We start from the raw sequence: 144,179 nt of genomic DNA on the forward strand, positions 1-144,179 counted from the left end.
CGAGCATTAAGCGTTTCTTCTATATTCTATGGTTCTATACACAACGTTATGTGACTATGCTGACGGCTGTACCCACTAAATATTTAATTTCGGTTGTGAAAATGGCAATTTATGTAAAACTTACTCGCTGCTATGTAAATTTCCTTACAATTCTGAATACTTAAAGTGTTAATGTGAATGAGATGTGTTAAACACAAGTGCGTTGTTTCTATTTATAAAGTGATAATGAAATGTAAATGAGAAACTTAAACGGCATATCTTAAACATTATGTGATTTAAGGAAGTAATATTAGAAATCCATACAAAGAATAAATAATTAAGTCGCAAACGAAATAGTATAGCAGGACAGGGATTTTTATCGACTGTTGCCCTTTTGAGCACTTATTGTAATCGCATTAAAAAAAAAAAAAAAACAATAAACTTCGTGTAATGCTCACTGAATATTGAATTTGAAACATATTAAGATATCTATCTTCGTTCTATTTTCAAATAAAATTACACTTATACTACTTGTGACGATCAAATTATAGGAACAACAATACTTATTTATAATTTATGCAATTGTAAATGTATGCAAATCACACTTTATCTGTCCGTTGTAAATTTCAAATCAAAAAAATAAAAATAAAATAATCTATTGCTGATATAATTTTACGTTGAACAACAATTATTATGAATTCTTGCCAAAATGTACCTATTATGATTAACGTTATTTAATTATACATAAAAAAAAAACTCTCGCACGCATGCTCTGTGATTTGCAAACTTTGTAAATATCTCGAATAATTGTTATTTCGTTTATAATCAACGAGCTGTTACTTTATCTTCTAATAGCCCGTTTATAATATTCATTAAAATTGTAAATATTAGCATAAAATCTAGAATAAGTAGACACCTGTACCTAAAGTTTAGGCGCAATTTTAGCAATAATTTTGATGCCAACATCTTCAAAGTTTTAACTCTGGTTACTTATGGTCTCTGTATATACTGATCTACAAGTTCTATCATAAATAAATAAACAAACAATTATATGTACACACGAACGAATTCGATTCTAGATTACGTTTCATGTACTCGACTTTGTTGCCACATCTAAAAATAGCTTATTTTTTATCTTACTCAGTAAAGGCATTAATGGTAAAAAAATAATTAAAAAAAAAACAAACAAACATTTTTTAAACGTAATCTACAATCTAGTTCAGAATATAGTAAGTTATCTTAAACGCTAACATTCCTTTCCTTAATTAGATAAGTCAAATTTTCCATATTTTAAATTATCTATGTCAATGTGTTATGTATATCGACATATTTAAATTAAAAAAAAAACGAATGGTTAATAAAAAAAAAAAAATTATAAACATAGTAGTGTAAAAGCAATAATATTGTTGTTTGCTATGTGTATTTATGACATGGCATATTTATAATCTGTATAATGTTAGCGTTTAGTGAATCTTGCCATCTTACCGTGTATTATATTACGAGAAATTGTTTGGATATATGATTAAACGAATTCATATGCCTAGTACTAATTATTATTGAAAAATTAAAAAACGCATCTGAAAATTTCAAAAAATGACAGTTATGGTGTTACCATTACTCAAAACAATTACAACCTTATAGCCTAAGACATGAAGACAGGAGGAGAAATTAAATTTTATAAATTAATCTGATTGTTTCAATTTTACCCACTTCATTTATCACAAATTTTACACTAAAGACAACCCATTACTTGTAGTCATAAATAAACTTAGCGTCGAATTATTAATAAGTATATCTCATTATTATTTATAGAAAATTAACAAAAAATTATTTAAAAAAATAGACATTGTTATCGTTATATCGAAAACAGCCCAAAGCCACCTAGCCACTGGAGCAACGCGACAGTCATGGAAAATGTATTAAAATCTGAACCACTTTCTTCGATACGTTTGCTCAAATTACTGGTTTTTTTAAAATGACACCAATGAAACAGATACATGTTTTATTAATTTAGTTTCATCGATTAAAAGTCATAATAAATTATATTTCGTGAACAAAGTTGAGCCAAAAAATATAATCTTAATTTCAACAAAATATTTCAATTAAAATATATTAATTATTTATCACAGTAAGCAAAAAAACACGTCAAGTATTTTTAGTGTACTAATTAGGGTCATTTTTCTCACTTGCTCTAAATAAATAACTTACCATGAACACATCATCATCTATTCATTAAATTTTATGACTGACTGACATACAACGTACACCCTATCTCGGTGTGTCTAATATAATTAAATTTTGCACAGCAATTCCTGAAACATATGTAAACACAATGAAAGTATTTTTCGAAATTCATCCTATTTTTATTTATCGACAGGAGTTTACAATGTTTTTTGGTACTAATATATAAAAATATTTATTTTATATAAAAGTTTTTTTTTTATTGGCGGACGAGCAAATGGGCCACCTGATGGTAAGTGGTCACCACCACCCATAGACAAAGGCGCTGTAAGAAATATTATCCATTCCTTACATCACCTATGCGCCACCAACCTTGGGAACTAAGATGTTATGTCCCTTGTGCCTGTAGTTACACTGGCTCACTGACCCTTCAAACCGGAACACAACAATACTGAGTACTGCTGTTTGGCGGTAGAATATCTGATGAGTGGGTGGTACCTATCCAGACGGGCTTGCACAAAGCCCTACCACCAAGTAATAATAAATTCGGTAAATATATGATTTAGGATGAGTCCACTTGGTTATATTAAAGTTTGGATGAAAATTGGTCTTTTCTGATGGTATCGGTATGTGAATAAAGGCGAAGCGAATGAGGCGTCTGTTTATGAAGAAAAGTAAGCCACCAAATAGCGTGAAATCGAGGATGAGAGTGTGTTATGATAAAAGTTGTTTAACATTCTAAAGCAATCATTTTGATGATGTCACTATGTCTAAATATATATCTCATTTCGTTGTTTAAACTTCTATTTATGAATGAAAGTTTAAGTCGGTACTATTTTATGAAATTACCCTTTAGAGGGTGAAATTTGAGATGAAACTTTGTATGGAACTCCTTCATTTTTTAGTAGTTATTAGTTAGTAATATAAAAATCCACTTTCAATCTTTTTGCTTTAAAGCAAAAGTTTATTGTAACAATGTTTTTAGAAATTCATCCTTAAAACTAATTTAAGCGTCATATAAACTCATTCCAATTATTTCACGCTCTCAAGATTACTTTATTATAATTAAAATATATTACAAGATTATAGCAGTGTGTACCTATATCAAGCTCTGAACTGAAGTTTGAATGTATTTCGTTAATTATTTGTGTTTGAAATCTGGAATCGAAAGCAGGTATTCCGTGAAATCTAATAACAATCATTGAAATAAAACTAGTTTTTTAACGGATTTAATCGCGTATATTAATTATTTTATTTTAACATCCCGACGTTTCGAGCACTTTGCAGTGTTCGTGGTCACGGGCAGACTAAGGTCACATTTGTCTGTTCGAATTAAAAAGAAATATTATTTACAACTACCGCCAACGATTTCTTAATTGGTATCTTGAGTAGCGTTCCGGTTGCACGCAGAAGGCACTAACTGTATCTTTAGGTCTTGCAGTCTGTTGGATTTGGGATTTTAAATTTTTAATAAGTGGATCCCAAGTGTTAGAAAGTCTCCAACCATCTTCTCTATTGAAGTTCGGATGTTTTTGAATTTCAATAGCCTCACGTATCATTCTAGGAATGAATCTGTGTTCTCTAGCGAGGATCTGTGGTTTATCAAATCGAATAAAATGGTTGGGTTTATCCAGAGCATGTTCACAGACTGCAGACTTTGAAGAACGCCTATTTTTGACATCTCCTATATGTTCCTTGACCCTAGTACCGATGCTTCTCTTTGTTTGACCTATGTAAGATAAACCACACTCACATTCGAGTTTATATACTCCCGCAGTTTGTAAAGGGATATTACTCTTGATAGGTCTCAAGAACTGGCTCACTTTCTTATGAGGCTTGTAAATGGACCACGAACACTGCAAAGTGCTCGAAACGTCGGGATGTTAAAATAAAATAATTAATATACGCGATTAAATCCGTTAAAAAACTAGTTTTATTTCAATGTGTAATAATCGCGAAAATCTAAGACAACATTAATAACAATCATTTTTTATTACCTAGAATACACCGACTGTGTGCTGTAACTGAGGTTAAATAAGGGTGCTTGCGATAGGGAATCCCATCGGATGCATATCTACTTCGACTATAAAATAACTTAAGGAATGTGAATTTATTTGGAAGTCCTGGTAAGTAATAGTAATTATTAGTGTATTGTAATTTGGTTATGCATCATGTTACGAAATTTAAAAAAAACACTCTCTACAAATATGAAAAGTAAATAAAAATAAGTCGGTTTATTAAAATTCATTAAACAATAAATAAGCTTCGAACCGTATTAAAGCGTCATTTTAACAACCCCATTACAAGTTATTTTATTTTGTAGCCGAATAAGCGTCCACAAAACTGTTTAACTTTTGTTTAATGAAAACATCAAAAGAAACAAAATTAATTTTATTGTAATTTAATGCTGAGTTACAGTAATGTTTTTTTTTTAACTCAATTTCATTGCATTGAGTGAGAGACAAGAAACCAGATGGCCGCTGTTTAAAATTGCAAATTGAATGATTATGTAAACAAGCCTTTCGGATGTCTTTTTTGTCCACCTCATGACAAAATTAGACGTCGAGATGTTTAATTAGTATTCAGAAATATTTCCATGGCATTCGTTTCGAAGCAAAAGAAAACGTTGAATTTCATTAAAACAGCAATTTTATCAGATATCAGTTTATATTTCTTTTTGAGAATGTTACGGCTGTTAAGTTTTTTTGTTAAAAAATACATACTATCGTACCTAGACCTCAATTTTGTTTTACTTTTATGCGTCTGCTTCGTTAAGAGTTAAGTTGATACCTAAATTTGTACTGTAAGTTTTAAAAAATCATTAATGTAATTGAATAATATAATAAATAGAATACCTATGTAAAAGTTAATAAATTTATTTTATATATTATGATCGTATGAAATATGTACATTCGAACGCACTTTACGCATATTGAGCAAGAGTTTTGGACATAGCGAATACAATTGGATTAACTCATTGTTCGCGTATCGTTGGGGAAATCATCCTACTGTAAAAAGTATTTGTCACAATAAATTCAGTAGAATGATTTCAGTCGATTCAATGTTGACTTATATATGTAGCGAGTTTAGACCTTTTTTTTTGTAAAATTCCAATACTACAAATCTTATCGAGTTTTTCTACAGTTAGTTTGTATAGGTACAGGTTTTTCAATAGAACTCATTAACCGGCTTCCGATGCCAAAAAACCGCGAGCTTTGTGAGAATTTATCCGCCGGCAGGACCAATTACGCAGCCATGCTTCCTTCCTGACAGGCAGCATCAAATATGTACTGGGAGCTGTGGCGGAAAAAATGGCAAAAACAGACGGAAAAATGGCGCGAGCCCTGACTGACGTGTGGACTATGAATGAATGATGGCCACCGAACGCCGGTGACTAATCAATAGCGTCGCCTGCAGGCCATCCTGCAATATTCACACAGTAATAGCCAAAAATCAGCCACCTAAATCTCGCTCTAGCCTTGGAGTAAAACCTAACCTGTATACCATATAAGTAAATTTAATCATATACACTGGGTATGCAAACAAGGCTGCCCATACTATCTGAATACCTGTATAGCTAGAATGTTAATTAGAATTAATAACATACAATCCGACTACCGAATAATAATCGTAAATGCATGAAAAACTGAAGTAGGCTAGGTCGTGATTGGGTCAATTTGACTCCTAGTGACATACAAAAATGAGACGAATAAAAAGCAAAATTAATTGAGTGAATTCATTCCAATTACCTATACGAAAGCACGCCATTAAAAATATGAATAAATACATGTCATAAAAAAATATAAAGGTCCTAAAAAAATAAATCATTTAAATAAATTGATTAATCAAAAATGCACAAACTATACTTAAGTTAACTAAAAGTTAAGTTATACTGAGTTATAAATTCCTTACTTAATTCACGTGATAAAAATTATCCTCTGTCCTTCCACGGAACTCTGTCCATACTAAATTTCATCTAAATTGGTTCAGCGTTTTAAGCGTGAAGAGGTAACAGACAGAGTTACTTTCGCATTTGTAATCATCACATAGTATAAAACATAGTCGCTTACCACTGTCTGTCCCTATATATGTTTACATCTTTAAAATTACACAACGGATTTTGATGCGGTTTTTTTAAGAGATAGATTGATTCAAGAGAAAGGTTTATATGTATAATACATGCACAATATAGTAGATAAATACTGATAAGTGTTAGAGGTTTCTGAAGTGATGTAAATAAACACATTTTTGCCCTTACATTGCTAACGCTGGCTGAATCCTACGAGATAGATCATAATAATGTACTACAATATGTAAGACATTCTGGAGTATATTAAGTATCAGCATTGCACCTGAAGCCGGAGCGGGTCACTAGTATTATATACAAAAAATATAAAAAATAAATCACAATATACTTTTTATTATTCGTTCTACTTGTATTTCAAAGGGTAAATAACTCGTGGGTCAGAATAGATTTGTTTAATAATATACGTTTATAACCGAATTAACATTCATAAGTACATAACATAAGTCGACAACCAGGGACCTAGCAAGTAGCCTGCAGCGTTCGTTATGACATGTAGTTACTTAGAACACTCGAACTCACCCTGTCCACTCTGCAACTCGAGTACAAGATTCCATTTTACATTAAAATTTTGAAACGCGAATTGTATGTAATAAAAAATCACGTGGCAATTTATTATAGAAGGATTAGAAGATTCGGTCTACAATGTTTTTGTATATAATGTCATAAATTATTAAAGACTTATTATTAATAAAGTTTTATTCTATAACTTGTTGTACAAGTCATGTCCATGTTTTTATTTTACGTGTAATTCTCACAACATTTTTTTTTTTAGAAATTTTAAATTTTTAATGTCGTCCCAAAAAAAAAGAGACAAATTCGTTTCAAAGCTTATTAAATTTCATATCGTATATTAAAATGGAAAAAGAAAAAAAAATCATGCGAATGTAACAAACTTATTCTGATCGCTGTACACCGTTCTTTCAGTCTGCTTATTACGATACACTTTAGTGATGTCAGTATACATCATTATGCGTACAATGTCCGGCAAACCATGCTAACATGCCGGCTGGGACTTTAACAAGAGATTTTTCAAATAATAAGAAAAATGATAACGAATGTTTCTTTTATATATCTTTGTGTGTGTTCGAAATTTAAAAGTAATAAATAAAAAATACTGGAACTCTAAAAAGTTTTATGCTCAATCTTAGTTTCCAATTAAAGTATTATACCTAAAATACCAATTTGTTCATTAATGTCAACTAGCATGTGTAACAATAGAGTTTTTTTTAAGATTTATATATCAATCACATTGCGCAATATTATTATTTTTTACATAAAATAAACTTTATTCAAATAGACTAAACTAATAGACAAAAATTTTCATTCATCATTTTAGAAGGGTGCTAGTTAGAAAAATTGGCAAGACACACAGTCATTATATGACTTATTACACGAATTCAATATTTACGATTATATTATGTATATAACGTTAACATATAGTATATAAGCTTATCGTCGTTTCTATACATCGAGTACCCTTTGATAGGAGAACTTAATTCTAATCCAACAAAAAGTTAATAAATTCTCTGTATAGGCAAAGTTTTAATAGATCGTTTATCCCGCAATCAAGTCGGTAATAAATTAACGCCATTACTAAATTATACCAGCTTCTAGATTAATCTAGAAGTCGGGCCGCAGTCCGCAGCGGCCGCTCTTACATTATTACAGCATTCATTAGAGTTCGCTAATTACTCCTTGCTTTAATGAATAAGCTCTAATGAACCACTTTCTGTTAATTAAAGGCAGCGTGGGGAGGGCGCGGGGCCGCGGGTGGCTCGGAACTTTTCTCCGGGTTCTGATTGCAAATGTGAATTTGTGTAAGTCTGGAAAGAGTGTTTCCGTTGAAAAGGGGTAATGAGGCGGTCGAAGAGCCGAATTACTTGCTGCAACGTATAAATTACAATTCATGAAGAATAATCCAATATCGAAAAGAACACTTAGGTTTGTCAAAATAGTAAAATGAAACTATTTAATTAGAAAACGTTAATGACAGTTCAAGTTTTATTTTTATTAACCGTACATTATGATATTCGCTATTTTATTTGTTTGGATGTTATTTCAGACTTAATAGTAAAAATGTTGTGTTTTGCACCAATTTCACCGCGATCTTTTTCGTTTGCTTTTACTTGAATAGATTATTTGTTTTAATTGTCCTCTAAAGTTGTAAATTATTCATATTTTAAGTTTAAAATTATGTAATGAAAATTTCATTGTTCATCTTTTTTAAAAAATATACAATTTAATTATTTATTTTCATACGCAGAAACGAAACAAATATAAATTTAATTCTGCTAACTGTCAGTGCAATGTGTAAACAATTAAATAATTGTTTTTCATGCATTCGTTTAATATTATTTATGTTCAAATTTTTAACTATTGTTAGCGAGTATCCCTAACCTCCAAAACGGTGTTAGGCCATAGGATTTCATAATTAATTATATCACATTATTATTTCATATAATTAATATAACCGAACCTATTAAATATACATTATTATATATAAAATTATTAACGTAATTAATTGTTCAATATTTTGTATAACTTTGATTAATCTTATTTTATGTGGCATAATATTTAAGACTTGCATAACAACTTTAAAAAAAAAAAAGCTTTATATGTCACGAAAACTGCATAATCACATTATTGCGTGGCAGTGTAAAATATTATATATGTTGGAGAATTATTATCAAACTTGAATTTATTTTTTTATCCTGTTTTACTGAAATTACACTGTAAAAAACGTTTTTTTTATACCTGAAATATAAAACCTACATACAATTACATCTGTGTATAATAAATTCGGTCAGTTAACAACGCGATACTATTTTCCTTATGGCTTCATATGACAATTGAAATTCTGTAAACTGTTAGAAAATTGTTATAGTGAACAGCTATATCTATTGTCTATGAAAATTATTTTATAATAGCCAACTTTTATTACTCCTTTAAGATTAGTAGAATACAAGCAATATTAAATGATTGACATATCACAGCAAAAAATCCGCCATATCAAAATTAATCAAAATTAAGTTTAAATTCAAAAGGAAAGTGCCTGCATATTTTATTATTAAAGATAACCTATACGTTATACTGATATATTATAACATTAGTAATAAAGGACTTGTAAGTTATAAATAGAATAATTGTTATCGGAATACAACATTATTTTCTGACACAATACGATTTAATTATGCATGTGCACATAATTTCAATATCGATGAAAAAAATATTCATGATTTACTTAAAATCCAAAAAAATAACCAGGTCGCGTTACTGTTAATTTAATCCATCACTGACGTCTATGTCCAATGAAGGTTCACATTTTAAAACCAATTGCGATGTAAATATTGAATAAATGAATAATTTTCCGGTATCATTACAATTTCGATGATTACCTAGCGTGAAGGTGCTACTTACTTTTCTACATATTCATTCCTAATGTATGTAATTATTTTATGATGAATACAAAAGTTTTAATTAAATACTTTTTGGGTATTATTTATAGATCTTAAGAATATATTTTCACTGTAACTTTTAGACGAAGGAAAGAAATATGACACTCGTGCTGTGTTTTAGTCCAACAACATTCATCTATAATAAAAAAAATCAGAGAATGTTTAACAATTAAAAATAAAATCTATATTAATAATGAAAATATCATCAACTACTAACAGATAACTTTATACTTAGTATTTAGAATTCGTAAACATATTATGTATATAAAGTTAACTGTAAGTTTATCCTTTAATGAATTCAGCTTATGTTGAAAGTTTAAAGCGTATGAATAACTAGTAAATATAGCGTAATTAGGCCTAATTTTGTGATGTTACGAAAATAGTACAAATCACGTTATTCGAATAGTCAATGAGCGTGAAAAACTGAAGGATAATCAGGAGTTAACCAACGTAGAGGCGAGGTTAGTATAAAATCAACTTTCGCTGTATTTCTTTATCAGTCATACAAAGCAACGTACTATACTTGCTCAGGCGCTGAAAGAAATTACATTTTATTGAAAATGCATATCTTTGTCGCGGTAAGTTGAAATTATTACTTTTCTAATGTGATTATAAAAATAAAGGATAAATCTTTCTACTTTATAACCAGTTATATGTTTTATAGGTATTTATTATGTATCTTTGCTTTGCTTTTTTTCTTACGCACATCACAAAAAAAGCCGTTAATATTTTGACATAAAATTTGTACAATTATAATATCCGTGCTTCGGAATAAACATTATTTATTGTATAATATAATAACCTAGCGACACGCGCGAGTTTGAAACAGCTCGTCTAAGTCATTAAATTTTTTAAATTAATATAATGGTAACTGAAAACTCTTACAAGTATGTGTGACATCTATCGTGTTATCAATTGCGGATTGTAGGACATTATATTTCTTCCAATCCATTCGTGTTTCCTCGCGATAATTACACTATTGATATTGATCACCGTGATTTGTATCTGTTAACTTGTATTGTATTTGTGCATATCCATTTCAGTACTCTTAATACAGTACCTATAATAATTATGTTTTTTTTATATTTGACAAAGATTGCCTGCTTTGTTGGTGCAGCCGTCGCTGCTCCAAGCGGAGGATATGAAGTAGCGGCAGTTGACAGCTACGTAAGTTAACAGTGTATTTGCCAGCAGGCTGTACCTATGAAGGAAAATTTTATCGTATTTTTTTTTTAATTCAACTTGCCAGATGGTCTTGATTCTATTTGTCGAAGTAAAAATAACACTATATAGTTTAATCAGAGCTGCAGATTGTTGCAAATCAGTTTCACAGACTATTATTTATAGGCATTTATTTTTTAAATTTATAACGTCATAATATTCTTCTTAACCTGATTACTATAAAAGTATTTTTTTTTAAATAAATTCAAAACAAAAGCACTACTAGTTGTTTAAGACAAATTAATTATTAGCAACAAATATATATATATTCCAGTCCATACCGCGCTATGAATTCAACTATGCTGTCAATGATCCACAAACTGGAGACAACAAGGCACAATCAGAGGTTCGCGATGGCGACGTCGTTAAGGGTTCTTACTCTCTCACCGAGCCCGACGGCACCTTGAGAGTAGTCGACTACAGTGCAGATTCTGTAAGAGGTTTTAATGCTGTCGTCAAGCGTGTTGGAAATGCAATCCATCCACAGACCATACAAGCCCCAGTGATTAGTAAACAATACATCCAACCGGTGTACGAACAAATCGCTCCTATCGCAGCACCCATCCATGGTAAGGCTATCTCTTACTCATCGAACGTTCTCAATCTTGGAGGCTTAAATAAAGGTTTGGAATTAAATAACGGATTGGGACTTAGTGGATTGGGACTCAGTGGATTGGGACTCAGTGGATTGGGACTCAATGGATTGGGACTCAATGGATATGGACTCAATAACGGATTGGGACTCGATAACGGATTGGGACTAAATAACGGCTGGGGACTAGATAGCGGTTTGGGATTGAAAGAATCCTATGACCTCGGTCTTAGTTATGGAGGATGGAAACATTGATTCCTTCGTCTCTTAAGTTATAAAGTTAAGCTATGGTCTTTCAGCGTCCGTATTTGTGATTAACATGGTTTTAAAACTTGTAATTGAAGAAATAAAAACATGTACAATCTCCGTTGTCTTTTTATTTTTTGATAAAATTCCCAAGATCTGAAAAGATAGGGATCTTTCCAGATCTTGGGAACATAGGGATGTAGTTCCGATTTATAAAACTGGTGATAAACATAATATTCAAAATTACAGACCAATTTCTAAACTTAATGCAATACCAAAATTATTTGAAAAAAAATATTTATGATGAAATTTATCCTTTTATTAGACCTTACATAATTCCGCAACAGCATGGTTTTATTGACAAAAAGTCCACAGAAACTAATCTATGTGAATTCACTCTTCACGTACGGACGTAGTTTATACAGATTTTTCTAAAGCATTTAATAAATAATCTCATACTTTATTAGTAAAAAAACTTGAAAATTTTGGTATACACGGTGGTTTGCTTCGGTGGATTGAATCTTACCTAAGAGATCGTCACCAAGCGGTAACTGTCAAAGGTTATTGCTCATCTTTCGTACCAATTAAATCCGGGGTACCGCAAGGCTCTCATTTTGGTCCTTTATTTTTAAATATTTTTATAAACGTTAATTTAATATTTCAAAATAGTAATATCCTACTTTATGCTGATGATTTAATTTTTTTTAAAGAAATCAATTCCATCAACGACTGCATTTTCTTACAGAATGGCTTAAATAATCTTTGTAACTATTGTAATAATATTTTTTTGACTCTAAATGTTATAAAGCAACATTATATCATTCACCCGAAAAAGAATTCCAAAAATCCATGTGTATAATTTAAATAACATTTCTTTAAAAAGGGTGTATGAAAATACCTTGGTGTAATTTAAGAGTCCAAGCTTACTTATGCTTCGCACATTTGCTACATGACATCCAAAGTTTATCTACGTATGCTTGGGTTTATTTTAGGAGTTGGTAGGGATTTTAGACAGTGCTTAACTTTGTTCATATGTTCGGTCTACTCTTGAATACGCCTCTACTGGAACCCTCAGTATATAACTTATATAAATGATTTAGACTCCATACAAAGAAAATTCTACAAACATCTGCGTTATAAAGCTGAATCTTCTGCTAACATACAACTTTTGTCTCCTCTTATTTTACGTAAACAAGCTAGAGACCAACTATTCTTATATAAAGTAATTAAGAGTTTTATAGAATCACTTTTCTATTGTCTAATATAGCATTTAACTGTGAACGAATGTGATTTGTAAAACGAAAGGTACTAATAATATCTTCTTATACCGTAGCTGCCAAAATTATAATAAAGTATATTCAGATATTGATATTTTATTCGAAAAAAATTATTCTTTTAAAAATAAAGTAAATAAGATAAATGTATGTATCAATTTATAAAATATGTTCTGACATGTATAAACATCTAGCATGTAATTAATTAACCAATGTAGCCATTAATGCCTTATATTTTTTTAATTTTATTTCGTTTAATTATGTTTAACTTTATTCATAATTGTTTAAGATTTCCCTTAGTATATGTTTATTGATCTCATTAATTGTATAATGTTACCTATTTGATTTTAGGTATGTTAGTCTTTTTCTATTAATTTTAATAACTGTGTAATTAGTATAATTGGAAACTTAGCTGATGTATGTAATATTGTATATTTTTATGCCATAAGTGTCACAACAACACAACAATGATATTTGTTTGTTTCCCTAAAATAATAAAAAAATAAATTTGAACTCCCAATGACACATTAGAAGCACACATAACATGTCTGATATAACTATAACATAAAATATTTAATAAAATATTAATTATAAAAAAAAATTAAAATTAAATAATATAATAATATTAAGATTAATATAATATTACAATAAATTTAATTAAGAGTTCCTTGACCACTGTATATGAATAAAACAACATTAAAATGTACTACACATTTATTTCTCATAAATAAAATACCACTGACACATTTACATAACTTTAAATGCATATAATTTGAGCTGTTGTGAGTCTATACACGACCACCACACACACCGACATATAACACTGAACATTTATTCACACAACGATATAAAGAACACTGCAACGCGATTGGTTGCCGCGGTGTGTGCGTGGACGCGTACGTGGTGCGCTACGTCACGGTGCTGACGCGCGCGTCTCCGAACAGCCACAGACAGATGCGATCCACCAAATAAGCGAACACCATATCCGCTATTAAAACTTGTACTAAAATCACTCGATACTGAAACAGAAAAGCATTAAATAATTTCAATTAGTATATTTAATTTAAAATTAATCCATTGTGTAAAAATGAAACCTATACAAAGCGTCTTTTAAATTCTATTTTAATTCTAACATTAGAATTTAATTATTTTTATTTATTTAAAATATATTTAAAAAGCTGTTTACATAACATAAAAGGTTTGTCTTTAAAAAATACTTTAATTCAAATCATTAAAAACAAAATTAAGTGGTCTTTTATTAAATTACGTTTATATAAATCTAAAACGAACTCAATACTTACATCTGGAGGGAAGTACACGATTTCAAACAAATTAGATAGGTCGGGAAGGACTCCTGTCGCCAGCGCGAACACAACACCACCAGATATCAGTATACTGTACAGCAATGGTTTGTTGTCTCTTAGACCTTCCATGAATGGTTCACCCTGTCGAAAAGTAAAGAGATGAAGAGCATTGTACTTATTGAATTATTTTTATACGCAAGCAAATAATATACGTCCATACATAGCTACTGATGAGCGGATGAGCGAAAAATTGAATGAAAAATTCAATTTTTTTATCTTTCATAATTTTAATCCACAACTGCATATTGGCAACTTTCATATTCCTGATATGAAAAATATGTTCTGGAAATTATAATTTAGGGCACAGGCCCATACAATTTTAGGTCTATCTCCATACATTATTTTATTACACATGTAACATCGTTTTTTTCAGTTAGTGTTCAGAAAAAATATGTCTCCATAAATTAGTAATATAAAGATGCAAATATCGCTAAAACAACTTACCCTGTAATTTATAGCAAATGTTGATATCTGTAGTGCCATAGAAATAATATAGACAGTGCTGTTTACGAGATCCGGCGTAAACACACGTTCTTCATCTTCAGATAAATCCATATCCAATTTTGGCTTTGTATCCCTATAAATGTATATTAACTTTTAATGGTTAACAACAAATTGTAACGTTTAATTTGAAACATTTTAATTTCAGACCAATTATCTATTGATTAATAAATTATCTATAATTATTCATTAGAGTTTTATTCTCAGAAGAAGATAAAAATAATACAAAACAGCATGCAATTAATATTATAATAATATAATATAATACTTAAAGGCGTTCCACTTTGAAGGGTGAATATGGGATAAGCCATGATCTAAATTATTAAAACTAGAACATTTCTTAATATATGCTGCTATAGTTCTACGTTTAAACTATAGATTTTTTTTTTTAAGTTTTAAAGCGTGGGATCTACCTGTCAGGAGAACGCAGTGTGGCTTCACGTACTAAATATACCAGACACAAGAAATGTACTGCGAACTGCGCGAGCACCGTCATTACAGTGTATGCGTTGAAGATATTCGGAAGAGGGCGCTGTTTAGACAGTTGCTTCAAAGGCTGAAAACGTAATAAACAAATAATATTATTTTACGAAAATATATAACATACGGCTTAACCCCTTAATCACAATACATATGCAGTATTGGCAGGCCGGATAGTGAAAAGATTTCTGTAAAGAAATTGTTAGTGGCAGCCTAGAGTTCGAAATTTGGCAGTGTGTGTTACACTCGTGTCTCGATAAGCATGTGTCTGTTGCCTGAACTCTTTAATAGGGCGTATTTGTATCATAAAAGTTAGGGGATATAGAGTGAACTGGTCTTCGCGGAAGAAAGCAATGGTGAACTATGGTAGCTCGAAATTTTATATATCTAGCGTTTCTCTGTAAACTCTAGCCAAACAAAGTCACAAAACAACAATTGTTATTCAGTTTAAATTGTTTTTCTCAAAATATCTGAATGGTCACTAATACTAATATGATTAAATGTTAGACGTGAACCAAACAAATAATACTTTATTAATACTTGTAAAAAATCACCAACCTTAGATCTCGATATAAAAAGAAAACACGACGCTAACAAAAGACTTTGAAGTGTAGCTTGAACATCACTGAACTTAATACCGTCAAGGTAAAGCACAGACTGACTGTACGCCAATATCAACGCATTAAGGGCTAAGATCTTAAACATCTGAAGTGTTGTCACCAGAGTGCAACGACCTTGTTTGATGATGTGGCAAACTGTAACATATAATTTAATTTAAGTTTTTGACGTAATCGTGTATTTCGTTACGACATAATCATATCATGCAGTAATAACTAAGCTTGTGAGTAAAGAGGGAGAAAATACAATTGTAATAATAATAAAAAAATGCAAAATTGGAATTGTAGGAGACAAAAAATAAAAACATAATTTACGTACTACAAAGTATACTAGACAGCCGACTTGTGAAGGGAGCAGCAACGCTAGCATCACCCAACCTAACGAGTTGAGGCTGATCTTCTTCCTCCAACTTCTTCATTGCCCGGCGCAGCCTCGCCGCGGCCTCAGCCCGGGCCTCGGCGCGTGCGTCTCGCGAGGCCGGCAGTCGACGGGGAAGATCCGGCTCAATTGGACTCGGACGTTCTTCACGTTTCTCCCGTATGCGTTCTGGCGCATTTGCGAGAATTGCTACACCCACCTGAAGCATTATAAATAGATGTTCAAGCATCTATGTAAATTTCTGAGAAATGGTTATTTAAAATGTACTTACATCGGCATGTTTTAAAGCTCCAACATCATTGGTACCATCACCACACATCAGCGTTACGTATCCGAGTGACTTAAGAGTGACTATGACAAATTCTTTCTGTTTTGGAGCAAATCTAGCGAAAACTTTAATATGCGATATGATTTCCAAAAAAAATTTAGTGTGACATTTATTAAGGAATGTAAGACCTTCGCCAGTTATGCATAGATCATACTTTTTCGTCAGCTCTTTTGAAGTTTTAAACGGTTGGACCGGTAATTCTACAGTCTCATCTATTGATTTCCAATTCCAACTATCATTTGATTCAGTTAAAATTAATACTTCACTCTTTTGAGTAAACTTAAGCTCTTTCGCAACATGGCATGCCGTCAAAGGATTGTCGCCAGTAATCATTACAACGGAATGTGATGCATGAACAATCTCAGCGATTGCTTTTTTGGAATCGTTCTTTAAGGGACATGATATAATTACAAAACCGACAAACGTAAGGTCAGATTCGATATCTTCTCTTGATAAATCTCTAATTTCCTGTGATGTTAATTTTCCTAGATTTCTATAACCCAAAGCTAAAACACGCGCACCTCGTCTAGATAAAGTTAAATGCACGTGGTCATAGTGGCTAGGAACTTCCTTTAGCATAGTTTTAACAGTTTCCGGAGCTCCTTTCACACTACTTATGTAATGTGTCTCTATAAAACCCCTCTCATTTATTTGATAACCAGCTACTACAGACATCCTTTTGAGAGCACTTGCAAAATGATTTCGATGAACGATTTTCAAACCAGGTGATTTACCTTTCTTTGGTACAACGGCATCACCTTTTGTGAGGTTCCACTCAGCTGCTTTTAAAGTAGCCTTTTCTAATGGATCTCCAACGACTCCGTCGTCGAGTTGTACTAAAGAGTGACAAGTGGCCAGAACCTGAATAGTTTCCATAGGAGCCTCTGAAAGTGGTATAACTGTAGCATCTGTGTTTTCACCTATTCCTGCCACACCTTCGACTACTAAATTATCACTGGTTAATGTACCAGTTTTGTCAAAACAACATATTTCAACTTTTCCTGCAAAAGGTATCCTAAATGGTTCTGTACAAAATACAGCTAACTTTGATAAAGATAATAAAGATGTATTCACAGCCAAAGATAATTCAATTGGCAGCTCTGGAGGTACAACGGATGTTAAAATTAAGGTACATTCCAAAAATAGTTTGTATCTGTTTCTTTCTGGATCCTCGCACCCTTTTATCCAGACATATGCTGCAGCCGCAATTGCAAAAATTAAAAGGAACAAAATAAATCCAAAGGTCTCAAGATTGTTAGCTGTAACTCTTTTAACACCAAACAAAATAGTTCTTAAAAGTTTACCCTGGGATGTATTAAAGCCATTACGAATAACATAACCAATACAACCATTATCAGGAGCTTTTAACCCAGATGACACATTTTTGCTAGGTGACGAATGCTGAACAATTTTAGTGCCACCAAACAACATATGAAGTTTGCCATCACCTTCAACATCCAAATTTCGTTTGAGGTCTTTTTCATTCTCTAAAGGTTCTTTCATCTGCGGAACACTTTCACCGGTTAACATAGATTCATCAACAATACAAGATCCTCTTAATAACACAATATCACAAGGAACTATATTATCACTTAGTGAGCGGGTAAGAGATACAATGTCTCCAGGTACCAATTGATCACTTATAATTTGACGCCATCTTCTATTTCTATATACATTTATATTATATGGTTTGTTACCCATTTTTCTTATCTCTGCCATGTTTCTTAGCTGTTGCTGAACAAGAGTACACTCAAACATAACTAACATAACCAGAGTGAAAATAGAATAGTACCAATATTTGTCAAGGCACCATAAAGCAACACAGAATACTTGAAAAACAAAAAATGGAGCAGTTGCTCGTTCTTTAAAAAGTTCCATAAACTCTGGTACAACCTGAAATTAATTAATTAAAAACTTTAAAATGCCCATTTTGTTACCAAATAGTTCAATGTACATTAAATGTATAATTAATTATATACCATACCATAATCATTTCATTCTTCCCAAATTCTTTCTCAGCTGTAGCAATGGATTCATCATCTATATATCCTTTAGATTCAGTATATTCTTCATATGTTTTATTAGCAGGAAATTCAACTGTATGGAATGTTTTTTTCTCCCAATCATAAACATATTTGCTCTTTTGAAATATGAACCAGACATCTGGTGTTGCATCTTCTGATTTTGTAGACTATAACAGAGATTTTTTTAGATTTTGACACATAGTCTAGTTGTAACTAAATATAAACTTAAAAAATCTTAATAAAAACTACTAATTTGGCAATTGACAATTATTTACCTTCGCTTGATACAGTTTGACAATCTCGGAAAACCCATTATTAGAAGTAGGAACTACTTTAACTATTTCCGCTTGTAAAGGATTCTTAACCTACAATTGTAAGGTCAAATTAATAAGTGTTTCAAGCATATAATCTTAAAGATATAGCTGTATATTACTTACCGGCGTATACGACAAGAAACATTGAATATGAACACTCCAGTAACAACAAAGACAAATGAAAATATGTATGACTGCGACCACCGAAACAGTCACAAACCCTGCTTCAAAGTTATCCTCGAAACCGTACACGAATATCCAGCAATAGAAAATTAATGGATAAATTATCAAGAAGGGTAGAATTGTTCCTTGGAAAATTGTAGCCAAAGGTTTAAATAATTGTGTGTATTGAACTAAATCATCTAATGACGAATGCATATTGTTTGGTGCCATATTATTAAACTTTAAATATCCAGTACAAAATAAATTAATATACTTATAAACTCAGATAATAACAAACATATTTATTCCTAACAATATACCAATCATTCCAAATATAAATTTACAATTAGTATTCGACTAAATTAAATTCAAATGCAATATCCAACATGACACGAATATCCATGTCACTTGACTTGAATCTTGAGTCTTGACTCAGGCTCAATTTGACAATTGACAACTACTTGAGAAATTCCTCTTATCATGGGTTTATACCAAATATACAAATCATAAATGCTAATAAGTTGTCTCAATTATTAAAAAATCCTTATTAAATCGAGTAAATTTTTAGAAATATGTTCAATAAAATATAGTTTGATTATTTTTGTAAATTCCTTTTTTTTTTTAACTAGACCGTGTGTATAACTGTATAGTGTAGTAGCTATTAAAATCTTCGTATTAAAGTAAAATGACAAAGTCACTTGCACGTCAAAAGTCGCGCCAATTTCAGTTCAAGTCCTTTATGGAAATGTGTTTCTTATTTTAGTTTGAACAGTAAAACAATATATATTACAAGTTTATAGTGATTATTGTGCTCATACTATAACTAATTTTGTTGTAATGGAATTTAAAATAAAAAGGAAATCTGTAAAAACAGTTACTACTGGCAGTCTTGTTGATGTTTATCCTCATGATTTACAAATGTACAAGATTCCTCCTACTGATAATATATCATTACAAGAATTTGAAAGTTTAGCTCTGGAAAGACTTACTTTGCTAAGATGTTTGGCAACAGCCACGACTTTAAAGGGACTCAGAATTTTCTCCGAGGAATGGACTGACTTTGTTATAAGCGATTTGAAAAATCAAGGATTAAAGTACTATGCTAAACTTTGCGAAAAATCGGGTTGTGGAACACTTCAGCCTGATTTGGAAGCTAGGCGAAAAGATCATATAGCTCATTTCATACTCAGATTAGCATATTGTAGAACTGAAGAATTACGTCGCTGGTTTATTTCCCGAGAACTGGAGTTATTTAAAATGAGATTTATGACTATGAAAACTGATGCAATTGATTCATTTTTTAAAATAAACAATCTATGCTACACCAATATATCTGATGATGAGAAGAATGAACTTATTAAATATTTAAGGGAATCAACGTTTTATCATAATAATCAGAATATCGAAAATTTTAAATTTTATAAGGTAAAATTCTATGAAGTTCTTGACTTGGTAAAATCAAGAAAAGTTTATCTTCGTGGTGGATATGCTTATATTCCTCATAAAGATTTCATTTCAGTACTTTCTGCCCAATTTAGGATGCTACTGCGGCAAAGTTTGGCAGTTGCTTGTCATCATTTAGGAGAGATTGAACAAGATGAGAGACTTGTTTCCTTACTTAAAGGCTTACATCAATCATACTCTGGCAATGATTTTATAAGTGATACAAAAGTCACAGTCCCAATAGAAAGTCTTGATTCCTTATCTGCTAAATCATTTCCTTTATGTATGAAGCAACTTCATGAACATTTACGTTCAGCTCATCATCTCAAGCATGGTGGAAGATTGCAATATGGACTTTACTTAAAAGGTATAGGTGTAACACTGGAAGATTCGCTTAGATTCTGGAGAGAGGAATTCACAAAAATTATGGAATTAGACAAGTTCGAGAAACAATATGCATACAATATAAGATATAATTATGGAAAAGAAGGTAGCAAGAAAAACTACACTCCCTTCAACTGTTTAAAAATCATAAACACTAATGTAGGTCCGGGTGAATGCCATGGCTGTCCATATAGACATTGCGATTCAGGCATCTTAAAAAATAAACTAAAAGGATATGGACTAGATGCTCAAGGTAATAAAACTCTATGTAATTAATACGATTTATTATTTTGATTTTATAGATTTATTAAAATTTCAATTATTTTACAGCTGTCAACGATGTTGTCGATATGGCTAAGAAAGGTCACTACCAAATTGCATGTAGTAAATATTTTGATGCAGTTAACAAAACAGATCTTGGTTTAGGTATTAATCATCCTAATCAGTTTTTTGAAGAAAGTCAGAAACTTTTAAAAGGTGATATTAAAATTGAGGTAAAAAAAGAAGAGAAGTCTAATATAGTCAAAACAGAATCTAACAACATTGAGGATATGGACTTTGATGAGATTACCGAGTGGAAAGAATAATTTTTTACTAATAAGAATATTATTAAACTAGTTATTACACAAATGTGTCTATTTTCTTTTTATATACATAGCCCTTTTTGTCATACGGCCACAATATAAACCAAATATAAAAATTAATCCTACGATTGATATTCCTACAACTAAAAAGTACTTCTTGGATGGTGATGATGATATTTCATCATACACATCTCCAAAGTTTTCAATCACATTTACCTGAAAAGGAAACAATTTGATGTTATTATTGTACAATTATCAAATTAAGATTGTCTAACTTAAGAATGAAATAAAGATTTAAATTCGCCCATTATTAATTTCCATTACTTTGGTAAAAAGATATTTCAGTTTACCTACTGTACCTGTATATTATTATTAGGATACTAAAGTGTAGCTGAAGTTACTAAGGAGCAAAAAGAAAATAAATTATATGGAATAAGAGATAAATTTACTTGACTACTATGAATTGCAAATCGATTTTTTCATCCACCTTAGTTGCTATCGGGAACTGTGACTAAAGGGGTGAAAGATTTCACGGACAAGCTAAAAATCATTTTTAATAGGACAGCAATTTAGGACAAATAAGTCGGACATTAAGTTTAGAATATCAATAGACTAAATATGTAGAGTTTCTACAGATAAAATATAAATAAATATTTGTTGTACTATGTAATGTTTTTAATTGCTAGATATTTATATTGATGATGTGCCGATTTCGGCCATGGTATGAAAATAAAAGTGTCCTCTTTTCTATCACTCACATAAACCGATGTAACGGCAAATCCGACACGACCAGAAATAATTCGACAAAAAAAGGACAAAATAAGACAGGAAAACTATAAATTTATCGTAAGACTTCGAGATCTGCGGCTTAATGTCTATGCTAGTTGAGTCGAAACTTGGTACTTATCAACTCCCGTGTGTTACGATTCGGTATTTACATGAAAACGGTTATCATATAAGAAATACAATATACTCACTGATGCAACATATCTGTACATTTCCAATCTACTCGATAATTCTTTTTGACATTCTGCTTCGAGTTTTCTATTACTGTCATTAAGAATTATCTTTAAACATTTTAAACCTGCAAAAAGTTCATAATTAGTAATGATAAAATTAGCAAATATATAGTAATTAATGAAGAGATAATTATTATCTTACGTCTGCCAGCTCCATGTTCAAGATCTTTGCAATATTTTAACAAGTCCAAAGCACATGCGCGCTCTAACAAGGGATCAGCTTCAATATCTACTTCAGTTTCTTCTATTATTTGTACAACTTCACGAGCACATTCAGCTGATACAATTTTATGATTTAATAGTGCATTCTTTAAACATTCCTCCACCTAGAATATTTATATTTTTATTATGAACATTTATCATTTTAACTCGAGAATTGAACCAGTAATTATAATTTAAATAAAATTTTTGTATAAAAAAACTATTGTGCTGTAAAATTTTGTTATTTTTACCAAGTTTGGGCATTAGCTTACTCTGAATGACTGCTTACAGCTTATGTTAATGATCTAATTGCAAATACTCCTTTCTTTTTTTCTTTAATCTTATGGTAAAAACGAACCCCAGTGAATACTCAAAGTTTCATATTATATTTACCTGACCATCAGAATTCGTAATGGAGTCATTTGGCACTGAACATATTGTTTGTATTTCTGCTTTACATAGTTTGCCTAAGAGGGGATCAAGGCGATAATTTAATGCTTGTTCTTTCAACACATTTGCCAGCTCATTTTCACAGGATTTTTCAAGTTTCGACTCCCTGAATTTCTCCTTCAAGCAATATAACATCTTTCCTTGAAGCTCAACATCATGTGGTTCATTAGCTACAAAAATTTAATTCTTTTTTAGATGTTTGCATGTGGCTGTAAAAATATAGTATTTAGTCAAACTTACCAATTACATCAGAACAAAACCTTTTTATGTCTCCTTTACAAGAGTTTTGCAAGTTATTGTTGAACCGATAGTCCATATTTTGTTCTATCATTCTGGTAACAACTACAATTTTACAATTGTTATCAAAGTCTGCCTCCAAACGATGAGCCTAAAGATAATACATATACTTTGTTTTACATCATTTTCATAATAAATAATAAACTGATACAAAACATTCTGTGGTTAAGATTTTTTAACATTAAATGCAAATATCCATCTAGCTGCAGTCAATGCATGATGTTTATGATGATAAGATGATAGGTTCAAATTCAGTTGATAATGACTGTGTTTTATTTGTTTAAATTTTATCTCATGTTCAACAGTAATGATAACATATTGAAAAAAACATGTATGAAAATGGTATGTATTGTATAAAGCAACATTTTTCTTAATATGGGGAGTATGATTATGCCCTGCAATATGAAATTTACAGGGTGTACTTTATTTACATACTAATAATCTGTTTGCAAATCAAATGATGTAAATCTCACCTTTAAACAATCTAAAAGGACCGTTGGTTCAGTATTGTGACAGTATAAATCAATCATGTCATTGCAGCTTGTTACTAAATGATAATCAACACCATTGTCTGAAAATTCTTGTTTCCTTACTACAAATATGGCCTTTCTACAATTCTCACTTAATTTCCCTTTTGCTGTTTGTAAGCATTCTAAAGCTGCTGATTCTGCATGAGGTACTAAAGGACAAAACTCTTGTAGATCTTTTTTACAAGCATCCTTGAGATCTGGGTCTAAATCAATGCTTTCTTTCTGTTGAAAAAGTTGACTTCTTAGCTGTTGACGACATTCTTTATAAATTGTATGTTTCCTTCTAGTTATAGTATCATTTCGTATTATTTCACTCAAACAAATAACAATTTGCAACTTTGTTTGTGCCTTTGGACAGAATCTCATAACATATGATTTACATGCATTTTTAAACTTTCTAGTAAACCTATAGTTTTTTAATGAAATGAGTTGTTCATGTTCAATGGCAGCTCTGCATTTTACATTCGATTTTATTTCTGGATCATTTTTATGCGAAATTAAGCAATCTAATATATCATCTTCATCTTTTTTACTTTTTAGTTCAGATGAACACAACTTTTCAATGGGAACTCTACAATTAGTGCTGACTACAGGATTCAATTCAATGTGGTCACTTTGTGTTTCAGTAAAGTTAGTAACAACCTCTTTACATTTAGATGAAAGCTCCTTAATCTTAGTTTGTAAGCACATAATCTCTTCTCCTTTACCAGTATTTTCAAAGCAAAGATTAGCCAAGTCATCTATGCAAGTGTCAGCTATCTCAGGAAGTAAATCCACACTGACAGCTCTTTGCCGCATCACTCGTCTCACTTGCTGTTCACAAGCTGGTTTCAATATACCTTTAAGTTCTGAATTGTATGCATAATTATACAAGCATGGTAGTATTAAGGGATCCTTCTCAGATGGATGTTCATTAATATCAGCCCAATGAAGTTTAGCTTTACACTGAGTTACAGCATCAAATTTACATGCTTTATATAATTGTGGATCAAGTTTGAAATCTCTAGATATAAAGTACTGTATTTGCAGCAATGCTGTTTCACAATCTGTTGTCATAACGGTTGTGCCCAGTTTTTCCATTAAGCAAGACATCACTCTTCCATTTCCACCATTAACCTCTCTACATGCTCTATCTACAACTGGTTTGCAAGCTTTGCGTAGAATTGGATCAACTCTCCAATCCTCACCTGGATCAGCTTCCTGTACCAATATCTCTAACGATCTTTGACAAGCTAAGCTTATTCGTTTATCTTTACGTTTTCTTGGTCTGGCATGTTCCATTAGGCAATGTATTGTTTTACCACCAACTTCTATACCTCTACAAAGCATTGTTATATCATTTGCACAATTTTGCATTAATTCTGGTGATAATCTATAATCATCCATAAGCATTTTTCTATGATCAGTCATTTCAGCAACACATTCAGGGGAAAGTTTTATGCTCTCATTTCGTGAAACATTTTCTAAGCACAACAAAATTTGTGCTAGACGTACCCCTTTATCGTCAACTACTCCTTTGCGACAATGATATTTACGAATATCTTCTTTACATGATTTCACCAAGCCCTTGCTCATTTTATAGTTCATTACCATGTTTCTTTGAACATAAAATAATTGATCTTGACACCGTTTAGTCATAGCTAAAACAGAAATTTAATTTATACCACTAACTATACTGTTTAGTCATAAGATTAAGTTGACAATTCAATATACTTACCATTTTCAAATTTATGTCTTACGAGGCATTTGTACATTAATAATGAATCGGGAACTTCATCTGGACAAAAGTTCTTTTGATCTAAATTACATGCAGCAAAAACAATTTTGTCTATTTGTAAAGAACTGTATTTCATTTCTTTTAAAGCAGTAATTTCTGTTTGGCATTCTGGACGCAATGTTTCCTCAAGACTTTGAAGACATATCAATGTATGTGTCTGAGAAAGGCTTTTTGGGTCTGGTGGTATTCGTCCACAATTATGTACCTCAATGTCATCCAAGCAATTCTTCAAAAAATTACCTGTTATCTGCCAGTCATTAAATATTAATGTTTCTAATTTGTTTATAGTCCTCCAACAAGATTTATTTTTTAAAATTGTTTTTTTTTTCAAAACACAGTCTATAGAGTTCAAATTTGTGCCCAGACAATCTATTATACCGTTTTCGTCCTGACATGGTATTCTCAATTTATTTTCGAGGAATTTACTGTCAAGTAAATCGGCTTGATGCGACCAAATTTTATGTTGACAAAGAAATTGAATTTGAGTCTTGTTATTATGAGTTGTATTTAATGCACAAGCCAATAGATCGAGATCATCATCTAACTGTAAACATTGTTTTTCAAATAAAGAACATCCTCTTAAATCCAAATTATATCTTTCTTTTGCAGTTTTAAAACTTTCTATTTCCTGATACCCTTGAACATAGCTTAAGATAAAGCATAAGAAATAGCACACTGTTTTGGAAATTTTAAGATTATACATTTTTATGCGCCGGTTTTTATAATATATTGTTTATTATTTGTTATCATTGAAAAAATCCGAGAGTACACTTTATAATAATATAAACTATCGCTTAATAACGTATCATTTCTATTGTTAATGAGTACTTTAGCAATACAGCATTTAGTAAGACTTCCAAAAAAAATACAAATTCGCTTACAAGTACAACTTTTTTATTGCTTCTATAGATTGACATTTCAAATTGACAATTTGACAACAAAAATATAGAATATTTAATATGGCGGTATACGTACATACCTATCTTGTTCATTTCACATAGTATTTCTGTCATAGCTAAGTCTACAGGCATTGTTATTACAAAATTCTATGACGAAATTATTTACAAACCATTTAAAATAATAGTTTGGTCATAATTTTTTTAATCGCAAGTTATTTAACAAAAAATATTTTGTTGTAGCCTAAGTCACTCCTTGTTATTTCAGCTATCTGCCAGTGAAAGTTCCGTCAAAATTGGTCCAGCCTTTCCAGAGGTTATCCGGAACAAACAGATAGACATACAAAAATTTACATATACATATATGTATAGATATAGAAGATTAGCAAATGATCGGTTGATTGTTCCACGACGACGTTGATTGTTCCATTCTTCTTTTGATCAAAGATCAATGGAAGAATGGAATAATGGAACAATGGATCTTCGACTTGTTATCACACCAATCGTGCGATAGTCGATCTATGGTAGAAGGGAACAATCGACGTCGTGCGACTCTTTCTACTATATTATATACCGAATCGCATAGAATATAGTAGATATGTATAATATGATGTATAATACGTATTAAGCAATATACTACGAATGGAGATACGTTGATCCACCGATGATTGCTGTTTAATTGACTTTTGAGGTCTACTTTTCATCGATTCGAATGGAACACCTTTATAAATGTATTATAATAAAATTTGTCCTTCCACATATCATTAGAACATTTCAGTCATCAATATATTAAATGCTGTTATTGGGTTTCGCGTATTGTATTTATACAATGGTATACTAACTTACTAGTTTTAAACAAAGCATTAACATTCGGTTAAAAGATTTTTGGGATATGCTGGCACATTTTCATGTGTTGATTTGGAACACATTCCCGTTGAATCTGAGTAGCTGCGTGAAGTCAAAAAACACTTAACTGAGCCTCGTAAATCAGCGAGGCTTGAGCTACCTTGAGTGGCCTAGCTGAGCCCGAAAATTATTGATCTACTTTAATGAAGGAAAATACTAACTAAACTAATAAATATTAACTAAACTTAATTGGGACGGACTGCTTGTCAAGACCGATCATGCCAAAATTTAGAGCTGAAAATGTTACTTCTTTATTTAATTTGTTTTGTATTGGGACGTTTTATGTTATTACTATTTACAAAACCAACCACCGCATTTCTCAAATTAGCGCAACGCATTTTTATACAATAAATATTGCTGAAACTACAAGATAGTCCCTTTAGCGTTGCACGTTTTAAATTCAAATGCCACCTGTACCAGACGGTTCGCAGCGCTGTTATAATCAAGAATAATCTTGATGGCAAAATAAAAAGAAAATTATAGCGAGGTTGGGCTTCATTCGCAGTTGATGAGCCTTAAAATGCAACGTGCCGAGTTTGCACTGAGTTATATGAGTTATATCAAGATGGAAGAATTGTTTTAATAAATCAGGCAATTGCATTTATTAAATAAACAACTTTAATATGACCGTTCGTTTCCAAAGTTATATATAATTCGAATCGCTATAATTTTACTATACTCTATTTTGTAATATAATCTGTGCCTCTATAGGTACTTGTTTTATTTATCGCTTTGTCAAATTTATTTTGTCTTTACTGTGTTACTCTCAAACTCCTACTAACTTCTGTGACTATACATTTTAATTAGTGATTAATCTGAGGACGTAAAGTAAATACACTCGGTGAATTTTGTGATAAATCTCAAAAGAATAAAATCATGGAGGGTTTTATCGAAGTCAATGAAATATCAGATTTCGTTTCATACATTAAAAGTGTAAGTATTTTGTTGACTCCATCAGTCCACCGAATGATGCGGCAAATACGTTACTAAAAATATAAGGATTGTGCATTAAGTACTCTATAATAAATATTTAAAGTGTATTATTCGAAATTTTCACATTAAAAAAAGTATTTACAGGTCTTAATTTTAAAAATATACATTGATATTATTTCTATTTATATATCGTATTTTTTTGTGATAATTGTGTTTAATATGAAGTTTTATTTTCTATAATTCTTAGTTAGTATTGAGGTCGTGTCTAATTTTATATAACATACGACTATCTTTTTAAATCCTTGAATAACTACCTTTTTACATTTAAATTTTTAGTAATGTAAAATATTTTAATTAAAAACATATTTGTGAATTATTAGAATTTAAATATACCATTTTTTTGCATTTATTTAAAAGACTTGCCTTTTATGTTTAAATGCTGGATATAAACATCATTTATATTTATATTATGTTATAAAGACTGTACTTTGAAATTAACTAGTGTATGATAAGTCTGATATATATATTATTATTATAATATATTATTTATTTTCAGATTGAATGGAGAGACCCATGGCTCATAGCTCTCTTGTCTTTTCATGTACTAGTTACTTTTACATGTTTTTCAACAAGGAACTATAGCAATTTTCAAATAATCCTTTTCATCACATTATGTAAGTATTTTAATAATCCATTTTTATTTTAAAAAGTTATTTTGTTTTGTAATATTAGCATGATTATTCATATAGAGATTACCATAAGAATATAAAATTATTGAAATGTTAAACTACATATTCACTAGTAATCATTAGCAGATAATTAGGAATATCAACACCATTATTGTGTATGTATGGCAGTTATAAGTAGTAATTGTATTGTACACACTTATGTTTATTGACATTTGATGTTTTCATTCTATGTTAGAAAATTGGAATTCTGCAACAAATATTCTTCAATGTAGATATGTTTGTACAAAGTTTATAAACATGGATGTAGCTCATACTACCAAAATATTGAATCAGATTCAATGATAAAGATAATTGTTTATCCTCCATCTTTTCTTTTAATTTATTTATTTTATTTTATTAAATGCTAAGCAATTGGTTTGTGGAAATTAAATTCTCTGAAGCATTTGTTGCACAAACAATTTATAGTACATTTTTTACTAGTGAATATGTTATATATGGCTTTGTAGCTACATTTTGTGAAGAAATACTCTGCTATGAAATTTGTATTAATTTTTCCATATTAGGAAATCAATTCGGAGAAATAAAACAGTGTGAATGTTGATCAAATTCATTAATCGAATCAAATTGAAATTAACATGCTTTGTGTTTTTGGTTTTGTTTAATTCAAAAGCAATATACTTATTCTAAAGTATTTTTATTGAATAACTAAAAACAATACATTTGAATAAAAAAAGAATTAACAATTCGAGAAAGTTGATGTCATGTTCTTGACCTTTAACAATGCTTGTATAAACCTCGCTTGACAATTAACATTGTTAGTCGAAGAGTGTTCAAAATTATAAATATTCATTGTTTAAATTCTAATGTATTTAGTTTTGCAAATGTTTGGTTAAATATATCACTTGCTTGGCTTACCTACTGATTTCACATTGTATTTATATGATATGTTAGTGTAGGAATTGTGGAAATTAGCTCATCTTAATCTACTTAAATCTAGGAATCCTCACAATGGTTTATTTAAAGTTGCTAAAGAGGGACATATCTCAATTGATTTTATATGTCAAAATCTATAGATACAATAAAATGAAACACTATTGTGATTGCCATTGGTATATATACTTCATAAATCAGGTGATTTATGATAAAGCAATCTATATATTATAAATAAGTAATGTTTTCACATGTCAGTTCGTATTGGCTGAAATCAGTGCGACTATGTAATAAAACTTTTGAAGAATTTAGTTTAATTAATCTACATATTTGCATTAAATTAGTGAAAAATTAGAGTAATGGCTCACTGGTTTATTCATATTATTTACATTTTTCTTATCTTTAACCCAAGGTCTTTTTATCTTGCTCTTCAGACATAATTATAATTTGTGACTGTTTTCTACCTGTCAAATTATTTCAGATATGAAATTATTATCTAAATTTTAATTAATGAAGTATTATTTATATATTTATATGACCACTTTTATCTTATATTGTTTTGGTATCAAATGATATAAGAGTAAAATAAAAATGTCAAATATAACGATGTAACCAAACAATCAGATTCAGAAGTTATTCAATTTTAAATGTTAAGTTAGTAAATCTAATATGATATTTTATGTTGAAAAATTTAATCAAAGTAAAGTTGTATAGGGATTATAACTCAAAATTTGTAAAGTGTATTTTTATATATTTTTTCTTGCAGTATTGCTCGTTTATTTTTCGGAGAGCATAAATGAAGTTGCCGCAAGGAACTGGAATCTATTTTCAAGGCAGCAATACTTCGATAGTAAAGGCCTGTTCATATCGGTCGTCTTCTGTATACCTATATTACTGAACTGCATGATAATGGTGGTAAGTTGATATATTTTTTCGTATCTCGTATTACAGTCACGCCATGGTCCGATGATTGTACGTTATCTACGAGTTCCTCGATTATAACCGTTCTAAATATTCTTTGATTATATTAATATAACAACTATGATTATAAGATCGATGTCCTGACTGATTTTTATCATAATCTAGAAAGTTCAAATTTGGAATATAGATTGATTTTAAAGTTTAAGCAATATATGCTTAAACTTTAAGGGGGAAGTGGAAGGGGTGTTTTTGTATGAAAGTCTTTGTTATTTAAAGTTAGAAGCAATAATATTTGAATGCTTATTTTATCCGTACGTAGTCAGAACGGGCAACTAATTCATTACAAAGTTATTTTTATCTAACTACAAATGAATTATAAGTGTTCCTAATGTTATTATTATTAAACATTCATGGTTTAATTTACTTTATTTACCGTCAAAAATATATAAATAACATAACGCTATAAATAACATAAGTGACCGGAATGGTTATAATTATTTCTTCATATTAAGAACGCAATTGCATTGTAAATTTATGATTCATAATTTTTGTTATATAAATTCAGAAGATTAACAATGCTAACAATACAAAGATATCATTACTTTAATTACGTTACTCGATCCGTTGAAAGACTGCAGTGTATATATAACAGCGTAATTAAATTTAAAAAAAAACAACACTCATTAAATCGCTATTAAGCCGTATACATTCGTTTATACGGATTGTAAGATTAAACGGACATCCAAAGGTTACGTTGTTTTGTAATCTATTCAGATAGGTAATATAAAATATTTACGTGCGAGTGTCGAATTCGAATTCTAAATTATTTAAGCACTTTTAATTTGATCGTAAGATTTATCTCAAAATAAAAATGTAAATAAACCAAAAATTTAAGATAATAATTATTACGTATATTAACTATTTTACTTTATAAATGAATTTTATAATTTTATTTTTTTTTTACTACCGCTATCTTAATATTGTTAAAGAGTGACAACTGACAACTCAATGTTGAATGTCAGACGTCATTGTTTATAAGTCTGGATTCGAGTCTTTTGAGCCGTAAGATTATTTGTGAATTTTTATTCTTTTTATTTTTTGTTATTCTATAGTTTTCATTTATATCTACTAACTTGTTATATTTTAAATATTAACACTTTCTTTATTTTTTGTTTGTTTTAGTTGTGTTCATTTTGAAGTGTAAAATCATTTTTCTCAGTCAACTTATGCCTGTGGTTTGTGTTTCGAGTTAGTTGTTATTTTTTTTTTTTTTTTTTTGTTTGTATTTAATATTATTATTTTTTTTATATTTATTTATTTTATATTATTTTTATTTATATTATAATAGATATAAGTATATATTTTAAGTTTAATGATTTTAGATGAAGAATATTTTTCTTGCTCGTCAGATGAATTCTTGAGTATCTCGAGTAGTAGTAGCAACACCTCGACATCGGACTCAGAACCACTTGAAGTGAAGCTGCCAAAAATATTTAATAATTCTAATCTCCTATCCATAGTGCATATTAACGCGCAGAGCTTAGTTGCTCACTATTCCGATCTTCTCACTTCCTTCAGCAACGGCGTAGTTGACGGAATTCTGGTGTCTGAAACCTGGTTAAAACCGTCGATTACATCTACCATTTGTGCTCTTCCTGGCTACCAGTTTTTCCGTAATGACCGCACTGTTCAGTGTGGGGGTGGCGTTGGGATTTACCTTCGCAGTGACATTCCTGCCCGAGTAGTTTCTCTTTCCTCCTCAGAAACAAAAGGATTCCTGGAGTATCTTTTCCTGGAGATAGTTTTACACCATAAAAAGATCCTGCTGGGGGTATTATACTGTCCAAATGATAAAATTAACTATTTTGACATATTAGAAGGTGTTCTGGAAAATCTCGTCCCTGTGTATGACCATGTCATATGTATGGGCGACTTAAACACTTGTATATTAAAGAATAACTCTAGAGCACAAAAGTTAAAAACGCTAACGTCATCACTTAATTTAAACATTCTCCCCATGTCCTCTGCGACACACTATTTTCCCAACAGTAGACCAACCCTAATTGATGTAATTGTCGTCTCTAACCCTAATTTTGTTTCCTCCCACGGTCAAATGACTGCTCCATTCTCGTACCACGATCTGATTTTCCTCACTTACAAAGTGCGTCCTACAAAGGTTAGAGGCAAAATTTATCTTCTGCGCGATTTTAAGCATATGGACCTGGATCGTTTGAGAGAGGATGTGAAATGTGTCGACTGGTCGTCACTATTCTCAGCTGATGATGTTAATGCCATGGTTGAATCACTAACTACTGAGCTGATTAGAATATTTGATAAACATGCACCCGCTCGACCAGTACGGATGAAACATGCACCTGCTCCCTGGTTAACGCCAGTGATCAGAAGAACTATGGCTAAACGTGACAGAGCAAAAGCTCGACATAAAAAACTACCATCAAAGGAAAATCTTGACGAATACAAAAAACTTCGTAACATCTGCAACAGAATGTGTAGGGATGCTAAACGCCGCTATATTCATAGTAGACTTCAGAATACTTCCCAAGCGCAAGTTTGGGGATTCTTACGGTCATTAGGTGTGGGCAAGACCACGGATAGCTTTCAAACTACCGTGGACCTCAATGAACTAAATCAGCACTTCAGCACGCCACCTATAACATTAGATCCTGACACTAAGTCTGCTACTCTTTTGTATCTATCTAATCTTGTTCCACCAGACCTGCCTCCTTTCACTTTTGAACCAGTCTCGGAGGAAACTGTTAAGAGGAATGTCCGATCTATCTCCACAAAAGCCATCGGTAGCGATAATCTAAGCCTGGATATGATACTTCCTGTGCTGGAGGATATTGCACCTGTGATCACTCACATTATTAATTTCTCACTTTCGTGCAATATCTTCCCAACACTTTGGAAGAACGCCTACGTTATTCCGCTACCGAAGACCTCCAATCCTTCCTCTTGTTCTCAATACCGTCCCATATCTATACTGCCAATCCTATCAAAAGTCCTAGAATCTATAGTTCACAAACAACTGTACTCCTACTTTACCATCAACAACCTCATGTGTCCTTTCCAATCCGGTTTCCGTCCATCTCACAGCACTGTTGGAGCACTGCTGAATATAACTGAGGACATTCGGTATGCTATGGATAACACCAAGCTTACTGTAATTGTTCTCTTAGACTTCAGCAGTGCTTTTAACTCTGTAGATTTTGACATTCTTCTTGGTACCCTCCGAGCGGTTAATATTTCTTCCTCTACCATTGATTGGTTTCACTCTTATCTTTTCGGGCGCCGGCAGTGCGTGAAAACAGAAAATTCATCGTCTGATTGGTCTAACTTATCTGCCGGTGTTCCTCAAGGCGGCATACTCTCTCCACTTCTCTTTTCTGTTTTCATTAATAACATTTCACGTGTCATCTCTTCTCCCTTTCATCTGTATGCAGATGACTTACAGCTGTATCGTCATTGTCAGTTGAGTGAGTTGTCTGAGACTGTTGACTGCCTAAACGAAGACCTTTTGGCTGTTCAGTTATGGGCCAAATCTTTTGGCTTACTGGTTAACCCTGCCAAATCACAAGCAATGATCATTGGTAGCAGTAGGCTAAGAAGCAAAATTGACTGGCCATCTGTGCCCTGTATCAAGTATGCTGGGGTTCCAATAGCCTATCATGAAAATGTAAAAAACTTGGGCCTGATCATTGACTGCAACATGTCTTGGACGTCTCATCTCAACGATGTTAGTAAACGTATGCATTTCACGTTTCACTCTCTCAAACGTCTCCAATATTTTCTCCCTTTCAACACCAAAATTATGCTCGCTCAATCTCTTCTTCTCCCTATTCTCGACTACGCTGATGTTTGCTTTCTGGATGTGACAGAGGAACAGCTTAATAAGTTAGAGCGCTTACAAAATCTTGCTATTCGCTTTATTTTCGGGCTACGTAAGTACGACCATGTGTCTCTTTTCCGCGCTCAACTTAAATGGCTACCTATCCGATTTCGCCGTGATATGCACATCCTTTCGGTCCTTTTCAATATTCTCACAAACCCTAATATTCCTGAATACCTCAGCTCCCGCCTCAACCTGCTTCCTCCTTCAACCCGCTCCAGGCGTTCTTGCATCACTACGATGCTCGATGTGCCTCGGAGTAACAGCAAATTTCGACTTCAGTCGTTCACAGTACGAGCTCCGCTACTATGGAACAAACTTCCTAAATACATACAGGACAGTACTACAATTGATATGTTTAAAAAACGATTAAGACAGCATTTCCTGACACAAGTTTACCCTTCATCATAAACTTTGATATTAATATGTGTGTATCTATGTATATTATATATTTATATATATATATATATTTATATTATTTATATATATATATATGTGTATTGGTGTATATATTTATATATATATGTGTATGAATGTGTATTTATATAAATATTTTTTTATAAGTAATGATGCACTACATTGCCCGCTGATTGACTCTTATCACTCACCTCCATAGGTTGACTGGAAGAGATCTCTTTTAGAGATAAGTCCGCCTTTGCTTATGTTTTCTCTATTTTGTTATTTTCTGTAATGTCTTTTTAAGTGCAATAAAGAATATATATATATTGTATTATTCTAGCAAAATGTAATGTAAAAGGATAATATATAAGTTTATTTTATAATATATAAGTTTATTTTTATTTATATACTTCCTATATCTTATAGTAGACATTTTAAAAATCGTTGTTTGTCAAACTTATTTGACCTCATCCTCTTTCGAAGTATTTAAAAAAAAAACGAGCTCGATCGGTTAATCATGTTTTTTTTTTATTCGATATGCTTTAAATGAAACGAATATTCAATTAGCTTTGAGTATTTATAAAAAATAGTAATCAATGTGATATTGCCTCGATCGGCTCGTAGATTTAGTCATTAGTGGGGATAGCTTGTGTTTCCTCAGATTCTGAGCTAAAACCAACGGATAATAAAACTTTTAAACGCTAAAGAAAACGAAGGATAATATCATCAATTATGGCAATTATATTTCTCGTGAAACTGGTTTCGCTATTAAAATATGATATATTATAGAGTTACCATTTAAAAAAAAGTTGAAAACATCTGTTTATATTTCTTCATAGACACTTAAAGAACAGAAGGACAAAAAATATTTATATTAGCGAACTGCATATTATTCGGTTAAATAGTTCACAATGTATACTAAAATTATAAATGCAAAAGTAACTTTGTGTGTCTGTCCGTCTGTTACTGTAACACAGGTAAAACACAAGTGAATTAAAAATATTGTATGGAAAAGAAATTTTATATGTAACATGCTTGATCTACAAGGAAAGGCATGGATTACTTTTTTATATCTTATACTCCGATATATAAAGTATAATTAGCGCTAGAAAGGCCTAGACCCTGCCAGCTAGACTTCTGCCAGTCCCCATTAAAATAATAATTATGAATTATAGATAGTATAAACAATATTGAATTTTAACACCAATGAAATATTTCCAGGGTTCATGGCTCTACCAATCTACACAACTAATGACAAATCTGAAGAAAGCGCAGCTCAGACAACGCCTCAAAGAACTGAACATGCACAGAGAGCAGCAGCTGCACATGAAGGCGGAATAAGTAAAATAAACTGTATTATAGTGTATTAATATCGGAACTGATTTGATATCTGATTGCTAACATCTGAGGCAAGGTATCCTGATTTTACAAGATTTTATTTCGATTTGACGATGAATATTTTATCCTAAACCTATTCGCTTATTTACTAACGGCTTATTACGTTCATTGAAAATGATTAAGCGTTAAAACTTTTAGTGAGTTTTAGGGTGGATTTTATCGCGATGTGTTGCGTTGTGTATTGGATTTTCGCAGAAATATGTTTTCTAATTCTTAGTGTTAAGATATTAATAGTAACGCGTTAGATGTGCTGCTTTTTATTGTTTCAATAACCCACTATGTAGGATTAAGATTTTGGTCCTTCGAGCCGGTATACACATAAAACTGTGTTCTATGAAGTTTATGGTTTTCTAATTTATCATGTAACGTATATACATGTAAAAGAAAACATGTAACGAACCTATTCACGTTATTATTATAATCATCGACGCGACATTTTTTTTTCTTTCACTAATATTATAATCATTTTTCCTATTTCTCTTGACTAAATCAATGATAAATTTGTTATACGAAAATAAAATAATTTTCTAAACAACAATAATATTGTTTACCTTTAACATTTTCTATTGAATATTAATAAAGTATTCCTAATATTTTTCTTTTCTGTTTTGTATTAAATTGGTAACGTGATGATGACTATATCTATGTGTTCTACGTCAATTATTGTCAATGGCCATAATAAGATGTGCAATATTTAATGATTGTTATTATATAAATATTATTATATAAGTTTAATTAAAATTGGTGTTTGTGCGTAAACATAATGTCAAGAGAATATCCATTCAAATATTCTAAGATATTAATATAAGAGTAAGTTCTATTAAGTAAAACATACCGCTTCTTTGTGTTAAACTTTGACTGCAAGTTCTAACACTGTTCAGAGAAATAAATGTTGAAAATTTCCTCTTTAATTTAGTTCAAAGATAATGTTTAGCTAAATATTGGAACAGAAGATATTTTTAAAATATATTTCCGACTAGTTTTATTACAACACGTTTTATTATACAATTATATAAAACCATATTTATTGCGTAATTGGTACACATTTGTGTAATGTACGTATAAAAACCGAATTATTGTTCATAGTAAGGCGATTGAAGACAAAATGATTATATTTAAAATTTGCAATCTGTGTCAATATTCTTAGTAGGTATTCAATATGACTTTAATTCCATCCTTTTTTTCACGCTAGTTACTCACTCTTGCTAGTTAATTCCGGATGTTTTCATATTTCGAAGTTTGTTTACTGTTTGTCATCTTTGTAATAACGGAATGCGCGTTACTCAAGTTATACAAATAATTATGTACGAAAATGTACATACATTTTTACTGTTATCGAACTGCTAGTATATTTATAATTTAAATTTGGAATCACTAACGTGAAAATTTAAACAAAAATCTTGCGTGTTAAATTATTTTTACGGTCATTAAACACGAATGTGAGAATTAACAAAGAATCTACGATTACTTATTATGCAAGAAGTTTTACTATTAATTGTCTATGAACTAGTTTTTTATGCGGTTTGGTTAAATCTTGCCTTACTTATGACTAACTCATATGTAATCTATGTCAATTTTTTTTTATTTCATTGGTTCTTAAGAAATTAATTTGAAAATAATCGTTATTAAAATATCGATGTTTTACAGCACTACATGGGAGATACGACACTTTCCCATTAAAAGAGCACGATTAGTTGATAATTATGTATTATCGTTGACACTCTAATCCGTTTTTTTTTAAATATGTTAGAAGGTATAATTTACGTGTGATTATAATGATAATAACAAATAATTATCTCGATAGAAGCCGTGTACTTAAGTACTTTAAAGCATCATTATATAGGTATATATATTTTTATTTTTTTTATAATGTAGACTTATTAAATTTTAATTAGTCTGGATCCGTGATATTTAAAATGTAATTGTATTTTATGTAATTATTCGTTAAGTTTAATTTTTGCGATTAGCAATTTGTTTTTATTTTGATGATGATAAATTTACGCAAAAATGTTTATAATGTTTGTAATATTTTATTCATTTGCTTGAATGAATAAGTTTGAAATTATTTCTTTTGAAAATATTCGTTACATTCATTAAATTAATTCAAATACCAGTTACCAAGTAAAAATAACGTTATACAATAGTTCAGTGTGTAACATGTTTTGTATGTGCCATAAAATTACCTTTATATACATCTTCCAAATAAATAAAGTGCCTTAGTACACTTGCTAAACAATAATATAAAATTGCTAACAGATTAAACGCCACGTGATAATCACATGTATACATAGAAATGTGAATAATTTATTAACCGTGGTTTCTCTTGAACTCAATCGTTAATAATAATCTAATCGATATAAATCTATTCTCTCGCGAAGGCGCGCCCCTCCACGCTTAATTATCGTCGTGATTCTACGAGTGACGCTCGTTCGCTCGTGAGTTTATAGATCTATATAGTTGAGAGAGCGATACTGTAAAGTTTTACGGCTAATCGCACGTGCCCGCTCAACTAGTGTTGTACTTCATGATACACGGCACGTGTCACTCGCTGGAATGGTGATGTAACAATTTATACTCGTGCAATTGACATACATCTCTCGATTGACAAAATCATCGGTTTAAAGAACATTTTCTTTTTTTGTGTGATATGTAATTTGTAATATAAATTTAATTCGTAAGGGCTGATAATTCGATGTAAACTTGCCTGATACAACGCATTATAGGCTGAAATTGTTGAATTTAAAACGAGTCACTATTCTAAATTAATGTAAGAGTAATTCTTTAGGTGCATTTGTTCGTAAACAGATGACCTATAAAATATATAACGCTGCGTTCTTAAAAAGTCGACCGACATTTATTTTCGTTTTTTTTTTTTTACAGTTATCTATAGAATATGTTTTGCTAAAGGAGATAAGTTTTGTAAGGCGCTGTAAATATTTCGTCTCCATTTTTTATTTCCGTCTTTGTCTGCTTTTTATAAGTGCAGCGTTGATATAGAACACCAAAAGGATAATTCTGTGTTCGAAAACAAATGACCATTGTTAAAAATATACATATAAACGATTTTACTTTTTATGTTTTTATATTTAATATAAAAAACAATGTAGATATGTCACGTAATGGATATAGTTATTAAGTGGTTAGAATTTTCACAACTAGTAACACCGTTTAGATTGTATGACCTAAATTAAGAAAAATATTACTGCAACGTTTTTTTGTTATTATACTTCAATAAAATTATGCATTTTATTGACATTAAACATCTTTGTGTACAAATTAATACAAATTAAATGTCGTGTCTGGGTTCGTTTCTATGTGTAACATTTTATTGAAACGGTTCTGACGCAAAAGGATTTAATTGAATTTGCATACGCATTCATTTTTAAGGTAAAGTCACTCATATATTGACTTGATATTAATAATGATCGTCGTCGTTGAGGTGATGGGAGGTATAGACACAATTTGAATTACGTCCATTCTCGTTATAAGATTAACGATGTGCAGCGAAGACTGATTGTCAATAACGAAAGCATATTGCTCTCATAAAAGATAATTAACTCAATCTATACTCCCAAAAGTAATATAATTCTATTACTTTTTTTTAAATAAAATCAAATTTCAAACAATTGTTAATCGTAGTTTGTAATTTGATTTTTACTATAAGTTATATACTGGCAACTATTTCTTTAAAAAAAGTTGAATACCGAACTATCAAAAATACCTTGATATAGTATTATCTCTGGAATTATTCATTTACTGGAAATGTTTAAGGCATTATTTTATTTCCATTTTTGTTGGGGTTCATAATGTCATATGGTACTTGTACCATAAGATAGCAATGTGAGCTGGTGTTCGTAATATTATCATAAAATATTCAGATTTCCAAAATTTTATTCTGTTTCGAGAAGAACACGTTTCGAAGATCCCGCTCCGCAATGAAAGCAACGGAAACTGTAGTTTCATCGAGACTCGTCGAAACGTTCTCTAAAAAACGAAAGTGTATTTTTTTAATAATTGTTGTATGTATTTATGAACAGATATTTTTTTCACAAATACATCAAAACATCACGTTTGTTACATTTGTATTAAACTGAATCTGTGTATTACCTTGAATTCGCTTTTTTAGTGTTTACGAAACTATTTTATAGTGAAATTCGTAAGTGTAAGAATATACTTGAAAATTAAAATGTACATGGTACTCTAAAGATAATAAGTATTTATTTAAGATATGCAATTTTAGTTCTTATATTGTATATAATAGTTGTCAACGTCATGTTTTCTTACACCGATAGCATATTGCCTAATTCATGTACTAACAGTTAACTAATTGGCGATGATGAATAAATGCTTAAATAAAAATTTATGTTAAGTAAAATGTTTTATTTATTAAAAAATCTTAGAGATTAAAATATATACTTCGACATAATTTGACCGATCACCAATAAAGTTGACGAGATTTATACGTATGGTATTATCTTATACATTTTGGTGCAACTTACTAGATGACGTTCAGCATTTCATCTTCGTATATTAAACAGGACAATATAAAAGGTAGGAAAACGTTTGCCAGATGACGATAGTATTATATGAATACTGTATCTACATATGAAATAATAGGGGGTGATTGTGATGTTAAGTTAGGGAATACGCTATCTCCATTCAAAACCTCATCAAAATCCGTTCAGCCGTTCTTTTGTGATGAGTAACAAATATTAAAACTTTCACATTTTAATATTATTAAGATTGTGATATCTTACATCAACGAAATCTATATAAATAAAGTAACCCGTCACGTGTATGAACGATAAACACGCAAACACCACAAAAAATATAAAACAGATAGGTATCTACTGTCGCCCAATAGAATATTAATTTTTAGTTCCAAGTCGATTTGTATGAAATGTTTGCTATGAATATATATGCAAGAGAAACTAATTTCTCTTTTTTTTTTACATTTAATAATATGATATGATGAGTTACTGTAAAGTTCAAGAGAATAATATATATTTTTTAAACAAGGAAATAGTTCCTTAGTTTTATTATAAATAAAACGACGGAAATAATTAAAATTGTATATACATTTTTATGAAATATTTGTTCAAAAGCCATTGGCGACTATTTTTTCCTTAACTTCTTTTATCATAAGGGAAACTAAATCGTCCAAGTTTACGGTGGGTTTCCAGTTCCAGTCTCGTCTTGCTTCGCTGTCGTCGAACACTTGGGGCCAGGAATCAGCTGGAAAAAAAAAATATTTTTTTAAATATTTTACATAACATGCTTTGTACTGTTTCCAACAGGGCCAGTACGCACCCGGAAGGAAACGTAAAACCTAAACGTAAACCTACTTAAAAAGAGATAACTTAGTTCTGCACTCTGCAGTTGGACATAACGGGCTTTACTTTATAACCACTACGAGCTGTGATTGCCCAGTGGTTAGAAGACGTGAATCTTAATCGATGGCTCCGAGTTCAAACACCGAAATCACAACTGTTTTTCATGTGCGTAATTTGTGCTTATATTTCATCTCGTGCTGAGCGGCATAGGAAAACATCGTGAGGTCAACTGTATGTGAATTGAAACCACATTGGATCAGCATGGTGAAGTAAGCACCAAGCCGTCTCAAAAAGGAGATGAGGCCTTAGACCATCAGTGTGACATCAAAAAGCACAGATTTACTTTACTTTGATACTGCACACTAACCCTTCTTGTCTAGGATATATTTTTAACATTATAAGGACATTCGCATAGCTCCTACCCATACCCTCTGGCGTAATGTCAATTTTATAATATACTATATAGGTACTATTTTGCCAAAAACACGTAGATAATCTCTTAGGAAATAATTACTTATAGTCAACTCTTCCAATCGCAGAAGGAATAAATAAAAAAGCCTTGGATTTATATATCAAGCTATTTGCTAATAGCTCGACTACATTAATAGTAAATATATTTTTATTTATAATACAACTCTACTTCACTTTTTCTTCCTAATAAAATTCGCTTTAATTTTTACTTCCAAAGTTCCGATACCTATCAACTTCGCTGACATTCGAAACTATTACGTGAAATAAATATCATAGATTTTTCATGATATGGACCAACGAAATTACGTCAATTTAATGGCAAAGTTGTTTATTTGTTATTACTTCTTGACATATTAGTAACAGTTTACTAAAGCAATAATTATAAGTAACTTAATAATTGTAAGTGACATACCGATATCCTGCCGACTGTCAGGTTTGTATGTGATGGTAAAATCTGGAATATGTTTGATCATCTTGTCGGTCAGTTCTTCAGGAGTGAAGCTCATTGATGTGACGTTGTATACCCTTCTGTTAAGCGTGTTGCTTGGTGCTTCTAAGAATTCTGAAAGTGCGCGAAGAGCATCCTTCACGTGCATCATTGGTAGTCTGGTGTCGGGCTTCAGATAGCATTCGTAGTGACCCTTTCGCAGCACATCGTGGAAAATAGCTATAGCATAATCTGTAAAACATTGATTAAATATATTTTTATTAATAAGATAGGTAACTTGAGTAGACATTACTCACATATTATTATTTATTATTAATACAGCTTAAGACATAGAGACATTTGTTTCGCAAATCAGAGGCGCACTGAGAAAGCCGTGATTGTTAGAGCAGAGCATGAATAATTATTACATGAAGATACTAATATCTCAAACTAATAAACATTTTTTCTTGTGTTACACAATTAAAATACGAATTTAATTGCGAATATATTTATCCGCTAGAATATAAATATTGGGTTAGTGCTGGACGGTAGTTGATTGCGAAAGGAGTTTAGTTCCAGTTATGATCGTAATTGTATGGTATGAGCAGCTTAGTTTGAAATGTAGGTCCAAGATGGGAACTTATTTCGCGATTGCGATATAAGTATGTTAAAACATAAGTGTGTGCTTCCTATAAAATAATTATAATGTATATTAGATTAAACTCTTTTTGGTATTATGAAGCTATAAATACGGGGTCAAATTTAAGTCTAGCAATTCAAACTTAAAAAAGTGGCTGTGACATACGAACGGACAGACAGACATGACGAATCTAAAATGATTTCATCCTTAAGGATTATATTAATTTGTAATAATATTTATCAAAAATAAATGAATATTTTGATTATTTATATATTTTAATCTTATAAATATGACTACTTTGTTATATTTTAAATCAATAAAAGTATTAGTGAAGTACCTACTATTTGTTATTGTGCGATAGGCTTATGTTTGACCGCAATCAAGTAAAGTAAGCGTTGATTTGATGTGAGATCAAACGTACTTACCTTTCAACATCGGTAATATAAATTACAGTTTCGAAACATTCTTAAGCTATATGAAGCTGTGTAAGTCTATGTTGAATAAGATATGTTTTGAATGGTCAATACACGTACTTATATCCTTATATGAAGGTGTTACCATTTTTATATGGAGATAATAACATTCGGTAGATTAATTGTCTTCGTCTAGGGTCCAGTAACATGTATCTTTTTTTATTTTGACATTAGATAGTACGTCGCAACTTAGATGTAGAGATATAACCGTTTACATCGTGTGTATTAGTGCGTATTTAAAATCATCAATCTTTATTTATTTCTTATGTTAAAATGATCTTTACGCAAACGTAATAATTTGTAATGTCAGATAACCAAATACATTCGCAAAATTGACGATGAAATGTTTTTTCTTTAATTTTCGATACTACATTTAAATTGTGTCGTACTATACCTACCGAAATTTTTATTTTTGTTCACGAGGTAAACACTATTATTAGCCTAGTAGTTTTCGTTCTTATTGAAAATGTTTCTTGGTACAATTTCCAAGAAACATTTTCAATAAGAAATAAGAGTACCTAATTCCTAACCAGCTTCTTAAACATCATATAATAGAAAATAGAATAATGTGCGAGTAAGTACTCTTTTAAATTTTAAATATTTTTATAAATATTTAATTAATTCACACCTGAAGACCCTCGTCTTATAAACGAATCGAATTCGGTGGAAACTAGTTTAGATAAATGAAAAATGCTGTTGCATAACAGATTTACATTCAAGTTTTCTTGCTAAAAAAATCTTGAAATTTGATTAAAAATATAAAAAATTTGTAAAAATGTCGTTTGTTAACGAAGTCTTATATTTATATATGTATGTATGAAACCGACCTGTGGTGCCTCCACCTGGAGGATCACTTGATATTACGCCTGGGAATCTTAAACAGCGGAAGTCCAATCCGAACTTATGGTAGTAATATTCGCCTAACAATTCCGCGTGTACTTTGGAAACACCATAAATAGTTCTCGGCCTTTGTACTGTTATATTTGGAGTAGGATTCCTCGGCGAATCAGGTCCAAATGCGCCAATGGTACTCGGAACAAATATACGAAGCCCGTACTGCTTTGCAAGTTCAATAACATTATGCATTCCTTCTATATTCACTCTTACTGCTAACGGTACATTTTGTTCACCGATTGCACTAAGGAGTGCTGAAAAATGTATAAGCCAATCAACTCTGTGATCAACGACTATCTTCTGAAGACCTTTAAAATCTAGTATGTCGGCAAAGATGTATGGTCCATCGTTAAAAACCTCATTGGTTGGCTTGATAATGTCGGACAGTATAACGTTTTCTTTGCCATATTTTCCTCTTAAATGTTTTGCGCACTCGACTCCAAGTTGACCTAGACCCCCTGTAAAATGAATTGTCATTAGGTTATATATGTAGATTTTGGTCACTAAATTGAACAAAAATAATTTCTAATTATCTACTTTAGTACCGAAATCTTAAAAATGTATTTGTTGAAAGGAGATCTTGCTCGCGTATATTAAAAAAAAACGATTTTGAAGAAGAATAAGAAAAAGTTTTTGTACAACATGCAACGAAGGTACGTAGTACGAAATGAATGTTCGAAGATTTTTTTCTACTATTTTTCTATTGATAGCACTGAAGCATGTATCCACAAAAAAAAAGCATTGGCTAAATAATCTGTGTCCTGTTCGCATAACTAAACATTAAATAGCCATTAAACTAAGAATTGAATTGAATTGAAAATCGCTTGACAAACAGAGGAGAAGAAGATACTGATACAAAACTGTTTTGTCTTTATTTGTTTATATAAAGATATTGTGCTATCGGTGTAGGATCTACTATTATAATCTAAGATCTTAATTAGCACGTGTAAGTAATATCGAGAAGAAAAACATACATAATATTATTCTCGTTTTATAGTTATTTTTAGAACGGCGAAATGTTTTTAAACAAAAGTGATTTTTTTTATGAAATAAGTGGACAAACAAAATAGACCAAGTGACTACTTTGTTTATCCACTTATTTTAATTGATGGTAATTGGTCACCATCGCCCATAGACAATGGGCGACCATATATAACATTTAATGTTATATATTTAAAAGACAATTATTAGATATAAAAATAATTTTCTATATTATTGAATATTTTTATTTTTTGATATTTAAGTGTACATTATTTGCAAAAATGAATAATAATAATAGTAAATATTATTGTGTAAGTTAATTGTTTATCTCATTTCGTCATACGTTTACTTATGCTGATGTGGAAACGTGGAAAGACCCGTTCAACAAACAATTCAGATATAAACTAAACTGCGTGAATATTATTAATGTTAAATACTGTTTAGTTTTCCAACAAAATGTATACAAATTAGTTTACACAATTCTACCTAAGTGAGTTAAATGAGTTTTTTTTATAACATAATTAGGCGGACGGGAAAATGAGCCACCTGATTTTATGTCACCACCGCCATTGTAAGAAATATTAACGACTCCTTACATCGCTAATGCGCAACCTTGGAAACTAAGAGGTTATGACCCTTGTGCCTGTAGATACACCGGTTCACACACTGTTCAAATCATAATACCACAACACTGACTTGCTGTTTGCCAGTAGAATATGTGATTAATAGCAACTTTCCTAGGTTGGCTTGCAAAAATACCTATCGCCAAATAAGGCATCCCAAGTTTCCATTATACATACGGGAAATTGAGACATGCACATCTGATTGTCATATAATGGCACTCCGCATTGTTTATATAGCAAATAAAAAAGTATCTATTTAATATATAATTTATATTTAAAGCAACGGTCAAACTATAAAGTGACAAAACTAATATGAAGAAAATTAACATAAATTCAAAATTAGACGAGAACAAAAATGATTGCTAGTTTTTTTTTAAATTTAAAATAACAACATAGTTGCAAAAATATTATTATTCAAAGACATCTAAACTCCTAAAAATAAGTACTTCGACATAATTAGTTTTAAAATTTTAATAGAAAAGGTTTCGATTAAAATATAAATAAATCAATCAATAAATTTGTTTAACGAAGTTGTTTTAGGTAGGTTGTTTAACATGTAAATTAGGTATAGTTATATAAATTTTATTTACCATGTTTGCTTGTATATTTGCAAAGTAAATATAGCAAGGCCATAATAAGTAACAAAAACCGAATACATTTGTATTTTGAGATTTACCGAGTCACATCAATACTAGTGTAAAAAAAACAGTATTAAATCGAAATATCAAAACGAGTTGATCTAATACACAATTACTGCAAAACCGCATGTCAAGGCTTTCCAGCGAACATAACGCGAATTTTACACTGCTTGTAATTTAGGTCGTTACTAGACCCTTATTTATGATATTCAGTTCGCAAAATTTTAAAACTTATCTACAATTTAATTACGTTACTTTCAAATTGAACGCTACCAATATTCAAATAAATAATAATTATTTATTTCTATGTTTGATTATTCATGAACACTGTTTATGAAATATTATTTCTAAATTCAATATAGAAATAATATTTCATATATTATTTATTGCTTTATTCAAAGCAATGTTTACACGAAAAATAAACATTCTACTTTCAGTTTTCATTCCAAGAATGCCCTAAATAGACTTACCGGTGATTAAAATTTTCGGAGGCTTTTTATTTTGTACGTTAGAACTATATCTTCTTGCATTAATAGCAAACGCACAACATGCTTTCCTCAACAACGTCATTTTGAACAAAATATAATATTTATATAACAAATTTATTATTGCGAAAATACGTTATTGCTGTCTTATAGACAGATTTGAACTGTTAACGTGTTAAGTGAACAGTAAGGTTTAAGTTAGTGTTTGATATCAAAAACTGGTTGTGTATTGATGTTATGCGAAAATGAATCTTAATGCAGAGACGGGCACGTATACCTGTTTATAAATTTACGTCACGAATAAATTCTATTGGAGTAAGAGGTGGGTGTGTTTTGTACCTTTGAAATATTGTATTCTATTTTGTCATTGAAAATTAATTATGTACGTATAGAAAGAATACGCGTATTCAAGTATGTAGGAAATAAGATTTTCCTAGCGATGAAACGATTGTAACTTTTTTTAAATAAATTATCATAAGTATCATGCCTATAAATGTTTCACGTCTCTCCCTTGGAAGAGATAGCTTACGATCCTATTTCACCACCCTTTTAATGCGTCTGGCAGATACACAGGTGGCAGATTTTCACCCGACACTTGCAGCTTCCCCAGTTTTTTCATTAACGCTAGACGTCAAGCGCGAGATGAATTATAAACACAAAATAAGCACTGAAAATTAAGAAGTTGTGCCCGAGTTTGACCATGGAATCTTCGGTTAGCATTCACGTCGTTTAACCACTGCGCTACACTGTCATTGCGATTAAACGAGATGCACCGTTTACAAGAGATAGACTATTTGGTAATAAAACTTGAGTTTTATTTTTTAATACCTTATAATTATTTTATTCGTTTCAACACAATTTATATATTTTTGTTAAGAAAAATTGTTAAAGTGGTTACAAAAAATATGATACAAAAAGCATAATAAAATATTTGCGATATATCAAGACATATGCGATGCAAGAACTAAGTTAAGGTTTACAGCAAAAAACAAAATATAGCTTATATGTAAATCATACTATTATCCTCAATGACCTCTACTCCTCAGACAAGTCTTGAATCTAAAACACGAACAGCGTATGTTATTTTAAATTAGCAATAAATTAAAAATATAAACTTTTTTTTAAAACCAGTTAAGTTGAACTTTATATCAAAATAGCATTACCCAATTTTTTATTACTGTTGATCAAATCTAAATAAAGAAGTGACTTAAAATAGACTTAACAACAAGTACTTAGTGAGAAGTTTAGAAATACATTTTATTAAGTGAAATTTTTTTTTTTTTTTCGTTTTCGAATATCGCATACAAGCCGTCGACCATATTTTTTGCTTAACGAGTTTTTATACAGCATACATTGAGATCGTAGTTGGTTCCTTTTTTTGACCGTCGAAGACCTCCGGAAGGTGGCAATCCAAAGTCAAAACAGTTTTGTTTTTGTTTAAGAAAAGTATTTTACTTTTGTCATTAGTTTTAAATATTTTAATTCATTATTAAGTGTTGAGCATAATAACTGCTAATGTATTAGAAGTAAGCCTTACCTATCTAGCGGTCTCTACATGGCTCCTAAGGTCTTGGTAAGTGGACCTTCTTCAGATACTGGTAGATGGTAGGTACTGCAAGAAGTATAAGTAAACAGAGGGTTTGGCGCCATATAAATATTTAGGTAAGTACAAACTATTGAACATTTTATAATTAATACAGTTTTATATTGAGAATTTAAACATACTAAATGGTGTAGTAGCTTTATTCATTCAAAACTTAGAACGTTTTGTATTTTAATAAATTGAAATAAGAGTCCGTTCATTAAACGAATTATCCTTCAGTTTCGCAAACGTTGGTTAAAGCAGATTAACTAATTCCACTTGAATTTTAACTCTCGTTGGTCGCTTATTGCGTCATTGGTTACCATCGACCAATGACCATTCAGATTTAATAAAAAACTATTTACTTGACTTTGATTAGGACTTCAGAAACTGGTGATTTAATTTAATTTTGATATATATATATATATTTTTCTTAACAGCCTTACGGTATTTCACGAAGGTATATTCGACCTTTTTTTTTAGTACACCATTATATTATGTTGACTGTTGTAGTATTGATTATAGCAGTGTTACAAAACAAGGAAATGTATCACACTTAATACCAAATAAATTGTTCAAACATATCGTCGGGCAGGTACTAAGATTTTTTGCGCGTCTCTATCGATTTCGCAATATACAAGGTCGACTGGTTTTGATGCGGATATCGTATGATCGCAAATAACTCGTAAATTTAATAATAATATAATTTTTCTGAGGCCCTTATTAGCGGGTGTGTCGGCATTTAAGTGCGAATTTTTCCTCACTGTTTATTAAGTCTAAATATATAATAAAAACAAAATGATTTCGTTCACACAAATTTAGAAAATTTCTAGTTTTAAAAAAAGGGACGTGCCTAATAAGCACACACAGTTTATTTTTAAGACAAATTCATAAAGTTTATAACATTTTATATTTATAGTTTATCCCGACTTTTCTCGAATATTATTAGGTATTGAATATATGGTAATACATGTATTGTAATATGGTAAGGTACATATGTTACATGCCCTTTTTAGATGCTCTAACGGATTGAATAAAATATGGAAGGTTTTATTATAATTTGAATAAATGAGCTAGTGCCGGCGATAGGACTCCTCCTTGAAGATAGGGCGACGGCCCAGGTTGGCAGGATGCAGAAGCGAGGTGTTGTTAGGAGTCTCCTGGTTATCTGTGCTATATATAGGCGGGAACAGTCATAGCACGTTTTCCCCCATTGGACATTCTGGCGGTTATGGACACGAGAGTCTACCTAAGAAGACTTACATCCTCCGTCAGAACGGCGAAAGCGCTCTACCTCCGAGTGCGCTCGAGGCGTTGAAATGGCGGAAACACTGGAGGGTTCAGGCGACGTGTCGCGGTCGTTTCCGCGAGGAACAATACGCGTCAAGCGTCGTCGGAGCCATTCTGCCGGCCTTCGAAGCTTGGATGAGACGAAAGCGTCGAGTTACCTTCACCAGGTGTGGGCCTCATGTTTCTTATTTCAGACAGCCATCGGGAGGACGGCAATTGGGATGGCCTCGCGCTGCCGTACGCACTAGCGAGGAGTCCGCACTCCTTCGACGACAAGGTAATCTCGCTCCCTGAGGAGAGCTTCAAGCCATGAGTGGAGGACTGCACTCCAATCCGTGCCGAGGAGGGCCATTGCAGTGGTTTTAATGGGTAGAAATCTCACACAAAAACTTCCTCGAATTGCTTCCGGCAATGTATCCGGTATACTACTACTACTTTACTACTACAATTGGCTTAAAAGGTCGATAGACAGCGATTTTGTTTTCTTTTCGAGTCACACCAAAACACAGTTTGCTTTAACACGTTACTCATGTGTTATTTTAACCACTATGGTAATATGAGCTTATTAAATGAAAAAATATGACACTTTCAATTACCTACGTAATTTAAATCTTCGTTTTTTCAAAGCGTATTCGTAATCATTTTTAACTTTTACATGTAACAATTAAAAAGCTTAAATAGGAAGAGGGAAAGGTACGTAGATAATTAAGATAAATTTTCATTCATTTATTGTTATTTTGTCATTTAACTGTAAATTTAATAGTTCGACTATAATCGTGCTATTAAATAATATGTCAATTTTATTGTATAAACATTCCAAGTTGCTACATTGCTGGATTAATCTTGATAAAAATAAATGCAATCTTTATTTTGCAATCAGTCAAAGATTAACGTAAATAATTTTTCAGACATATTATTTTTTGAGTAAAGATATTCTGTACGATAAAAAAATCTAGAAGGAGAATTCGATGGTGAAATTAAAAAAAAATATAGTTGTGTCACATTCAGAACTGGAACAATTCCAATTATTAGGTACAATAATTAAAATTCCTTTGAAAAACAGTTTGCAAAGTTTAGTAATAAGATTCAAATTTCACCCATAAAGATCGTTTTTCACAGAATACTATAACTTAATATCTATGTTTTAACAAGTAAGCGATCACTTGGAAATTGTAATATAGGGTACAAACGAAGCTTAAATTTAAACATTGATTTATTACGTCACGTGAAAATTATATAGGCATAGGCAACATTTTTCAATATTAAAAGCAATAACAGATATGAAAATAATCCTTAGAAGTTTTACGTACATCCTTTGTACTTCGCTAAATGCAAAGCAATATAATTTGATTACCGGTTACATTATAGTGATTTCATAAACATTTAGCAATTGACTGACTTTGAATTTGGTAATACTTACTTCTAATAAATATATTCTTCTTCCAGAGTTAAAATTATAGCTATACTCGTAGATAATACCGATTTGCACATCTACTTCTAGAAGACGAGGTTACGTATGAAGGCACGCGCTACAATGGTGAAAGATAAGTTACTTGGTGCGCATCGAGCCATGAACCGAAAGTCTGGTGTTTGCATGCGAAATACACTTTGTATACAGTCCGTGTTTATCTATCAAAGACTTCAGTGGTCCGGGATTGTTGAAAGTGAACACTGAGTTACGCAATTGTATTAATATAATACCGCACGTTAGCCGCGTTCGGATCATTGGTGACTGATACATCTATATGGGAATTGTTTTTTTTTCTAAAAGGTAACAGGGTTTAAATGTATGGATTTGGATTTAAGTATGCTTTTAATAATAGATGGAATCCTTTCGGACAAGGGAAGATTAATAAGCAGTTCATAACTGTAGGTATCTTCTATAGTATAATCTAGTTAAATAGAGAGGGCACAATATTTTTTCATTTTATACTCTCATTATATTTTTGGGCAATGAATGTCATTAATTTAATTATTTTTATAATATCCGCATAAAATAAATACTAGAAAATACTGTACGTAATGAAAACTTCATGGAAGTCGCTATTCTTTTTTTTAAATTATTTATTTTAAGAGGCCGTAAATGTGGTATTAAATTTAGATCTATAGATGTTGAGCAAATGTATTATGCTGCTCAGTCGAGTGTTGGATAAGGATCTGTTTCAGAATTTTTACACGCAATATAGGCAGTATTTGAATTAGCGCTCTTTGGTTTTAAGGAATATATTCTGAGATATCTAGACACAAATTAAAAAAATAAGGCATTATTAAAAAAAAACAACGCAAGCGAAAGTAACATATACATTTTAAAAATAAATACAGTCTATATAACTATTACATATTACATAAATTTTACCAGATACATATTACTGCTACCCATACTGACATCACACGGGTACAATAATTTGATATTTTGACTTTTCTTTACTACAATACTAGAGACACGCCCCGGCTTCGCACGGGTGTAATGCTAATACTAAATATACTACAGAATGTCTTACAACGTGCACAGTTTCTAAACCATTAGACAATAAAAACCGCTATGTCCCTGCGTTTTAAATCTGTAATATCTTCGAAAATATTCATTTAAATGACATGCTGTAAAGGGCCATGTTGATCTATATTAGATGCATAATGTATTTAAGGTACTTAATTGGATAGGGATAAATGCTTAAAATCACTTCGATAAAAGACATTATTTCTCGTAAATAGAAAAGAATAAAAAAATTTTGTTGTTAAAAAAAACGCATCAAAATCCGTTGTGAAATTTTAAAGATCTAAGCATACATTTGTTTTATACTATTTAATGATGCATGTATTATACATATAAAACTTCCTAATAAATCACACTGTTTATTGATGAAAACTTTATTAAAATCCGTTACGCATTTCAAAAGATCTAAGCGTAGAGAAGGCGGGAACCGACTTTGTTTTTTACTATGTAGAGTTAGTGTCCCAAATAATTTTAAGCTTATATTTTTATTATTAACACTAAAGCTCGCCAATAGTAGGTACGAAACAAAAATAAATTGGTTCAGAATCAAAGGCGAAAAAGGTACTGATTATCAAAATATAGGTAAATGTTTCAACTTTGTTTAGCAATATTTGTTTTTTAAAGTAAAATAAAAATGCTGGTATCCCATTCACATCATATATGTATATTGTTTTAAATAATTTTACCAATCACTATCATTACTACTTACAGGAAAACGGTATTAAGAGATTATCAATGAATTTTAATATATTTCGATTGGTATTTACGGATAAACTTAAGTACGATCAGCAAAACCAATAAATTTCTTAGAAAAAGAAAAAGTATCGAGCTCCTCGAGAAAAAATGCGCCATGTTTTTTTGGTTGTTTACAAGATAATTTCTTAATAGTATTATTTTTGGTAAAAGTTTTTTGTTCCTTCTGGCATCGATCGAAATATCGTCAAAATTCATTGATATTATCTTTAGCTAGTCTTATAGCTCTATCTCAAATGTCCGTCCGTAACGCTGTTAGTTAAATTTTTTAGGACAAATCTAAGTATTGTATTAGGTAAGCGTTTGAATACTGTAAAGGGGACATGTTCAAATGCATGAAATTGTGATGACTGCAATCACGATCTAGATACGAGATGTGGAGAAAATGTTATAATTTAGTATTATTACCATTTGAGGACACGAATTGTGATATTTTCTAGAAATAGACCAATTATATTTCAGTATAGATAGAACAACATTAACAACTTTTATCATTGATAAAGTTAAGTACATACATTTTGCAGTATTTTGTAAAGCATTTTGGTATGTTGCTTCAATAATATTTTTTCTCAATCGAAAAGATTAGTATTGCGATTGGATGCTAAAATTAAATCAAAGAACGGGTTACAGCTGTTAGACGATAAGGGCATTTTTTCTATATTTTATATAGAGAGAGCCAGTCGGGAATAATACCGTAAGATGCGATACCTCATAGACATTAATTTCCTTACACCGTCTATGCGTAGCGAACTATTTGATCTAATATGTTATGCCCTTGTGTCTGTAATAACTGGAACATAGGAGACTACAAACTATTGTTGTATTTAGCATTTATCTATTTGAAAGATTAAAAATGCCGTACACATTTTTTTATTTACTTCTTATGTTTTTATTACGCAGATATTATTTAATGGAATACATTATAAAGGAAGAACAACTAGAAAATATTCCTAATATAATTAAATCATCAATTTGAGATTTAAATAAATACTTCTTAAATCGTATGTGTAGGGTGCACTTAATACGTTTTTTATGACAGTATCATCATGTGACAGTTATGTACGATACGTAACTGCGTAACTGTAACGAAAACTCATGGTCTCATTGAGTGATTACAAGTTACGTTAGAAAACTGTACAAACTAAATTATTTTACTAGCATTACACGTAACTGTGACTGTCAAATATGTTGTAATAATGATGTATGAAGATATTTTATCGATTAAACAATAGGGCTATGCTATTTATTGCATACATACTAATATATATTTATTAAATATTATTCTACCTAATATAGATTACTCGCAATTTTATTACTAATCACTTGGTTTGTAACCGAAGATCGCGGGATCGAATCAGAGCAAAAATTAAAAAATATTTTTACGTGATTATATTTAACTCTTGTTTCGCAGTAAAAGTATATATCGTGAGGTACTAGAAGTTTTTATAGTCTGTTTGCATTTAAAAACAATATAATTAGAATATAAACTAATAGAACAATATAATTGCCCCGTTTGTCAAGCGTACAAGCCTGTTGTTTAGGTCTTGGGATCAAATTCTGGGTCATTCGTTGAGCTTTTCTGTCAAGAAATACTTGGTAAACACTGACACGGTGCAAATTTGCTGGCCCATCGGAAACTTAGATTAGATTAGGAGAGTAAGGGATTGTAAGGGAAGGACCGTGGCTGCACTTGGTCTGTAAAAAAATAATGATTTTGAATATAATTTGTGCCCTTCCAATAAACTAACTTTCGTGTTGATATTTTTGAAATAACATTCCATACAAAATATAACATTAATCACATTATTTTGGGGACAGTAATTATGGAATTCATTTAGTAAATTGAAGTTTTGCGTAACCGTACTTCGTAAATAACAAAGACGTCAAGTAGTAAGGCACAGATAGTAAATAAAAACAATGGCTGGAGTAGTGAAAGTGTTACTTAATCACTGTACACCGCTGACCATTGTCTTAACAGTTATATTGTTTCATTGCGTCCTTGACGCAATTCTACAATAAAATCTATTATTTGAAATACAGGAAACATTATTGTAACACGGTCTGGAAGTTCATTTTTATAAACATTGCCAAAGGTTCTGCACAAGACACGGACACGACGAAAAATATTTGGCTATCCTTGACTTATTAGATTTAGATAAACTTAAGTGAAACAAAAACATGTTATATGAATCTATTATAAAGAAATATCGATTATATTATTAAAAAAAAACCGAAACATTCAATAATAATGATAATATAATCAGCACCAATATTACATAAAAGTAATATTCGCGGTACTACTTATATTAAGAAAATTGAATTCTAAATACAATTTGTTTTTAAACTTGTATAATTAATTAAACAATGAGTTATTGAGTCTCATACAACTGTTTATCCGCCATATACTGATTATTACTATAGAGTCCTGCGGCATATGCAGTGGAAACCTTTAAAAAGGTACCCGGCCCCTTTGTACCAAGTTATTTAGGATTCCTACCAACTACCTGCGATGGCCGTCGTCATTTCACTATCCAATTTAGTCATCATCATCCTCCTGCCCTTATCCCAATTTTACTTGGGGTCGACGCAGCATGTCTTTTTCTTCCATACTTCTCTGTCGGACGTCATCTCACAAGTAACTCTCTTTCTAACCATATCGTCTTTCACACATCATCATCATCTTAATCGTAAACATTTATGTAATGCGATGAGATCTATATATAAGCAAACTGATAGAGATAAGTTTATCTATAATGACGGAGTTGCCCAATTCGATCCTTGTCATGTTTAATTAGAGTGGATTTAAATATTTTCGAAAGGTCTAAAGATATAAAAGAAATATGTTTTTCTTTCAGATGTTACCAATAACAATCATGATTAATGATTCAGGAAAGCAACAATGACAGTCAATGAGGAATGGAGTTCAACAAACAAAAAATATTAATATATCTTACTCTGATAATACTTAAAGCTACTTTAGGACAAAAATCAGTATGTCCACCACCAGATACAATTCTTCCCTGCATATGTACTCATCGCCAAGACGATATACAAATATGGTAAATCAAAGAATTTAAACAAAATGATTTTCAAAGTTAGTTTTTTCTAATGGTTTCTATTTTTAGGTGCACGCACAGCGATTTGCCACAAGTACTAAAAGGTGTTCAAAGGATAGGCGAATATATTAGAAATCCTATCGATGAATTAATAATCGAAAACAACTATTTGCCTTCTTTGCCTGGAAAACTATTTCAAAATGTCAAGATTCTTAGATTAATGATCCGGCACAATGGTTTGGAACGAGTATCAGCAACATGGTTAGAATCTCAAGAACCACATTTACTAGAAATATTTATAGTGGAAAATGATCTTAAAAGTCTACCATCAGAGAGCTTGATGAAGCTACAAAACCTACAAGCTTTAACGATACAATCACATAATCTTAAAAGAATACCCACCTTAATTAATATGCAAAAACTTCGATATGTGAACATACAGTCCGCAAGTTTAAGTAGTATAAATGAACACAGCATTGGAAATTTACCAAATCTTGAAAAATTGTTTATTAAAGGAAGTATAAATTTGAATACAATAAAAGAAAACGCTTTCTACAATATGCCTAAACTTAGAAAATTTGAAATAACCGAATGCGGAATTAGATCTATTCATATGCGAGCACTTTCTTTACTGCCTCAATTAAACGAATTATCTTTAAGTAATAACAGGATATCAGACGCAACTATGATAGGAAGGGCTACAAGAGACCTACCAATGCTTTCAACATTAAATCTTAATTTTAATATGATAAGTAAATTAAGTGAAGGAGCGTTTGTTGATCAACCAATGTTAGAAATTTTATATTTGTCAAACAATAATATCAATATAATTCATCACGGAGCTTTTCATAGAGTACCGAAATTAAGAGTTATAGACTTAAATTATAATGAAATAATACGAATACATCCTGAATCTTTCTTACAACAATCAGGGAGCGGAGTTGAAGAGTTTTCACTTATCGGCAACAAAATAATGCACATATCGGAATTTAGATCCTTACTTGATGCATTGCCTCGATTAAGATATTTGGATATGAGTGATAATTTATTACAAGAAATTCCACGAGGCGCTCTCAGAGGACATCCAAGTTTAGAACGTTTGCATTTAAACAGAAATAATATAAAATTTATTGACGCAGATGCATTTATTGCTATGCCTGCACTACGAGAATTGCATTTAAGTAATAATTCGTTAAATGATATGAATGAAGGCCCATTTTGGAATTTACCTGCTTTAAAGGGCTTAGATTTGTCTAATAATTATTTTCAAAGGTTACAGCCAAAACTGTTGTACAATCTTCCAGCTTTGAGAAGAATTGATTTAAGTAATAATCAATTAACTATAATAGATCCTATTACTTTCATGGAGACTCCCTTGTTAGAATACATTAATATATCGGGAAATGCATTAATTTCTACACACCCAGCTACCTTTCGTAATTTACCAAATCTGTATGAATTAGATGCGAGTTCGAATAGACTAGTTGAATTTCTACCAGGTCTACCAAGAGGCTTAGAGCAGTTATACTTACGAAGAAATCAAATAACAAATTTGCCAATGCTTCCATCACCTGATTTAGATTTGCCTTCTTTAAGAACTCTCGACCTTTCAAATAATGGCATACAAAAAATACAGTATGGAGGTATGAAGACTTTACATAATTTACGTAGATTTTACATAAATCGAAACGGCCTCAGACAGATTGAAGCTAGTACTTTTAGTGATTTAGACCGCTTAGAAGTGCTGGACATAAGTGACAATCAAATCATAACTATTCATCCAAAGAGTTTTAGTAAACTTTTATACCTTAAACAAGTAAATTTACATGGAAATAATATTGAAAATTTTGACTTTATGGCAATACAAAATAATATTGCACTATCAGAAATCGACTTTAGCAAGAATAAATTAAAAAGTATAAGTCCCAATATAATAAACAGGGGCTTAGATGTTGAAATTCTCAACATATCATCTAATAATCTTCACGAATTACCTAATTCTTTAAACGTTTTATCAAAATTGAACGTGTTAGATGCGAGCCACAACTATATCAAAAACTTTGATGGTAATATTATCAATAATATACAAACTTTGGCAGAAATTAAACTGCATAGTAACAGAATTACTGAACTACGGGCTGGGAGCTTTCGTGATTTGAATAATTTGGAAACTATTGATTTAGAAAATAATCAACTTGAAATAATTCATCCGATGGCTATTGCGAATCTACCGAAGTTATTGTCTATATACCTTAACAGAAATCATATTATAGAAATACCTGATCGAGCATTTTCGAACCTTTCAAAGTTAAGAATTATTGAGATGCAAAGCAACAGATTGCAATATATATCGATACGAGCGTTCGAAAATTTACCTTTGGTGCAATATCTTAATTTAAGCAATAATCAACTAATTAATCTGGACAATTTAGGTATTAAACATCTGGTATCACTTGAGGTTCTAGATTTAAGTTTTAATAAGATCACAAGAATTAATAAGGAATCTTTTCAATATATGGAGTGGCTGGTTGAACTGAATTTAGACAATAATCTTATATGTCATATTAGCAATCAACCATTTGATAACATGCCAAGATTAAAGGTATTGTCTTTACGACATAATAAATTAACATCGGTGTACGAAGATAATTTTGCTAAGTTGAGAAACAATATCGCCATTTTGGATATTGATGGTAAGTTTCAACTTCACATTTTATAATTAATTTAATGTTTTACTATAGATTTACTAATGTTATTTTTTTATATAGGTAACCCACTTGTCTGCAATTGTGCAATTATTTGGTTAAAGTCATGGTTGTCGGAATCATCATCTCTTGGGCCAAAATGCGCTGATGGCTCCTATGTGAAAGGAATGCCTTTTTCGAAAACTGACTGTTTGAATATACAATTTAACAATCAAGATATAAAATCCTGTATGACATATGAAAATGAAGCTTTACTGCCAAGCCTAGCTACTTCAGAAGTTTACTCATCATTGGATAAAATAAAAGACTATGAAACACACATTAAAAATAATTACCAAGGCAATAAATTAAACAACCGGCCATTGCCAGAAGAATCAGAATATTTTTATGATGATTATGTGGATTACCCATACAATGAAACATTATTGGAAAATATGAATCCTGCTGCCAATCAGTCCACAAAATCTCAAAATCATTTAGGTAACACACCAACAATTTATGCTGCAATGTCCAACACAACTCATAAAAAAACAGGAATTGCTTTGAAAGTTCCAGTTCCTAGCAGTGGTTTCACATTTTTTGGTGTTCCCTTGCCATCAATAGACATGGGAAAGTTATTAAACACTGGTCGGAAAATAGATTGGTCTGATAATAAAAATAACCAGCAACATCTTAAAAAATATCAAGTAACAGAACCTCCACGGTTTGAAACTGGTGGTTTCTCACCAATGCTTCCTGTTACAACAAATGGTTTTATACCAATACCAGATCCAACAATAAGTACATTACATACTACAAAAACAAGTAATGAAGGGAATTCGGTCAGTTTTAATAATGAAAAATTTAATCATAATGTTATAGCTGTAGATAATATACAACCAACCATGACCAGCATTAACAGTACAACTCACAAAAAAGTTAAAAGTGAAATACATGAGCTAGAAGCCTACCATGGTGATGATAATAGTACCCATGTAACATATAATAGAACTAAAAATATAGAAGAACAAAATACTGATCCTCTAAATATAAGTAAATACAATCTAATGGAGTCTAATCTAACAATTAGTCAAGCAACAGAAAAAGAAGGTATCATAACTACAGATACAAGTAATGATATGTCTATTCAGGGATGGCTTGAAACCAGTAGTGTGACACCAGCCCCAGTTATTGTAACAACAAAACCACTACCACAAATAAATAAATATATTGAAAGCCAACCTACAGCACTATCTGCAATACTTTTACCAAACAATGATGATTTAACGAAAAACCACAGTAGAACGGCAACAGTAACAAAGGTTAATTTACCCCATGCAGAACACTATGATCTTAGATATAATTATTCCCCAGTTATCAATCGCGAGGGTAAGACAAGATTTTCAGAAGAGAGTTCAAACAATAACAAGCCTAGACAAGCCGACAATAATGATTGGTATTATAAGAATTACAACAAATCTAATCTAGAATCTTATGTTGCACCTGGCATTCAATCTTCCTTAGGTTGTAATATTATGGTATATCATATCACTTTAAAATATACAGCAATGTTATGTTTAATCTTAATATTATCCTAGATGTAGTAATGGTAATAAATACTTTGAAAACAATTGTAACATTTATTTATTTAATTGAGTAACATTATACATACAATACACTGTGATTATGATATTTGTCCATTCCTTTCTATGAAATAAGTCTTTAATTTATCTAATGCTTTGTATCTATGGGATATTTTGTTTTTTTCCTCTTTTGGTAATTCTCCATATGTTTTATCATAACCATAAGGCTGAAAAATGCAGTCCCATCCGAAATCTCTAGAACCTCTTGGTGGAACTATAGTTCCTTTGGTTATTCCTTGAAAAATAACAATATCATCATCACTATTGCCTGAACTATACGCAAATGTGCAAACCGCTTCTGCCGATTTATCTTCCCATCCCGTTAGTAGCTTATGCAAGCCTTCTGGTTCTAATTTATCTAGAAACCATTTAATATAAGGACCAGGAAGGCCTCTTAAAGCGTTGAAACAGAGGCTTGTATCTTCGATAAATACTGGCCTATTTATAAGGCGGGCTGCTTCTTGACATTTCTTAATTGATACTTCATTTATTTCTCCTTGTAACTCTGGTAAGTCTAATTTATGACTTACAACTTCCAATGGAAAATTGTTCCCTAAAATAGCTCTTACCTCTTCCAACTTTTTTACATTTCCTGTTACAAATGTAAGAGTTCTTTTATTCATTTTGTTTTATAGTTATAGAAATAGAGGGTTTTTAAAATTTATTTTGGACTTATTAGAAAAAGTGTCGAGTTAATGTTTTGAATATCTGCGAAACATGTGCTTCAGTATTTTGGTTTATTTTTAATGACATTTGACAGTCTGTTATAATATAACTTTCAAGTGTCAAAATTGCAGATAATTATTATAAGATATCCATTATAATTTATATTCATCCAATTCTTATACAATTTGGTTAAAATATCACTAAAAACGATAATACTGCAAAGGTAAAGCAGATCGTAAATTGAAATCATTTTTAGCAGGTTAAAAATGTGGTAAAAATATACAATTTTCGTAATTTTACAAAACATTCTTTACATTGAAGAGGTTTTTTTAACTACATTGGTATATGTGTATTGGTATGTGTACTAAAGTCTATTGCCAGGAATAAGTTTTGTATAATATTTTGCTATTTCCACTATTCGTGTCACTTTTTTTTGTTTGATGCTAGTTTTTTTTTTAAAATAAATACAATTTTACCTATAGATCAGCACCTACAATATAAAATAATATATGTCGGCGGAAAATCACGTATTTAAGAAAACCACGTGCCTGAAAATAATTATTTTAATAATAGAAAACTGTTTGATTATAAAATTAATAATATTTAGTGAATTTTAAGATGTTAAATGTGTTTTAAATATTTCACCGTCCATAAATAGGTATTATCTTCAGTAAAAAGTTCCCCCACCCATTTTCGTTATAAAATGCCGAACTCCCACCGGTGTCAGGCCCCACCGACTACATCGACTAGAGTTTTAACAACGCCAGTTTTAATTTCGCCCCAACATTCGGTGATGCTGTAAAGGCCAGTAGGGCCAACAGCACTATTTCAAAAATGATACAAAAAAAAACGGTATCAGGAGGCTTGTTCGAGCCGTCGGAGCGATTGGACCTCCTCAGTTTGGAATAAATCAGAGAAGAATATTTCCTGAGTTTAATTTCATACCTTCGAGGATGGATAGAAATCGAAACCCTGATATTCGTGACGTCAGCAATGCTGACGTCATGTTTTTAGGAACAAGATAGGACAATCCACTCCGTCATATACATACACAAAAAGACAAAAGATTAAAAGACGATATTTTTTTCTAAATGAAATTTTATGAATGTTTTAAAATATCGAAATAACTTGTTTATTTCACTAAATCTCTGTCTTGTAGAGCTCCATGGCAAAAGACTAAGATTAATAATTTAAGCTTATTTTTTCAAAATCTTTATTATTGTAATAAAACCTGTAAATGAACTGAAATATTTTTTTAGTATGTATTTCAATTTATAATATAATATTTACATAACGCATATTTTAGAAATGTTTAATTTATATATTATGTATATTTTAAGTAGATGCACAGGATTTCTCAATAATTATTTTCCCTGTATATAAAACAGTTATTTTCGACGAAACAGTCATTTGCTAATTATTTTAAAAAAGGGAGGCATTTATTATATTAAAAAGCCCATTAGAAGTAATAGATAGTCAATTAATTATGATGGAAAAGGGCTTAAAATAAGCTATTGAAAGTTTATATTATTTAACTGTATTGGAGCATAATTTAACTGTGTATAACCCATTTCGGGTTAAACAATTATAATTTCTAACATAAAATCATTGTCACCGTTAAAATATCAGATGAGGATATTATAGCATTATTTGCAGTGCTATTTATGTAACTGCTAACAATTGTGGCAATAGATAAACCTTTATATGACAGCCATTTTATAAAACAAATTATATTTTGTGATTTAATGTATCTAAAATGTAACATAATGTGCTGACCTTAAAAGAACTACGTACTTATTAAGAAAATTATCATTCATTTAGTAATTTATTATTGATTTTATATTTGAATATTGAGTTTTATTAACTATTTAATTTATTTTTCTCAATCCTTACTTTTTATTATGTAATTTAATTATCTGTATTATGTATGTACCATAGAGCAGATATATCTAGAATGACTGTCAAATTATCGTTTGTTGGTTGATGATCGGCGAATTTACTTTTGTCACTTTAGCTCACCATCGTAACAAAATATTTGATTCTTGTCGTATTACTTGAAATCAGTAACAATATTCTCTATATCGGAATTTTTAATCTAAAATCATAAAATGCCGAGTCAGGAGGTAGTGACCACAAAAGTGGTTGTCCATCCTTTGGTGTTACTTAGTGTCGTAGACCATTTCAATCGTATGGGTAAAATTGGTAACCAAAAGCGTGTCGTTGGAGTTCTTCTTGGCTGTTGGAGAGCAAAGGGAGTGTTGGATGTATCGAATAGTTTTGCAGGTAATTATATTTTGGTCTTACGAATAGTTCATGATGATTCAACTATGTTTCTATGTCAAAGCGAAAGATCTTAAATTTATCTAAGTTTAATGAAAATGTTATCAAGTATTAGTTCACTATTAATTATTTATAATGGCATTAACAATATATCTTAAAGTTCCAATATTAAACTATACAAAAACTTGACAAGAAGTCTTATCATAAAGTAATACTTTTTTCATATATACAAACTGAGTAAATTAAATCAAAGAAAATATTGCTATATTTTATAAGAATATATTATTTTGCTTTTCAGTTCCCTTTGATGAAGATGATAAGGATAAGTCTGTATGGTTCCTTGATCATGATTATCTGGAAAACATGTATGGAATGTTTAAAAAGGTGAATGCTCGTGAGAAAGTAGTAGGCTGGTATCACACTGGCCCCAAATTACATCAGAATGATGTAGCAATAAATGAGCTTATCAGACGGTATTGTCCTAATTCTGTCTTGGTAATTATTGATGCTAAGCCTAAAGACTTAGGCTTGCCTACTGAGGCATACCAAGCTGTAGAAGAAGTTCATGATGATGGCAGCCCTACAACAAGGACATTTGAACATGTACCCAGTGAAATTGGAGCTGAAGAAGCTGAAGAAGTGGGTGTTGAACATCTACTAAGAGATATAAAGGATACAACTGTTGGCAGCCTTTCCCAACGAGTTACAAATCAATTACTTGGTCTTCGTGGACTTCATTCGCAACTGAGCGAAATCAGAGATTATCTAGTCCAAGTTGGACAAGGCTCCTTGCCCATGAACCATCAAATTATTTATCAATTGCAAGATATATTCAATCTATTGCCTGATATATTTAGCGATAGTTTCCTTGACAATTTATATATTAAAACAAATGATCAGTCTCTTGTAGTCTATTTAGCTGCTTTAGTAAGATCAATTATTGCCTTACACAACCTCATAAATAATAAAATTACAAATAGAGATGCAGAAGAAGGAAAGAAGGAAGACAATAAAGACAAGAAAGAGAAGAAAGATGAAAAGGATGAGAAGAAGGGTGATGATAAAACGAAAGAAAAAAAAGATAAAGAAGAGAAAAAGAAGTAATATGGAATCATCATTAGTCTAAGTTGTTTGTAACACTGAATTATTTTAATAAATGGTATTTACTAATTTACATTTTTGCATAATTATTTAAGCACCTTAATTATTATAAGCAGATATGATTTAAATATCTTATAAAGATAGGTATAAATATAGATTTGTTTATTTGAATTTGAAGTAGTATACAATCATCATGCCTATTAAGCTGGTCATATAACACTATCATTGGGTATTTCTGATAAGATTGATTTATCTATACAATGATGATAAATAATCTAGAACATTGATAAATAATGTGGCAGTTTTCATTTATTACTGTAGCAGTAATGTAAGTCCCGGAATATTTAGCCAATAAGTAGAATCTCAATAAAAGGGGTTAAAAATGGCAGATCGCATACAAATATCTGTAAGTAACTATAAACATTATAAATATAAACACTTAATTCCCAGAGATTTTAGCAATGTCCTAATGTAAGTCCTATATTATGTTTTATAGGACTATGTTTGGTTACAACCGGAGAAGAAGTCTGAATTTGAAATACCGATTGCCGTTAAAGTGCTAAATAGTTCTGGTGGTAAATTACAAGTTAAAGATGACAATGGGGAAGTGTTCTCAACGGCTGTTACAAATGTCATTAAGCCGTTACACGCGACTTCTATTAAGAGCGTGGAAGATATGATAACTCTTGGAGAACTTCAAGAGTACACAATACTTCGGAACCTGCATATACGCTATAACGAACAGCTTATATACGTAAGAACAATTGTTATTTTTTATGTGGTTATTTATTTTTACAGACTTATTGTTATCATAGGTAGTTAACGACCATAGATGTCATATATTAATCAATACCTTGAAGATAGGATATTTAGATATTCGTTTTATTATTACGAATTGTAATTATAACTATAATCCACTCTTTTTTTACACTTATTTCGACTCAGGTTTTTTGTACAGGCTGTATCTTTGACATAGCAATTTACGAAACATTAGTTTCATCTCATTTCTTTTTTAATAAATCAAAGTAGTTTTACAAACGAATATAAAGATTTAGTTAGCTTTATGCAAGCCCGTCTGGGTACCAATAACTCATCAGGCATTCAACAGCCTAACAGCAATACTATTGTGTTGTGTTCCGGTTTGAAGAGTGAGTGAACTAGAGAAACTGCAGGCACAAGAGACATAACGTCTTACTTCCCAAGGTTGGTCCCGTCGCATTGGCAATGTAAGGAATGATTAATATTTCTTACAGTGGGCGGGGTTGTTTACTTACTATCAGACAATTTGAAACTCCCTCTAACATAGAAAGTAATAATAATTACTAAACGTTAAAACTTAAAACTAATTACTAGCCGTTTTAGTATTGCTTCAGAATCTAAGATAAGCAAGTAAACATAAAAAGTAACAGTAAAATGAAGTACTTGGACTTTTTTAAATTTGTAACTTCTTGTATTTTATAAGATATTGTTTCGTTTCAGACTTATACAGGTACCATGTTAATAGCAATAAATCCATATGAGATATTACCAATTTATACGATGGATCAAATTCATTTTTATCAAGATAGAAATATTGGCGATATACCGCCTCATATATTTGCCATTGGAAATGATTCATACCGAGAATTATTAGATACGTCAACAAATCAATGTGTGGTTATCAGGTATGCATAAATAAATTATAGCACATATTTAATTATCATTTTCATTTTCTACATTGACACTGAATATTTAATAAGCAGCTCGATTTTATCATTATCACGTAATACATTTCAGCGGAGAGAGCGGAGCAGGGAAAACAGAGAGCACCAAATTGCTGTTGCAATATCTTGCAGCAGCGAGTGGAAAACATTCGTGGATTGAACAACAGATCCAAGAAACTAATCCGATTCTAGAAGCTTTCGGAAATGCCAAAACGGTCAAAAATGATAATTCTTCCCGATTCGGAAAATATATTAACATTTATTTTAGTCGTAAAGGAGTTATAGAAGGTGGAAATATTGATCAATACCTTTTAGAAAAATCGAGAATTGTAAGGCAAAGTAAAGGAGAAAGAAACTACCACATATTTTATTCTCTGGTAACTGGACTTTCTGCCGATGAAAAAAAGAAACTGGACCTGGGAAAACCTGCAGACTTTGAATATTTAAATTCAGGAAAAATGCTAACTTGTGATGGTCGTAATGATGCTTTGGAGTTCTCAGACATAAGGTCGGCTTTTAAAGTACTTAATTTTTCTGACAACGATGTTTGGGATATATTCAGCCTCCTTGCTGCGATTCTACACTTGGGAAATCTTAAGTTTAAATCTTTTAATGTAAGCAATATTGAATCTTCTGAAGTGGCAGATGCAACAAACGCTAATAGAATATCTGCCCTTCTCGGAGTTAACAAAGCGCGGTTTTGTGAAGCTTTAACTCAAAAAACATTAATTGCTCATGGTGATAAAATTGTTTCCCCAATTTCAGTCGGAGCTGCGACGGAAGGTCGTGACGCTCTTGTTAAAGCCATATACGGGCATATTTTTGAATATATTGTAGAGATTATAAACAAGACTTTACATAGAGACCAACAGCTTACCAGTGGTTCAGTTGGCATTCTTGATATTTTTGGTTTTGAAAATTTTGAATCAAACAGTTTTGAGCAATTGTGCATCAATTATGCCAATGAAAATTTGCAACAATTTTTCGTAAGACATATTTTCAAGCTGGAACAAGAGCAATATGCTAAAGAAGGAATAATATGGTCAAATATTAACTATGTTGATAATCAAGAAAATCTTGATTTAATCGGACAGAAACCTATGAATTTACTCTCACTTATTGATGAAGAATCAAGATTTCCTAAAGGCACTGACCTCACGCTACTATCTAAACTTAATAATAATCACAGCAACAAAAATTCTTATATTACACCAAAGTCAACCCACGAACACAAGTTTGGTGTAAGACACTTTGCTGGAGATGTTCAGTATGAAGTAAAAGGTATTCGTAAATACAATTATTATGACATTATTTACTACAAAACATGTTATAGATGAGTTTGCTTTAGGTTTATAAACATGTTTTTTATTTTAGGGTTTCTGGACAAAAATAGAGATATGTTAACCCCAGATATAAAAGAGATGATACTCGATTCCAATAACTCGTTTTTAAAGAATCTGTTTTCGGCGGAAACTATAACAGCTCAAAGTGGAAGCCGAAAAGTTGTTTCTTTAAGTCACAAATTCAAAACTTCACTCGAATCACTTATGAAAACTTTGTTTGCATGTCATCCGTTTTTCATACGGTGTATTAAACCAAACGAACTTAAAAAGCCACGGGTAAGTCATTAAAAATATATTCATATTTATTTTTGAATTTCTAAAACGCTGTTTTTTTAAACACTTTTTTTAGATTTTTGACCGCGCGTTGTGCGTTCGACAACTTAGATATGCAGGTTTGATGGAAACTGCAAAAATAAGACAGGCAGGATATCCTATACGATATTCATACTCTGAGTTTGTGCACCGCTACCGTCTTGTCATTCCTGGAATTCCGTTAGCACAGAAAACGGATTGTAAAAACGCGACTCAAAAGATCTGCAATGAAGTTTTGAAAGACGATGATTTCCGCTTAGGTCATACAAAAGTTTTTCTCAAAGATCATCACGACACCTTACTTGAAGAACTACGCCATAAGGTACTTATAACGGCAGTAATCAGAGTCCAGGCTAATGTTCGAAGATTAATTTGCAGAAAAAGATATTTGCGGCTTCGAGCTGCAGCTATTACAATTCAAAAACACTTCCGAGCACGTGGCTTTAGAAGCAAATTCCTAAAAATGAGAAGGGGTTATCTTAGATTACAAGCAGTTCTTAAATCAAGAGAACTAAGAAAAACTTTCTTAAACTTAAGGACGTTCTTTAGACATCTTCAAGCTTTTTGTAGAGGGTATCTCGTACGAAAATTAGTCAAGGAAAAGGGTCATATAATGAAAGCTAAATTAGCGCAACTGATGAAAGAGAAAGAAAACAACTCAGGTGACATTAAAAGAGCCGAGGATGGGTATGAAAAGAAATATAATGATCTTATGTCTTCCATTTGGATAGCAAAAGAAGTTGCGGTTGAGAGTAATGTCCAAAATACTACAGTCATAGATGATAGATATGTTGACGATGTTTTCGGATTTTTGAAAGATACCGCGACGCCAGCAGGTACAGTACGAGGTACTGGATTTGGAATGGTAAATAATTGCATAATACTCATAAATAAAACTTATTTCTTCATGAATATTAATGTTGATTTTTATAAGTAAATTTAATTACAGACAACGACGGCTAAACCAACAATTTCAAGCGTTATTCCACTGCCACAAGAACCAGAAGAAGAACCTTTTGACGAATATGACTTCAAAAAGTTTGCAGCCACATATTTCCTTGGAAATATAAGCCATCAATATTCTCGAAAGCCGTTGAAACACTCCCTTTTAGATTTACCATCTCCAATTGACAAAATGGCATCTCAAGCGATTTGGATTACAATTTTGAGGTTTATGGGTGATTTATCGGAACCAAAGTATACAGATGATAAAATAGATAATGTTCCAGTCATGACTAAATTGTACGATACCGTTGGCCGAGCTTTTAAAAAAAGCAAAGAATTTGAAGTGAGTCTGTTTTTAATTAAAATATAATGTTGATTATATAATTAAGTCTTAAAAAATCAAAATCTGTTTTTTTTTTTATAATAATAATTTTACCTTTATTTAGGAAATGATATCTCAAGAACATGGGCAGGGAAAGAGTAAAATGCTCCAGAAAACCCTAAAAAAGCAGACTAAATTAAATGAAGAACTTTTCAAAAATCTCGTTAATGATGACATGACAAACGAAATGTACAGTACATGGTTGAATTCACGTCGTAGTACGAATTTGGAGAAACTTCACTTTATTATTGGGCATGGTATTATTAGGAAAGAACTTAGGTAAAAAAAAAAAAAAAATTTTAAAATAAATTGTGCCATTATTATTCAACTTTAGTATTTATAAATGAACAATTTTTTTTTGCAGAGATGAAATTTTTGCCCAATTATGCAAACAACTTACCAATAATCCTTCAAAAGCTTCTTATGCACGTGGTTGGATTTTACTATCTCTTTGTGTTGGTTGTTTCCCACCTTCTGAACGATTTATTACGTATTTACGTTCGTTTATACGAGTAGGGCCACCTGGTTATGCCCCTTACTGTGAAGGTAGACTTGTAAGAACATTTAAAAATGGTCCACGTACGCAACCTCCTAGTTGGTTGGAATTACAAGCGACGAAAACAAAAAAGCCTATTCTTCTGACTGTGACATTAATGAACGAAACTATAAAAACAGTTCAATCCGATTCAGCTACAACATCTGAAGAAGTCTGTCAACAAATAGCCGATAATATTGAGCTTTCTGATGCATTCGGATTTTCACTTTATATAACATTATATGATAAAGTCCTTTCGCTGGGAAGTGAAGCTGAGCATATAATGGACGCTATATCACAATGTGAACAATTTGCACGAGAACAAGGTACTCCTGAAAAGAATGCTCCCTGGCGCTTGTTTTATAGAAAAGAGGTATTTACACCCTGGCACGATCCAGCTGATGATCCAATAGCTACCAATTTAATTTATCACCAGGTGGTGAAAGGAGTAAAGTTTGGAGAATACCGTTGCAATTCAGAAAAAGATTTGGCAATAATTGCAGCACAACAGCACTACATTGAGTATGGCCCACGTATAGACCCTAACGTGTTGAGAAAGGTAATAGTGAACTATATACCGAATCAATTCATTCAATCAAACGATGCCGCTTTAACAAAATGGGAACATCTTATAACAAAAGCTTTTGAATCCTCTCCGAGCATACAATCTTCAGTTGATCCTCTAAGATGTAAAGAAGATATTGTAATATTTTCTAAAATAAAATGGCCGATGCTCTTTTCAAGATTTTTTGAAGCTATTAAATTGAAAGGTGACACTATCAATAAAGACCTTATAATTATAGCTGTTAATTGGACTGGTGTTTATATCGTAGACCAATCAGAGCATATACTTCTGGAAATATCTTATCCTGAAGTTACTTATGTAGCCTATGATGATGACAAAGAATTTGATAAAGTTGGAAGAATAACGATTAGAACAATACAACAAGAAGAGTTTGTTTTCCAGAGTGTTGATGCAAGTGAAATGAGTGCACTTATTATATATTTGATAGATGGATTAAAAAGACGTTCAATTTATGTTATCACTCAAAGCGATTCTCAAGGATACAGTGACGCTGCGTCATTCTTGCAATATAAGAAAGGCGATCTAATTACACTTTTGCAAGAATCAACAGGAGAAACATTAATGAATGCGACATGGGGTCATGGTGAATGCAATGGCCATGAAGGCCTGTTTCCAACAGAGCAAGTATACATTTTACCAACATTATCGAAGCCTTCTCCTATGATATTAGAAGTATTTAAGAAAGGTAATATAAATACTAACAAAAATGTTCATTCTAAGTACAACACAATACAAAGGAAAAAAATGCATACGCTTGAAAAGTTTGCTGAGGAATATTTTAGAGAAAATTATGATACTAATATCACTATATCAAGACAGTCAACAATAACTCCAGCTAAAAAAACAGGTTCTGGTAATTTATGGTCTCATGCACGCGAACCTATAAGAAAACCGTTACTTAAAAAATTACAAGATGATGAGAAGTTGTCTAAGGCAGCGGTTGCATCATTCATTGCTATACTGAAATATATGGGTGATATGCCAACGCCAAAAGCAAGATCCGTTACTGAATATACTGATGAAATATTTAGACCCACAAACGAACCCGCAATGAGGGATGAGATTTATTGTCAAATAATGAAGCAATTAACAAATAATAGAATACAGCTCAGTGAAGAGAGGGGATGGGAATTATTGTGGCTTGCCACGGGTATTTTTGCTTGTGGACAAGTTTTAATAAAAGAAACAGTAGAATTTTTAAAGACACGACCACATCCTATTGCAAAAGATTGCTTAAAACGTATATTTAAAATACAAAGAGGTGGACCAAGAATATATGCCCCATATGTAGTAGAGGTTGAAGCCATACAACATAGAAGTATGCAAATATATCACAAAGTATATTTTCCGGATGATACCGATGAAGCTTTTGAAGTTGATTCATCCACAAAAGCCAGAGAGCTTTGTGAGCAAATAACTGGACGTCTGAACCTTAAGAACAGTGATGGTTTTAGCCTTTTTGTAAAAATTATAGATAAAGTATTCTCGGTTCCAGAAAATTATTACTTCTTTGACTTTATTCATGAACTTGTAGAATGGATGAAACAAACACGTCCAGTACGTGGAGGTAGGTATTAAAAATAAAAAAAAATGCGTTTGCCTTTTCACAGTCCAGCTTTTTGATTAGAAAATTAACATTGATATTTATTTCAGCAGGAAACCAACTACAGATGAATTACCAAATATTCTTTATGAAAAAACTCTGGATTAACACAATACCTGGTAGAGATAAGAACGCAGATCAAATATTTTACTTTCCACAAGAACTTCCAAAATACTTACGCGGATATCATAAAACTTCAAAACAAGATTTAATTGAATTAGCTGCCCTCATTTATAGAGCTAGATATGGCAATGATCAATCTCTTTTACCCGAAATAACACAAATGCTAGAAGAGTTTATACCACCCGATATGACGAGTATCCAATCCAATTCCCAGTGGAAGTCTGCGATTAGTGCAGCGTATCTTAAACACGGTCCTATGACAGAAGATGAAGCGAAAGAGCGATTTTTAAAGAAAATTTATCAATTTCCAACATTTGGAACAGCATTCTTTGAAGTTAAGCAAACTTCTGATCCTTCTTATCCCGAAATGGTTGTCATAGGAATAAATAAAAATGGAGTCAGTGTTATACATCCCCAAAGTCGCGTAAGTCGCAAATTATTTGTTCGAATTTGTTATATGAAATAAATTTTGGATGAACATATTACAAAATTAATGAATCTATTGCATCGTCGTCGTCTATTAAACTGATAAGTTTTTCATGGATAGAAAATAAGAGTATTATTATCCTGATTTTTTTTATTTTATTGCAGGATTTGTTAGTAACCTATCCATTTTCTCAACTATCTAACTGGTCATCGGGTAATACATTCTTCCACATGACAATGGGCAACTTTGTTCGTGGAACGAAGATTCTTTGTGAAACATCGCTGGGTTACAAAATGGACGACCTTATATCATCATATATTGCTGTATTGCGACAGGCAATGAAACAAAAGCAACGGACGTGATGTTGCACATATAAGTTAGATTATGATCATTAAAAAGCTATTAAATATTTTTTAAAGTACTAAATCTATTGAAGTTTGTTATACCCTATATATTTTAAAATATCACTTAGTTAACCGCTAGAAAATAAAACCGAGTGACTACTGCCTATGCGATATGACGTCACAATGTCATATTTTACCCCCGTAATGACACAATTTTTTGTTAAGTCGATAGCTTATTGTTAACACCCAATACTTCTATGTATTCATTTCTATGATTTCTATCTTTATAATATAAATCATAATCATATATAAATTTTTAAAAAGGGATTTTGTGAGTTTTTTCAAAATAGATATAAGAATAATTTGGTTGATATGCAGGCATTGGTAGGCACGTCGTTAAGTCTTTCAGCTTGTTTAGAAATAAAAACTTATAAAAAAATCTCGCGATTTCATTGTCGTTGTTTAGTGAGTTCAGTGAGAATAAGTTGCTTGAAATCATAATACATCATTACAATTAGTTAATTATCTGCCAACTTTAAAAAAATACTAAATATTAAGCAAACTATAAATTTAGCATAAATACCGTAATACAGAAATATTACTGAATCCAAAAATTGAATCTTGTGATATTCAATTGAAAATATAATTCATTTTTAATACTATATGTAAAAACGGTAACTAAAAATGTAGATGTATGTTGCAATACCTTTGGCTTATCTCAGTGGGAAGAGTTTTACAAAAAAAATATGTCATAATATTAAAACCATTAGCGATGATGAATGTCAAGATATATTTATTTTAAATGTATTGCAATTGTTATTTGAATTGACATTTAGTCATTTATATAATTATAAACATCTTACCATTTTTTCCGAAGAGACTTGTACGAAAATGGATACGAAAGAGCCTCCTTTGGCTTTAGAAAATGGCTTGGATTTAGGGTTTGTGCTTTTTTTCTCTTAGAATAAAGTTACACTTAAGTTACTAACAAGACAATTCAAAATTTCTTCAAGTATAGTATTAAATAGTATAGTGTTAAATAACACATAAGTTACAGTCTCTATATAATACAAAAAAAAATTCTTACAAGTAAATGTACAAACTGTAGAATAATTATAAGAATATTTATACAAATCTAGGAGTTCAATCTCACTAGAAACAAAAATTATTATAACCAAAGCTTAAGAGTTTTAAAGTGCAGCTACATTACAGCAAACTTTTTACAACGGGTTCTGTTCTTCATATAAATGAAGATTATGATGACACAGAATATCATGCTATATTTGAGAATAATGAAGACAAAATAAATGATTATATTGGAGGGCCAGTGTCTTCATTTGAGGTATTTGAGAAACAATTGAAACCAGTAGATGAAAATGGACTTGTCAAGAAAAAGATTTTGGAGGAAGGTGGGGGATTACCTTTAAATAAAGGATGCACTGTTTCCTTAATTTTTTCAGGTTATTGGGAAAATGAGACTGAGCCTTTTGACTATACTAAATCATATAAACCTCTGGTGAGATATATAAACATTAAATTAAGAATATTTTGTAATCATTGTTTATAATTTCATATCTCATCTTATCATGTTTTAGGTAGTAAATCTTAATGAAAATGGCTTGCTACCGGGTATACAAATGGCCATAGAATCCATGTTGGTTGGTGAGATGGCTGTGTTTCACTTGTCATATGTAGTTATGTATGGACAAATGGGTGTCCCACCTCGAATAAAACCTAAAGCTGATTGTATTTTTTATATAAAGCTTATAAAAAGTATCAACACACCTAAAGAGGGGTAGGTCTACTTTAAAATAATTAATGTAGCTTTATTTTCTTATTATTTTATTATGACAATATGTTTCTTTTTTGTTCCAGGAAACTAGATTTTTCGGAGTCTAATATATTTGATAGAGTTCATCATGAAGTTAAAGTGCTATATAGCTTAGGTGTAACATTACATAAAACAAAAAACTTTACTGCGGCAATACAGTCTTTTAGGAAGGCAATTAATATGTTACACAGATGTAGATTGGCTGATGAAAAAGAGGAGAACATACAAGAAAAACTATTAATCAAATTGTATATCAATTTATTGGTTTGTTATAATGAAACAAAACAGCCCCTGAAATCCTGTACAATATGTAAGGAGCTTAATAGGTTAAACAGCCTTTGGAATAATGTAAAAGCTCTTTTTCATAACGCTAAGGCATTGAGAATGATTGGTCAGTTTGACGCAGCACAAAAAAGGTTAAAACGAGCACTTCAGCTTTGTCCTGATAATGAGAAAATAATTGCTGAATTAACAGTTCTTACTAAGACAAGAGCTTCATGTAATCAAGCAAAACTTGTTGAAAATAAAATTTTAGACTCAAATATAATAAATGATTCATTTAAAACAGAAGTAGACAATCTAATAAAGAATTTCAAGGAAAATGTTAATATATGTAAACTTACCCTACCTGATAATTTAAATGCAGCTGAGATGGATTATATTAAAGAAACTTGCATAAAAGAAAATTTGTTCTGTAATCAAATTCAGAAAGATTATTTATTGGATAAAGAAGAACAGGTTCCTATAGAATCAAAGATTGATTTATTCATTTGAAGAAATAAACATAGTCAGAATTTTTGTACTAGAAAGAAAAAAAATTGGTTGTGTGATGATGAACAAATGAAGAATATGAAACTGTGCAACATTTTGTTACAATTCATAATAAAGTTACATTATGTATCCCCTTTTTTTTTTCTTTAAAGTAAAATTTTACTAGCCCATTTTTAAAATTATTAATATAATTAAATAAAATCACTTAAATTCAACAAATTATAGTTTATTTAATGCATAATTACATTTATAAAGCTAACACATGACTACACTCCCGTTGGAACAATATGAACTCTTCAAAATGCAACATTCTGTCTTCTTATTTTGATAATGCAAATGCATACATGAACCTTAAACATCTACCAGCAATTATAAGTTGTTCATTCATTAGTTTTGTGTTGGAAGGTTTAGCAATACATTTTGGCCTTGAGGAAGGTAAGTAACATTTCTTGATTTGGATAGTTGGTAGGCAATGTCTTCTGCTGCTTCAATACGTCGAAGTTCAACAAGACCTTCACCAGCTGTACCAAATGATTTGGCGAGTAGCACTGCTGCTTGAGCATCACCCTCTGCTGTAATAATGGCTGCCTTCTTCTGTTGCTCTGCTTTTTCTACTAGGAACCTAGCTTTTTCTGCTTCTTGTTGAGCAACTTGCTTTAATTCTACGGCTTGTGTGAATTCCTTGCCAAAGGTTAAGTGTGTAATTGAGATATCATCTAGAATTAAGCCAAACTGCCCTGCTCTTTCTGTTAAGCTCTCGCTTACTTTTTGTGACACTATCTGCAACATAGAAAAAAATACTTTCAAGTAAAAATTTGTAATCAGTAACTCATTTTAAAAATATTAGTATACAGTTGATGTTGATTTTACAATAAGTCAGTTGGGATATAATACATAGTGCAGACACGCACAGTCAACACATACAATTTGGGAAATAAATGATCACCTCTTGGATATTACAAAATATTAACCATGTTTTTTCTTTATTTGATGGAGCTCAATATTTCAACATTATCTACGAATGTCTTGTTCTCGTGAACAAATCCCGTTTTAAATACTGTTAGTAATATAAATAACCATGTTAATTTAAAATCTTATATTACAAAATAGCCAAAAAAATTACCCCATTTTATTTGTTACCTATACTTTTATTACCATTACATTGAATAAAAATACAATACATATAATTATATACAATACATTGAAAAAATACACACCTCTCTTTGTGTAATTAATTCTCCGGCATCAAATTGTGCAACAACTGCTTTTAAGACTTCAGCAGTAATGGACGGCAATACTCTTTCATCATAGTCCACTCCAAGGATTGTGTAAATTCTAGGTAACTGGTCAGGCACTGGTCTGAACAAGATACGGAGTGTGATATTTACATTTTGAAGATCTGAAAACATTAACATTTTTTTTATAAATAAATGGGTTTTAGAGAAGTTAAGCTATTTTTTAGAAAGAATTTTCGATAGATTGATGTTAAATCTAATTTATTTAAAAATAACTTAAAAAGCAGTTTTTTTTTAATTTAATGTCAAGTTTTATAAAATCAAACATATTAAAGATTATTTACCTTTACTTCCAGTCACTGTAGGTACATTTCTAGGTCTTGATCTGATATCAAAAAGGATAGGTTTCTGCACCCAGGGTATGAAAAAGTGGGTGCCTTCACCCACAACCAAGTTTTTGACTCCAGCAAATCTATCGAAGATGACAGCTCGGTGGCCACCATCCACTGCAATTATTATTCAATTATTTTTAAAAAGCCTTATTAATTATTTTCGATACTATAAACTAGAATAGAAGTACTTATTGGACTATTCTTTAAATGAGAAAATACTTTTTATTCTTTGGTTTTTTATACGTGTATTTAATGTGTCTCTGATTAAATACTGTTTGCTCAGCGGTAATATAGAAAAAAAATCCTTTACCATTATATAAAGCTGAATTCACGACTCCTCCAACCAGGGCCATCCCCAGTCCCACTTGTCCAATGCGGTTGAAAAGTTGTGCAGCCATTTCTGAAATTTAATTATGTAGACAATATATAACTAAATAAATAGATATCGGTGCAGCATAATTGCATTTTATGTTAAAAGGAAACTTTTCTGTTGTTACACCATATAAAATGTAATTACAAAGTTTATGTTTTTGTATCAAATATTTTTGATGTATTCATTTAATTATCATAATATGTAATTCATAATTATGTAATTCGTAAACTAATTTACTTTAAACCTTTTCGGAATAAGTTGATATAACCTCAAAACAACTGGATTTGAATTGTAAAATTAGTACAAATTTATACATATTAGTTGAATCTTTTACCTGTAATCAATTGTAAAATGCGATATACTTGTAATTAAAGTATTTGGCTATTTATATTTTAAATTAAAGTCACAAAAACCCGATTCCACTCACGTAAGACTTGCGATTATAAGGTGCCATAGATTATAGAAAATTCAAACCTACAAATATATGAATTCGTGAATAAAAAAAATACAGAATTCTTAATTTTCTTGTCGTAATGTTGCTATCGTAAAATCTTTATACTCTTTGTTTTTAGGCAACAAAATTAGTTTTGTTAGTTATCAAATATGTACATATTTGCTGTAAAATATATATTACATATATTTTAATAATAATTCAATTATACTCTTAGTACAGTACTGCTCCGATAGAAATATGTTTACTAAATAAAAAAATATTTTGAGAGCATTTTTATGAAATTATGAGTGTATTTTTAGAAAGATGTGTATACTCGTTTTGAGAATAAAATGTTTAGCCTTTTCCAACAAGCCGGCCGGCCGTCTTTATTTACTACTATGTACTGACTAAAACAAATACAGATATGAGTATACCGACATAAAAATATAACCAAGTGAAGCAAATGGTAATTGAAGGAAAAATAAACAAATTGTTTGAATAATAATCGGCTTGAGTCTGCTGAGGGTCGCACGGGTGGCTCAATTATGCAATAACTTTCAATAAGCAAATCATTAGGCTCATAAAGTATAAGATGGTTAAATGTTATTAGAGGTTATTAGAGTTAAGAGTGATTGTTGATGCGCCTACGCAGGTTTTGAAAACGATTGCTTAATAAGTTGTGATATATTATGCTTTCTCACGATGACATCTGTTAGGGTTCCACAGAGATGTTATGTTTTCATATACTACAAGTTATGCAAAATCATTGTATTTTGTATATTAGTAAAACTGGTAGAATCTATAGATAATTTGAATAAACATTGTATAAATAGATTGTCTGTTTTGAGCCACTTAACACTTTCTTGGTGGTTTAGCGAGGAGCTTCATCGTGTAGTTTTCAATTTTCAAGTCACCCGGCGTGCGCGCATCATAAAAATTATTTCTCATAATTTTGTCAAAACGAGCCAAAAGAAGTATAACTTCAAAAATGGTACGGCAATGATCGAATTCGAATAATATAAGCTGTACAACATTTTTATATTTATTATTAAAATTAAAAACTCTCGTAGAAAGGTGGTAACTATCCTACGATAGTGTACATTAAACCTTATTACCATTATTTATACAATATTTAATCGATAGTATATATAGATATATTTGTATATTAATATTTAATAGCTACAGTAGATAAAAAAAATATAGTTTGGAAATAATAAGTATTGAAATGATATAAGTGTCAATGAACAGTAAAGGTTACGAGGAATAAATACAAACTATCAATATTAGTGTAAAAATATTTATTTATTTTTATTTGCCTTCGACGTCGATTATAGTTAGTTAGTAGTTGTATTGCAAGTTATCTAACGAGAAATTATACGGTTGTTTTTCACGAATATTATAAATTTGTCTCTATATTTCCTTTAACACATTTTTTCTTACAGTATTAAAAAGAAATATTTTGTAGTATATTATAAAAGTGCGTGAGATTCGCTTAGATTGTGTACGGACAGACAATAGAAGTTTTTAATATTAAATCAATTATGCGTATTATTTTGTAACAGTTAAGCATTTATTTTAGTAAAGATAACGAGTTATTTTATTTATTGTTATATAAATATAAGCTTTCACCTACGAGATATTTTTCTGTCTGCTATTCAAACAGTAATTATTGTTTAATCGTGGTTCACGCACGTCCAATAAATTGTAATTTTATAATTTTTTATTTAAATCACGGCGGTAAAGATGCAAATGAAGGTCCCAGATGTCAATCGATGTTGTTTTTGTCTACCTTTACGACCGGGAATCATTTTGTTTGCTTATCTAAATATAGTGAGTATTTTGATAAGAATAAAATTGTAAAATCTATAATTATTTATGTGAGTTAGGAGTATAGTTTTGTACATATTTATTACATATTTATTGTATAATATATTATTAGATTAACAAGATTTCAAAATTAAAGTTCACTGTCTTTGATGCTGATGCGGAAACTGTTTAAAATTCCTTTTTTGTAAATTATTGTATAATATATTCCACAGATATTTTCAGTCCTATCTGTAACATGCTTGGTAATTACCACAGAGTTGCAAAAAACTTCAATAACCCATGACCCATCGGTTGAGGTCATGATATCTACCGTCCTTTTTAGCATCCTCGGAATGGGGGTTATACTCAATTTTTTACTACTTATTGCTGGTTACCAGGTACGAACGTAATTCACACTACATAATAATTATACATGTAACTATGTTCCATATACTAATTATAATTTAGAATAATCATGTGTGTTCATTCATTCATTCACACATTCACATGATCATTGTGAGATCATGTGAATTATATAGGCGTTTAATTATCAAAATTGTTTTACGTCGTCTTTATATTATATCTAATATATATACTTTTGTTTTAGTATATTGGTACTATACGGACCAATGGGCCACCTGATAGTAAGCGAAGACCACCGCCCATAGACATTGGCACTGTAAAAATATTAACCATTCCTTTCATTGTTTTGATGAGATGAGATGAGTTCATACTTGCACAAGGCCTCATTACCAAGTAATCTAATTTATAAAAAATATTTCGTATAAATAAGCCCTTTTTTTTAGAAAGATGTCTCGATGTTGCGTCTGTATAACTACTATGCGCTGGTCACAACGCTAGCCGCTTTAGTGCCAACCTGCTTCCTGTTTTCCAGAAAAATGTTCACGGAAGTGTTCGTCGCTTTGTTTGTAATAGGTAAAAAAGATTTTACTTTTTTAATACTTTTGTTGAGAAACAGGTTGTTTGAATACCGTTTCAAATTTATTTATGAATTTTAGTTTTATTAATTTTTACTAGTATAAATTATAACTTATTTTATAAGGTGAACTTCCCATTTTGTAGTTTTTAAAATTTGGTTATTATGACTCCTTTATTTTTTAAATAGCAATGCAGTGCTACGTCATAGTGCTTGTAAGAAGCGAAGTGGTAAAACTAGAAGAAGATAAATTGAAGAATAATGAAGTTTCACATTCGCGTTTTCATAACTGTATTGATATTTCGGATCGTGTGACTTTAGTGTAAAATAAAAATAAGTAAATTGGAGCTTATTCAATTAATTAAGAAAGTTATCATATTCCCAAGCAATCTTTTGTGTTAACAATAATTAATCTCGACGTTAAATAGAAAACATTATTATACTCACATTTAATGGATAAGATTCTGTCACATGTGTATCCATAAAACGGCATTGGAGCAAGCGTGGTGGAATGAACTCCAAGCGTTGTTGGCCTTTGACCAGCAGTGGATTATTTACAAGTTGATGCATTATTTTATCTAATTATCAGTAATTATATGTGTAATAATCTATACTTTTACACTAATATTATAATAACTCTGTCTGCCTGTCTGTTCTTTTGCTCTTTCATGACCAAAACATTGCACCGAATATGATAAATTTTGTTATGAAGTAAGCTTGAACACCGAAGAAGGTCATAAACTACTTTTTAAATGCAAGCAAAGCTGCAGGCGACAACTACTATGTCATATATTTATTTTTGTTTGAGAGGTCACGTCGGTTTTAGTTTTGTATATTGTTATCTTTTTTAATTTATCATAACATATTAATTATTAAGACGGTTGACATTAAATTATTGTGTTATATTTATAAATAAAAACTTCGAGGTATATTATTTATTTATTGGTTTATCATAAATTTTCTCCGTTACTCTAAAATACAAAAGCGATTCTACTTCTATAGCCTATTTCAACTAAAAGAGGGCAAAAGCCAAAAAAACAATGTCATTGGTCGAAAGCTTGAATTATCTATGATATTCATTATGGATTTTCGAAGAAGTGATGTTTTGAACGTCGACGAATCTGTTATTGGAACTTTGTAAGTAAAATGTAAGTGGATATAAGTAGTTAAGTGCATGATGGATATTAAAAAAAAAGTTATATTAGTCAAGAGCTGTTAGTAGTGAACAATATAGCCGAGCTATTAACAAATACATTGAACATGTAAATCTAAGGTTCTTATTCTTCCTTCGATTGTATTAGGCAATAGTATTATTTTTGGTGCTACAATTTTGATCCACAAACATACATAATTTTGAACATCGATTATCGTAATATGGAACACTTTGTATATACTTAATAAATTACTCGAACATAGATGTCTACCTATCTATAGATATATTTCTAGTTTGAACTCATTCGATACGATTCGAACGCATCTGATAATTGCAAAGCAATTTCCTAATAATATGCGTAATGAATGTTTTAACATAAAATCTTTGCATTCCGTTTACACGATCACGTTGCGGTTTGGTAATGACGTGGAATTATTAAAAAAAATGAAATATTTCCCAATATTTCGAGCACAGGAGCACAGGTGGCCGCCCGCGGGACACCGAGTCGTGACTTACCTCGTCTGCTCCATTGTCAGGGATAATACTCATTGAAATAATAAGGAATATGGTTTAAATGACGGCATATAATGCATACTAAATTGCCAATTAAGTACAATCTGTACTGCCACGCAATATTTAAGTGAAAGACAGATGAACGGTTGGTGCTTACTTAAATATTCGTGTTATTGCAATGGGACGATATTTTTAAGTTTATTAGGAAGTAAAATTAGTTTTTTTTTAACCACTTAGTACATCGCTGAAAACTAAGCCTGTAATTAAACAGATTCACCTATCATTTTGGAACACAACAATTCTAAGTATTGCTGTTTGGCGGTAGAAAGGGGGGTATATAAAAAAAGTGGGTAGTACCTACCTAGACAAGCTTGAACAAAACTCTACCGACAAGTAAGCTATTATATGTATTTGACGACCTCCATGGTCTAATGTGCAGGTCATGACTTCAAATCTCGGGTTGGTCTAATGCCTTTGGTCTCGTACTTGAACTATCCGGTCGTGTCGGATCGCCGTCCCATCGGATTATAAGAGTGAGGGAATAAAAAGGGCACCTGTGTTTGTGCATAATATAACAAGTTTGATAGAAATAAACATAGAGTTCTTAATATTTAATTGAAATTGGTTTTTATTTTAAATTGTATGTTTAAGTAGTTAAGTAAATATCTATCAGTTACAAAAACTCAAATCCAATTGGTATCCATATACAATGTGTTACAGAAAATATGAGCAATGTTTTTTTTTAAATTAAATAAGTATGCTGGAATAAATGCTATACACGCAAACTTAATTGTTAAAATACTTTAAATACTGGCTGTATTAAAAGTATCTTAATGTTGATTGATTGGATAGTTTATAAGACTGCTGGGGATCCTAAGGCCCTGAGTGCCGATCTTGGGTCATGATCTTCTGTCAGACACAGAAGCAGTCCGGAGCTAGCAGTTATATCGCCGTAACGTATCGTACAGTAAAAACCGCTGGTCCAAGGATAGATCTCCCAGGCCGAGCTGGATGAATATAATCTGTCTAAAAAAACAAAGAATCGAGATTGCAAGATTGTATCGGTGTACTCAATTGTGCATGTGAATGTGTATTCTCCTGTTCTGTTAACTAATTTTAAAATAAATTGACCACCCTTTTTTATATTCTTTATATGCTTAATTATATTTTTTTTGCAATAATTAACTATTTTATTCCAATAGTTACTGGGACAAAATGTTTAATATAAAATAATTTCTCATATCAACAATTGATACGTAAGTTTATTCCTTCAGTATATAAGCAGTTGACTTTAACATAGCAGTAAATATGTACAAAGTAAAAGGTATTATTACGGTAATTCGTTATGTTTTACGGTAAATATTAAACTTTGCAGTGGAACGGCAGCTGGTATACGAGTGAGAACACTAAAGCCGCAAACGGTGGGCGGTGAAGGTACGATTGTAATAAACCAAGGACAACATATTACATTAATTACACATGTCAATAATTACGTACTTATGTCATATTAATAGTATAGTATAATTAGTCCATGTAAACATTTATTATAACTAATAAAATCAAATTCACTATGGAACACTGACGCTGAATTAAAACGTAGAGACAGTTGGGTGGGTTACTTTTTTAATTTTGTTTTAGGAAGAGCCTCAAGCAAACGGGCCGCGTAGGGGTCAAATACAAGTCATCTTGCCTTAGAAGAGATGGAAGCTGCTACAGTAAGAAGTGTTCTATACTTTTCACCTTTAAAGCGCAAACCATGGGATTTAGATGTTATGTCCCTTGTATCTGTTATTACAATGTCTCAATAATCCTTCAAACTATATATAATATATATTACGAGAAATACAAAATATTGACATATGGTATTTCTATGTGGCGGTAGGTACTATAAAAAGTCATTGCGTGGTATCCTCACACAAGGTTTGATCTATCACCGGGAAATGTATGGAGCAGGCTATTGTTTTCTTTCTTTATGTTAAATATTAACAATGATCAAAGGTCAAAAAATATATTTTAAGATTATCTTACAACTTGTTTCGAATTTGAACGTACTCAAAAGTTGTATTCAAATGGATTAATTACTTAGGGAATATCACTAAAACAAAAGTTTCATATTTATGTTTTTTTTATCTATTTTTTTCATTATAAAATATATAAAAACAGATTAAATGCAATTAGAAAAATCATTTTATGCTATGTCTTTAATTTTTGAAATATATTTTGTTTAACTTTATAATACGAAACAAATCATATTCTCACAGAATATTATTAATGTTAAAACAGTACAAGTTATATTTTAAATTGTCAGAAGAAACATTCGAATACGCAGAAATTAAACCGCTTCTTAAATTTTCACTAACAAACTACTCTCGCGGCCAAGAAACGAGAGAGTTAGTCGCATCTTATTAATTACTTAACTAAATTGCTTAATAGCGTCAATTAAACAACAATTTCCATTATAACTCCGCTCACAGCTACAGAATGGTCTCTCCGGCCATTTTTAAAAAACTACCGAGTTTTTAAAAATGGCACTAAGGAGTCCTGTAGAGCGAAATGCACTTATTAGCTGAGGAGGGCGCGCTGAGAGCCTCGCCTAATGGTTGCCATTCATGGGTTGAATGGAGACATGAAATTGCCAACAATTATATACTCTCGCAATGATAACCGTGGATGCTCCAGCTCCGAACCGTCGCGGAGACTTACGATTTAGAAGATTTTTATAGAACATCGCGTTTTCAAAAGCTTGGAAGCTTCCGTTAGAAAATTTCTAGATTTTAAATAGCTTCTATAAAATTTTCATGCTACTTAAGTGACGTTGTAAACCTATGATTTAAGATTTTATATTGTATGCTGAACATACGGTGACGCATTAAGATTTTTTTTAATTAGGAGACAGATTTTATAATTCGTCACATCGTCACATGTTCTTATTGTGTAAGCCACATCATATCATCATGATTAAAGTTAAAAAACACACTTGACGGTTTATTTATTTATGTTAAGACTATAATACCAGTGTCGATTAAATGACTAAGGTATTTATAGTGTACAGATTTATTATTTATAAACATAATAATAGTCCCCAAATATATCCACAATCTGGCGATGCTGTCACAGAGCGCGAGTGACGTCACAACATGGCGGCAGGTAGGCAGGAGCGGAGATAGGATCCGGTCATCCTGCCCATTTCCGGTCTTCACGCGGCCGTGACGCTTCCGGGCACGCGTCGCCGCCGTTGCTCACAGCGACCTAGAAAAACTGGAAATGATTTTCGAGTTATCCAATGTACACCCTGGAGTTAATAAAAACTACGTAAGAATCTTTGATGAAACTTTTTTATTAGTATAATAATATAAAGAATATATATATTTACTATAAATACTAAATTGAATTAAACTTATATTAAAATATTTTGACTAATACTATAATCTTAGTAGTATAATATTTCCGTCGGTATTGTTATAGTTAAAATCTTCCCAAAATTCAACGATTAGTAAAATATTTTCAAAGATACCGCTTTGTTTTATTTCAGTAAGCAAACTGGCATTTCCATGAAATGACCAAGGTGCTTACATCCGTGTCATGTCGTCACCCGCCGTCCGCAAGATGAGTTTTGTGAAATGATTTCGTTCATGGCGACAATTGAATAACAACGTACCAGTGGGCAGTGGTGGTTATCTTGGACATGTCCACTGAAGTTTGAAAGTATGGACTGAAGTATGGACATAATACGTTCATCGCTATGTTAGTGTTGACGATAGTCGTGAATTAAGTAAAAAGTTCACTGTGCTGTGACATGGTAATAAGTATTTTATTTTGATGACCAAATATCTAGAAAATGTCGTAGAAAATTGCTGAAAAGCTGTTATCTAAATGAACGATTCCTATTTGTTTGATTAATGGATGCATAAAATCAGATGTTTTAATATTTCTGATATAATACATAATTGCTTAGAGTATATTAAAAAAATCCAAAAATGTTTGGCATAATATCTTCTTCACGAAGATTTTCAATTCTGTTAAAGAGGTATTCTACCACTCACTGAGGATTGGCGATGTTTATGCTCTACCGACTAAGTTAGCTAAACATGCAAGGATGGACACGTGCCAATGAAACGACAATGTTTCGGTTGGGGGTTTAAATCCAACAAGCACTATTTAGATTTATGATTTGCCTACAATTCATCTCATGCTTGTCAGCGAAAACATCGTCAGCAACTCCATATTTTGGACGAAATTCTTGCAAATGTGTATCCTCTACCAATTCGGACCGGAAAATTGTGATCGAGGTACAATAGGCTCCAAAGTATTTCCTTAAGATAAGCATAAGTACAGCAGCAGTATAGTTCCAGACTGTTATTGGTTTTTTAGAAAATTGCAGATTTTTTATTTTTACAACATTATAATCGCCAAGCTAAGTCTGTTTTTTGGTTGTGTGAAGAGCTGTGGTAGATCTATTTTAATGTGAAAACTAACAGGTGCCCTCAGGCCCACCTGACATCCCACGTCCATATGTCGACTGCATGAACACACGCGAACTTAAGCCACATTTGATGTTAACAACAAGATATTTTTGATGGCCGATAACCATTGATTATTATTTAGGAAAGAATATTATAACTTACAGTACACTATAAGCAATGTATAGTGTATAAAGATTTTGTTTGCAAATATAAAATGATGAGCTTAATGAATGTTTTGGCTTAACATAAGTGGTAGCTGCGAGTAATTAAAGTCGAGTTTCTTTTACACCCTTTTAATTTATTTTCTTTTTATGAAATAAGAGACATGTGTCAAGTGGTTAACGGTCATTAGTTTCTAGCTGTTAATCATATTTAATTGTATTTCCTATATAATTTTTGCAGAATAATGAAATTAATAAAGATAGTTACTAGTATGACAACGACTGCTTAAGTAATTGTTCAGTTTCTTGAAGGTTCTCGAGGTGTCAAGCTTAATTGAGGCGTTACAATAGTAAAACTACAATTACAAAGACAACAGTGTACTGAAAATATATAGTATTTTGATTTATATGATATTATTTTATTCGTATCTTTTAGTCAGAGTCTATAAATATATATTTGATAAATAAAATGTCTTTTATATCCGCGACAACATTGTAGGCAGATTGTAGTCATGTTATGAATTTAAAAACCACGAACGGAATTAAAATAAACAAGCTTTTAAATACATAGCTGACAACGCAGTACTCAGAAATCATCGATCATTTCAGTTATAAATAAATATATTTTTCTGAGATTATTTACAAATTCTTATAATAATGAAATAAATAATTTATAGCAGCTACCTAATAAAGGTCCATACATCGAAATAAATAAATTTATTATTCGATAATTTCTGCGAATGAAATGGTCTTTTTGATTTCTGTGAAACATTAAAACATGATTCAATAATAGTAATTATATTTAGTTATCAAAATATTTGTTTAATAAAATAATGATTTTTAGAAGGAAAACATTCAAAGTTATTAAAATTAACAGCTAATAAATGTCAACGGCTTTATCTTATATTAAGAAAGATGTTTGAAGCTTATTGCACTACTGGTGCTCAGGATTTTGTGTTTTAAAGGGGCAAACTTTCATCCAATAAGGTTTCGATTACGTCTCGACATTTTCAGCATTGCGGAGTATCAGATAGAATATGAGTAAAAATTAAAAACGTAAGACTCGGTGGCTATTATCAACGTGATTTACCGTCTCTGTCGAGTTACGTAATTGTACAAATAAACGATAAAACTTCTTTGTGCTAGGATTTAATACAAAGCAAAGGTAACGGCTGAGATTATGTATCGCCATCGTCCCCGTAAAACCATGTTTGTGTTGAGCCTATAGCGCGCCAACTGTGTGCGGAGTCAATTGAGCGACTACCATGTTGTCCAAGAAGTTTTCAGCCTGCAAGAAGCTCTTAAGTACGTTTACTGATATTGCTTGAAAGGGGTTTTAGCTCTAACCGAATCTTAAGTCAAGCACACAGGTTATCTCGTTTTAGATCATTAATCGTTTCGAGTAAATAATCTATACTAATATTATAAATGCGATAGGTCGTCTATAACTCTATTAATACGCTTTCACGCTGAATCACTGAACCGAATTCGATGAAATTTGGTATAAAGAAAGCTTGAACCCCAAGGAAGGACTCAGGCATTTTGATCTCAATCTAAAATCATCCACCCCTAACACGCAGGCGAAAACTTGTTGTATATAAAGTAATGTAGATAAAGAACATTAAATGTAAGGGTATATTGTATGGTAACAAATTTTATTCTTAACTTAAATTTTGTTTTTGGTAAAAAAGTTTGTTAGTTTGTTATTGTTATAATAAAAAGGCGTAAATTAATTTAAAATAAGCTTTATTTAAACATAAGGAGACGAATCGTTAAATATATTATGATATCAAAACTGCTTACTATTTACAATTAAAAGGATTTCTATTTATACTATATTTCTTGAATGAGACTCTTTTCTTTTATCTTCGGTCAGGAAAGCACTAAAGCGCCAATCTCAACGACTCTGAAACAATGAAATAAAAATAATTAATACATATATATGTATATGTATATTAGGTATATTACATTTGTGCACTTTCTCAGTGGGCTAAATGTTCTACGAAGAAGATAATAACAAAAGGTATGACTAATTAACCTAGAGATATATACATAAGTAAATAAAGCATATTATCATGCAGGATAACACTTGTTGACTTCCAGGCAGCATATATTATATACGTATATATAATTGTATTTAACTAACATAACTTTGTATTGTAAATGTTGGAATAGAATAACTACAGAGTTATTTGCCGGTTCTTTTTGGTAGAACTTACATTCCAAACCGGTAGTGGCTTCAATTAATATAGTTTTGTACTTGAATAAAGTATATTTTGATTTTGATTTACAAAAGCCGCTACTGTTTATTTGTCCTATGTCTAATTACTAGAGATGGGCCGAATGTTGATTGACCCGAATAGGAATTTCGGCCAAAATTCGGTTTCATTGAAACCTTCTCTTCTCGAGTCGGCGCGCTGTTTTGAGAGTTCAATATTGCCCACAGACGACAAGTTGTTAAATTTGAGCACTAAAATTAGTATCTAGGAGGTTATTAATGTTTTCCAAATAAACCAAATTATGTAATATATCGGATAAGAAGAAGATAATTTAATTTTGATCACATTGTAAGTTAAGGTTTACTTGCTCCTACTAAAAGAAATGACCATGGGTATATAAAGGCCTAGCTTTATTTTACAATTATGATACATAATATTATATTCATTAATATTTTGTTTTGCTTTTTTCTGGCACCGATTGTTTGGCATTAGAGCCGAATTTCGGCCGAATGTCGAAGTTCGGTCCAGGCGGCCGAAATTCGGGTAAACCGATTTTTCCAATTACTATTTTCAAGTAATGGTTTGTATTGCTTACGATTGATAGAATATCATACGTTTCGTAAGTTTCGAAGTCGTATGTATAAAACGTGACTCGTAACTAAAATTCTATCAGTTATTCATGTACAATAACAATTCGTTACGTACGTGGACCAAACACATTGCAAATAACATCATAGTAAATTTAATCCTATGATTGTTTTTGGAGTTAATTCCACCATGCTGCTCAAATGCCGGTTGATGAATGTAAAAAAAAAAACCTAATACGGCTTATCTCACAATATTTCTCATTTTAATTGTATGCTGATTGTGTACAATAAAAATGCTATCTAGAGTTTATGAAATAGGTTAATTGGCCACGCTTATTATTTAAATTTTATTCAAAATAATTTATGTTCGTAATTCCAAAATTTCAGTATGTACTTGTATGATAATAATATGGAATAGGCGAAGCAATTTGTTAATAAGCCAAGCAACTAATTAAAACATACGAATATCAAAGGAGTACAGTTTCTAAAGGGCGATCTGTGTCCTAATGGATGGTTGGTTCATTAATCGACTGATTGATATCGACATATGTTGGGTATGATGAATGTGATTTCGTCCCTGCGGCCGCCGTCCTCCTGTGACGTGCCTAATAAGACCCTTCGGTTAATGAAATGGTTACGATACATTATAGATTATAAAGGATTTTAATTTACTTATTATTCATTATTTTAAAAAGGTTTTTATTTATATAAAAAAAAATTAGCGTTCATGTCATTTATTATTTTAAAAGAAATAAAAATTATTAAAAATTTGTAAATTATGCACGACATTTATGTTTATTTAAAATAAGATGGTAGGGCTTCGTGCAAGTCGGTCTGGCTAGGTAGGGTACCGACTCATCAGACATTCTACCGCCAAACAGCTGTACATAGTATTGTTGAGTTCCGGCTTAAAGGGTCAGTCAGCCAGTGTAATTACGGGCATAAAAGACAAATAATCTTAGTTCTCAAGGTTGGTGGTGTATTGGTGATGTAAGAAATGTTTACTATTTCTTACATCGCCAATGTCTATGAGCAGTGGTGACCACTTATCATCAGGTGGCTCATTTGCCCGCCTGCATGTTATAAAATAAATAAATACGAACATCGTGTCGGTAAAAAATGACCGTTTCTGTTGCGATAATTTGAGCACATAATAATGAATTCATATTTTTATTCAAAATTTAAGTATGTGTTTTACAGAACAATTCACTTGTATTTAAAGATACGCGTCAAGGAAATTTCGTGACAAGTTTTTCGAGGCACGTGTCTTTCAAATTTTTCAAATAACCGGGCCCGTTTAAACTGTCGTTCGTTAAATAATTTTCGGTGTGTCGTGCAGCGTGGACTATTAGCGACGGTAATGGTGTATAATGACAATAAATAATCGGTACATTAAGCGACGTGTGCGAGACGCTCCCGGCCGGAGCGCTCGAGAGGACACGGAGGCTATTTTGCAATATTGTTTCAAATTCTAACGCGTTATGATTTATAAGCATTCAAACGTTCAGACTTAAAATTATGTTTCATAATAAATTATTTAGATAACCATATAATTGCGAAATGAGCATTTTTCGGGAATTATTATTCAAAATACTGTACAATTTATTATATTTGTAACAACATGGTACTACGAGTACCATGTTGTTTATTAATTTCAGTTTTAAATTCATTTCCTTCATTAACGAAGATTACCAAAGGTTCAGAATAAAAGAACACAACGAATGGTTTCAGAAATTCGCGATTTTCTTTGCCCTATTAGAATTCTTTTGTTCGTAATGCGTTATAAGCTGTTTTTTTTAATTTAGATTTTATTGATTCAGGAAAGTTAACAAATTTGTACAAAATATCAGGAATGACGATGACACTGCGGAAGTAAAAAAAATGTTGCAATTGTCAACGCCTACATCAAAACCATAATTATTATACAGTTCATTTAAATTTAATAAAATAACTAAATAATTATGGAATTAAAAAGGACATTGTTCACGAACAACGTTCATATTTGTGTGTCTATTATATATTAAATATATATCATCTAAGTTTGTTTATGAATCTTTACTTAATATTCAAAAGGCAAGGCAAATTTCACTTATATTTAAGACTTTTGTAGAAGATTGTTATAGAAAGACCTGTTTAGGAACGAATACAATGCGTACTCAACGACGGTTAATAAAATTGTACATATGTTAGTGCAATTATTTGAGTTCCTGTCATTTGGCTTCGTGTCCTCTACTTATATGTACTTACGTGATTTATTGAAAAGTCTTAATATTAAGTGCCGCAGTAAGGGCCGTTTAAATTTTAACAATGGGCGTACATCGTGATTGAAGTGCTTGAGTGAAATATTTTAGTGTCGTGTGCTTGACGCGTCTTTTAATTTTATACTACCTTCAGGGCACTATAATTTGATATTTTAAAGGAATTATTTATCATGATACTCGCATCCTAGTTTTTTTTTTAAATATCTTTTCTATAAAATATGAGCACATATTTGGGTACTAAGCAACAATTTTGACACAAGTAAAGCTATTTATGATAATAGTTCTGCTTAATCCAACTCATCTATCTAATTTCTATCTAATATTAAATGAATCATCGAAAAGTAAATCCAGATCTGTACATAAACAGGCAACGACAAAGGGTATACATATACAATGTCCCTGTATACAAGGGTATACAGGGACAGTACCTTTTTCTTCTCTGTTTGATAGCCGGTTTTCATTTTTTTGTGGTAGCTATTAATAAAAATAATAATTGCATTTATTATCGTTCCTGTTATCGTTCAGGGCAGTTGAGAGGTATATATTTTCCTGAATAATTATGGTAAAATTTCGACCCCTAAGCGAACATAAGTAATGTTAAACCTACAAAGGTCTTTGAAAAATATATCCAAACAAAATTTAATGCTAAAAAATATTAATACATTATATTATAAAATTTCAATTATAATAAATCAATATATAACATCTAACATATTACTTCAGAAATATTAAACTTAAGAGAAATTGTATTTCAAAGTTATCGAAGGCTTATCGAGTGGGACAAAAGTTGCATTTAACGAGCCATTGGCTTGCAGCGTCACGTCTCATAACGAAGCATTTCCAATCTTAATATTGGATAATATTCTGTACACAGACCTAGGTTAGAATTTAATTTATTATTTTATCATAACTATAAAATTTCTCGATAACGATCTTAATGAAAACTATCATTAAACTTCAATTTTGTTGAATTTGCAACGATAATAAATAATTATATTATGTATTGAGATAATAAGTATATAGCACTAGTAGGCTCTTCTTAACGACTATCCAATTTTGAATCGTCGTTTGTACAACCGGGCCTAGAAGAAACTCAGTAATCAGTCGTGGATATTAATATACTACTCATGTAATAATAATATAATGAAAAAACACAATAATTATTAAATCTTTCTCATCTCTCAGCCGAAGGATGCTGCTGGACATAGGCCTCGCCCAAAGATCGCCACAGCGACCGGTCTTGTGCAGCCCGCAACCAGCGGCTTCCCGCGACCTTCACCAGGTCGTCGGACCACCTTGTGGGAGCCTACCCTACTGCGTCTTCCGGTTCGTGGTCGCCACTGGAGAACTCGTTGGCCCCAAGAACTCGTTGGCCAATTATAAAATATGATACCTAAATATTGTGTTTATTTATCAGATATTCAATAGATTTTAAGGGTCAAAGATTAATCATTAATCTGATCAGCAATTCAATGTCTGAGTATATTGTCTTTACACGTTTATAAAATAAGTAAACAATATAAAAAATCACGACAAAAAGTTGAATAATAACAGTATAGTCCACCCGCGTTGTATCGGAGCGCCTCATCTCGCGCTAACCTGCGCTCGTATCGCATTACACATAAAATATTTATTATTTATAGCGCGTAATTAATAAAAACACACGCCGTCTACAAAAACAAGTAGCCTAACAGGAAGATATAATAACTCAATCGCGCCTACATTGCTCGGTGCGATTTGTAAGCGTCCAGATTGCATCTCCTCTGCGGAATATAAGACTTCTAAGGCTTGTTCACCAGTTGTATAGCATTGTCTGAAGCTAAACGAAGATATATTAAGCGTTATACAGTTGACGTTTTCAACGATTAAGTTCGTGTTGTTAGTTTTATTCTTTTTGATATTTTTTTCGAATGTCTGTGCTATTTTGGGCGTTTAGTTTTGTGTACAGTTGGCCTAAAGGCTTGGTAGTGTTTATACGGTAGCATAACATGATACCTTGTAGCCTACCGCGCTTACGTGAAACTTGCGACCATCTTTATCTTTCCCCTGTGACATATTACAAGAGGTTTATTGGATAGGTTTCGATTGTAGCATGCGTTAACTATAACAATTGTTCTGGAAATAAATAATTTTAAACTCGATATTGATCGATATTGTTTAATAAATTTAAAAATTTAATTACCTATGTACTAAAGTATTAAATTATTTAAAAACGATTACGAACTGATTGTATTTCTAAGTTCTAATTGAGGCTTTATTTGTGTTAATCATTAATTCGTTTAAGAATATGTTTTTTTATTATTACCGGGGGGACATATGCCTCATTACATCTGATGGTGAGAGGTAGTGGAGTCCAAAGGTGAAGGGCCAGTACAGTCAGGAACTGCACTATTCCGGTTTATGTATCTCCATTCATTATAGTCCGTTTAATAGGAGACATTAAATTAAAAGCATATAAGTCATTGATTTGAGTGTTGTATTTCTTCCGAAAAAATGCACTCTTACAAATTAAATATTAATCAGGTATATAGAGGAAATAAAATATGCTTTTTAACCTTAGAATCTAAGAAGATTTGGATATATAGAATCAATCTTTGGATTTGCGTATTTTCCTTGAAATTGTTATATAATTCTCATTAAGCAGAAGAGGTTAATTTAATAATCAAGTTTATTTTACATTAATGACAATAATGATTCGTTAAAACCGGTATTTAAAAACGTCTCGCCACTGCAGTTGTTAACCAAATAAACTCTCTCCGTGTCAAAATATCACTTAAATATACTTTAAGCAAACTTATGAGTAATTTTACGTTTTAAAGTTAATTAAAGTAAGCTACCATTGGTTGGAAAATATAATAATGAACCAAATCAAATTTTAATAATGCTTAATATAAAAAGGATAATATATAACTTCTCCCTTTGAGGAGTTAACTTGGACCTAATTACAACACGCTGCGCCAATGCAGGTTGGATACACGTATGGCAGAATTTCATTGAAATAAGACACATGTAGGTTTCTCGAGGTGAATTATAACTACAAATTAACCACATGAAAAAACAGTGCTTGTAACATTTGTGCAGTGTAACCACTGGGCGAAATTTAACATTAAATCGAGATACATTATACAGCACATTTATACAAACAACGTATGTATAATATTATTTACTATGTATGTGTTATGCAAAAATATAATAATAATGTCGTTATGACCGATTTTAGCCACGGCGGCCGAACTTAACAGAGACCAGCCAACACATGACATTTTATAGTGCACAAGTGTGTACGCAAACTCACACTCTCTTTTCCATCACTGTCATAATCCGATGTGACGTCACATCCGACACAACTGGGAGGAGCTCTGACGTATGATCAACGGCTTTCCGTGCTTTCCGAGGCACAGGAGTGTACTCACTTCCAACTTTCAGACCACGAGTTGTTACTGATATTTTTTTGATAGAAAAAACATAATAACCTTTTATCGGCCCGACTTGGGGTTTGAACCAAGGACCTCAGGATCTACGGCCTTATATCTAGCCCACAGAAGCAAAAATAAAAGATAAAGATTTAAAATAGAAAACCAATTTATAGTGACAGTTACTTTGTTAAATTATACATGTATATACAAAACTATAATGTTATTCATTTGAAAGATACTACGTTTACGTTAACAAGGGTGACAGGATGTCTGTGCTGTGTAGCGTGGGCAGCGTGTAGCGTTATATATGAAGGTGTTTAATAAAGTTCTCATGAAAACGCCACAATGTAGCAATGGCTGTAACTTAATCTAAGAGAATGAATCTGCAAATGGGATCTGCGAACGGGGCTTAATCTTGCTGCCTGAGTTATGCTGCCTTTCGTTGCCTTTTTGTTTCCGCGATATTTCGGAGCAACAAAACATTTTTGGTTACTTAATTTTTTTCGTATAAGATATTATTTTTATTAACGAAGTGTACTGAACTGTACCTGAAAATTGTAATTATCATTTGTGAGTTCATGAAATCGTAACTCCTTTAATGAATAATCAAAATTGAGATTAAGTAGTGAGATGTCTCAGTCGATGAAAAAACCTATAAATCTGTACAACGGGACCTAAGTAGAATCGATTTGAATTCGGGCTAGTACTTTTGGGTGCTGTATATAGGCTATAAAAGTTAAGATACAAAACTTGGTATCCATGTCAAAGCTAAAACCTCTTTGTGTCAAAAACATCTCACTTGAAAAATGCGTGTAAAACCATTGCAATTGATTTTGACCTTGAAATTTGATCCCCACATCGCGTCCAAAGAGGTTGTAATGCTATAATTTATAAACATACAATAACTCTTCTCGGCGCATAAATGACCTAAAAGTCAGTCAATCGTAAATGTCATTACAGATTTAAGATCGAAATGCAATGACTTTTATCGGTATCATGTCTTCAGCGGGTATTATTATACATTTAAATAAAGTATAGTAACAGCCTGTAATGAATTGATAGAAGTATAAGTGTTTTATACTAAAACCCAGCAGACGTCCTGCCTATATGACAATCGTCAGCTAAAATCGTTTAAGCACATCAAGAAGTGTTCTGACGATAACCCAAAAAAGATTTTCTAGAAAGTTTCTGAGGTGCCTCACCTATAGTCCAAGACTTGAACGTCATCGGCGCGCCCAACACGCAACGCCTAGGTTTATTGAATCCTTTGTATTCTAGAAACGGGTCTGGCTGAATATTTAATTATATATATTTCGTTATATTATCAGTCGATTGCAACATGTTAATGTTTAGATTAAAATAAGTTTATCAGCTATATTTAAAGGCGCAATGCAAATGTCAGACGGATTTCGAATAACGTAGTTTCCAAGTAACCGATGTAACAGCGCAAGGATAATTATTTTAAATGCGAAATAAATTTCACTTATGTTGCTCAGTTTGTGAGGTAAATACAGTAGCCATTTAATAAATCTTTCGCACTCGACGCCCCCGCACGTTGCTCGCGATATTAGGTCCAGGATGCACAAATGAAAAAAAGGATTATGCATAATTTATAATTTAAATAAATACGTACCGATAATTTTGCGCAAGCATGTCTATTCTAAGAAATAATAATAATAGTCATCTATATTCCTAGTCTTTTAGTCCACTAATTTTTTTCACCTTAATTTTACTTCCAAAGTTCCGACAACAGCTTTGTCGACGTTTAAAATGCCATTTTTTCATAAATCTATAATCAATATTAGGTATAGAATATTCCTTCAAGTTCTTGACTAATGACTTACTTACGTACTTTTGAATAACACGTGGTGCGCTATGTAATAAAAACTATAACTTATATAAAAAATTATTGAATACTTATATAATTATATATTTAATACTACATACATTTTATAATATATATAAAACTATAAGCGAATTTTTGTTATGTATTAAGTTATTTCGTTCCAGATTATTGACAACACCGGTGGAGATATACACTAATAATGTTTTAAGCTTATAAAACAATTTATATACATGAAGTAGGTATATTAATGATCATAATCAAACAGGCTCCCTTATTCTTTATACTTATACTTTTAGCATAATTAGTTCGTGGATCATTCGTTCGATCCTATGAAGAAGGAGAATAGAATCTATTAGATATGAAAAAAAAACTCTTAATAAATTGAATTTAATTTTTTTTTTACAAATCTTGACTCAATTACTGACTCAATTTATTTTCTTAATTTCATATTTAAATATTAAGTGCATGTTTAAGATATTTATACAGCAAAATGTTTTTAAGTCATTTATATATATAAAATACTTTTTGAACAAATTATAATTTGCTGTACTTATATTTTCAAATTCAATAAAGTGGTTTTGAAATGGAAAAATGTGCTTCATTGATCCTATTAAATACAAAAACTACATTGATTATTATTATAAATATAATCACCATAGATAATATTAATGTCAATTTTTATAATATTAAATACCTAATTAAGAAAGTAGGTACGACTAACTTTAGCAGTAAAATCAAAACGAAAAATATGTATCTATAATTTTTTTTTAGATATTGGGCATAGATACTAAAAATGTATACTAGATTAAAACAGATAAAACATAAAAGTATTTTATCGTTTTGAAATATAAAACTTCCAAATATTGCATATTATAAATATCGATTTAAAATAAAATAAACGTCCTTTACCCAAAATAACTACTATATTTGAGTAGAGAATGTTATTAATTTATACTTGATTGTATAAATTGTTTAAGTTACTTCGGTTTCCAGCCTTAAATTACTCTATAAGGCACTAAATAAAATATTTACGGTTAAGATAAAAGAATCGCTGCTGTGATTTCCTGTGGCTGCATAAATCTTACCGGGCAGTAGGACGGCGATAAATAACCGGACTTACAGTAAACCTTTGAGTTTTTAAAGTATTTCATAATCCTTATTGCAATGTAAATAGGGTATAAAATACAATAAAAATGTCTGACATCCCGTACTTAGTAGCTAGGTGTTTTTTTTCTACAAATGTGTATATGTGTTTATAAAAGTCTATAAATCTACAAAACTGTAAATCTATAAGGGAGGGTCTTTAAAAAACGTAATTTTAGAATTCTTTAACCTTCCTAGTTTCTTTATGTTCCTATTTAAATATTGTTGACCGTGGGTAACCTTCGCGGCCAGAAATTTTCTATAATAACAGTTATTAAAAACAAAACCTTTTAAGTAAAAATTCGCACTCGTGTGGAAAGAGTTCCTTAATATTTCGGAGCAAGATCTAAAAAAACCCATTAAAAAGACAATTTCATAAAAAAAAAAACTAGATTTATGTACGATTAAAATCATTCTAAATTCGAACATTTCAAAAATATTATATAACAGTTGATTTTTGTATTTGTTTTTTACAAAACCCTACTACTACAAAGAAAAATAAATATACTTATTATTAAAATAGCTTCTGGATGCAACCTACACCGGATCCGTACTCACGGGTACTTAAATAAATAAAAGTCGAAACATTTTACTCACAATATATTAAACGTTAGAATTTCCTTCTTGTCCAATAAAAATGGCGGCAGCCAGTATCGTATCTCTCAGGAATACCGGCAGGCCGTAATAAGTCTGAGAAATAAAATAATTTCCAAGTGAAGTATACACACTAATGTGACTAATATTATAATACTCGCGTTCAAGATATCTACTCTAGTAACGCCCGAAGATTTAGGTGGGCTTTGGAAAGCGTTATGCCGTATGCCACCAGCTCGATATTTTATCACATAACCGTAAGTGTACTAAGTTTCATAAAATATTTAATATGTTTCGTTATTTATTTTAAATTTATATGCTATTGAGTCAAAAACTGAACAACTTGAAGTTTTTTAAAAATTATAAAACTAAGTAAAAACAAATTAAAAAATGTTAAAAGTAAGTTTTAATATAGTTTTAGCATAATGTAATATCCAAACGGTTCTTTTAGTACTAGTTAATCAAAAACACAGAAATATTCATCTTTTGTGTGTCTAAATATATCCTTTTTTTAAAACAATGCTCATTGTTGCATTAAAACGACATGCGCGCGCGCAGCAGCCACAGCCGGCTCGTAAACCGCGGGACCACACGCGGGCGGAGGTGTGAAGGCAGCGGCCGCGCCCCGGGAGCCCAGCGCATAACTCACGGCCAGCGGGGCGCCTCGCCGGTCATTCATGCCTACCTGCATCGATGTATCGACACACGAGACACACTGTCTACATCGCACGGATTGTTTCTAGTGGAATTAATATTCTACTAGCTTAGCAGAAATAGATGTCCAACAACATTTTATTCGATTTTTCCAACTAGGTTTATTTTTAATTTTATAATCATAAATGTCGTTTGCAATGATCTTGACTTGTATGTTATTATACAGTTATTATACAGCAATTTAGGGTCTAAATACAATCCTTTGCAGTCAATTCTTACTTAATTTTTTTAAAAGTAAATATAATTTATGTTTGTAAAAACGTAAAAAATATCATCATATAAGTGTAAAATATACTACTTATAGCACTTTCAATAAAAAATTAATAATATTATAAAGAAGTTTTCTGTTAAGCAAAGCGTGTAATTTCGATAAATGCACATTTAAAATGCCGTTAGATTAGCAACAACGATGATTCATTTCGCGTGTGAAATAACTTACTAATGACGGGGATCTTTCAATAGATCGTTACGTTAGTTACTATTTGAAGATGTTGTTGAATGATATATCGATAACTAATTAAATTATTAAAGGTAAAAGAATATTTTTTTCACTCTTTGTAATAAATATATAGATTGTGTGTTTTTTTTTAGTCAATGGTATTATTGTGTCATTAAAACTACTGCGATACAATAGAAAAATCAAAATCAAAATATACTTTATTCAAGTAGGCTTTTACAAGCACTTTTGAATCGTCATTTAACAAACTATTTAAAGTAAAGCTACCACCGGTTCGGAATGTAGATTCTACCGAGAAGAACCGGCAAGAACTCAGTAGTCACTCTTTTTCAATATCTAAAAATACAATCATGTTAGGCATTTTATGTCTCCTGCCTGGAAGTCAACAAGCATTGACTCCACGCATTTTTTATCATCTATACAATCTTGTATCGAATAATATGTATTTTTATAATCGGAGAGCTACTTGAAAGAACTTAGGTAGTGGATTGTGATACCAAATGGTCAGGCCATTTGGTATACCCTTTGGTAGGCAGTCTGTCTCAATGACTCTCAGCGTAAATTAAACGTTTAATTGCTGAGACAAATAATAATATCCTAATGCAGTAATACGTATATTATATACAAGTTTAAAGCGAAGAACTTGTTTTCTCGCTGCTTGACCAAGGCTTCACGCTTAATATTTTATGTGGTCTTTAACTTTCGTATCATATATGTAACAAAATATAAGGTGTATACGTACGTCTTTACTTGACCTTTGATTAGAGGATTATCTACCTAATGAGTACCTATTTGAATTCTAAGTTTTTCTTTGTAAATTTATTATGCGTTATCTTTTTTCCGATGATGACGATGAAGTTTATTTTTCGTTTTAATATTTTAATATTATTATTTTTTGTTTATTTATGTAATATAGGTCGCCAATAGTCCAACCTGATGGTATATGGTCAGCAGAAACATTCGTTATCGCCGATACACCACCAACCTTGAAAACTAAGGTGATATAATCCCCGTGTCTGTAGTTACACACACCCTTCAAACCGAGACAACAATACTAAGTATTATTCCTTGGCGGTTGTGATGAGTGGGTGGACTCAGACAGGTTTGTGCCGTTATAGTTTGAAATTAACAAATACTGTTTACTAATAAACAAATCGCTCAAAGTTCACCATAGAGATTTTTCGAGTCATCTAGAATTTGTATAATTAAAATGCTATTGTTAATTACAGCCTGTCTGACATGCATGAAGCGACGGGCATCACTAATAATTAACCTTTGCGGTACAACGCCAACGCGTCCTAAAAAGCGCATCGTTACACTCCCAAAACTAATTCATCGGAGAACCGTAATTTTCATAAGTACCATTTAAAACATCTCGTTAACTTAACTTTGTAGTCTTGTATAAGCGCAACGCTCACGTATTACAAGAGTTAAAAGCCGCGAATTATAATAATGAGAAGTAACCAATTGCACGAAGCTCACGTCAAATCGGGTTAACTCATGTTGAGTTATAAACGTTGTCTTTTTTCGAGTTTAGGGGAAATTGCGTTTTACGATGAGACTTAACGGCCTTATTAGTGGCCAAATGGCGCCGTAGAATTCGTGAAAGAAATCAAATTAACGATAACGATGCACGCTAGCTACCGATACTTAAATAATGGGTTGCGTCTAATTCGTAACAGGTAAATTGTGGGATGCCTCGCGCGTGGTCGTATTAGACGTGTCATTAGGGCACCGTTTCCGTAGAGCGTGGACCCTAACAATTATGTTTGCCCGAGTTTGTTCAATGTTGATTATATAAATTTATGTTCCGATCGGAAACGAAGAAATTTTTTGATGTTAACATAACAGTTCTTAAATCAAAAGTCGAAATGAATTTTTCATATTGAAATACCTATAATTTATCGCGTTTCCGTAGCTATAATATTCATTTAACTAAAGTATAAGTTAAAACCTGATACTTCATTGATATACCAGTAATTGGTATTAGAAATAGCATGATATAATCTGTTTTTAGACATTTTTGTCATCATATTTCACTTCGAATATAATATTTTTCGTGATCTATATTCAATGAAATTATTTGTGATAAAAATCCGTCATTCAAATTACGACTTTCGAGTAATAAGATCGGTCGAAAAATAATAAGCAGTCGTAGCAATGGCTGTAAACATTCACAAACTAACTTTTTAATGTTTCTAGCAAACATTAAAGAGTTAGATAAACCTTCAATATACTGGTAGTTTAAGTTTTATGTTGTAGTTACAAAAACGGGAATTATCATGTTCATATAATGGTTTTTCTACAAGTGTGGGCGTGATTGTGGAGACGACACGCGAATGATACATTGTATGAACTAAAGCGAAATGGCTTTAAACAAAGCGTCTTCAAGCGATGTTTGCTTATTTTCGTTAGAACTGTCATTTAATTTTAATAAATAAATATGAATAAAGTACCTGTTGTATAATGTTTCGTAACCGGATGGAACGTTTTGTTTCGGATCGCGGAGCTAGGTTGCGCGCGCGCATGTTCTCCCTAATCAAATAGGAGCAACTTCCGTTTCCGATTTAGATGTATTAATAATATGTATTTTCGTAAAATATTATTTCGATTATTCCAAATTTATTCCACGGTTATAGTGATGCCAAGAAATATTGAAAGGCTTTTTTAAAAACTAATGTTATATATTTGTATATACAATTTTAGAAAATTGAATTTTTATTGTCACATTTAATGAATAGAGAGTATTCTCAATGCCGCTTTATTTTAGGTCAAAGGTCATCTCAAGCTCTGTAATCTTGAAGTTTTGCGGAAGTATCCAAGTCAAAAAGGGTTATTTGAAATCTGAATAAAGAAAATTACTGCGGTGTAAAATAATATATCTATATAGAAAATATGAATATCATTAGACTTTCTGGAAAAAGCATGTTTGCAATACAAATACTGATGATTTCATTAGGACGAGCAATTAATTTGCTACAAATGATAAAAAGTTCACACCAATGTTCTCTTTTATGTTTTTAATAAATCTATTTAAAATCACGAATGAACTAATTATTAAAATTATTTTTTATTTATTATATTTCATAATCAAAAACACTTTGACGCTATCAGATGTCCGAGAAACTGATACTGAATAGGAGATATTATGAGGCACAAATATGTGCTTAAACACAGTACTCCTAATCCTAAGCCCTTGACTGTATTAGAGATAATTTCCCGACAGAAAAACCCAATAAACTCTTATTGGCTGACTCAATATTTGAACCCGGAAACTTGTTCTGTAGGCTTATATGTTAACCAGCACCTGGACCAACGAGGTTGTTAGCTAATAATAGTAATGTTTATGAGTAAGTAACCATCTATCAAGGGTGTTTGATTTATGTCTGACGAACTCTAAAGTTATTGCATAATACTCATAAATAAAGTAATTCTATATATAAACATATGTATACACGTGTATTTTTTTACTATAAGCTAACAGCTCATTAATTTTTCGGTTGGGCTAAGGCCTATTCTTTTGGTGAAAAGACTTATTCAAGCTGTTCCAATGCGGGTTGATGGATAGCAGTTTTTCATGAGATCTATTAGTAGTTTTTCATCCGAAAGATACAGGTTTCTTCACTATGATTTCCTTTGAAGCCGAACGCAAAAATTGCTACATATTATAAACCCGCCCACAGCGTCTGTACGCGATAAACTCAAAAACTACTAAACTGTTTTTATACAGTTTTCTCTAATGCGAGTGAGTCACGCGGAAGGTTAAGGTATGTAATTAATTTAAATTTTGGTGTAAATTGGCGGATGATGAGGATGAGGATGATTGTTGAAGCTGTTGGAAAAATTTAACCAACCAATACAGTATAATATTACAATATAAACTTTTATGCAGACTTTTATGTTACCCGTGCAAAGTCGAGTCTGCTAGTTAGTTAATATTATAGGTACAAATTAAGTGTATGAAAATTCAGGGATTCTTTACCGGGTTTATCTTCATTTTAAATTCACGTGTCCTAATTCAATGGTTACCAATGTCCATTTCCACTTTCACAATTATAAATAAACAAAAATTTGTTTATTTTAAGTTTGATGTTAGCCTGTTTTGGCATGCGATGGGAATGTTTTGACGTTACGGGCCGTCGCGCGTGCTTTGAACTCGCGTTTGTTCCGGTCGTGTGGCAGGTTGAAGTCACATGTCACTGACGTCGTCGATCTCCGTGTCAGTGTAGAATAATTTTCATTTTATTCGGAAACATGTGCCAAGTTGTTTTTTTATTTTAAATACGTAAGTAGGCAGTCTTGCAAATATGCATATATGCCGATATTACAAATTTAGAACTTATATTAAGACAATTGAACAATAAATCTTATTATTCATTAAAATAATACTTTTTGGATAAAGATGCATAGAATTAGTTCGATTTATAACGCAGGAGTGATTGTGAATACTAAACACATTGTAAAGCAGATTTGTTTTATAAGTAACGATGTAAGTTTTTTTATCGTTTCTTCTCGCTGGAAACAGCTTTCTGAAACGTAGAGGTAAGTAGGGTTAAAAATTGATGATTCAATTATACTTTATTTTAAAATTTACTTAAATAAAACATGTTTGAATGTCTGCTGGTAAGAGGTCATCACTACCCATAGGCTCATTGCCTAGAAGAAAATTTTACCATTCTGTGCATGGTCAATGCGCCACTAATCTTGGTGTCTGTCTGTGTATCCTTGTGTTCTATCTAAGACAGTATGTCTCTAGTATCTGTAGTTACAGACACGTTTCAAACCAATCTATATGAAACATTTTATTTACTAGAATAATAAAATTCGTATATTATAAATCAGGTTTGGATATTAATAAACAATATTATTATCGGTATCGGTAGCGTGATTGTCAATAAACGTTAATTGTAACAACAACATGGATTAATAAATATTCCATGATATGTCTAATTGAGCTTCACGTTACTACTTGTGACAATTCATAGCGAAAAGAGAGCACTGCATCGATTTAAATAATAGGAATTTAAAAACGCTGTTTATTTATATTGCTGAAATACAAAGCTCAATTATCTGCTTAAAATACCTGCGCAAATTTAATTTCATCCTGTGATGAAATATTTTTAAAAAAAGAACACATCGGTTATTGAGTCGAGCATAACCAATGCCAGTAACGAATCTGTTAGGATACTTATACACAGAAAGCTCGCCTTAAAGTCATAAAACGTATTTTAACATCCATCCGATAATCAATCTAACACGTCATAACTTTGACATCCAGTCTGCCTGGACATTAACTTGAAATTAAAGTTCAACTCTTCGAAAATATATCTTGTTATTAAATGTATATGATTCATTTTTTATAAACAGATATTCGAGATAAATAAAAATACATCGTAAGACCACTGACCAAATGAGTCTCAATATAAACATGTTAATTCACAATAAAAATGTGGTTTTTGAGAACAAAGATATGGGGTTTCGTACAAATTGGTAAAATTTGTTGAGTTATGTGAGCGTGTGACTATTAAAATTATTTTTCAGTCTCCAATATTATCGAAACGATAATTTAAAATTTTTATTAAATTCAATTTATACAAGAAAATTAAATATACATTGTAAAGTAGAAAATGTCATTGACACGACCTTGCGCCATTTGCAACGTTTAAAAAAAAATTGACAGCTCATTTATAAAATGGTGTAAGGTCACTTCTATTCTTATTTAAATCGAAACGCGAGTGCATGATGAATATTAATCTGATTACGATCGATCGAATAGCAGTGTGGAATGTATCATAAAAATATTTAAAGATATAAAAAAGGTATAAAACATTTTACAAATGAGACCGGCACGTGAAAAAACGCACCATCATCGTGTTGTGTGGCGTGCGGCCGGTCACCGCGGTAACCGCAGTCTGAAACACTTAAATTGTGTTTAATGATTTGGGAGGCAGGTAATTACACGCGAATATACAATTTCTATATCTCTAAGCTAATCTTTATCTACTCATACTTATTAAATTATTATCGATTGTGTTTAAATTAATACTAAAAAAAAAAGTTTATTTTTAATAGAGTTATGAGGAAAGGTCAGTGTAGAGGTGACATTAAAAATTGTATAACCTTAAAAAATTCTAACGCAGCAACCTAATTACCGATACCTGACAGGTGTTAGACTTAAAATTTGAGTGTATCGTCCAAGTTTGATAAATCACAGCACGAATGTTTTGATTTATGAAGCTACGGTTGATGCCGGTCTGTCTCATCATACCCGAGTGACTTATGGCCAAATAATAAATAAAGTAATATTACTATGTATGTGTCTATATATTTTTTTGTTATTTATCTTATTGTAGCAAATTATTTATACAACGTTAACACATCATTAAGTCTTATTAAACGTACTAGTATGGGGTATGACTATTGTTCTATATTCGAACACGTAAATTTATCACCTATACCTACTTAAGCCGTTATATGCTGTGTGTCTGTGAGGCATGCACCCATACTTACGTAAATGCCAATATGCAAACTCTTGGGCTTTAGGTTATACCGTTTTGCAAACTGTGCGCCTATAACAAATCTCGTTAGTATTAGTAATTAGGAACATATTATATTATGACAGTATGTACTGCAGTGCCTAGGCCGAAGATTATATTAACATCGTTGGACTATAACTTTTTTTTTAAATTTATTATAGAAATCATGACCAGTGTTTCCTTCAGACGCTTGATAGAGTAAATCTGTGCACTTTAGAAGTAAAAATAAATGCAACATGATTGTATGGAACGAGTTTTGCAAAGCCGTCATATCTATACTCATCTTTCACTATTAAGATGATAGTATATGTTTTTTTTTTAAGTAGGTTGGTGACTTGCAATGGCAACTTGTCTTAACTACCCATACGGAATGACACTAACAAATAATAACCATTCCTTATGTCACCAACGCGTCACCAACTTTAGGAACTAAAGTTTTAAGTTCCTTGTACTTGCAGTGTATACTGAAGTACTGGTTTAAATCAGAACACAATAATATTAAGCTATTTGGCGGTAAAATATGTGAAGGGTGGGTTGAACCTACCTAGACTGTCTAACGGAAAGCCACCACCAAGTAGAATAATTACTAGTGGAATAGTTCGGTCAAAGTGATCTACATATAAATATACTACCAACTTTAATACACTTGGGTTTTGATAGTCATATTTGCTTACTTCATTACTCTGGCAATAATAATATAACGCAGTAGCTATTACGTCAGTTGTAAATCTTACGAGGTGGAAGGCGGCTTACTTCAAAGAACTCAATCAATGTTCAATCATAGCGAAGTGAAACATATCGAGAGTTACATATAATATATTCGACATAAATATCGATGTAAGTATGCAGTTGACGTTTAAAAATATCGATTCGATGATGCGAGTAGAAGACTCCGACACTAGACCACGTCGGGCTTTAACCCTTGACTCGTAAACCTTAGTTAACTCATTTATAAAAAAATAGGGTGACCATAAATACGGTTTAAATTTTTTTTAGTAATATTTTTTATGAAGATAACTTTAATTAAAGTATTTTCTTTTTAAATCATGATAAATAGAATTGATGTTATATTTATTTGAAATATGAATCTTATAATTTTTTTTTAATTTTTAATATAATAATGTATTATTAATACAATTTCATTATGTATTTGAAATATAAAAAATATATATTTTGTTTCAGTCACATTTTTAGTTTTCATATTTAGTTCGCACACGTGTTGATCTTGGATAGTTGATTGTGTGTGGTCACTTGTGTTTGAAATAACCCTGACCCGCCCTTCATAATGAACCATTGTAATTATTCCTTTGCGGTAGGAAACTGCTGTACTACTACCCAATATCTATAAACCTCTGCTCGTTCGTCTAGTGATTAGCCTAAACGACCTCAGGATCGAAAACCTCAAGCTGCAAGAGGTTCAAGCTGCGAGACGGGACAGTAAAACAATATTTTTCTGTTGACAAATTAGCACTCCGGTGTTTAAGAACTAACTAAAGGTAATGTTGACAGGACTGTGCCTCACAAAGCACGTAAAACTGTTAATCCTATCTCTGAATTATCAGTCGGATCAGATTTCCCGTCTCATCGGATTATGAGAATGAAAGAATGGAAACCAAACTTATGTTTTCATGTGAACAATAATATGGCTAGCCTTATTTGAGAATGGCTGTCGCGGTTGAAATATGTCTGGATGACATCATATTATTATCTATACCTACACCAATCCACCCAGCTCTAATGGCGTGTCTGTTCTAAGTCCTTGCAATAAGTTAAAGAGAATAAGATAATTTACAATCGTAATCACTTAGTTGACGTCCAAATGAAATCAACAGTAACGTACATAGAATAAAAAGATGGGAGTAAATAATCATCGCTTCTTCATTGTCGGTAAATAGTAAAGATTGATTTGAGGATAGCGATTGTTTTAAAGTGTAGTAACATTCGTTACTATTGCCAGTTTTTAAAAACGGTATATTATTTTACCTACACATATGGTAACACTGGAATGTAATAATAAATGTACATCTTCATCGATTACATAGTCCGCGATGCAGATTGATGAAGCGGTGTCTTGAAAGGGGGGCATCCCTCCACAGGTGCGCGCGCGCAACCAGCACATTTGTCACTGTTGCTGGTGATTATTCATCTCATTGAAACATTAAAGCGTCGAAAACTAATCACTTTGACTAATGGAACCCCCCGTCGCCACTTCTAAAGTTTCACACGAAGTGTAAAATGCCGACAGGCTGACCGACCGTTTAGATAAGATTAAAGAATAGATCCTCTCTATGTATATATATACATATGTGTATTACATGAATACTGTATAAGTTTCTGTCAGCTAAGTATTTTTTTTTAAATATATTTCAGTTTGGTTGGTGGTTATACTTTTTAATTTATTTTATTTATTAATTAAAAAAAAATAAAAAGTATATTTTAAACTAGTTGTCGCCCACGGCTTTGCTCGTGTTTTACAGGTTGGTTGGTAGGTATTAGGCGTAGAAAAGTAGCTTCCTTGGAGTTCATGGTGAAAGTTGCTTCATAGCAAATTTCATCAAATTCAGTTCAGTGGATTGCCCATGGCCAGACAGAGTTAATTTTACATTTACAATATTAGTATAGTTAATTTTATACCTGAAATAAAAGTTTTATCGGAAAATTCGTAAAATAGTTTTAGTACTAGTTACTAGCTTAGGACCGAATACGCAAGCTCTTCGAAGAGCTTAATTAAACAGTTCTAAATTTTACATTAAATTTTTTTTTTTTTAAACTTAATTTGGGAGAGATATTGAGATACGATAGAGGCGGACCGGCAAATGGACCACCTGATGTTAAGTGGTCACCGCAGCCCTTTTGACATTGGCATTAGCGCTGTTAAAAATAGTAACCATCCCTTATTTTTCCAATGCACCACGAACCTTGGGAACTAAGATTTTATGTCCCTTTTGTTACACTGACTAACTCACCCTTCAAACCGGGACACAACAATAACAAGTATTGCTGCTTGGCGGCAGAATATCTGATGAGTGGGTGGTATCTACCCAGACGGGATTGCACAAAGCCATACCATATACTGATAAGATATCACACTCACTACAAAAACGATTTATATCAGTTATAAATGAAGACAGAGATACATTTAGATTTTAGAGGTAAATAAATACATATAATGTAAATTATAAGTTAGCTAGCGTTGGTTCGCAGGGGTGGGACGACGCGCGTTAAATTGGGATGATGGGTTGTCCGTTTCATACACATACACATTATGAGCACTTTACAGTTTGCCAGATTAATTAACGTTTATGATTCATGTAGGGCTAGGGCTGTACCTATATAACTACCGACTCGATTACGGAAAAACAATGAGAAGGTTTTATATTTTAAAAGTCTACGTATATTAGTATGTTTATCTATTCCCATGAGAGGGATTGAGAATAAGACTCCTTAGTAGACTAAGGATATTTATCATATTCTAACAAATAAGGTTTCAACTTCTCCGTCTTGGAGTATATTAAATTTATTATATAATTAAATCCAATATGGCGGACATCCATGAAAACACGCAAAATGATAAAGATAAAAAATGTGGTCGTCGCGGGATGCCAAACAGATGAAAAGAATTTATAAAAAAATAAAACTAATAATTAAATAAGCGAGAAAAATAATTAAATTACAGAAGATTGCTTAAAATAAATTGTATAAATACTCGATATATAACAAATAGATTTAATGATACTGACATAAGCTTGATTTGTATTCCGAATTTGAATGTTGGTTTTTGTTTTAAGCAAAAATTAACTGATGTCAGAAATGGCTTAGGGTACTGATGTAAAAAAAAAGAATTGACGATTGGCTGGGATTATTGAAATTAGGGTAGATTTATATGGATAAATTATGAATATTCGTTAATTAATTATTGGTGGTTTTTTGGTATCCGAAATATAGATTTTTGACAATTAATAATCAAGTGTAGATATATTTTCTTGTAGAGACTTCAAATTTGAATTATACATTTAGTGAGTTTATGATTGATAGCACATCTTGGAAATGAAAAGACCGCCTCCTGGTTATTCATATTGAATATATTGTAAATAATAAAATTGACAAAAAAAGGCCCAGCTGAGTATTTCCTTTTCCAAACCGGTGGTAGAGTTTAATTTGACTATCAATAAGTAAGTGTAATGCTTCTATATTGAATAAAGGAATTTGAGTTTGAATTTGAAGAAATTGGTGGCCGCTAAATTTCACCTTCGTACATCGTCTGAGAATTTCAAGTTTTATTCGTATTACCTACATGTAGATGTACATTTTCAACAGCGCGATCTTTAAGGCGTTATCTACCTCGCGCAACTACTCTGTGTAACCTTTTTTTCCGAACCGATACGACTTAAGAACCTTCAAGAAAAGAGCCTACACATTCACTTAGTCATTTTCTACCAGGTATGCCTCTAGCTAACCACTCACTATCGGGTGGCTCATTTGCTCGTACGCCTACCTGTATCATAAAAAAGAGGATTCCACTAAAGTTACGATACTAAAGTGAATTTTAAAGATACTCTAGACACACATTATGATAATTTATTTTGTTTAAAATTGTTAATTTCTAGCATTATTGGAGGTAAAAACTATGGAACCTTAAATCCAATATGATTTGTAGACTAATTTTGTATTCGTACAAATTCACTGCTAACATCGTCATCATTATCTTTCTTCAAATAACCGTGAAAAGTAATAAACTATCGTCAGCAAACAATACCTTTAACATTGAAAGGAAGATCATTTGTGTATACGAAAAATAGAAAAGGACCTAAAAATGATCCTTTCATAATAGTTGACTTTGATAATAATTAAAATGGTATAATATAACAAGCTAATTATTTTAAGGACGATTGAATCTATGGTTAATTTTATACATATCATTTAACATACGCTTATCGAATTTAACATTGTAACATATGAGTAAATACTGACGACTAATGCCCACGGTAAAGGTTTTTAAGAGTAAGCTATAACAATATAACAATCCTGGTTACGTTTAATGTCTTCCAATTACAGTCTTCACTCGTTTTAACGATTTCTTCGAGCATTAACTATTCCAATTTTATGTTTGCTCGGACCTGATGCGAAATGCCTCGAGTGTGTTTATGTTTTTCAAATAAATATTCAAAACATAATTATATAAAATACTAGTGTTTCGGTTTAAGTGCCAATAAAAAACAATTTAGATTCAACAAAGGTACAGAGCATGGAGGTTCAATACCAATGAACATTGTTGTTTAACGGGTAAATACGTCTGCTTGTGTCTTGTCAATAAATTTTACAAATATTTTAAAAGAAAAAAATTACAGACCTTTAAGAATATTCTAGGAGATAGTGCTCATGTTACATTAAAATATTCGAAATGTTATTAATTTAGATCCGTCGGATTGCAACCGGCCGTACAACCTTTGTCTCGCCCGTGGCGACTTACGAATTTTATTATCTATGGCTTAAAATGATATATGGCGGTTCTTAAGTGGAGAATCATAAAATATTTTCTGTTTGTGAAATATTTCTGAAGCAATAAAGCAATAATTCACTACGGGACTACAGGGAAGATGGCCAGCTTTATTTGCCATCATAAACGGACTGTTTATGGGTACTTTTTTGCAGGTTATGCTGTTGAGACTGCGTACGCGCCTTCACATAAACCCCGTCTTTAATATTACTGAGATTAGAAAAATCTTGAAACTGTTTTCTTTTAACGCATGAAGTGTGTATTTAATGTTGTCTTAGATTTTCGCGATTATTACACATTGAAATAAAACTAGTTTTTAACGGATTTAATCGCGTATATTAATTATTTTAACATCCCGACGTTTCGAGCACTTTGCAGTGTTCGTGGTCACGAAATATAAGAGAATATACGCGATTAAATCCGTTAAAACCTAGTTTTATTTCAAAGTGTGTATTTCTTAATTTAATTTGGTTTACTCTACATTTTCATTTTATATTTTCACCCCCACTATGTTATGTTAAGAATGTGACACAAACGTACAAATATTTGAACTTTCACAGTAGTCTTATTAGCTATGTTTACTTAGAAAGAACCTTATCATCATGAATGAAAGACGAAGCTAGGAATATACACTGAAAACAACTATCTCACAATAATAAAAACCAGAAACGAATGCCTTGACATTTGTACCACGTATCCCAAATTTTTGCAATAGTCGTAACAAATTTTCATGGCTTAAAAATTAGTAAACACTTAAAATATCATGTATAAGCAATAGCATTAGCAGCCCGTAAATGTCCCACTGCTGGGATAAAGGCCTCCTCTCCCTTTGAGGAGAAGGTTTCGAGCATATTCCACCACGCTGCTCCAATGCACAAATTAAGCACATGAAATTTCAGTGGTGCCTGCCTGGGTTTGAACCCGAAATCATCGGTTAAGATGCACGCGTTCTAGCCACTGGGCCATCTCGGCTCATGTGTAAGTACATGATAAATATATTTAAAAAAAAAATTTTCAAGGTCTAATAGCACAATAACAAAATGATTCTAATATATTCTCCAAGTTTTTTTTTATTTAGAGAAATATTGATAGATAAGATAAGATACTAACAATATTTTTATACTGTCAACATTCTCAGTACGCCTTAACAGTTTTAAGAATTGTTTTCTGTTTTTACTGAAGGTACAATTATTCAAGGCAATTTGTCCTGTTAACCGATTTTGATAACGGTACATATACGATATGCGATATTCTGCACAACTTCTCTCAAAGTTCTCTAACTATCATTGTTGTTTCACTATGATTTTAATGTTGATAAATGTAGTTAATATAGAATTAATAAAATTTTATAATAACTTTCCGACACCGCAAAAGTAGTGCTTCTTGGGGGTAAGTTTTTGATTATATAATAAAATTTCGGGTATACGTTAACATTTTCCAACTAATGAAACTAATGAAATGATGCCATTGGTTTAAATTTTTTATCAGTTTAAGAACTATTTATTCAACATATAATAAATACGGCATTTAAAACAATGAAACAAAAGTACCTTATAATTTTGAACGTTTTCTGATTATGTGTCATGTTGTTACGTATACTTTGCCTAATATATATTTTTTTTATTCTTCATTCATTTCTAACTAACGCTTGTTCCGTGTACTTAAGTGCGTCAACAATTTTACATAATATGATATACATCACATTATAAAGTTTACATTGAGAAGCGTCGGTCAATATATATATATAAAAAATAATTATTAATTACTTGAATAAATGATCAGGCCCAGTTAAATATTCGGCGAACAGCTTTCTTCTGCAACGATCTCCCGGGCCTCGAACAGCAAAGAAAATCGTTGGCATCTCTTGGAATTCTGAAAGTTAACATGTCTGTATCTATTACGCATTAAAATGAGCCTTGCAAAGTTGGATGGTCATGGTTGAAAATGGCCACAATTGGCCGAAATCGGTCAGGGTGACTCCTTCATGGTATTTAATGCTTCATCGTTTCTATTTATTTACTTTACCGAAAACATTGTTGGACATTATTCAAACCATCAGCGACATCGTCACTTGTCTCCAAGTATTCAAAGTAGATTTATAATCGGTAATAAACAGAAGAAATTTCCAAAAAAATACCTGTTAGACAAAGGACTATGTCAAAACACATGTTTACAACGCTAGAGAAAACAAATATAGTCGCCAAGTTGATTCGGCTCGCCCCGTGAGCTTGTCGAAAACAAAAGAAAGGGCCCATTTCGTTCCACAAGCGACTCAACGTTACAGCAACAAAGTTATAATTGTACAATTTTTTCACCAAGCAACCATGCGTCAACTTCTCGGAAGGTTTGAAGGACATCACTTAGGTGATTCTGTTATTCTTTAACTGAATTAGTGTATCCATTATGAAGGTAGATCTTGTGGCGCGTCAGCTCATTAGGATTTTTTGGTACTTACGAGACGGTACATTGACAAATGGCAATCGTTATGGCTATCATTTGTATTGTCGCACAAAAAGAGTTCAATGCGAAACGAAAAGGTATTCAAGTGTGATTTGGATATAATTTAAATATATAGTCCGTTAATATACTTAAATTGCGTGCTAATTATTATAAGTGATATCTGAAAATAAGTGCTTATTAACTGATATATTTAGAAGAATTAAAATTGTACAACTTGATGGTCAGTAATATTTTTGAATGTTAAAGAAATATAAAACCTTAATAACGGAATTCCTTCAGAAAAACAAACAATATTAGAGTCCATTTCTTGTTATTCTTCAACAAATCGTAATGAATAATCTATTCGTTGGTTCCGACATTCGAAATTCGTATAAAACGAACAGCCAGTAATGATTGCTTGGGCAGCAATTCAAACGGGACACTACACCAAGTATTCATAATGTATTAACTCGCTAGTAATTTTTCAGCGGTGGCAGCACCGGAAGTGCACCGGCGGCAGCGCCTTTTTGTTTCTGCTGGCCCGTCTCTGATGGGTTTCGGAAGCGAGGTCGCCGTTCGACCGTCCACCAATATTTCACTCGGTGATTTATTAAATGACGTCTCGGTTTTTCGTCCATGCAAATAGTGAACGTTATTAAGGAAATACCTGGCAACGATAAATTAATAAAATGCTATTATTTTCAATAATATTATTATTTGTAATCGTTAATTGTAATTCTAACGAGTGATGACTCGAAATGAGTTTGCTAAATGTTTAAATTAACCTTTAAATTATTTTTTTTTATCTGACTATATTTCTCTTGTGTATTAAAAAATAATAAATATTTTTAAAATTTAGTTTATTTATTAAGTAAAACAAATGTTACACTGAACCGTGGAAAACAAACATTTAATATGAAATCCTGAATATGATTTTGGTCATGTGCAATTGTATTTATTGATATTTCTCACATCTGAAACAATTCGTTTCCGTGAGAAGTTATGCCCTTGTGTTACAAAGAAATAGAATATCATTACGTTATTACACGTAGGTAGTGCGCGTCCAAAATAAACGTACGTTACTTCGTGAGAACGTATTGTTTCACGGCATGTAATCTGCTGTATTAACGACTGTGTGGACTTGTAATACTAGATGTCATGTATTTTATGATTACTGCTTTTCGATTTCATTGGAACGACCTCTTTTTATAAAGAGAACGGTTTATATTGTAATTATAAACGTAAGCAGTTACGAACAGTTTATTTCTTACTACTGAGTTTCTTGCCGGTTCTTCTCGGTAGTAACTTTTCAAAATGGTGTTAGCTTAATACTAAAGCTTTAAAAACTGATTCATCGGTGTAACATGATTCAAAAGTGCCTTTATGTTACTTGAATAAAGAATATTTTGATTTTGAGTATTCGTTCAGTGGTCGAATTTCTATCCTAATCATAGTTATACACGTATACATACATACATAGTACGTATATGTATTTGCATGTAACGAAACTTTTCCACTGTTATTACTACAATTATTTTATTGGTCATTTTTTGAAAATATCTAACCTCGCTATTATTATTAAAAAGAAAGAAAATTGGTTGACCAACAGAAGAGAAAGGTATTAAGCTTAACAGTTTTTCTTATCTATTTATATAAATAACCTTTTGATTCTAATTTATGTGTAAGGCAAACATTGGAATTGAATTTTAAATCAGTAAACTTTTTGATTGAACAGGAATTTCAATCATCATTCGCTACCGGCGACAATTCAATCCAGTATGTTTTTTTTTTTCTTTTTAATACGTGGATTAATAAAAGCTTGTTTTTTATAAATGTATTTTGTAGCAAAGTCAAAATAACGGCTAACATTTTTGGAAACTGACATTTTTATAAAGCTCCACGTTTTCCTCAGATTTCAATTCCGTTGATTTAGATTAAAATAATGGCTGATTGTGAGATTTATTTATATAAAAGTTACGTTAAATAGATTTTTTTCTAAGAGTTCGAAATAAGATGATGCTGTAGGTTGACTAAATCCAGTATGATCAATTAATAATTTTAAATTTAATTTGTCATAATAAATATTTGTTAACACTGAGCGATATAATAAAAGTTATTGTAGTGTCGTATCCAGTAAACTAAATGTTGTCTGTAATTATTATTGTGTTGTTAAAATACATTATTTAATGTTACCAGATAACATTATATTCTAATCCATATTCAATTTTTTCCCCACGTGAAGTGTGGGGTGGGGGGTGTTGGGCTTAAGGTGTCATAGCGGGATCTCTTGCGCATGCTACCGTGACACACCGACGGTTGGTCGTTGTGGGCCTCCAAACTAGAGGAGTTACCGGGTTACAGAGAATCCTGCTCCTATCTGTCCATATTCATATCATATAACATCATATCATATAAGTAACTAGTGGTCGCCTGCGGTTTCGCTCGCATTTAACAGTTGGTCTTTAGGTATTAAAACGTCTATGTGCTTGTTCGAAGCTAAAGCTTGCTTCTTACCAAATTTTATCAAATTCGATTGCTTTGGCCGCGAAAGAGCAACAGATATTACCTACTGTCGCATTTATAAAATGAGCGTAGATGTATATATATATATATATATATTATAGTTATGTGTATGATATTAATTCTATCTTCCTGTATACCGAATTTTTTCATTCTATGACCACTTAAAAATATATATTATATAATATATAGTTTATGAATATCACCATAAATAAAATAGGTCATTTTAAAATTATAATATAATATGTCGTCGATAACGAATGATTAGTAATTCAGGTTATTGTAACTGCTAGGTGTGAACGCCGTGACGTAATGAGTCACGTGATCGGAATCGCTTGAAGGGACAACTGTCATATTTTTAATTCTTTTGAGTTGGAAGCTAAATTTTATTATAAAGTGCGATACAGTTCGGGCCTTCCAAATGGGACTGTCGGTTCTCGCAACTCTGATAATTATAATATACCTACTTTATAATTTGTGATTGCTACATAAAATACAAGAATTGTCATACTGTATCGTTGTACCCAGACCAGAGCCCTGTACCAGAAGCGCCTACCGATGACGGTCGTGCCGCTATTCTATCGCAGTCATTTCATCGCAGGGTTTCATTAAGTTCAAGTTTAACCCTCGATTATAATTGAGAATAAAAAATTGCACATGGTATGGTTTGCAACAGAAATGACTTAGATCATCCTCGACACATGAAATACGTGCTTGTAAACACGCATCAACAAGTAAAAGTTAGTGTGTAATAAATTCCAAAACGATTACATTAAGAAAGTTCAGCTAACACAAAATATCATCAGTTAACAGGCGTAACACTGACCATAACTCAATTAAAACAAGGGCTCATTTAAAATTACAATCTTAATAACACGCACGCACCGCCGCGCTCCGCTACCTGGCTTGCGTGATGAACTCGTTTCGCTAGAAGGGACACGATTTGGTTGAACTTTTTAACACATAATATGTATACCAATTATAGTGATATTAATTTGTTTTCCGTCGATGTGACGTTATGATATTTATTTTGCTTACTTAAGTAACTTAAAAAAAAAGTATATTTTAAATGTGTTAACTTTATTTGTAGGTACTAACTTTTGGTACCTATATAAAAACCGTCTCAGTAAAACTGTGTTTACGAAAAAGTGTCTGTTTTATTTTGCTTTTATTACAAATTTAGGTAGACAAATATTGTTTCCGTTTGTAAATTTATATTTGGTTCCACTGTCCTTTACAGCGACACTCGACTGTCCGAATAAATAACTCCGTAGCAGACTGTTATGAAGCATGATACCCCGCACAATATTACTCTACACTGTCTTTGAAAAAAATGTAAATAATAAAAATGTTATGCCCAGTATATATTAAAAAAAATATATATAATTTTATTTAATTACTTTGTACTCGTATTGTCGATATCCAATCAAAAAGTTTTTTTTTTCATTTGCTAACTAATACGATGATTCAGGGTGATCATAAGATACTCGTAGAGTATGTAAGTGAGAGGTACAATTTTTTTAATGATAGTCAATGATTATTGTCTCACTTTTTTATTCCGAATTAATAAATTATCAGAAAAACCTTATCGCCTTTTTACTGACCCAACCTCGGATATAAGCTAAGTACCTCGAAAGTGATAATTTTGGATTTGTTGGCGGTTCTATATGTTTGTAATTTTTTTTTATGATATTGGACGGTTAGAAGGGCGGGCCACCTGATGGTAAGTGGTCACCACCGGCCAAAGACATTGGCCCTGCAAGAAAAAATAAATCATACCCTATATCACCAACCGTTTAAACTAAAATGTTATCGTTTGCCTATAGTTACACTGGCTTACTCACCTACCACGGTTCCTACCCAGATGGGCTTGCACTAAGCCCTTCTGGGTACCACCAGTTAAAATAAACATAAATTTATTTACAACTTTTGTAATTATATATTTCTATCAAAAATAGAAATTACATTAACGCTAAACTATGTGGTAGACATCATTGTAATGCTAAATATGGATTTTCTGTCCCATTTAATAAATTAATATAGTATAGGATATATCGGAATCAAAGGTCCATTGGTTTAACAAGCAGTAGATGATTTAATTTATATTAAAAAAATATACATATTTTCTTTTTGTACAAAGCCTAGAGTTATAGCCATTAGCATGTTTTTATTAATACATTTTAGAATAGCTCATAATATACAAAAATATTAAAGGTTTTAATTTAATTAATTAAAAAAAATATATAATAAAATATATCGAAATTCAGTTAATTTCATTTTCAATATTAAATAATGCCGCTTCTGTTGTATTTAAATCCTCTAATACTTAGATCAAAATTTACGAGAAGCGTTGCTAGGTGCCGGTAAATAATGAAATATCGTAAATAACGCATTCCGAGTCGACGTGACGAGTTCGACGATTAACTCGATGATCAATCACACTGGCCCTTTAGTCCTACTCATCTAATAAAACAAAAGACTGTTTAACAAGCAACTTTTTTTTATTAAGATTCTCATGTACTTTTTATGACCTATTTCGAGTACAAGCACTGAAATTAGCTAAATTATATTTATAATAGATAGCGGACTAGCAAATTGGCCACCTGATGGTCAGTGGTCACCTCCGCCCATAGACGTTCGTGCTGTTAGAAATATTAACTATCCCATACTTCGCCAATGCGCTACCAACTTTGGTAACTAAAATGTTATGTTCCTTGTGCTTGTAGTGACTCACTACACTGACTCACTTACCCTTTAAAATGGACGAACATGCACAGCCATACCAAGTATAGCTGCTTTGCGGTAGAATATCTGATGAGGGGATGGTACCCCAGACCGGATTTCTTTACAGGATAAACTGTTTGTTTTTAGTTGGCCCAGCATGAAGTATGAACCTAGGTCTTTTGAGCATGCGACATTATAAACTAGCCACTCGACTACCAAGGCTAGTTTAACTAAACTATCAATAACTAACATCTCTAGAAATAATTAATGAATACGTGCAAGATTTAAATATTGTTTTTTATTTTTTCAAATAATAATCTAAGATATGTTACTTATGACAGATAGCGTTTATTATATTTTTTATACTTAACAAATTTGTCATTTCATTGCTTTCTAACTAGTTTTGTCTTATATAAATTATCAGAGACTCGATTTATTGATTGAACTTGCCAGCTAAAGCTAAACTTTCGTTAAAAAAGAAGGGGCTTTTATAGACAGTTACTTGGTACTTGGTAACATTACCGATGTTGCCAGGACAAAAAAAACATAAATACTCTTTGGTAAAATTGTTTATATTATATGTGATGTGTTTATTAAATTTGTTATTCAAATGTTAAGGTCAATAACACACTAGAGAAGGTCAAGATAATCCTAATGTTAAGTGATATTTAAGTATCATAATATTCCTTAATTTATAACATGTTTAGACGTTAAATGTTTAAATAAATCATACAATTCATTAGTTTATAATTACTAAATATAGCAAACTAGAATATTATGATATTTCAATTTAAAATTCGAAACATTAATTTTTGAATGCAGAGGTTACGTTCGACTTCAAACGACGGTGGAAAAATAATTTAGAATAGAAAAAAAAAGTATATAGTAGTATAGTAAGTAGTATATTCCACTTTCGCTCTTTTAGGTACATGTGGCAGAATTTCATTTGACTTGCAAGTTATCTTACGATGTTTGTTTAAAGTCAAGATGGCCATATTCAAGACATATTTGTTAGATATATATAAAGTTTTGTATATCTTCAATTTGAAGCTAAGCTTATAACTGTCGGTAATATCCACTTGTACTTGGCTTTTGGACCAAATTGGCTCTTCAAATATTATGTATAATAAACTTAGAGAAGGTTGATGACTTCCTGGCTGATTTCCATGGTCTCTGGTCAAACTAAACGGAGACCAATAAAATACGCAGGATATATTAAAGTGCATATATGTATGTGTGCGCAAACACCAGTACAATCTCTGTTCCCGTACTCTCTACTGTTCCGAATAGAGTTCAAGCACAAGACTAAGGGCATTTTGTGCTTGCTAAGGCACGGAAAGAAAAGAGCGTACTTATTCCTTAAAGGCCGGCAACGCACCTGCAACCTCCCTGGTGTTGCAGATGTCCATGGGCGGTAGTAATCACTTTCCATCAGGTGAACCTCCTGCTCGTTTGCCCCTATAACATAAAAAAACGGCAACGTACATTTCCAACATTCAGACTCCGTACTGACACCTCTCTTCTCTTCCGACTCTGTTACTGAAAATTTTACGATAGAAAAACTCAATAATTTTTTTATCGGCCCGATCCGGCTTAAACTTCTTATATATAGGGTATATAGGGATCTGTGGTCTTATAGCTAGTCGCCTAGACCAACGAGAGTAAAGTAATTATCAATCATCGTATCATTAAATAAATCAATGATATCATTGTAGGTTACTGATAATACATAAGTGTTTTAGATCACAATAACATAAAAACATGAAATTAAAATACTACATGTAAAAGGGATATGCATTGTCGGTATACAAGAAGTGGTTTTTATTTCTTAAAGTGTCGGCATTTTAGGCTAAGACCTTACCATTTGGTGCCTCATTGATCATCTCTATTTATTGATTTATATTTATTGAACACTACTAGGAAATGGTAGAGAAAATGCCTTGAACGTATATTCCGAAAAGATATTAAAAAAGTGAATTTGTTTTTGTAAATGCCATTGCTCTGTCTATTTTTAAATTAGTTGGTAAAATAATTTAAACTAATGATTTATTTCAAGTTATTACAATTCGTTATAGTGTTAAATTGAAAAAGTTCATTCAGTGTCTCAAATTAACCGTGGCTAACGTGAAGCGTGAAAGCAGGATGTGAATAATATTATGTTTATTTACTTATACTTTATTAAATAAAAAAATATGTTTTCACAGCCCTATTTTTGTAACGGGTATTTTACATTGAGTTTTTCTGTAAATTATTTTTCAGTAGAGGCTTGAGAAGAAATTTGTCAGTATTAATAATTTCTTATTTCGGAAAACTGATCTCTTGGTTGTATCGGTTTTTACTTTGTCGTCGCATCAGATTATGAGGGTCAGGTTATGGGAGTGCATCTGTGTTTGTGGACACAGGCGAGTAATATTAAAGCGCACAAAATCTACACTAAGTTAGGAGTTTTCATTTGTAACTTATATTTGACATACGCCGTTTGGCAACTAACGGTGGCGTAATGTTCCAATTTATAATATTTTTCTTAATTCAAGATTTAACCAGCGGGCGTTACTGGTTCTATGTAAGTTTTTCAACAGCAACAGCAGTCTTAGGAAGTTAAATTATGTATTCTAAACGTAATAGCAATTATTTATATAATTGACAAAAATAATTAAGTGAATAGAAAGTAAGACAAAACCGAATGGATTTGAAATTCTTATGTAACGATATTGATAATGCATAAGTACACTACGTATATTACACTTAAAATACTTTTATCAAAATGACAGATTAATTGACTTGTAAATTAAATACGTTTGTTGTAAGCTATCGCCAAGCAACAATACTTACATAGTAATGTTGTGTTTCGTTTTTTTTTTGAGTTAAACAGTCTACACAAGAGACACAACATCTACCAAGGTTGGTGGCGCATTGGCCGTGTAAGTGATGGTTAATATGTCTTACGACGCCAATGTCTGAGCGTTGGTAACCATTTATAGTCAAGTGACCTTTAATCAGTGTACCAATCAAATTAAATAAATAATAATTATTATTATTTAACTAATATTTTTGACAATTTTCATATGCGATATGCATCTATGTATCATGTTGTCTTAAACTTACGTTTTATTTTCGCATTTTCGTATATTATATTTTCGTTCAAGTATACCTCAATTGATCCGCAATCAAAATATTTTCCTACAAAATGTAGGTACTACGGACTACAACAATTGTACAAACTGATTTTTCTTTTAATCATTTCTTTATAGACACCGCGAGAGAATATTTCACAGTCTTAACCTATAGCATTTATTTATTTAAATTTACTATATATATACTAATTGTGTGTTAAATGTTAACACAAATTAATCGGAATAATATTTCCTTTATATATTTTTTTAGTTACTTAAAAAATATGTGTGTCATGAATACACAACTGTCAGTTTTATTGTAACGAACGGGAAAAGACACCGCGATAGTTTAATTCGAAACTCTTATTCTATAACAATTATCAATTCAATTATATATTTTGTGTTATATAAATTTAACAGTATTATAGAAATTCGGTAAAAGTCGTAACAAAAACACTTAGGAGATTTTTTGTTAAAGAAATTGAGCGCGCAGTAATTACACGCCAACGATGCACAGTCATTGTTCTTCGTATATTAGAGTCAAAATTTCACAAACGTCAATTAATATTAATAGACGCGATAGACACCTGAGCCAAAATTTATGTTAAAAAAAAAGATAACTCGCGATACTATTATATTTATTTGGGTTCCGTTGAATTGACTAAAAATTTTTTTAACGGAATTTAATAAAAAACGTCTGTTTTTTAAATGTTATTTCTTCTTCGTTCATTTATATTCAACTTTATGTTACATACACAACTTTATGTTAACAATGATCGAAATCCGTACAGAAGTTGTACTACCTTACTGACACTGATGGAATATTAAAAAAAATATCTTCGCTTAGTTGGTTTACACGCAGGATTTAAATGTATCTATTCGTATATTTGCTGTTCAATATATAAATAAAAATGTACTTGCTGAATATATTTTTGATTTCGATTAGTAGCATCTACAATCCGTCATTCCATTACATTTAAATATGTAAAATGATGATCTCCGAATGATCCTTATTTTCTACTAGAATAAGGTCTAAATTTCGATTTTTATATTTTAAGTAAAGTTATAATAAAAGCGATCATAGAAAATATAATGTTTAAAGACTGATACCACATATATACTTACCTATATGTAGTTGTTTATCAAACATTTATTTGAAGCAAATATACGTTATGTAGACTTAAAGAGCAGCATAAAGGAACCCACTGATCCAACTAATCTTATATTACGACCTGACCCCAACAGACGCGGACGAATTCTCGAAATAAATTAAAAAATGCTCACTCATCATCAATCAAACGATCGATTCCGTCGATATAATTTACTTTTTGTAGTTTTCACAAGAAAGCGCCCGTCACGCAACGCCTGCCAGGTACGGCCTATCGTATGATAATTTTGTGTATGTAAGGCAATTTAATAATTAACTAAACCAATATCAATTCACTTATGGTTTATTTTCTTTAATATAAATTACTTTTGTTCGTATCTACATATAATATAATATTCGATAATTCTTGAAATACTTGTATTGTTGATTGAATTTAGTTCATTGCCTAATAGAAACGACTAACGATTCGTTACTTTTCGCAATACAAGCCTAACTAACGACTAGTTTGAAGCTTTTCCAAAATGTTGAAACTATGCAGTTCGTACAAAGCAAGAGTCAAGAGATATAATTAAAGTAACGGCCTCCAGCGGCCCAGTTAAATTCGTCAATCCCATTGGTGACATGTCGAAACGGTTTTGGTCGAAGCAGTAATCGGTTTTCTCCAATAAACGCCGATTAGACGCGCCGGCGTCAGCACGCCCGGGAACCGCCGTGTACATTCGAGTTCAAATTGACATTCAAATCTTTTTCGAATGAGACAAAAACGGGTTTTAATAGTAGTCTTATGTTGAATGACATATAAATATAACAAAATTTCAATATAATATAAACTTTAATACATTTTGTAAAATAAATTTAATTGATTGAAAGAAAATTAACCTTTTTTTCTATCTACGAAAGATTTTATTAAATTAGGGAAATCTACAAAATCTACATTTAAAGTTAAATTAAGTTTCATAATATTCAGAAGTTATGTAAGGACTATGATAAATTAATCTAAATCTAGAATATTTTAAATTAAAAGTATTTTTTTTGTAACTGTACGCACTACAGTCGTGACCAAACGGCGATTTCAATTATTATCTAGAAGTCGTTTCTCACTAGCGTGGTAGTAATTTTAATCATGCTGTTATCCTATTTTTAATATAAATGGACGCCTTTTGACGTCACATGTTCTGCCTTGTGCTGTTAATAATGAATTGCTTAGTTTTTATAACAAGGTACATATTAGTATACAATCACTTGACTGTTAGTTTAAACTTTAATATATTTGGTGACCACGAACTGCTTTTTTTTAATCCGGTATAATGACAAAAGTCAGAATCATTCGTTTTTAATTAATTTATATCATAATGATATTCGATTATACTAGTTATTAATAAATAAAACAACATGATATATATGTCGCGTAACCAGTTATAATTTTAAAATTTGTTTTTCCTACTTTATGTTACGTCTTCGAATAAAAAACATAGCATTCCATCTGTCTTCTCTAAGCCTTCAAAAACGATAAATAAACACTAGTCAAGTTCTTGTATGGAGTTACATCTAACGGAATATTTTCAAATCATTCGATAATTTATTTTCATTTTTTGTCTATTTTTCCAATAAGAACTGATACACTTTTTAAAATTTATATAAAGTTTAAATGAAAGAGAAAAAGCACTAGTTAAATTTGTTTTTAATTATTTACTTGTGGTGGTATAAATGTTTCTACACAGTGATTAGAATACCAACAAAAAAGCACTCTTAGATGTCATCAATTTATGAGTAATAATAAGCAACACCTCTTAAAATCCATAAGATATCATTCTAATGATGTATATGAAAATATCGAACATCTTAAGAATAACCTTCTCCGGCCACGAAGTACGGCTAGCAAAGCAAAGTCGGCCCGAGGTGACGGCGCGACTCAAAGCTTCGACAGCCGTCCAGCGTGGCTCATAATTAAGAACGGTGACTGTTGAAAAATGGCTGCCGCCCCCGGCCAGCCGTGAATAATCGTCGTAATTACGATTCGGAATAATTTCCAGCCAGTCATAGCGATGCTATCGGTAGGTGTTGACGAGCGCTCGTTACGCGCACGCAGCGACTCGTTCGACTCGTGGAAATCGCATTTTCTATTGCTGCCTTTGGAAATGTCACTTAATACAAATCACTACGGAAAATGTGCAATAAAACACACTAGTAGCAATTAAAACAGATCAATTTAATTTGACATTTACTTTGACAATATACTAATAACTTTAAAAAAAATATTTCAACATGCCCTTGCAAATTATAGATACTAATAATATGTCCAATTTCCCGTGTCACGACTGTATAGGGTTATATTTAGGGTTTCATGATCCTATGATTACAATTTATTTTGTAAGACAACACTTATAAATTGACATATTGAGAGGTTGAGTGTTAAATGTCTTAATTTAAAAAAAATATATATATATAGAAAATTTGTCTATGTTTAAAGTCAAACCGAAGACAGTTCAAAGAGTATACCTACTATATCTACTCTTATACAAATTCGATGACCGTAAAATTGTAGGCTCCATGTCTTACTACCAGACACAGCACTATAATAGTTATGATATACGCTAAAATAATTATAATTAAGCAATTAATTTCCACAAACAAAATATTCTCCAATAGTTAATAAAACAAATAGCAGTTTGAGCCGTTCTATCCTCTTTTCTACTTAATTAAAATGATCTAAGCGTCGGTGCGGAGGCGTGCCGCTTGCGCCACTTTACGTGGGCAGATTTAATTAGCTGTTAATACTTTTTTTGTGGTTGCATCACTACACAACATAGACTTTGAACTTGTTTAACAGTTCTTTATTCAGCAAGAAAAAGTGGTGGGCTTAAAAGATTTCTCATTCTAAATATTTATTTAATTAAAAAAAATAATTGTGCTACGTGTTGTATTTTATTTTAGAATGTTTCCGTAATATTATTTTAATTTAATTTCATTGCAAAATTTAAAACGAAGTTGATCTATTACTTGTAATAATATGCCAGACTATTTGTTACAATTACACGTTTATGCATTGAACGGTAATTATTTTTAAATTAAGGTTTTCACTCAAATAATGTTGCCATTGCAAATATTTTGACGATAGGTCTTCGATGTTATTATTAATTTTGCATGCTTTCTATTGATAATATTCTAATGAATTTATTAACTTAACTATGATACACTTTATAATTATACCCCTAAAAAAAAGTCAAGTTTAACAGCTGTTGGTTTTTTTTTAAATATTTGGATATGTTTTATTACGTTTATTTATTATCATTAAAATATTTGTTAAGTATTTAACGGTATAAATTGTTAGAACTTAGTCTTAACTCAGAAATAAAAGGTTTATTAGGTTTTCTTATATGACTTTATAAGAATTATAAATAATGTTTTACTCGATACGCAGTTAAAAGTATTCGAGAATTCGAGAATCAATTTTCCCGCCATGACGAGTAGATACTCATGAACATTGACAGATGTCAATGTTCATGCTACCAGATTAAAAATATAATATTATAATGTTGAATACACAAAGTGTCAGATACTCATCTTTAATATACAGATAATAATAATTCATATAATATTTAATATCAAGTATTATATTCTGGTTGAGTCTTACAAAATGTTAATAAAAATTAATAGGAGTTGTGTTATTGACATACCCTAATTCATTATCAATTTTAAATGATTACAATGTTAATATACGGATACTTATGCCGTTAAATTAAATATGTCTATTTTATAGGTATTTTTTTGTTAAACATGTTTTTTAAAAACTCGCTCTCCTCGGTTGACTTCTAGCTAGCTTATTTGGCTGTAGACTCCAGTGTCCCGGATTCAAATCTCGGGTCGCCCGACGAAGTTAGCCTTTCGTTTTCTACTAAGTACACAAAAAAATAATAGTACAGCAAACGTAGAAATATGAATTTTCGTACAGATATGAGTAAGCCTAGACCGAGGACTAAGGGTTTAGTTCCTAGCATGGAGTGAAGTCTGACTGTACAGTATCTGCAAATTTTTATTTGTAATCTATTAATTATTTTTGCCTAAAATTATGATACTTTTTATGTAATCTGAATAGTTTCTCTTTTAAGTTTTAATCATTATCAACTATCAATTTTTTTTTGCAGATCATATCTAATATTATAATGATTTAGTTACAACAAAATATTACATTATATAAATTTGCATGTATACATTTGAATTTCTACTTGAGTAAATGTCCTTCAAGTGATATCGGTTGACTCAGGTGTGTTCCAAATACGTATGTTTGTTTACTAACGCTGTAATATCACACACAATGTTCTCAACATGTGAGGCTACGTTACAATACCGCTAATTTTATATTTCTTTTAAACGATTTAGTTTAAAAGGCATTTATTTTGAAACTAGGTAAATTCATGCATAGTAACAGATATTTAAATGACTATCAACTTTGGCACTTCTGAAAAGTGCGAATGGCCAGTGTAAGTAACTACTACTGAATTGGCATGTCTTTGATTGGCGTTTGTTGTTTATCTCGTGCTCGGTGAAGATGCAAGGCTTGAGGAAACCCGCATAAATGTTTTTTTTTACATAGTTTTTTTTTTAAAGGAAGAATACGGCTTTAGAGGTTTGGTCTAGCTATCAGACCTTTGATGTAACTTACACATAAATATATTATACATATATATTTAATCCTTACTATCATTTTCGTATGTTTGGTCTAAATGTGTTTCATTTTCATTTATAAACCAAACGATATCGACTTTAAATTCGATTGAACATGTGTTCTCTTTCTTCTTTAAAAATTAAATGAAAGTACTCAAAATCATTTAAATGGAAAATTGTAAGTAATACGTTATTATATTTATCTCTATATACATATATTTTATAAATTATACTTCCTGTAAGTTGATGCTACTATGTGAGAAGTCTTCACGCACATGCCATAAAGGTGCTTTAACATTTAGCTATGCCATTATAGTAACCTGCTAGGTCACACCCGAAAGATACGTTTTTAATGCTACGTCAAAAATTTCGATCAATTTGCTTTAACAATAATATCGGACGAGACGGTCGAGAACAATCGAGACTTGTCGACTAAGTGAGACGCACCCTTACTTTGCGTAAATGAATATAATACGCACATCATACGCATACAAGCCTATCTAGAAAAGGACCGCCCTTTTATATACGGATAAAGAGTAGAAACTCTTTCCTTAAGACAAGAATCTTAACTCAAATCTAGCAGGATTTTTACATAGTGTTATGCACTAAAGCTATCATGATTTATTTGTTTTTTGGCTAATTCGACCGTAGTGGTAGGGCTTTGTGCAAGCCCGTCTGGGTAGGTACCACCCACTCATCAGATATACTACCGCCAAAAAACAGTACTCAGTATTGTTGTGTTCCGGTTTGAAGGGTGAGTGAGCCAGTGTAACTACAGGCACAAGGGACGTAACATCTTAGTTTCCAAGTTTGGTGACGCATTGGTGATGTAAGGAATGGTTAATATTTCTTACAACGCCATTGTCCTTGGGCGGCGGTGACCACTTACCATCAGGTGGCCCATTTGCTCGCCCGCCTACCGATATCTTAAAAAAAACACACACACTGATATTATTTTAATTAATTTATGTAATAAAATTCATACAGACACAATTTAGATTTTTTGTGTATGGTCAAAATAGATATTCGCATAGTTTATTATATATAGATTTAGAACAATTTTTGCAAGACTACGTCAACGAACTAATGTATTTAGCGCATACATTCAAGGGGAAACAAGTAAAATCTTGCACCCAAAAACGCTCTATGATATTTCAAACGCCACAGCTTCAACTCCAAAAAGTAACAAAAAAAGAACTTCCAGCATTAACAAATTAATTTGACAAGGATATACATAATCTAACTGTTAAAACTATCGTTGTCGAGTCTTTGTTTAAATTGTATTTTATTTCAATTCCCACGTTAATAGTCGTAACGGTCACATCACTAAGCTAAATCGATAGATAATGACCGTCTGACCTTCGTACTTAAATAGAACCATTTGAATACTAGTTTGACCCTTTATAAAGTTGCGAATATAACTTGTAAGTTCCTTAAATTGATACTTCGCACGTACATCGCATTACGAACGTTAACAAAGCCCTTGGCTTGTCTGTCGTGTTCAGCTTATACTTGGCAACTACTTTTAGTTTAAAGGATTGATTTATAGTTATATGTTCTTCGGGGATGTATGGCTGAAGCTGAATTTTTTGCTGTTCATATGTAATATGTATTTATTTTATGGCAATGATACATATGATCAAATAGTTATATGTATTTTTTAAGTTGTCGTTTATGTATGTACGTTGATTATTTGAAAATATTTACAAATTGTTAAGAAGTAGCATGGAAGAGATTCCTCCATAATATCTTTCTATTCGGGGTTAAAGATTGTGATAATTTTTTTTACCGTCGATAAATCTAGTAACATAGGAAGCTTCTAGAACTAAAACTAAAACCAAACCAACAATTGTCTAAACTCAGAAAAAATAATTATTCGGAAACCTATCTATAAAATATTGTATTGATTCTGAAAACAATTGAATACTTTACTAATTTGTTATAATATGTATAGCTAGAAAAGATGGCACAGCGACTACAACGCGTATATATACACCGATGATTGCGGGCTTAATCCTTAGCCAGCACCATTGTTTTTTCATATACTAATTCGTGTTTATAATTCATCTCGTGCTAGGTGAACGGTGAACGAAAACCTGTATTGTATATGTCTAATTTGAAATAAATTCTGCCACATGTATATCCACCAAACCGAATTGGAGCAGCGTGGTGGAGTAAGCTCCAATCACTCCTCATAAAGAACACTGATTAAACCAGCAGTGGAACATTTACAGGATGTCACAGAAACTTGGTAAAAGTTGCATCAATATGTACCTATACGGTTTCTTCATCCTACGTGACATTTGCGAAATATTATTAAGACGAAAAGCCATATTAAACATACAATTTAATTGCGTAATTTAAAAAAAAAAACCCTTTCACGGAACATTGATATTCGTATTTCGAATACAAATCTATCTCATTTAATCTCGGACTATTTGTAGAGGTCATGTAATGTAATCTCGTAAAAATGTTCTCCTAAGCTCCGAGTCACGATCATTGATTCATAGTTTTTAATTCAATCATTTGTAGCAACATAGTAGCCAAAAATTGTATAGTTCGAGAGGGAAAGTGTAATTTGCATATAACAATGCAACACCTGTTAGGTCGTCGCGTGTGGGCGTGTGTCGCACAATGGCTCTTCATTCAAAATAACAGTTGCAGTGTAAATGAAGCTTTTTTATCATCATAAGCTGGCAAGGTCACCTGTTTTACGTGCTATCACATGGTGCTATTTGTATTGGATTATGACCTTCACTTTTTTTAGTGACGGGCTTAAATAATTTCGTAGATGCGAGAAGTCCATAGTAAGATCTTTTTTGTTTATTTCTTATCTTTGAATGGTTTGATTAATTTTATTTTTTTAATTCTTTGTTATTAATTAAATAAAATATTGAGATGAAATTGAGGGAAGCTTTGGATGAAAATTTACCACATCAGCCTTTATTGGAACAGAATAAGCTTGATACCTTCTTACTAAAAAGAGAGGAGGTTTTAGTCTTTCCATTCCTTTTTAAATATAAGAATAAGTACAAATACTCCTCAGAAGTAATTACGTATGACATCATTAATTTAATCAAAGTCTATTAATCAAATAAAATCAACACACACAATAAAATAGTAAACATATTGTACTTTATTTAACAGGTACCTATTGTAACTTAATACATTTTACGTATAAAATCTTTCCTAAACATAACATTTCCCCTCAGTACGGCGTCAAATGAATGAAAAATACGAAATTAGGGCGAGTTTTATCGCCACATCTACAACTTGTACAAATGATTAGCAAGTTAAACAAGATCATTACGTTTATCTTTAAATCTTTCTCATAAACACGTGGTAAGATGCCGATCTACATAATACTCTACGAATTTATGACACTAAACACTTTTTGCGACTTCTAAATTTACATATGCCATAGAATTTCGACAATGACAGACAGACAAGTGATCAATTGTACGATTTCGCAAGTGAATAGCGCTTAATGCAAAGGGAACCGGACCGGTGCAGTAACGAGTCTAAGACTGGGTTATTAAATTACGATAATTCTAGAGAATGGACGTTCTGTTGGGGTTGATTCTACAAACCGTTGGACGGTTTACGTTAAATAAGGTATAATTAATGTTGACAGGTCCGTTGTATTTTGTAAGTGTATAGAAAAGAAGGATTTTATTCAAATGTGAAGATAATGGTTATTTTTGCAGATTATATTTATACTTGAACGATTTTGTATTAAAACTAACAGTACTAGTAAAGTATTAACGTAAATGATAATACATATCTCGATGTTATAATTATTTTATTCGATTTACAAGATGACGTTCGCCGTCGGGATAGATAGTATGCGCAAGCGACATGAGGTCACAAAACGGTTAGGAGTCTCAATAATTTCATAGGTATAACATCATTCAAACTGCCCTTGAAAAATAAAAAAATGTTAATTTATTATTGTTAAGCATCACGCGTTGCTTTGTACTAAAATACGAAATGATCGATTTTAAATTATATTACGATTCCTAGAAAGAAAAATAAATATTTAAATCTTTTTCTTAGAAACAAAATCGCAAATATTATATTAATTGTGGTGATACTATCGAACAACTACAAACTGTTTGCCGTTACTTTTTCCTTCCAATAAACTTTACGTCCGCGTATTTGTGCTTTGAAAAGTTTATTTTTCGGTCCATTCGTTATGACTGGTTTTAAGGCTTACTACAGACTAAACCGATTGACGCTTACAAAAGTAAACGCACAAGATTATTACAAAAAAATATTGTAATGGTTTTTATTATTATTATTCTACAAAATAAGCGTATATGTAAATTGTATCTTTACAGGGTGTAAATTAAATATATATATATTAAATCACAGTTGTTAGTATAATCGATATAATATTTTCAAAAGCAAAGTTTCTTCGATGAGCATTTTCTAGAAGAATATAAAATATATTTAGACGACATCTATTTTTCATTTAAAAGAAATGAAGATTGAACAAGAGTAAGTGATTAAATTAACCTTTATCTACATATATACACGACAACAAAATCGTTAACACGTGATCACAGTCTTTTAATCGAATTTTCAACATTATATAAATTACAATATATAGGTGTAAAATTACATCTACATATATTATGTATTATATTCCTTCTATAAGAATTATAAAAAAATACCATTTTTTTTTAATTTAAATTCATTTTCAAAAAGCAACAGCTAATTATTCAATTCTTTTTTTTATTTAATTGTAATAGCTATAAATACAAATCAAATAAATAAAAAAATATTTTTGAATTTAGATCAGTGAATAAGACTCTGTGCGTGCAGCCGGCTTTATGCGTTATAACGATATTTCAACGTAACTTAAAGAGATGGTGTTACGTGATTGGTGTTTAATTTATTTTCGTAGATGTAATTTTACACCCGATCGGTTGTGCGATCCGAAATTATTACTTTCGTTATAATAATGTTACGATAGCCTTTTGTGAGGTAATGAGTGGTAAAAAATCGGATAAATTTAGGATTTTTTTTAGGGTGTTACATCTCGTTAATTAAATTTTGTTTTTTTTTTGTGATATATAATTAATTTTTAATTAATATTGTATAATCGGCTTATTACCTTACGTAGACCAATTGATTAATATTATATTACACTTAAAAGCATTCGTATATATTTTTAATAGCTTGTATATTTATTCGAATAAAAATGTTAAGAATATTTAAATATTAATCGAAATTCGAATTGATCTACGTTAGGATCGCATTATAAGAAAATAGCTCATATCGATATTGTTTTAGGAAATAATCGTTAAGCAACAATTCGGTTGGCTAGTGAGTCGATTGGCTAGAGGTTGTGTATAGGAGGGGACGAGGCAGTTCCCACGGTGCTGCGGAAGAGTCTTGAATCTGGGGATGCAATTAAATGTGCGCTAAATATTTATTATTAATACAAGCTAAGAAGGGTGGTTGCAGATTTTATAGATGTTGTTTGTCGTATTAAAATTGTATTATATCGCTAATATTTAAAAATTTAACATCATCATAACATACGTATTCAAGCTGTTCCAGTTCGGTTCAAAAATAATTGTTGCAAAACAGAAAGGACGTCCTGTGTCGAATCTGTAGCGCAAACCCAACTTTGATATACACTCACAAAATATTTATCTACGCGAAATTCAACTTTATTTCCTTTTCATTAGAGATTACAGTTCAAGATCAAAGCGATAAAACGATTTGTGACATCGAATATAACGAGCATCCCTTATACGCGTGACGGGTCAAAATCGCGATTTTATTTATAACATGTCGTATTATAGCAGCTGGGGTTTGTCAAGGAGAAAAAAATATATAAGAAAATGGGTCCAAGGTACCCCTCGCCGACACCCTAAGTCGGACCACCCTTCGAACGGGTTTCGCTGTCATAAATCCCACGTGAAAAGATATTTTAAAATGCGTATTAAATTCATTCAGGGCAGAAATAATTCTGTGTGTGACGGTATTTATTTGTTGCGCAGATTTTATGTGAATTCCAACACGTGTTTATGCGTTATCATTAAATTATATCTTCGGGTTACAAATTGGTTGTTAGAAATTAATAGTGGCTTCAGTAAAAGGTTAAGGTTCCGTGAGTTTTTAGTAAAATACTCGAAAAGAAAATCACAATTCAAATTTACAAAACATTAACTAAGTTATCTATAAAGAAACGTTTGTTATATAAACTTATAACATATCTTTATAGTATATAGATTATAAGTACAATAAACATAAACAATAAAACAAAGCCAACAGATGATTCCGATCAATTTCAATTCAAACCGTTACATAAAACACATAATTGCACCCATCCACCAACAAAAGAATCGATTTAGCAGCAAGAGACACAAACAGGCACACCCACTCACCCGGTGACCCACAGAACCAATAAAACACTACAAACGACGTCTTAATTAACCAACAATGACTACATAAAAAGCATTCATTGCCATCTTAAGTCCGACGCAGACAAGTCGAGTCGCGACAATTTGAGAAACAAAGCCTTTCTAAACAAGTCTCTTTACATCTCGAAACGGATCTATTTAGCTTGAAAATAGAATGTTTGAGCTCATTTCTATAGCACACAGGTATTCTATAAAAATGAGACTCTTTAACAAGTCTATTAGGATATAGACGAGCCTGATGTCTGTACTCGTCCTTATTATAATCAAAGAGATCATAATAGAACAACACAAAGGACTACAATGCTTAAACATTGTGTTTATTTTGAACAATTTACACCGATAGATAACACAATAGGTTACAATGGCACATTTGAAAGAACTACAGTCGCGCACACAAATGACACTCAAACAGTCAATGACCCATGATTGCCTTTGATTCACCTGTTATCTTTTGTTTAAAGATCCGTCGATAATTCGTAGATGTTTTTTTTATAATAATCTTTATTATATATTCGATGTATGTTCTACGATAAACGTTGTTGATTTTAAGGGTTTTCATAATTAACTTGCAATTGGTAATAGACCCAATCTAATGCCGTCAGAGAAAGTGCAATTTTGTCTGAAAAGAAAAAACACTGCACTATCTAACAAATTAGTTCAGAAAATAGAATAAAAATTGTATGAACGTTCACAATGCTTTTTGCGGCGACTGTATCCGACATCAAAGTTCAATGACCACGAATATAAAATCATGATATAAATATTTGAGTATCGTCAGGTGACATAAAATTTTGCATAACTATCGAATTTGACGTATTAATGTGTAAATGTATCTCGTCCCCGTGGCAATCTTTTTGTATAATATTGTGACGTTAGCTCGTAATAAAAAGGTGCTAAGACGCGTGCTACTTATTTACATAAAATTATAGATTTTATGAATAATGATTTCATGTTCGATAATAATATAATATTGACGCGTTAAAGGTACTATTATATAAGAAGCGTGAAGTATAATAAGCGTGTGCGTATAACCATATTATCTATTGAATATTATACAAGCTTTTGTGCTCGCGGCTTCTTTATTTGGGAATACGAGATATTTACCATCTTAAAGACGCTTTATACTATCTGAAATTAAGTTCGATAAAGTATTCAGTAACAATTGCTATCATCATGTTGAATTTAATTTTAATTGATATATATGCGTACTTTATGTACCAGATCTGGTACATAAAGTACGCATATGAACTACGAAGATAACGGCCAATTTTATTATAAAAGTTTTAGAGTATTGTCTGTGCTTACTAATTACTATTATGATTTTATTTATAGAGTCTCGAATATAATTGTTTTGACCATATATATTTGTTTGGTTCGATTCATAAAACAGATTCGCAATGGAGACGTATTCACGGAGCGCTGCGCAGGGTATGTTAATGTGTACAAGATTTTGGGCCAATTCAGGTGTACCAACTCTTCACTTATTCCCATTATCCGAGAGCTACCCAACATAACACCTAGTTCAAAACCAGAAACAATTTGCAAAATCTATGGTTTTGTAAACACTAACTGCCAAAACTCCTAGTATTAGAATTTGTTTCAAATTTAGTTTTGACCCCTTTGATTTTTGAAGTTTTTATTTATGAGACATATATAAATAATATAAAGATTATTTTTATTAAAAATCAATGACAATTTACACAAATATTATTATATAAATTATGAATTTTAAACTTAATATACCTACCTATACATAAGTATAATTGTATCTTTTCCACAAAAGAAGTAATCGTGATAAGTATAACTAGAACTGAATATATATGTACTTATTTTAAGAATACTTGTTAAGTAGAAGTGAAAGTACTTTCAGAAAGAGTTCAACGAGTAACTTTCCTAAATAGAGAAAAAAGAAAAACGAATCTAACTACTGTTATTTAAAATTACTAATTGCAAAATTATGCTAAATTGACATAACTTTATTATTTGAATGTTTTAATAAATATAATCATTAGATGAGAATAAGCCGAATATGTATGTAATGGAAGGTTAATTTGAATTGTTTATAAAGTAGGTGAGGTGATGCTGTAGGTACAATTAAATCCAAGCTAGATTGCACGGTGGGCGCGCGATGTCCGGCCGCTACGCGTAATGTTATACCACCGCGCACTAGTTGGGGAAGTAGGGGAACATTGGGCCATAAAAATTAACCCATTATTATTGTAAAAATAATGAGAAATGTTAAGTTATCTTACAACGTTAATAATTTTAATTCATTTGTTAGTTCTATTTTGATCCATTTCTAACAAATTTCTTAATTATTTGTAGTAAGTAAACAACTTTTATGAGTAATGCCCTTGGAGTAATGGTCCAAAAAGCTTATACCTCGCCTTATTGCCTCCACTCGTGACAGGAGGGCTGGTTCGTTTTTAGCCCAGAGGATCGGAATAGCGATTCAACGGGGAAATGCTGCTAGCATTCTTGCCACCATTCCACGCGGTCAAGATTTATAAAGTAACTATTTTTAATTCATATTTGTATATATTTAAGCACTTAATGTTATCAATTTTTATGTTAATAAATATTATATACTTTTATAGTATAATATTAATATGATTACTATATATTTGTATGTACATATCATCATATCATAACAGTCATAATTTTTGTCCTACAATTGATTACATTTTCCTAATACAGTAATAATTACCCGGAGGAGAACCAATTACTTATTGTTTTACGTTTATTACGGAAATGTGACGTAAAACAAACATAACATTTATTTTTAATCATGGTTTATTTTCCCCTCGCTCCCCGGTCGCGCTCAGCGGCGCGTGCAACCGCGTAGCGCAGGAAGGCCCGTCTCATCTCGCAGGATGCGGCTGCGCGTGCTATGTGAGCTACCAGCTGATCTATCCTCTTACTGACCACTGACCCTTCATGCTTTGCGCATACGACTAATTAATAGATTAAATAACATTGTGCAATTGACTTGATTTTTTTTTTATTTAGAGTGTTAGAAAGGAAGCTATTCAAGATTCAATTCATAATTATGTTATAGGTAATAACGAAACAGTTCAGACCATTTTTTCGCCTTCAAACTATTTTAATTTTTCTGTAGGGGCCGTTGACGAGCTTTTGCTCTAAAAAAATGGACGAAACGTGCAAATTCATGTGTTTTCCTCAATATTTCATTAATGTTTATGGTCTTATCTCGACCACTGGGCGAATACTAGTTATTATGATTATAAAAAAATATTAAGACCTATTTATCATGTTTCTGTTTAATGTACTGGGTAATCACAGTAGGTACCCAACCGTATTAGATACAAAGTAAAAAACTTTTTTACTTTGTGCCAGCCCGTCTGACTAGCTACCACCGACTCATCATAGTCTTATAGTTATACTTACACTAAATATCTAATCTCCGATTAGATGTTTAGTGACTGACTAGTTTTGCTTCTATAATGAACATAGACAGGTGTGTCAAGAAAAAGCGCAATATTTCGCAAAAAAATCATATTTTTTTAATAATTGCTCATTAGAGTCGAACGTATCTCATTTGTCCAGGTACTTAAGGCGTCCAGCAACCTGTGTTTTTTTTTTTAATTACATTAACAGCCTGTAAATTTCCCACTGCTGGGCTAAGTCCTCCTCTCCTTTTTGAGGAGAAGTTTTGGAGCTTATTCCACCACGCTGCTCTAATGCGGGTTGGTGGAATACACCTGTGGCAGATTTCATTAAAATTAGAAACATACAGGTTTCCTCAAGATGTTTTCCTTCACCACCGAGCACGAGATGAATTATAAACACTAATGAAACAAATGACAATTCAGTGGTGCTTGCCTGGGTTTGGACCCGTAATCATCGGTTAAGATGCACGCGTTCTAACCAATGGGCTATCTCAGCAAACTGTGAAATAAATTGACCAAATAAATGTCCCAAAGCATGTTCAATTATTATTGACTTAACACTACTATACAATTTTATTTTAAACACTATTATGAATGTAAGTTCTCCACATAAAAACATTATTTCGCCGTCATAATCAAGATCAATCCTAATTAATAATTTAATTTTAAAAATATACTAGGCGAGTCATATTTCTGTCGTGGTCTGCGGTCTGAGTTTTTGGTTGTAGGTATAGAATACAATATCAGTAGGGCACTGATGTCAATCAGATTTGCAGATATTTGCGGAGCTTCGAACAATAACAATACTAGTCTTATTACGAACGTAACATGTATATTGCTAATGACATTCAAGACACCAAAATTTCATCATATAAATATGTTAAGGTATATAATAAAGTATTTATAAATGATTGTGTTATTTTATTTAATATAGATTAAACATGTTATGTTACGACGACTGATTACTTTTTTCTTTTATTGTATATCACGGATATAAATTCGCGATCATTCTCTCTGGTGTAAATAAAAAAAATTAATGGAATTCAATGTACCAATTCAGTACTACTAGTGTTTTATTTGTGTTCAACGTTTTAATAGAACGCCTTATTGATTGTTTTTTTACTAAGTATATAATAACGGTCTTCTAGGAATTTTTATTTTCATTATTATCAGTTTGATGGGCAAGATTGGAAAACTTAATACATTTATCAATTTAATTTGTAAAAGCTTAAAATTTTTTTTAAGTATAATTTGCTTTTGCACTTTTTCGTTGTCCGAGGTAAAGGCAATCCGATACGACCGGTGAGAGATCAACCGCAGGACCAACGGCTCAACGTTCTTTCCAAAGAATGCGAGTGTTATCTCTGCCAACCTCCAATCTTCGGACTTCTACTGAGAATATGATTGACAGAAGCACACAAAATTTGTTACTGGCTCGATCCGGGTTTATTCACCAAGACCTCGATATCTGCAAGTTTATGAGCCAGCGAGGCAGGTTATAGAATAGGGATATAAGAATTGTCATAATATATTTTAAGTATTTATTATCATAATATTTTTTTAGTTCATTCAACTTTTATATATATTATATTTCACCTACAGATATCGAAACGGTCAAAAGCCAGCTAGGTTCTTCATTTGTACTGTCTGTGAATATGAGAATATTTAATTGATCGTCTCGTGAATCCACATTATTAACGAGTACGAGGTAATCGAGTACGAGTATAACTGATAAAATGATAACACACGAGTATTAACTTTATTAACTAATATTTTTAAATAAATGCCACAATCTCATGGTATTCATATTATAATAAATATATTATATTGAATACTGTCGGTGAATATGAGAATATTTAATTACGTTGATCGTCTCATGAATCCACATTATTAACGAGTACGAGGTACTGGAGTAAGAGTATGACTGATAAAAAAATGATAACACACTAGTATTAAACTTATTAAGTAATATTTTTAAATAAATGCCACAATCTCATGGTATTCATATTATATTGAAATACTATTAAATCAAATTTAATTTCATAATAAATGATTGTTAATAAGAATATACCTCAACTAATATTTTAAAGAGGAGAGATTTGTTTGTTTGTAATCGATAAACCCTGTTTGTCTCTAACTTTCACCATTAGAACATTACTTTATCCAGACGTAATGTAGTATGTCTAAATTTTTTAGTAATACGCCTATAGTCATAAAATAAAACACGCGCAGGCGAAGCCGTAGGCACATCTAGTATCTGATAAATGCGTGCATTGACGGATTGCTTTCATTCCTGTTAAGTATTTTTTTGTATAATTGATACAACAATTTTTATTTAATTATTTTTTAATAACATATAACTTCTTTAGTTTCCTGACGATTATTCTGATGATGAAAATTATTTTGAATTTGCGGTAAAGCTTAATACAAAAGGGTCTTCGCACACATACTTTAAGTCGATTGGTATAAAATTTTGATTTGATTTTGGAATGTATAAAGTATAAGCGACCTCTATGAATCTAATCGCACTTTCTATAACGGTTTGATACGACTAATTCAAATTACATCGTTTATCAACGTCTCCGCGTCTATTATACTGAATATCTTTCAGCTAATAGCTAATATAGAGATATTGTAACGTCGATGTAATGATTTGTAAATATGGCAACACTGACATGACTATTTGTATTTAACATCCATCCACTCGTATGCTATGCATATGTATGAGTAAGTTGTAGTACTTGCAGATATCATTACAAGTATTATTAATGTTTTAAGCTATTCTTCTGTTTTGTCAAGTAGTTTAGAAGGTAAATGACCTTTTTCCTTTTCTATTTATTTAATTTCAAGTTATTTGCATGATTTATTTATCGTAGATTACAAAATAAATTGCAAGCACTTGAGCTTTGCATATGAAAAAAATTGGCCTAATTTTACCGGATTTTAACTCGTAATCTTCTGTGGAGTTTCAAGTGTTCTAAGTCATTAGTCATAGAGATTCGAATTTGGGATATATAGAACTATATAGACGAATAAGTCGCGTAGCAGGATGTAGGATACCTTTTTATTTATTTTTAAATCATAAAAACATTGCATCATTCACGCCTAGCGAAGCTGATACTAGCTGGGATATCTATATTGATTATTTAATTCTGTTTAAGCAACATTGTCTTATTTCTGTAACGGGATATTATACCCTCATCATGACATGTACATGAGACGCGGATGACGTCAGGACATTGTTTCCTGCGCGTCGGAAGCGTCAAGGCGGACGGGCTAATGGGTAGACATCCGACGGCTCAGCCGATTTGACACACGAGTATCTGCAATCTGCCTTATAGGACAAAAAAATTGCACTTAATAGTAATTCTTTATATACTTAACATAGGTATACGTTTGAAGCAATATATATAACATAAAGAGTACCTTTCATAGCCTTTTTCGCTTATTGTAGTTTTTTGTATACGTTCTTCATTAAAAAGACAAATAAAAACCTTGTCAATTAACTGTCTGTATTTTGAATGATTTTATTTTATCATCTTTTTATGACATTGGTAGGTGGACGGGCAAATGGGCCACCTGATGGTAAGTGGTCACCACCACCTGTAGACAATTGCGCTGCTAAAAGTATTAAATATGATATATATCCCCAATGCACCGCCAACCTTGGGAACTTAGATGATATGTCCCTTGTGCCTATAGTTACACTAGCTCACTCATCCTACAAACCGGAACACAACAGTACTGAATACTGCTGTTTGAATGAAATCTGATGAGTACCTAGTGGTGACTGGTTTTCAAAAAGTTCTACCACCAAGTAAAAAAGTTTTTATTATTTAATAGTTTATGTGGCTAGATTAACATCCTAGATACCTCATGTTGAGACTATAACAGCGTCTGGCTTCGTAATATGTTCTTTCAAACTATTCTCATATAAAATTATGAACTGTAAGCAAAAAATAAAATAAAATATGTTAAAATTAAAATTCTTTTGATCAGAATGATACATATTTATGAAAAAATAGGTACTAAACTGATACTCACAGGCATTGATCGTGTCGGTCTGGTGGTTGCGGATGCTGCGCGGGCGCGGCTCCGGAAGCGGAAGTCAGGCGCGTTCTCACTCAGCTGTGGAAAACGGAATCACTAGGTTGGTCGGATGCGAACATATAGTTATAAAGGTACGGTGTGTTAGCTATGCGTGTTAAATAGAGCAAATTGTTTAAAATACAATGATTTTGGTAAAATAACTCATTACAAAATAAAATCATATAGTTTCATCACTTTCAAATACGTGATATTTCGTATTTTTATATTATGATGAAATATAATATTACCTACTTCAGCTATGTTCATATATTTAACTTTATTAATTATTTATTGTTTATATAATATATGGCTAGTCTACATAACACTCATTCTACCGTCAAATAACATTAATTTGTATTATTTTTGTACCAGTGTATTTAGAGATACAAAGGCAATAACATCTTAGTGAACAAAGAGATCCGTGATAGGCGAAGCGTTGTTGGTGCGAAGAATGCCGTATGATGATGACTGTTAGCGACCACGTCCCTCCTCTCCCCGATTTTATAAACATAAGTCTTAGTAACATAAACGTGAATCAAATGTTTTTTTAATAATATTCGTTTAATTCAACATGTGTATAATTTAGTGAGTATGTTTAAAACTATATGAGCCCAAGTCATGTAGGTATAAATTTGTTATAAATGTACA

General features: G+C 31.4%; 14 protein-coding genes and 1 long non-coding RNA gene across 16 annotated transcripts in view; 10 read left to right on the forward strand and 5 right to left on the reverse strand.

Moving 5' to 3' along the window:
- The window catches only part of LOC125077253 (LIM domain transcription factor LMO4), a 93,245-nt gene extending 91,580 nt beyond the window's left edge, over positions 1-1,665 (forward strand). Inside the window, exon 5 of the mRNA XM_047689141.1 lies at positions 1-1,665. This exon is cut by the window's left edge and continues 405 nt beyond it. The gene's annotated coding sequence lies outside the window, so the exon portion shown is untranslated.
- An 8,597-nt stretch (positions 1,666-10,262) lies between these two features.
- On the forward strand, positions 10,263-11,770 carry LOC125076921 (cuticle protein 7-like). The gene is made up of 3 exons (XM_047688659.1): positions 10,263-10,280; positions 10,798-10,869; positions 11,198-11,770. Exons 1-3 carry the CDS (start codon positions 10,263-10,265, stop codon positions 11,768-11,770), a joined length of 663 nt encoding a protein of 220 aa, XP_047544615.1.
- A 1,961-nt stretch (positions 11,771-13,731) lies between these two features.
- On the reverse strand, positions 13,732-19,632 carry LOC125077094 (endoplasmic reticulum transmembrane helix translocase). Its single transcript, XM_047688893.1, has 10 exons — positions 19,166-19,632; positions 19,004-19,093; positions 18,689-18,895; positions 16,648-18,597; positions 16,317-16,575; positions 15,939-16,135; positions 15,314-15,456; positions 14,844-14,976; positions 14,337-14,480; positions 13,732-14,054 (listed from the first exon to the last, which is right to left on the reverse strand). Exons 1-10 carry the CDS (start codon positions 19,433-19,435, stop codon positions 13,944-13,946), a joined length of 3,504 nt encoding a protein of 1,167 aa, XP_047544849.1. The 5' UTR covers positions 19,436-19,632; the 3' UTR covers positions 13,732-13,943.
- Positions 19,633-19,921: 289 nt separating this feature from the next.
- LOC125077391 (DNA primase large subunit) lies at positions 19,922-21,618 on the forward strand. Its single transcript, XM_047689319.1, has 2 exons — positions 19,922-21,284; positions 21,362-21,618. Exons 1-2 carry the CDS (start codon positions 20,042-20,044, stop codon positions 21,616-21,618), a joined length of 1,500 nt encoding a protein of 499 aa, XP_047545275.1. The 5' UTR covers positions 19,922-20,041.
- Positions 21,316-26,808, reverse strand: LOC125077390 (Golgi apparatus protein 1). The gene is made up of 7 exons (XM_047689317.1): positions 25,830-26,808; positions 24,056-25,752; positions 23,526-23,673; positions 23,229-23,455; positions 22,777-22,960; positions 22,593-22,699; positions 21,316-21,831 (listed from the first exon to the last, which is right to left on the reverse strand). Exons 1-7 carry the CDS (start codon positions 26,590-26,592, stop codon positions 21,667-21,669), a joined length of 3,291 nt encoding a protein of 1,096 aa, XP_047545273.1. The 5' UTR covers positions 26,593-26,808; the 3' UTR covers positions 21,316-21,666.
- Positions 26,809-28,431: 1,623 nt separating this feature from the next.
- Positions 28,432-38,771, forward strand: LOC125077393 (transmembrane protein 18). The gene is made up of 4 exons (XM_047689321.1): positions 28,432-28,624; positions 29,181-29,298; positions 31,010-31,158; positions 36,695-38,771. The coding sequence occupies exons 1-4, from the start codon at positions 28,568-28,570 to the stop codon at positions 36,812-36,814; spliced, it is 444 nt and encodes a 147-aa protein (XP_047545277.1). The 5' UTR covers positions 28,432-28,567; the 3' UTR covers positions 36,815-38,771.
- Positions 38,772-38,896: 125 nt separating this feature from the next.
- Positions 38,897-41,240, forward strand: LOC125077394. Its single transcript, XR_007120742.1, has 2 exons — positions 38,897-40,566; positions 40,603-41,240. It is a non-coding gene; the product is annotated as an uncharacterized LOC125077394 (long non-coding RNA).
- Positions 41,241-41,930: 690 nt separating this feature from the next.
- Positions 41,931-47,988, reverse strand: LOC125077392 (L-threonine 3-dehydrogenase, mitochondrial). Its single transcript, XM_047689320.1, has 4 exons — positions 47,822-47,988; positions 45,043-45,567; positions 43,088-43,354; positions 41,931-42,106 (listed from the first exon to the last, which is right to left on the reverse strand). The coding sequence occupies exons 1-4, from the start codon at positions 47,919-47,921 to the stop codon at positions 41,970-41,972; spliced, it is 1,029 nt and encodes a 342-aa protein (XP_047545276.1). The 5' UTR covers positions 47,922-47,988; the 3' UTR covers positions 41,931-41,969.
- Positions 47,989-57,216: 9,228 nt separating this feature from the next.
- LOC125077042 (protein artichoke) lies at positions 57,217-61,413 on the forward strand. Its single transcript, XM_047688829.1, has 2 exons — positions 57,217-59,704; positions 59,780-61,413. Exons 1-2 carry the CDS (start codon positions 57,232-57,234, stop codon positions 61,291-61,293), a joined length of 3,987 nt encoding a protein of 1,328 aa, XP_047544785.1. The 5' UTR covers positions 57,217-57,231; the 3' UTR covers positions 61,294-61,413.
- LOC125077043 (inosine triphosphate pyrophosphatase) lies at positions 61,322-62,085 on the reverse strand. The gene has a single exon (XM_047688830.1). The coding sequence runs from the start codon at positions 61,959-61,961 to the stop codon at positions 61,380-61,382; it is 582 nt and encodes a 193-aa protein (XP_047544786.1). The 5' UTR covers positions 61,962-62,085; the 3' UTR covers positions 61,322-61,379.
- A 1,887-nt stretch (positions 62,086-63,972) lies between these two features.
- LOC125077005 (26S proteasome non-ATPase regulatory subunit 7) lies at positions 63,973-65,458 on the forward strand. Its single transcript, XM_047688776.1, has 2 exons — positions 63,973-64,287; positions 64,583-65,458. The coding sequence occupies exons 1-2, from the start codon at positions 64,113-64,115 to the stop codon at positions 65,386-65,388; spliced, it is 981 nt and encodes a 326-aa protein (XP_047544732.1). The 5' UTR covers positions 63,973-64,112; the 3' UTR covers positions 65,389-65,458.
- Positions 65,459-65,687: 229 nt separating this feature from the next.
- Positions 65,688-73,764, forward strand: LOC125076980 (myosin-VIIa-like). Of its 2 annotated transcripts, none has more exons than XM_047688743.1 (11): positions 65,688-65,791; positions 65,882-66,139; positions 66,865-67,049; positions 67,162-68,369; positions 68,463-68,707; positions 68,781-69,608; positions 69,693-70,031; positions 70,135-70,349; positions 70,435-72,758; positions 72,845-73,341; positions 73,509-73,764. In XM_047688743.1, exons 1-11 carry the CDS (start codon positions 65,768-65,770, stop codon positions 73,704-73,706), a joined length of 6,321 nt encoding a protein of 2,106 aa, XP_047544699.1. In that variant the 5' UTR covers positions 65,688-65,767; the 3' UTR covers positions 73,707-73,764. The 2 variants fall into 2 exon arrangements, with proteins under 2 accessions (XP_047544699.1, XP_047544700.1); XM_047688744.1 differs by having other exon boundaries at positions 72,848-73,341.
- A 682-nt stretch (positions 73,765-74,446) lies between these two features.
- LOC125077190 (inactive peptidyl-prolyl cis-trans isomerase shutdown-like) lies at positions 74,447-76,422 on the forward strand. The gene is made up of 4 exons (XM_047689041.1): positions 74,447-74,629; positions 74,901-75,204; positions 75,284-75,483; positions 75,564-76,422. The coding sequence occupies exons 1-4, from the start codon at positions 74,580-74,582 to the stop codon at positions 76,291-76,293; spliced, it is 1,284 nt and encodes a 427-aa protein (XP_047544997.1). The 5' UTR covers positions 74,447-74,579; the 3' UTR covers positions 76,294-76,422.
- Positions 76,423-76,500: 78 nt separating this feature from the next.
- On the reverse strand, positions 76,501-78,762 carry LOC125077191 (protein l(2)37Cc). Its single transcript, XM_047689042.1, has 5 exons — positions 78,625-78,762; positions 78,228-78,317; positions 77,870-78,031; positions 77,508-77,689; positions 76,501-77,070 (listed from the first exon to the last, which is right to left on the reverse strand). The coding sequence occupies exons 2-5, from the start codon at positions 78,313-78,315 to the stop codon at positions 76,678-76,680; spliced, it is 825 nt and encodes a 274-aa protein (XP_047544998.1). The 5' UTR covers positions 78,316-78,317; positions 78,625-78,762; the 3' UTR covers positions 76,501-76,677.
- Positions 78,763-80,466: 1,704 nt separating this feature from the next.
- LOC125076922 lies at positions 80,467-81,792 on the forward strand. The gene is made up of 4 exons (XM_047688660.1): positions 80,467-80,553; positions 80,763-80,927; positions 81,336-81,465; positions 81,656-81,792. The coding sequence occupies exons 1-4, from the start codon at positions 80,467-80,469 to the stop codon at positions 81,790-81,792; spliced, it is 519 nt and encodes a 172-aa protein (XP_047544616.1).
- The last annotated feature ends 62,387 nt before the right edge of the window (positions 81,793-144,179 follow it).

This window comes from Vanessa atalanta, chromosome 3, assembly GCF_905147765.1.
Source record: "Vanessa atalanta chromosome 3, ilVanAtal1.2, whole genome shotgun sequence".
Taxonomy (NCBI): Eukaryota; Metazoa; Arthropoda; class Insecta; order Lepidoptera; family Nymphalidae; genus Vanessa; species Vanessa atalanta.

What these genes read in the sequence shown, in the direction of transcription:
- LOC125077392 (XM_047689320.1), bottom strand. Translation starts at nt 47,921, where the DNA reads ATGACGTTGTTGAGGAAAGCATGTTGTGCGTTTGCTATTAATGCAAGA. An exon ending in TCCGAAAATTTTAATCACCG is followed by an intron (nt 45,568 to 47,821) that starts GTAAGTCTATTT and finishes TTCATTTTACAG; the next exon opens with GGGGTCTAGGTCAACTTGGA. An exon ending in TGACAGTCGGCAGGATATCG is followed by an intron (nt 42,107 to 43,087) that starts GTATGTCACTTA and finishes TTTTTTTTCCAG; the next exon opens with CTGATTCCTGGCCCCAAGTG.
- LOC125076922 (XM_047688660.1), top strand. Translation starts at nt 80,467, where the DNA reads ATGCAAATGAAGGTCCCAGATGTCAATCGATGTTGTTTTTGTCTACCT. An exon ending in TGTTTGCTTATCTAAATATA is followed by an intron (nt 80,554 to 80,762) that starts GTGAGTATTTTG and finishes TATATTCCACAG; the next exon opens with ATATTTTCAGTCCTATCTGT. An exon ending in CGTCGCTTTGTTTGTAATAG is followed by an intron (nt 81,466 to 81,655) that starts GTAAAAAAGATT and finishes TTTTTTAAATAG; the next exon opens with CAATGCAGTGCTACGTCATA.
- LOC125077191 (XM_047689042.1), bottom strand. Translation starts at nt 78,315, where the DNA reads ATGGCTGCACAACTTTTCAACCGCATTGGACAAGTGGGACTGGGGATG. An exon ending in GAATTCAGCTTTATATAATG is followed by an intron (nt 78,032 to 78,227) that starts GTAAAGGATTTT and finishes TAATAATTGCAG; the next exon opens with TGGATGGTGGCCACCGAGCT. An exon ending in AATTAATTACACAAAGAGAG is followed by an intron (nt 77,071 to 77,507) that starts GTGTGTATTTTT and finishes TCTATGTTGCAG; the next exon opens with ATAGTGTCACAAAAAGTAAG.
- LOC125076921 (XM_047688659.1), top strand. An exon ending in TAGCGGCAGTTGACAGCTAC is followed by an intron (nt 10,870 to 11,197) that starts GTAAGTTAACAG and finishes TATATATTCCAG; the next exon opens with TCCATACCGCGCTATGAATT.
- LOC125077043 (XM_047688830.1), bottom strand. Translation starts at nt 61,961, where the DNA reads ATGAATAAAAGAACTCTTACATTTGTAACAGGAAATGTAAAAAAGTTG.
- LOC125077390 (XM_047689317.1), bottom strand. Translation starts at nt 26,592, where the DNA reads ATGTATAATCTTAAAATTTCCAAAACAGTGTGCTATTTCTTATGCTTT. An exon ending in AAGACATAAATTTGAAAATG is followed by an intron (nt 25,753 to 25,829) that starts GTAAGTATATTG and finishes TTTCTGTTTTAG; the next exon opens with CTATGACTAAACGGTGTCAA. An exon ending in TGTACAGATATGTTGCATCA is followed by an intron (nt 21,832 to 22,592) that starts GTGAGTATATTG and finishes TTTCCTTTTCAG; the next exon opens with GTAAATGTGATTGAAAACTT.
- LOC125077391 (XM_047689319.1), top strand. Translation starts at nt 20,042, where the DNA reads ATGGAATTTAAAATAAAAAGGAAATCTGTAAAAACAGTTACTACTGGC. An exon ending in ATATGGACTAGATGCTCAAG is followed by an intron (nt 21,285 to 21,361) that starts GTAATAAAACTC and finishes ATTATTTTACAG; the next exon opens with CTGTCAACGATGTTGTCGAT.
- LOC125077393 (XM_047689321.1), top strand. Translation starts at nt 28,568, where the DNA reads ATGGAGGGTTTTATCGAAGTCAATGAAATATCAGATTTCGTTTCATAC. An exon ending in TCGTTTCATACATTAAAAGT is followed by an intron (nt 28,625 to 29,180) that starts GTAAGTATTTTG and finishes ATTTATTTTCAG; the next exon opens with ATTGAATGGAGAGACCCATG. An exon ending in TGAACTGCATGATAATGGTG is followed by an intron (nt 31,159 to 36,694) that starts GTAAGTTGATAT and finishes AAATATTTCCAG; the next exon opens with GGTTCATGGCTCTACCAATC.
- LOC125077005 (XM_047688776.1), top strand. Translation starts at nt 64,113, where the DNA reads ATGCCGAGTCAGGAGGTAGTGACCACAAAAGTGGTTGTCCATCCTTTG. An exon ending in TGTATCGAATAGTTTTGCAG is followed by an intron (nt 64,288 to 64,582) that starts GTAATTATATTT and finishes TTTGCTTTTCAG; the next exon opens with TTCCCTTTGATGAAGATGAT.
- LOC125077094 (XM_047688893.1), bottom strand. Translation starts at nt 19,435, where the DNA reads ATGGCACCAAACAATATGCATTCGTCATTAGATGATTTAGTTCAATAC. An exon ending in CATTTGCTATAAATTACAGG is followed by an intron (nt 14,481 to 14,843) that starts GTAAGTTGTTTT and finishes ACTTTTCGACAG; the next exon opens with GGTGAACCATTCATGGAAGG. An exon ending in TCGTGTACTTCCCTCCAGAT is followed by an intron (nt 14,055 to 14,336) that starts GTAAGTATTGAG and finishes TTTCTGTTTCAG; the next exon opens with TATCGAGTGATTTTAGTACA.
- LOC125077190 (XM_047689041.1), top strand. Translation starts at nt 74,580, where the DNA reads ATGGATACGAAAGAGCCTCCTTTGGCTTTAGAAAATGGCTTGGATTTA. An exon ending in CTAAATCATATAAACCTCTG is followed by an intron (nt 75,205 to 75,283) that starts GTGAGATATATA and finishes ATCATGTTTTAG; the next exon opens with GTAGTAAATCTTAATGAAAA. An exon ending in ATCAACACACCTAAAGAGGG is followed by an intron (nt 75,484 to 75,563) that starts GTAGGTCTACTT and finishes TTTTTGTTCCAG; the next exon opens with GAAACTAGATTTTTCGGAGT.
- LOC125077042 (XM_047688829.1), top strand. Translation starts at nt 57,232, where the DNA reads ATGATCCGGCACAATGGTTTGGAACGAGTATCAGCAACATGGTTAGAA. An exon ending in CGCCATTTTGGATATTGATG is followed by an intron (nt 59,705 to 59,779) that starts GTAAGTTTCAAC and finishes TTTTTTATATAG; the next exon opens with GTAACCCACTTGTCTGCAAT.
- LOC125076980 (XM_047688743.1), top strand. Translation starts at nt 65,768, where the DNA reads ATGGCAGATCGCATACAAATATCT. An exon ending in ACGAACTTAAAAAGCCACGG is followed by an intron (nt 68,708 to 68,780) that starts GTAAGTCATTAA and finishes CACTTTTTTTAG; the next exon opens with ATTTTTGACCGCGCGTTGTG. An exon ending in AAAAAAGCAAAGAATTTGAA is followed by an intron (nt 70,032 to 70,134) that starts GTGAGTCTGTTT and finishes ACCTTTATTTAG; the next exon opens with GAAATGATATCTCAAGAACA.